Source organism: Coregonus clupeaformis, unplaced genomic scaffold, assembly GCF_020615455.1.
Source record: "Coregonus clupeaformis isolate EN_2021a unplaced genomic scaffold, ASM2061545v1 scaf0136, whole genome shotgun sequence".
NCBI lineage: Eukaryota > Metazoa > Chordata > Actinopteri > Salmoniformes > Salmonidae > Coregonus > Coregonus clupeaformis.
In genome coordinates this window covers 20,820-164,024 of record NW_025533591.1, presented here as the reverse complement: position 1 = coordinate 164,024, position 143,205 = coordinate 20,820, and the positions used below count along the sequence as shown (strand labels likewise).

The 143,205-nt window shown below is 44.0% G+C and overlaps 6 protein-coding genes, 1 non-coding gene and 1 pseudogene across 18 annotated transcripts in view; 1 reads left to right on the top strand and 7 right to left on the bottom strand.

Annotated features, from left to right (window-relative positions):
- Positions 1-12,512: 12,512 nt before the first annotated feature.
- Positions 12,513-12,584, bottom strand: trnac-gca. The gene has a single exon. It is a non-coding gene; the product is annotated as a tRNA-Cys (tRNA).
- A 12,442-nt stretch (positions 12,585-25,026) lies between these two features.
- LOC121569494 (transmembrane protein 98) lies at positions 25,027-30,982 on the top strand. Of its 2 annotated transcripts, XM_041880498.2 has the most exons (8): positions 25,027-25,201; positions 29,027-29,269; positions 29,488-29,559; positions 29,778-29,909; positions 30,107-30,140; positions 30,231-30,346; positions 30,444-30,503; positions 30,769-30,982. In XM_041880498.2, exons 2-8 carry the CDS (start codon positions 29,139-29,141, stop codon positions 30,968-30,970), a joined length of 747 nt encoding a protein of 248 aa, XP_041736432.1. In that variant the 5' UTR covers positions 25,027-25,201; positions 29,027-29,138; the 3' UTR covers positions 30,971-30,982. The 2 variants fall into 2 exon arrangements, with proteins under 2 accessions (XP_041736432.1, XP_041736433.1); XM_041880499.2 differs by lacking the exon at positions 29,488-29,559 and having other exon boundaries at positions 25,029-25,201.
- Positions 30,983-32,596: 1,614 nt separating this feature from the next.
- LOC121569493 (supervillin) lies at positions 32,597-65,840 on the bottom strand. 8 transcript variants are annotated; one of them, XM_041880489.2, is made up of 33 exons: positions 65,540-65,839; positions 56,748-57,439; positions 55,925-56,089; positions 55,527-55,703; positions 54,891-54,925; positions 53,442-53,503; positions 52,280-52,428; positions 48,787-49,018; positions 47,185-47,732; positions 46,715-46,823; positions 44,398-44,448; positions 44,040-44,102; positions 43,784-43,858; positions 43,525-43,681; positions 43,225-43,314; positions 43,068-43,136; positions 42,691-42,892; positions 42,358-42,530; positions 41,994-42,149; positions 41,731-41,867; positions 41,339-41,486; positions 40,885-41,030; positions 40,473-40,648; positions 38,620-38,758; positions 37,807-38,268; positions 37,489-37,591; positions 37,167-37,374; positions 36,923-37,056; positions 35,064-35,219; positions 34,519-34,662; positions 34,085-34,197; positions 33,696-33,849; positions 32,597-33,252 (listed from the first exon to the last, which is right to left on the bottom strand). In XM_041880489.2, the coding sequence occupies exons 2-32, from the start codon at positions 57,080-57,082 to the stop codon at positions 33,709-33,711; spliced, it is 5,055 nt and encodes a 1,684-aa protein (XP_041736423.1). In that variant the 5' UTR covers positions 57,083-57,439; positions 65,540-65,839; the 3' UTR covers positions 32,597-33,252; positions 33,696-33,708. The 8 variants fall into 8 exon arrangements, with proteins under 8 accessions (XP_041736423.1, XP_041736426.1, XP_041736424.1 ...); XM_041880492.2 differs by having other exon boundaries at positions 55,527-55,700; XM_041880490.2 differs by having other exon boundaries at positions 56,748-57,436.
- A 2,778-nt stretch (positions 65,841-68,618) lies between these two features.
- On the bottom strand, positions 68,619-72,243 carry LOC121569495 (annotated as a pseudogene).
- Positions 72,244-74,422: 2,179 nt separating this feature from the next.
- On the bottom strand, positions 74,423-87,371 carry LOC121569497 (all-trans-retinol 13,14-reductase). The gene is made up of 11 exons (XM_041880500.2): positions 87,064-87,371; positions 85,946-86,128; positions 83,644-83,885; positions 81,887-82,088; positions 81,471-81,668; positions 81,262-81,381; positions 78,705-78,843; positions 77,590-77,699; positions 76,322-76,491; positions 75,958-76,117; positions 74,423-75,779 (listed from the first exon to the last, which is right to left on the bottom strand). The coding sequence occupies exons 1-11, from the start codon at positions 87,221-87,223 to the stop codon at positions 75,637-75,639; spliced, it is 1,827 nt and encodes a 608-aa protein (XP_041736434.1). The 5' UTR covers positions 87,224-87,371; the 3' UTR covers positions 74,423-75,636.
- A 6,799-nt stretch (positions 87,372-94,170) lies between these two features.
- On the bottom strand, positions 94,171-101,772 carry LOC121569498. Its single transcript, XM_041880501.1, has 8 exons — positions 100,528-101,772; positions 100,100-100,302; positions 99,769-99,968; positions 99,538-99,637; positions 99,098-99,454; positions 96,579-96,735; positions 95,538-95,665; positions 94,171-95,319 (listed from the first exon to the last, which is right to left on the bottom strand). The coding sequence occupies exons 1-8, from the start codon at positions 101,084-101,086 to the stop codon at positions 94,948-94,950; spliced, it is 2,076 nt and encodes a 691-aa protein (XP_041736435.1). The 5' UTR covers positions 101,087-101,772; the 3' UTR covers positions 94,171-94,947.
- A 14,950-nt stretch (positions 101,773-116,722) lies between these two features.
- LOC121569499 (glycylpeptide N-tetradecanoyltransferase 1-like) lies at positions 116,723-126,215 on the bottom strand. 4 transcript variants are annotated; one of them, XM_041880502.2, is made up of 12 exons: positions 126,077-126,215; positions 123,855-123,972; positions 123,473-123,617; positions 121,103-121,221; positions 120,812-120,903; positions 120,495-120,611; positions 120,128-120,298; positions 119,898-120,006; positions 119,569-119,739; positions 119,118-119,285; positions 118,325-118,462; positions 116,723-117,944 (listed from the first exon to the last, which is right to left on the bottom strand). In XM_041880502.2, exons 1-12 carry the CDS (start codon positions 126,184-126,186, stop codon positions 117,924-117,926), a joined length of 1,479 nt encoding a protein of 492 aa, XP_041736436.1. In that variant the 5' UTR covers positions 126,187-126,215; the 3' UTR covers positions 116,723-117,923. The 4 variants fall into 4 exon arrangements, with proteins under 4 accessions (XP_041736436.1, XP_041736439.1, XP_041736437.1 ...); XM_041880505.2 differs by having other exon boundaries at positions 123,861-123,972; XM_041880503.2 differs by having other exon boundaries at positions 123,855-123,969.
- A 4,460-nt stretch (positions 126,216-130,675) lies between these two features.
- The window catches only part of plcd3a (phospholipase C, delta 3a), a 20,903-nt gene continuing 8,373 nt past the window's right edge, over positions 130,676-143,205 (bottom strand). Inside the window, exons 5-15 of the mRNA XM_045213649.1 lie at positions 135,564-135,789; positions 134,867-135,068; positions 134,572-134,716; positions 134,009-134,161; positions 133,635-133,775; positions 133,366-133,519; positions 133,014-133,130; positions 132,492-132,670; positions 132,133-132,268; positions 131,523-131,672; positions 130,676-131,430 (exon numbers count right to left, since the gene is read on the bottom strand). Coding sequence (XP_045069584.1) covers positions 131,282-131,430; positions 131,523-131,672; positions 132,133-132,268; positions 132,492-132,670; positions 133,014-133,130; positions 133,366-133,519; positions 133,635-133,775; positions 134,009-134,161; positions 134,572-134,716; positions 134,867-135,068; positions 135,564-135,789 — 1,752 coding nt within the window. The 3' untranslated portion in view covers positions 130,676-131,281. The remainder of the gene's footprint in view (positions 131,431-131,522; positions 131,673-132,132; positions 132,269-132,491; positions 132,671-133,013; positions 133,131-133,365; positions 133,520-133,634; positions 133,776-134,008; positions 134,162-134,571; positions 134,717-134,866; positions 135,069-135,563; positions 135,790-143,205) is intronic.

Here is a 143,205-nt window from a genome sequence, read left to right as displayed (position 1 = left end):
ACTACCACGTTCTTTTGGTGGGTGACAAGCAGAATTGTGGATTGGATTAATTATATCTATTATGACCAACAACGATTTATTGGCTAGTCTAGGGGTGCAACAAAAGGGATCTTTGAACAATTATCCGCCATCTCACTCTTATGACTTAGTAAAAAGAGGTTGGCTCTAGATCAGGCAGAAGGGGGTGGTGTCTATAGAATGGTAAGCCATTGTTGTACGCTTATCCCTAACAATACCAGTCCTGACGGGAGTATCTCTAAAGCCCTAGTTGGTTTAGATAAACTATCAGCTGAAATGAAGAGCATGGCTGGAATGGAGGGAAACGGACTGTTCTCCTGGTTTGGTAAGTATGCTGCACTGGTGGTTACTGGATTTCTGACCCTAGTAGTTGTGTTTCTAATATTAATGTGCTGTGCTGCCTGTGTAATTCCTTGTTTGAGAAAGTCTGTTACAGATGTCGTGCATACGGCTGGTATGATGCCCCTCCTAGGGGCTCAAGAAGGAGATGCAGACACTGAGATGAAGCTGACTGAGGATGACCCTTGGTTTGCTATTGGTGAGGTGGTGGAGTGACACCCTAGTGGGTGTCTAAAGGGGGAATCAAAATTCCCTCTTTGTGTTTTTATGTTTTATAAATCCATTTTAACTATTGTGAATGTTTGTCTTTCCTTATGTGAAGGTTTGAAGTTCCTGGGTGGCTGGTAGCCAACCTAGTACAAGTTAGGTGTAGATGGAAGGACTGAAGGCCTTTTTATTATCATTATTGCCTATTAATAAAAGTGTGATTCTTTTTGTTTGTATTGTATTTTAATGAGTGACACCCTAGTGGGTGTCAAAAGGGGGAATCCTACATTTCCCTGAAATTTCTTATTTTGGGTTCACACCCAGCGGGTGTGAAAAGGGGGGTTGTGGGGATCTATTCTCTTACAACTAGATGTGATGCCTAGCTTAGAAAGAATACATTAATGATTAAACATAATAGGTTTGTGCTGTACTGATATATATTGTTTAACATAAGCTGTGATTAATGTGAGGAACCGTTAGGGGGTAGGCTGAGACAGACTTGTGACTCACACACACACTGCCTCTTTGTTAAACCGCTCAAGGACATGTGTTCTGCTACAATGAAGAAGAACAAACTATGTCTGAGGTTGCTGACTCGAGACAAGTTGTAAAGATAACAACTAATGCCCGGCAACAGTGAAGTGCCAAGGGGATGGGACCAGCCTGAGCGCCAACGATAGGTTGGGTAAGTTTAAACCACACCCAGCCTCTACTCTGACAGGCCCAGCAGGGAGCGGGAACTATCTCTGTCAGAGTATTTAAAGAAGAACTTATAACAATAGCTCAGTTCTCTGTCTGCCCTGCGTGGTGTTTCAGTGGGCCCGTATATACGAACATCATATTTACCATTCAAGTGTTTGCATTAATTAAAATACTAGTCTATTTTAGAAGATGTGTATTGACCTCTTTTTGTTACTATACCAGATTTGAATTGACGCAACTTAACAGTACAACACACAAAATCACACAGTAACTTTTTCACCACGCCTAATCAGTGTTTCATCTAGAAATACCTTTCATATAAAGTAATTGCCTTTCCCAATGCAATGCTCACAATACTTTTAATATGATTCTCTTCTCATTTGTTTAAATACATTTGACCATCACTTAATCCAACTGCGCTTACTGGTTAATCACATACCCGTTAGGTAAACCTATAGATTTTAAACTGGTTTGTCTACTATGAATGGATTTTGAGAACTACAGAAATAATATGAGTGTTTGTACAGTATAAACATCTAAATTACATGTATGATACATGATAACCATACATAATGACTACTCATTATTGCTAATTGATTTCACATAGTGGTAACCACAATTGGTCACCATAAAAAAAGGTGTGTGTGAATAGGGCTGTTGCGGTGACTGTATTACCTCCACACCAGCGGTCACGAGTCATGAAGGCAGTCAAATTCCACATGACCATTTAGTCACGGTAATTAGGCTTCTCCAAGCTCTAAAGCTGCTGATGGTCATTAGTAGCCTACCAAACTTGCTAACTGCCTGGTACTCAGCACTATATTGTCCCTCTAATCACTCTGACATCAATGCAAATGTAATCTATCAATCTAATCTAATCAAACACTTCATGAGAGCCCATGACCTCATGTTGTGCAACATTTCTATAGGCTATGCAATTGCGCGAGAAAAGAGAGTGATTGCCTCTACTAAAAAGAGGAGGATCAGCTTTCTATAGGCTAGGCCTACTATATTTATTTTTAAACTTTCCTAATATTAAGTACATTGCTTATATTTACAACAGGAGTATAGGCTACCTGGCTGGCTTGAAAATAAACCATGGGGAAAAGCGTCCTCCATTCACTATTACAGGTGCATGATAATTGTCACGTTTCGGCCGAGGCTGCTCCTCCTCCTTGCTCGGGCAGGCTTCGGCGGTTGTCGTCCCCGGAGGACTAGCTGCCACCGTTGTATGTTTTCGATGTTTGTTTGGTTTTGTCTTATTTGTACACCTGTTTCCGTTTAGTGTTAATTATGTGTCCTATAAGTTCTCATTTTGTTAGTCGTGTGTTGTGTGTATTTGTTCCGCCTTTCAGCAGGTGCTGTGATTGTTTTGCTCCATTGTTTGGAGAGTTTTCGCACTTGTGTGCGCGCTTCTTGTATTTTGGTGTTAACGCACGGTGTGCGTAATCGCTCGGCTCCGGGCTCTTTTGAGGCCTGTTTGTATTTCGTTGTCGTCAACTAAAGTCTGTTGGACGAAGCTTCTGTGTCCTGCGCCTGATTCCTGCACCACATCCACATTCAGCATTCTGACAATAATGGTCCATTCTTTTTCGAATCATAGTCTCACACCTCATGTACCCTAGACCATAGGCCTATATGTTTTAATAAGGTTTGTATCACAACTAAAGTGGCCAAATAACTTCTTGCCCCCATACACACATTAATCCACTTTACAACGGGTGTAGAGACTAACTGTCATACATACTGTACGCAGCGCGTTAGTTTCAAGTTTGGGGAAGATAATTTTCACCATAAAAATGCACCTTTATAATAAAAGCATTACATGCATAATTGCATTTGTGGTCAAAATGGTGTTTTCCCGCTAATGGAACATTCGCGCTTGTAGCCTACTGCCGTGTGTGCATTGCTGCACTTATAATGTGAAGAAATAGCCTTATAGTTAATAAAAAATGTAAGCTAAAGTTCTGATCTGTTGCGTCAGCCTCATTGCGTAAAAAATGTTTTTTGATGCTAGTGGTTGTATTAATTTGGGATCTATCGTATCCCACAACTGTCCCAGACTATGTTTGGAATATTTATTTCTCGCACAGAATAGGTCAACTTTTGCACTATGAGGGATAGTAGATTGACATAGGCTAGTACTTTTGCTGTTCGTTAGGCCTACTCATCTTGTTGGCTGACAAAAAGTAAATGTGGACAGTTCTTCCAATATCTTCAATATGCACCTCGGAATTGGATAAGGACGCGCACAGTTGTTTCCCTGATGTATCTGTCTTCACTTGTAGCCTGTGAGAAAGACCCGATCACGTGATGGAGAGCAGTGTGAGTGAGAGGTGCAGAGCAGGCAGCACTTAGGGAGAAGGGCTGCAAAAGGCATGGATTTTTTGGGGGGCGCATTATGGCCACACAAAGATGATGCCGCCGGGAAATTCGAGGCATTATCACGTGCTTCTCAAATTGTGAATGCGAGACTGACGAAGTGTGTACAGCCTGCACAAAAAAAAAGCAGAGCTCATGCCTTTCAAGCGACTTTTTTCAAATCATCATTAGAGTCGCATCATGCAGCCTTACAATGTATTAAAAATCAAAACATATAGCCCAACGTTTGTAGAACAACTAAAGTTACATTAATAACTCTAAATTAAGCATATAGGAGTACCTATTTCTTTGTTTACCGCTCAACACAGAATAGCCGCATGTGCGCACTCCCTCAAATCGTTTGGAGAAAATATCCTTTCTATTTTATTCAGCTTTGTTCAATTGTATTCTTCATACTATAAAATAATGCCACGGAATTCTAACCAAATCTTGTCTGCTAAATGAACTAGTGTAGCCCACAGCCATATGGAATAGCCAGATCAGGACCTAACATAAGGACAACTCAGAGTATGCTATTCTGTTCTTCTGAAATAGACTACATTTTCTTCATATCATGTTTATTTAGACCTGTCTACGATAAATTATGGATTTATTGTGATAGTGTAGGCTATATTACATGGATTTATTAGACTTTTTTAAATGTAGATGTTCCAAAGGTCTGCATCAGTGGCTTGTAGGCTATGTGTGGAAGCCAGGAGATGCTAAATGTGTTTGTTTATTACCGTGAGACTGACAGTTATTTGCTTGACAATCACCGGCTGACGAAATTTTGTGACCGCCACAGCCCTATGTGTGAATACTTCCAATTTCTTTCAACATGAATCAGGATAGACAGTAAGGGAGAGGAAGAAATCAAAGAGCTCATGGACAAGGGGCCCGTCAGAGAGGTGGGTTTGGGCCCCATCAAAGAGGTAGGCATGGGCCCCGTCAAAGAGGTGGACGTCAGAGAGAGGGAAGCAGACGGCAGGGAACTGTTGTGTAGTTGACAATGTCAATTCGATCATGAGAACATTTCGCCAAGAAAACTGGTAAGTCTGCAGGATATGCACTATGCTGTACCATTACATTTACAGTAAATTACATATTGTAATGCATGTAAATTCACCAAACATGTTACAGTATTCTTACAGTATGATCTAGTAACAGTATACTCTGTTCTACCCTCAGAATTGATAGAAAACCCCATGGTGGTGGTCGTGTGCTGACCGACCAGCAGGAGTGGACAGCGGTGGAAATGGTGAGGGCCAGGAAAGACAAACGGCTTTCTGAAATAAATCAGGCCATTCAGGAGAACTTTGTGGCATCCATCTGCCTGCCTTCTGAAGAGGCACCAGGTATCTATGAAACACATTCACCTGGTGCCTTTTGAGAGAAACAACGACCAGGTGAAACAACTGCGCGCCGAGTATGTTCAGGTACAGCACTATACAGTGCATTTGGAAAGTATTCAGACCCCTTGACTTTTTCCACATTTTGTTACGTTACAGCCTTACTCTAAAATGGATTAAATTGGCACACCTGTATTTGGGGAGTTTCTCCCATTCTTCTCTGCAGATCATCTCAAGCTCTGTCAGGTTGGATGGGGAGCTTTGCTGCACAGCTATTTTCAGGTCTCTCCAGAGATGTTCGATCGGGTTCAAGTCCGGGCTCTGGCTGGGCCTCTCAAGGACATTCAGAGACTTGTCCAGAAGCCACTCCTGCGTTGTCTTGGCTGTGTGCTTAGGGTCATTGTCCTGTTGGAAGGTGAAACTTCGCCCCAGTCTGAGGTCCTGAGCGCTCTGGAGTAGGTTTTCATCAAGGATCTCTCTGTACTTTGCTCCATTCATCTTTCCCTCAATCCTGACTAGTCTCCCAGTCCCTGCCACTGAAAAACATCCCCACAGCATGATGCTGCCACCACCATGCTTCACTGTAGGGATGGTGCCAGGTTTCCTCCAGACGTGACGCTTGGCATTCAGGCCAAAGAGTTCAATCTTGGTTTCATCAGACCAGATAATCATGTTTCTCATGGTCTGAGAGTCCTTTAGGTGCCTTGTGGCAAACTCCAAGCGGGCTGTCATGTGCCTTTTACTTAGGAGTAGTTTCCGTCTGGCCACTCTACCATAAAGGCCTGATTGGTGGAGTGCTGCAGAGATGGTTGTCCTTCTGGAATGTTCTCCCATCTCCACAGAGGAACTCTGGAGCTCTGTCAGAGTGACCATCGGGTTCTTGGTCCCCTCCCAGACCAAGGCCCTTCTCCCCCGATTGCTCAGTTTGGCCGGGCGGCTAGCTCTAGGAAGAATCTTGGTGGTTCCAAACTTCTTCCATTTAAGAATGATGGAGGCCACTGTGTTCTTGGGGACCTTCAATGCTGCAGAAATTTTTTAGTACCCTTCCCCAGATCTATTCCTCGAAACAATCCTGTCTCGGAGCTCTACGGACAATTCCTTCGACCTCATGGCTTGGTTTTTGCTCTGATATGCACTGTCAACTGTGGGACCTTATTTAGACAGGTGTGTGCCTTTCCAAATCATGTACAATCAATTGAATTTACCACAAGTGGACTCCAATCAAGTTGTAAAAACATCTCAAGGATGATCAATGGAAAAAGTATGCACCTGAGCTCAATTTCGAGTACATAGCAAAGGGTCTGAATACTTATGTAAATAAGATATTTCTAAAAACCTGTTTTCGCTTTGTCATTATGGGTTATTGTGTGTAGATTGATGAGGGAAAATTGTATTTAATCAATTTTAGAATAAGGCTGTAACGTAAAACAAAATGTGGAAAAAGTGAAGGGGTCTGAATACTTTCCGAATGCACTGTATACTGTTACTATTTGATGCACATGCTACTACACAATATCATATTGGAAATATATTGTAAAAATAACTAACCAAAATATATTTTGAAAGAGTGATGTGCTTGACACTGCTGTGAACCATCACAAGTGTATCTTTGTTGATGAAGCGTGTTTCAACCTGGCCAAAACTTGGCGCCGTGGGTGGAACCTCATCGGTCAATGGGTGACCGTCCAAGTGCCTGCACAACGTGGGGGAAACATCTCCATGTGCGCAGCGATCTTTGAAGATGGCGTGATTCCACCCTGCATAGGTGGTTCAGGCATGGTTTCGGGCCCATCCCTGATTCGTGACACTATACTTGCCCCCATACTCTCCTTTCTTCAACCCTATTGCAGATTTTTTTTTCAGCATGGAGGTGGCAGGTGTACGATCGCCATCCCATGAGTGTGCCACCCTCCTTCTGGCCATGGATGAGGCATGCGATGACATCAATGCAGACCAATGTCAAGCTTGGATTCGTCATGCCAAAAGGTTTTTCCCATGGTGCATGAACAATGAGGACATTCACTGTGATGTAGTTGAGAATTTATGGCCAAATGCTCAAGACAGGCTTGATGCAAGTTAATGCATAATAAACATTGTTTTATTTTAATTCATTTAATTTGTTTCATTTAATTTCTTACATTTGATTACAGACAGTTCACCTATGTTGCAATTCAATCTAAAAAAGAAAATGTTTTTTTTGCATGAATGATTGTAGAGTATGTCTTCATTGATCACACCTTTGATTACACTTTGGATAGATATTATGGAAATTATAGATTTGCTGTCAATTTTGTTGGGTAATGTAAGTGTATTGCCTAATGTGAAAACTGTAATCTACTATAATTTACAGTACTGTAGCATATTACTTTCAGCACTTCTTTGCGATTTGAAACGCGTATCTTGCATTGTTTGCTATTGGATTAACTGTAAACGTATATTTTGAATCAATGGTTGTGTGGTGAACATTTTTTACAATCCAAATGAATGCACAATGACAGGTTTTGAATGAAAGACTGGCTGCGTAAAATATGTGACCAGTTTGGAGTTTTGTACTAAGAGTTGTGAAAATGTACCACATACTTGTGAAAATAGTACCAAACTGATAAAACAAAAAAACAGTATTAGGCTTCAGAACAATGGGGACTCATTATTCCAAAAGGCTATCACTGACTGGCTGGATGGCTTGCTGACTCACTGGCTGACGGACCTCTCCACAAACACACAAGCCATCCCTATATCTTTGTTTACCTATGCAGGTGAAAAAACAGCATTTTGAAATGTTTCCTTTAGGAATATCTGGGATGTGACGCAAATTCCAAGGAAGAAGTAAATACTTTGCCAGGTTTTCACATGACTGTGTTATGTAACCTGCTGCATACAGCCAGAGGTGCCATTTTTCTATTGAATCCAGTGATGAAAATAATATGGTAATTAGAAAGCCAGGGGCCCATTTTCATACACATGCAGTCTACGCTAGGCATGAACCACTCCCTTCTTACACACATGGTGTACAGTGGCTTGCGAAAGTATTCACCCCCCTTGGCAATTGTGTTGCCTTACAACCTGGAATTAAAATGGATTTTTTTTGGGGGGTGTTGTATAATTTCATTTACACAACATGCCTACCACTTTGAAGATGCAAAATATTTTTTATTGTGAAACAAGAAATAAGACAAAAAAAAAACAGAAAACTTGAGCGTGCATAACTATTCACCCCCCCAAAGTCAATACCTTGTCAATACTTTGAGCCACCTTTTGCAGCAATTACAGCTGCAACTCTCTTGGGGTTATGTCCCTATAAACTTGGCACATCTAGCCACTGGGATTATTGCCCATTCTTCAAGGCAAAACTGCTCCAGCTCCTTCAAGTTGGATGGGTTCCGCTGGTGTACAGCAATCTTTAAGTCATACCACAGATTCTCAATTGGATTGAGGTCTGGGCTTTGACTAGGCCATTCCAAGACATTTAAATGTTTCCCCTTAAACCACTCGCGTGTTGCTTTAGCAGTATGCTTAGGGTCATTGTCCTGCTGGAAGGTGAACCTCCGTCCCAGTCTCAAATCTCTGGAAGACTGAAACAGGTTTCCCTCAAGTATTTCCCTGTATTTAGCGCCATCCATCATTCCTTCAATTCTGACCAGTTTCCCAGTCCCTGCCGATGAAAAACATCCCCACAGCATGATGCTGCCACCACCATGCTTCACTGTGGGGACGGTGTTCTCGGGGTGATGAGAGGTGTTGGGTTTGCGCCAGACATAGTGTTTTCCTTGATGGCTAAAAAGCTCAATTTTAGTCTAATCTGACCAGAGTACCTTCTTCCGTATGTTTGGGGAGTCTCCCACATGCCTTTTGGCGAACACCAAACGTGTTTGCTTATTTTTTTCTTTAAGCAATGGCTTTTTTCTGGCCACTCTTCCGTAAAGCCCAGCTCTGTGGAATGTACGACTTAAAGTGATCGTATGGACAGATACTCCAATCTCCGCTGTGGAGCTTTGCAAATCCTTCAGGGTTATCTTTGGTCTCTTTGTTGCCTCTCTTATTAATGCCCTCCTTGCCTGGTCCGTGTGTTTTGGTGGGCGGCCCTCTCTTGGCAGGTTTGTTGTGGTGCCATATTCTTTCCATTTTTTAAAAATGGATTTAATGGTGCTCCGTGGGATGTTCAAAGTTTCTGATATTTTTTTATAACCCAACCCTGATCTGTACTTCTCCACAACGTTGTCCCTGACCTGTTTGGAGAGCTCCTTGGTCTTCATGGTGCCGCTTGATTGGCGGTGCCCCTTGCTTAGTGGTGTTGCAGACTCTGGGGCCTTTCAGAACAGGTGTATATATACTGAGATCATGTGACACTTAGATTGCATACAGGTGGACTTTATTTAACTAATTATGTGACTTCTGAAGGTAATTGGTTGCGCCAGATCTTATTTAGGGGCTTCATAGCAAAGGGGGTGAATACATATGCACGCACCACTTTTCCGTTATTTATTTTTTACAATTTCTTGAAACAAGTTTTTTTTTTACATTTCATTTCACCAATTTGGACTATTTTGTGTATGTCCATTACATTAAATCAAAATAAAAATTCCATTTAAATTACAGGTTGTAATGCAACTAAATAGGAAAAATGCCAAGGGGGATGACAACTTTTACAAGGCACTGTAAATGCACTCCCCCACACACAATCCAACTGGAGTCATGCACGCACACAAGCTAGCGAGTGCTGGAGTGGAGCGGTGTGTGTGTGTGTGTGTGTGTGAACTCTTCCCACTCTGCAACAGTAGAGAGTGGGCGAGATCCAGGGCTGAGGCAGGAGCACAGCAATACCCAAATTCTAATTTCCCTGTTTCAAACAGCCAACATCGAGGTAGGCAGAGTTTCATGTGCAAGTCAAGGCTTCCCTCTGCAGCATTCTGACTATAGGCAAGTATTCTCTCCCACCTCCCTCCCTATCTCTCCCCCTCTCCCTCCCCTGCCATACAGGCCCGTCTCTCCCTCTAACCCTGAGTAGAACATTAACCCCAGGCTTCTCCCCTGTCTGTCCTTTAAGCACTTCCCAGCAAATTGAAGCATGCAGTCTTAATTAACAGCGTGTCTTAATAGTAAACGGCACCTCTCATCAACCCTGCTGTGTTCCCTATGAGGGGGGACTTGCTCTATTCTGACGATCATTAACTCTTTGTGTGCTACCTGCTCCTCTGTGGTCTCACTCTGACATGTGGGCTGCATCCCAAATGGCAACCTACATAGTGCACTACCTTTGACCAGACGCTGTAGTATAGCCGTCCCCACGCGTTTAAATGGATGTAGGGGTCGATGAGAGTGAATCCCCGGGGTCGTCGTCCTGTAGTCGTCATGTGATTTATGGGTGCAGGTATAAGCAGTGCAGAGCTCTAGGGACATGCAGGGATCAATAGCACACATAGTCACACCAAGCACTTCACAAAGATAAGGGCATAGCGCAACATATGCACTTCAAAACTACAGGGATTTAAAATCACATCTAATGTCTCTGTGTGTGTGTGTGTGTGTGTGTGGTGCACGTATGTAAAAGTTACGTGAAGTGTGTGTGTGGTACAGAGCAACACAACAACGCTATTTTCCTGCTGCTGAGTGAATACTGGTGGTTCTGTAAACATAGACAAATGTGCCCTACAGGATCACCCGCTGCCCTGCAGCTCCCCCATGCCTCAACCTAATGAATTTTTAAAGACAGCATCAATCAAACCGCAGGCCAGATCAATAGCCCACAGAGTGGATTTCATCAGTGCTGCAGTGCAGAGCACAGCTGGTAGACACATCGCTTCCAGCCGGGCGCCTTGTCAAACGCCTGCTCACCACCTCCATCAGGAAAATAACATGCCTGCCCATTTAACATACCAATGTAGTCATATTCATATTTCTCTCTCTTATGGGCCGATTCAGAGTCGAGATAAGCGCGTACAATGACTTTCACGTACATCATTCATTGATGTCAAATTCAAGTTAATTCTGGTGCTCTCCCCATCTCCCCAGCAGTACTGGATGAGATGATGCAGGTCTGCTTTGTTAAATGCCATACAGAGGGTGTTCTGATCCACAGGGGTTCTCTGCATGTTTGGTCTGTTAATTCACTTTAATTATCCCATCTGGATGATGAAGGCTGGCTCTCTCCTTCGACTCCTCTTACTGCATGGCTTCACAACACCATCGAAAACGTCCAATTACCAACCTGGGCGAGTGATAAAAGTCCTCCCTTAACTATCATTGCTGTCTCTGTGTGTATCCCAAATGGCACTATATAAAGGGAATAGAGTACGATTTGGGACGCAAGCTCTCACACCCACACTTAGGCTCAGCGAGAGGAGGAATTGCTCAAAGATTGGACACAAGATCTGAGCGGGAACAATTTCTCTGAGATTGGAGAGAAAGATCTGAAGGTGGGAACAAGTCCCCTGTGGATGAGTGAAGAATTCAAAAGTGGAGTAATCATGTTAAATTAAACATGTAGGGGAGAATACTCAATAAGGACAATATCATGGATGGAAGCCGAGGTAGAGTGATTTCTCTACAGTGATCCTTGAAATACAGGGAGAAGAGTTTGAGAGATGAGACTTGTACCCTTTACAGACAGACTTTATGGTAGGTTGCCTGTAAAAATATCTGGCAGTGTTTTTTTAAATTCAATTCATACAGTCCCATTTATACCAGATAATTATCTCCCGTGCACATGCCGGCAACTTTAGGAGTGGCAGTAAGTGGCAGATGTGGGTTTTTGTGCAGCCTATAGGCTACATGAAATCAATAGTTATTTTGTTCATTAAACAGACAAGGCTACCCTGATCACAGTCAACACACATCTTTTATAGTAGTCTATACAATGAAATATAACAGAATAAAATACGGCAACGTTTGGAATCGCTTTCATATTTTGAAACAGAGCCCAAGGCAAGCCCATGCTTTTTTGATCCACGTTTTATGTCTTTCCTACCCTCACTCCGCTTTGTTAGGGAGCAGGCCTAGGGTCTTACATTGAGAGTATCTTCATCATGATACCGATAGAAAATAATGACAATCTATATTTTCAAAAGCATGTGAGTCTCGTGTTCATACTACACAACCTCCGCGGGCTTTTGGAGTTGCCTCAGCATTACGGTCACATTTCATACTAAGCCAGGCAGAACTTTACCACAATCATGACTAGGTCGGTTGGCGGAAATTTTTCGCCGGCAATACCCTTAATATATAAAGAAAAGTTGGCCAAATTTGACCGGATGCTAAAGTTGGCTGAAAAACGTCTTGGTTTGAAAGGCAGAAGCAATCGCTCCTTGACAGCTGGAGAGGAAGAGGGAGGGATCCCTCACAGGTGATGACCCAGGTGGAAGGGGAGAGCAATAATTTGTCAAACATCTCAGTTCTCACTGGTGCTGTTCGCTGACTGACTGAAATCGCAGCGTCATCTGATCTAATAAGTGATTAGCGACAGAGAAAATATCATCAAATTGCAATTGTGAAGCAATTGTATTGAGGCGTTTGACTACTACAGAAATCTGAGAGAAAATGAGGGGGCACCCGGATTTGAACCAGGGACCTATTGATCTGCAGTCAATTGCTCTACCGCTGAGCTATACCCCCGATCACACTTTTTGGCAAACAGTGGTGTTATCATTGTGTTGTTGGTTTTTGGCCAGGGCCATGTGATTACTGCTACCAGACTGGGGAACCGCCCTCCTTTCTCTCTTTGAGTATCGGATATTTTCAGTGTGTGTGTGTGTGTGTGTGTGTGTGTCAACAGCACCAGAGGTCAGAGAGCCACTCAACATCACACTGTACTGCTCTGCTGAGCATACAATAGCAAACAAAGCAAGCTGCGTGGTCACATACAAACTGGCACTCTGATACAGTCAAACAAAACACATCTTTCCATCAGTCATTCTGAATACAAACTGTTGAACCCTAACAATAACAGACACACACACAGAGACCCTGCATTGTACCCACTTCATGCTGCTTCTGAAAACTCAATGATAAGAGTCAGCGATAGGGCACTGTTTGTGTGTCAACACTATTAGGTTGTTGTGGCTGAGTGGTTAAGGGGATGGACTATAATTCTATTGGGAACTTCCCGTGCAGGTTTGAGTCCTGCTGACAATGAAAGCTTATGATATTGTATCATGGATGTTTATAGTGTCTCAAAACTCTTCCTGGGTGCTCTTCAATGTTGGTTTTTAATCTAAAATATATATTTTCAATTGGTGTTATATTGTGGAGTGCCACTTTAATAAACACTATGTTTCTGGTTTTTTTATAAAGTCTCAACTGAGCAGTATCCAATGTCTTCTTTGTGTTTTACTGTGTATTTATTTTGTACATAGTCCCTGCCAAGAAGCTGATTCTCAACAGTCCTGTATTTACAGAGTAGCGAGACAAAGCTCTGACTAAAAGCTGAATTGGTCTGATTTTCAAGGACGCTACTGTGTCCTCTACTCTACTCATCCCCATCAGCTCCGTCTCAGTGTCGGGGAAAGCTTGCTCTGCGATTCCCACTCAGCCGCTTATGGAACGTAAAGCCATGTAAGCCGGGAGGAGCTGTAGGGATTGAAAAAGCCAGAGGGCACAGCTAGGAAAGTTCACACCAAATTCTCTTTTTCTCTTTTACTTCTAGCAGAACGGAGAAAGCGCAGTTCTGAAAGCCAAAGCCAAGTGATTTTGAGGGTTGTTTTTCACAGACAATGGGTTTTCTATAGATTTGACAGGCCAGAGAGACACATAATGATGCAAACACAACTGGAAGCACATACACAGACCAAACCAAAGACAAGACCAAGAAAAAAAAACAGACCAAGACAAAGGAGATGATTGTGGACTACAGGAAAAAAAAGAGGACTGAGCACGCCCCCATTCTCATCGACGGGGCTGTATTGGAACAGGTTGAGAGCTTCAAGTTCCTTGGTGTGCACATCACCAACGAACAATCATGGTCCAAACACACCAAGACAGTTGTGAAGAGGGCACGACAAAGCCTATTCCCCCTCAGGAGACTGAAAAGATTTGGCATGGGTCTCAGATCCTCAAAAAAAGTCTACAGCTGCACCATCGAGAGCATCCTGACTGGTTGCATCACCGCCTGGTATGGCAACTGCTTGGCCTCTGACCGCAAGGCACTACAGAGGGTAGTGCGTACGGCCCAGTACATCACTGGGGCCAAGCTTCCTGCCATCCAGGACCTCTATACCAGGCGGTGTCAGAGGAAGGCCCTCAAAAGTCTCCAGCCACCCTAGTCATAGACTGTTCTCTCTGCTACCGCACGGCAAGCGGTACCGGAGTGCCAAGTTTAGGTCCAAAAGACTTCTCAACAGCTTCTACCCCCAAGCCATAAGACTCCTGAATAGCTAATCATGGCTACCCAGACTATTTGCACTGCCCCCCCACCCCATCTTTTTACGCTGCTGCTACTCTGTTAATTATTTATGCATAGTCACTTTAACTCTACCCACATGTACATATTACTTCAACTACCTCAACTAGCCGGTGCCCCCGCACATTGACTCTGCACCGGTACCCCCCTGTATATATAGCCTCCCTACTGTTATTTTATTTTACTACTTCTGCTCAAAAACACTTTTTTGTTGTTTTATTCTACTTTTTTATTTAAAATAAATGCACTGTTGGTTAAGGGCTGTAAGTAAGCATTTCACTGTAATGTCTGCACCTGTTGTATTCGGCGCATGTGGCCAATAAAATGTGATTTGATTTGATTTGAACCATCAAAGGAAAAATTGTGTTCTGTCGTTCTTTTTATTTTTCCTCTCTCAAACACACATTTGAATTCTGATGAGTCTCCATTAAGCAAGGTCCAGAACCTCATTAACTGTGACCCCAACTCTTGACCCCTGGGAGTAGCTGAGTAACAACGAGAGGAGAGTAGGCCTTGTTCTTCTCATCAGCTCAGTAATCATCACCATCATTTGTAATTCCTTCCTTTCATCATTCCTGCTCTTCACAAGTCCTTTCACCCACAGCCCCACATAGTTATAGTACCTTACAAGACAAGACTCCCTTTCCTGTCCATTGCCATGTCAACGGAACAACAGATTCCAATGGGCAGCATTCTCATGGACCATTAGGTGCTTGTTATGGGAAGGGGGCTCAGATGGCTTTGTCATAGTATCTCGGTTTTCTCAGACAAGAAAGTACTAATAGAAAAGGCAGAGAAGACAAAACCACTCAGAGTTTAGTACGGGAAACCCTCTCAAGGCACAGGCATGGGTGGACGTATTTCATCATTGTAAAAATACCTCATTTGATGGCAATATGAAGAACACACACACACACCAGATTAGCATATTTCACAGATACCAATAACACTGATCCACCATGGTGAGGCAATGATATTGATCAGTATTGATCCCAATATTGTATTGATGGATCAATCTTTCAACAGTCTCTCGTTTAACTGCTTGGCTTATTAAAACACATAACAGATCATCTTTGAAGGAAAGGGATGACACCAGAAAACTTTCAAAATCTATAAATGAGATAAATGAGGCTCTTCTGTACATACACATTTAGCAACACTTCAATCACAACCCTAGATAATGAGGATCTACAGTATAGTAACTCAGCATCCTCATCAATCACATAACATAATTTTCCAATCGGTTCATTCTGAACAGAATAACTTTAAAAAATGTTTAGTTCCCACCAGCAAAATAAAGTTCTGAACTGGTTCGACCCCAAAAAAGGTACTGGTTTATATTGTCATTTTTTCACCTGTGAAATCAACAGTTTTTTACATTTAGCTCATTCAATTAGTTCGCCATCAGTGCAGATAGAGTAGGCAAACTAGTTGTTTACATGCATCATGGACAGACAAGTGTAGCCTATGGCGCAAGATGCGACAGAAATGTTGCGGGTGGGGAGAGAGAGGGTTGAGGAGTAGGCTTGAAGTGCTGGGCATCTTGTTATGACATGCATTATATGAATTAGGTCCACAGAATTATACCTAGGTGGAGCGGCTTCTATGAACTTTGAATGTCCTTTGAGCTAGCTAGCTAACAAGCTTGTGTGTGCAGAGCGGCACCAGCATTAAAAACACTTCTTACCTTTTTGTAGTTAATAAATCCAACGTGAAATGTGATAACTAGGCCAATAGTATCCTTAACTATCATTGAAAAAGTTAATCCATTCTTATCTAGCTAATTAAAAATCTCTCTCCCTATCTTCTGAATCAAGCTTGTAATGTCAGTACAGTAGCCTATGCTTCGGAGGTGGGAGGGGCAGGTAGCCTAAACATGCACAGGCAAGGTTAAGATATCCAGCTTGCAGGCAGACACTGGAATACGTTTCTGAGTGACAGAGTGAGGGCTTCGCATATGTGTTTTGTTGTGCGACTAGAAAAACAATACCTGGAATGTTATTAACCCATGCTTTTAAAATAACGGTTCCGTTTTTGAACAGTATGGATCACTTTCGTTCCAGGTTCCGTTTCTGTTCCTTGAAAAATGTATTCATTTTCCAGTTTTCTGTTCTGTTCCCTGAACCGGTTCCAATCCCTGTTCCATAACAATCCAGTTAAATAAAGTAACACATGGGATGATATCATTAGTCCCACAGCTTCCGACCACACCATCATACCGGTTGACAGACCAGAAAGTGTATCTCTACGATTATTGGTCACTAACAAACCAACACATGCAAGTTGACACTATTGTGATGTATTGTCAGTGATTAATGTGATTATGTTTGAAAACTGCAATAGATTAATTATTAGAGTGCTTTTGTGGTACTGTTGAAAAACAAATGATAGTGGGACTAAGCCCAAACCAGATGGGATGGCATATCACTGCAGAATGCGGTGGTAGCCATGCTGGTTAAGTGTGCCTTGAATTCTAAATAAATCACAGACAGTGTCACCAGCAAAGCACCCCCACACCATAACACCTCCTCCTCCATGCTTTACGGTGGGAAATACACATGCGGAGATCATCCGTTCACCCACACCGCGTCTCACAGAGACACGGAGGTCGGAACCAAAAATCTCCAATTTGGACTCCAGACCAAAGGACACATTTCCACGGGTCTAATGTCCATTGCTATTGTTTCTTGGCCCAAGCAGGTCTCTTCTTCTTATTGGTGTTCTTTAGTAGTGGTTTCTTTGCAGCAATTCAACCATGAAGGCCTGGTTCACACAGTCCCCTCTGAACAGTTGATGTTGAGATGTGTCTGTTATTTGAATTCTGTGAAGCATTTATTTGGGCTGCAATTTCTGAGGCTGGTAACTCTAATGAACTTCTCCTCTGCAGCAGAGGTAACTCTGGGTCTTCCATTCCTGTGGTTGTCCTCATGAGAGACAGTTTCATCATAGCGTTTGACGGTTTTTGCGACTGCACTTGAAGAAACTTTAAAAGTTCTTGAAATGTTCCGTATTGACTGACCTTCATGTCTTAAAGTAATATAGTGTGTGATGGAGGCAAACCACGCTGAGGCGATCTAAAAAACAGCATCCATTTCACACGGAGCCCAGTCCTGTCCCCTGATGTGGGTCTGGATTGTGTGACGCAGAGAGAGATGAGAGATCACAGGGCTTCAGGGAAACCCTATTCCATATATAGTGCAATACTTTTGATCAGGACTCTGGTCAAAAGTAGTGCACTATGTAGGGAATAGGGTGCCATTTGGGACATAACCATGATGTAGTACTGTACAACCAGCCACCAGTAAACAGCAATGCCCTGGCCTGCAGCTGACCTACAGGTTGGCATATCAAAGGCCCAGACAACAAGACCATGCCTGGCCATTTCTCCTGCATCATCACCCCTCTGCTCTAGTCTCCAACAGGGCTTACAGCAGCTCGCTACCACAGAGAGATAAATTGCACTACTCTCAACTTCTTACTTATATTATTCCTCTATGGTCACACTCTCCTTCACCCTCAGCCTGACATTAGCTAGATCTGCAGCTCTAAGTCACACTGTGCAGCAAACCTATCCAGGCAGTATTAATGACAGCAAATAGTTATATTACAGAACGGTCAGAGCCAGGGTCTCTCTCTCTCCCACTCCTCTCTCTCAAATCAAATCACATTTTATTTGTCAATTCAATTCAAAGGGCTTTATTGGCATGGGAAACATGTGTTTACATTGCCAAGGCAAGTGAAATAGATAATAAACAAAAGTGAAATAAACCATCAGAAATGTACAGTAAACATTACACTCACAAAAGTTAAAGGAATAGAGACATTTCAAATATCATATTATGGCTATGTACAGTGTTGTAACGATGTGCAAATAGTTAAAGTACAAAAGGGAAAATAAATAAACATAAATATGGGTTGTATTTACAACGGTTTTTTGTTCATCTCTCTCCCCCCCTCTCTCTCTTTCCTTCTCTCCCCCTCTGACTGTTATCAGGAGATTGGATCTGCTGTTATGTTCTCACAGCAGCTGCTGAATGACTACTGCTATAATCATGACTGCTGCTGCACAGCTCTCTGGCTGAGGATGCTATTAACACTACGGACTCTGAGGTGAGAGGTGGTCCATTTTAATTAAAGCCTTCCCAAATACTGAACATGGGGTGATAAAGGGGAAACTTACTCTCCGGTTAGCAGAACTGTACAGGGAGGGTACACCTGTATGTAGTCTCTCATGACTCTCATTTTGAAATGTTGAAATCGAGTAGCTGGCCAACAGCACACAAGATTGGGTTTGGGTTGCCGAGATGAACCTGTATGTTACTGTTTGAGTGAACATGTACAGTGCAGATATGCAGAGATGACTGAATGTATGTGGTGAGGTAATGGGATGTGGCCTGGGATGGAGGTGTGTATTGTGGAGTGAATCATAGGATTTATATGCCCTAGTACCATCAGGTGACAACTACACCTGGCCATCATTCTGCTGGGCGATTCCACACCAGCGGAAAATATTCTGGGTATCTCAGATTGTTCTGGCAATTCTCACATAGGACACTTCAGTTTGATCACAAACCATATTTTAGAAAATCATGATGAAAGTGGTTATTTCTAGACCTATAGATGCCTCCTGTAAGACCCTATGATCTGTGAATCGTACATGATACAGACAACATCTTGGTGTCATTATACTCCTTATAATGTGCTCTAACATATGGAGTATGTCTAGATTCTGAAATAAAATGTTCACATGAATTTAGTGAACATGAAAAATATTTAATATAAATATCTAAAAACTACGCTTTTTTATTTTGCTTATTGTTTGGAAAAATACTCTTCAAACACATCACATTTAAAGGGTGGGCTCTCTGGTACTTTTAATGATATGATCCATTTTATACATATAAATTGACATTGTAGGTCATTAACCAATCACAGCCCTCCTTTAGGATCGCACATTCAGCAAATCACCAGCATTCCCTGTGTTGGTGGTGTTCATAAAAGCAGAGACTCCACTCTGGAAATGTGATGTACTGTAGAGTATATTGTTTGTTCCAAACAATATGTCTTAAAATGAACAAAATCAAAAAGGATAGTTTTTAGATACACTACCAGTCAAAGGTTTGGACACACCTACTCATTCAAGGGTTTTTCTTAATTTTTACTATTTTTTGCATTGTAGAATAATACTGAAGACATCACAACTATGAAATAACACATATGGAATCATGTAGTAACCAAAAAAAAGAGTTAAACAAATCAAAATATATTTTATATTTCAAAATAGCCACCCTTTGCCTTGATGACAGCTTTGCACACTCTTGGCATTATCTCAACCAGCTTCATGAGGTAGTCACCTAGAATGCAATTAACAGGTGTCCCTTGTTAAAAGTTAATTTGTGGAATTTAATTCCTTCATAATGCATTTGAGCCAATCAGTTGTGTTGTGACAAGATAGTGGGGGTATACAGAAGATAGCCCTATTGTTACTGTTTGAGTGAACAGTGAATTATGGCAAGAACAGCTCAAATAAGCAAAGAGAAACGACAGTCCATCATTACTTTAAGATATGAAGGTCAGTCAATACGGAACATTTCAAGAACTTTTAAATTTCTTCAAGTGCAGTCGCAAAAACCATCAAGCGCTATGATGAAACTGGCTCTCATGAGGACCGCCACAGGAAGACCCAGAGTTACCTCTGCTGCAGAGGATAAGTTCATTAGAGTTACCAGCCTCAGAAATTGCAGCCCAAATAAATGCTTCACAGAGTTCAAGTCACAGACACATCTCAACATCAACCGTTCAGAGGGGACTGTGTGAATCAGGCCTTCATGGTCGAATTGCTGCAAAGAAACCACTACTAAAGAACACCAATAAGACGAAGAGGCCTGCTTGGGCCAATAAACACAAGCAATGGACATTAGACAGGTGGAAATGTGTCCTTTGGTCTGGAGTCCAAATTGGAGATTTTTGGTTCAAACCGCCGTGTCTTTGTGAGACGCGGTGTGGGTGAACGGATGATCTCTGCATGTGTAGTTCCCACCGAAAAGCATGGAGGAGGAGTTGTTATGATGTGGGGGTGCTTTGCTGGTGACACTGTCTGATTTATTTAGAATTCAAGGCACACTTAACCAGCATGGCTACCACTGCATTCTGCAGCGATATGCCATCCCATCTGGTTTGGGCTTAGTGGGACTATCATTTGTGTATCAACAGGACAATGACCCAACACACCTCCAGGCTGTGTAAGGGCTATTTGACCAAGAAGGAGAGTGATGGAATGCTGCATCAGATGAGCTGGCCTCCACAATCCCCTGACCTCAACCCAATTGAGTTGGTTTGGGATGAGTCGGACGGCAGAGTGAAGGAAAAGCAGCCAACAAGTGCTCAGCATATGTGGGAACTCCTTCAAGACTGTTGGAAAAGCATTCCAGGTGAAGCTGGTTGCAAGAATGCCAAGAGTGTGCAAAGCTGTCATCAAGGCAAAGGGTGGCTATTTGAAGAATCTCAAATATAAAATATATTTTGATTTGTTTAACACTTTTTTGTTTACTACATGATTCCATATGTATTATTTCATGGTTTTGATGTCTTCACTATTATTCTACAATGTAGAAAATAGTAAAAATAAAGAAAAACCCTTGAATTAGTAGGTGTGTCCAAACTTTTGACTGGTACTGTATTTATATTAATATTTTTTACATTGAATAAATTAATGTGAACATTTGTATTTCCGAATCTAGATGTACTCCATAAGTTAGAGCACACTAGTATAATGTATAATGACACCAAGATGTTGTTTGTATCATGTACGGTTCACAGATCATAGGGTCTTACAGGAGGCATGTATACAGTGCATTTGGAAAGTATTCAGACCCTTGACTTTTTCCACATTTTGTTACATCCTTATTCTAAACAAGATTAAATTGTTTTTTCCCTCATCAATCTACACACAAGACCCATTAATGACAAAGAAAATAACGTTTTTTAGAAATGTTTGCAAATGTATTAACAATAAAAAACGGAAATATCACATTTACATACGTTTTCAGACCCTTTACTCAGTACTTTGTTGAAGCACCTTTGGCAGCGATTACAGCCTTGAGTATGATGCTACAAGCTTGGCACACCTGTATTTGGGGAGTTTCTCCCATTCTTCTCTGCAGATCCTCTCGAGCTCTGTCAGGTTGGATTGGGAGTGTTGCTGCACAGCTATTTTCAGGTCTCTCCAGAGATGTTAAATCGGGTTCAAGTCTGGGCTCTGGCTGGGCCACTCAAGGACATTCAGAGACTTGTCCCGAAGCTACTCCTGCGTTGTCTTGGCTGTGTGCTTAGGGTCGTTGTCCTGTTGGAAGGTGAACCTTCGCCCCAGTCCGAAGTCCTGAGTGCTCTGGAGCAGGTTTTCATCAAGGATCTCTCTGTACTTTGCTCCGGTCATCTTTCCCTCGATCCTGACTAGTCTCCCAGTCCCTGCCGCTGAAAAACATCCCCACAGCATGATGCTGCCGCCACCATGCTTCACCGTAGGGATGGTGCCAGGTTTCCTCCAGACGTGACGCTTGGCATTCAGGCCAAAGAGTTCAATCTTGGTTTCATCAGACCAGAGAATCTTATTTCTCATGGTCTGAGAGTCCTTTCAGTGCCTTTTGGCAAACTCCAAGCGGGCTGCCATGTGCCTTTTACTGAGGAGTGTCTTCCGTCTGGCCACTCTACCATAAAGGCCTGATTGGTGGAGTGCTGCAGAGATGGTTGTCCTTCTGGAATATCTCCAGGATGATAAATGGAAACAGGATGCACCTGAGCAACATTTTGAGTCTCATAGAAAAGGGTCTGAATACTTATGTAAATAAGGTATTTATGGTTTTTATTTTTAATGAATTTGCCAAAATTTCTAAAAACCTGTTTTCACATTGTCATTATGGGGTATTGTGTGTAGATTGATGAGGGAAAAAAATATTTTATCAATTTTAGAATAAGGCTGTAACATAACAAAATGTGGAAAAAGGGAAGGGGTCTGAATACTTTCCGAATGCACTGTAGGTCTAAAAAGGGCCTAAAATTGCCACTTTCATCAAGATTTTCAAAACAATGGTGATGCAAATGTAAAAAACATTTCAAACCTCCCAATGAAGTTTCTATGTGAGAATTGCCAGAACAATCTGAGATACCCAAAATATATTCCGCTCCCGCTGGCATGGAATCGCCCTGCTCCTGTTACAGATGTGAAGCCTAACACACGACTATGTTACGCTCCCGCTGAAAACACAAGGTGCTTCTATTGAACTAATGTACCAAAACATGTTTTCATTGATTATTGTTCCTTTTGTGCCAGGGTCATTCAAACTCAAACTACATATAATATGCTGAAATTATGGTGTTCGCTTGCCTACACATTCCTGCACTAGCTGCCACTCCACAATAACACATTATTCTGATAGGAACAGTGGAGTAAACACTCTAACCAACCATAGTGTCTCTGCAAAGAGCACCCTATTTTATTGCGGGACACAGACATAACAGTGTAGCCTATTATTACCTCCATCACTACCATCTGGTGCACTGGTTCCTGTCATTACACACTCGAGCAGGAGTAGCACAGCAGCATTAGCAGAGAGACAACAAACAAAAGCAACCCATAGAGATTTAACACAAGGGGCTATGTGTCTATTCTGCAAGATCAAGGGGCCAGACCCTTTCAGTGGGGTTGTTGCAGGGTTATAATATATAAATATATGCCAGATGGTTTTATTCAAAGCAAGTTAATTGCTCCCACAGTTGATTTCTTCAAACCAAGCTGCTTACCTATTGAAGATTCAGTCTTCCCAGCCTGGTGCAGGTCTACAATTTTGTTTCTGGTGTCCTTTGACAGCTCTTTGGTCTTGGCCATAGTAGAGTTTGGAGTGTGACTGTTTGAGGTTGTGGACAGGTGTCTTTTATACTGATAACAAGTTCAAACAGGTGCCATTAATACAGGTAACGAGTGGAGGACAGAGGAGCCTCTTAAAGAAGAAGTTACAGGTCTGTGAGAGCCAGAAATCTTGCTTGTTTGTAGGTGACCAAATACTTATTTTCCACCATAATTTGCAAATAAATTCATTAAAAATCCTACAATGTGATTTTCTGGAGAAAAAAAATCTCATTTTGTCTGTCATAGTTGACGTGTACCTATGATGACAAATACAGGCCTCTCTCATCTTTTTAAGTGGGAGAACTTGCACAATTGGTGGCTGACTAAATACTTTTTTTCCCCACTTTATGTTCCAGCCCCCTGACCATCCGCTCAAGAAAGAAACGGCCCGTGGCTGAATCTAGTTGATGATCCCTGCTCTACCAACTGAGCTACAGAGGGTTATCTGACTCTGTTCATTACACTATCTTTCTTGGACTTTAGATGGTGTGGTCAAAAACCTGAGACTGGGGGAGGGGGTACCAACTTGCATAGCCGTGGGAAGTAATTTGGGTCTGGTGGTGCTGTACATTTTTTTCTCCAGTGGGGCGGGGACTAATCTTTTTGCCCCTGTTGGTGCTGCAGATTATATTTCGGTCCACTAATACAGGACTATTAAAGGCCCAGTGCACTACCTTTGTGAAAAAATATGTAAAGAAAAATATATATATTCATATTTTCTTTTTTATTACGATTTTTCAGAGGTGCTGCAGCACCCTCAGCACCCCTACTTCCCGCAGATATGCCAACATGATACCTGAAGGCAAGGGTTTGAAGGAGTCTTAAACCATTGAACCTATGGCTTGCATGTATTTTATTTCATAATTGATTCAGGGAGTGTGTAACCCTAGCCATCATGTTACGACTAGATTGACTGACATGCTCCCCTCCACTTAACTAATGATTTTTCTTTTTTTTACAAAAAGCTTACCTTTCAGTCCTCCAAAAGCTGTAGGCCTCCGAGATTTGATGGACGGGCACGCCATCTAGCGGGTTTTTGAAGATCTGCTAAATGTTGCATTTTTTATCAATGGCCTATATCGGAAATGTTTTTGTTTTTTTAAACGTATGCATTCTAGAGTTATCAAAAATGTTACCAAACAAATGAATTTTGTGATAATAATACTAGACCTATCTGCTGCTAATAGGCTGTATAGCATATTAATTGGTCTTACAAGAAGCCTAATCCTGAAGGCCTATTGGTCAGAGCTACGTCAATAACGTCAAAAAGGTAGGCTAACCCTACATTATAACCCTAATTATCTATCACCTCTGAAGGGACGGTGGGTTCGATGAGAGTCTGGTTACAGTGAAGTTCCTTTCTATAGTTTAATCCGAATCCAAGTGAAATTAGCCTGGCTGACGCGACTCACGTGAGTCTCCACTAAATACATTGGAGAAGGGTAGCCTTTTGTCAGAATAAAGGTCCCTAATATAAAGTGTCAAGTAGATGTCACATAATAAAGTCTCAGATATAAACGACATATATTTCTGATTATAAACTTTTTTTTCTTATTACAAAACCGTGGCTACAGGAAGATTTTCAGGTGAAATCTTGTGTATGTCTATAAACCCTGTGTTGATAAACTAGGCCTATTTCATAACGGGTTAGAAACAAAGTATTTCAGCAAGCAGACCATACATTCTTGTGCGCGCGTAACCGTAATCCTTTGCTCGTGCACGTCACTGTTCATTTGAGTTCACTCTTGCAAAGTTTAGGCGAACTTCCATCACTGCTCACTCACCCGCCGCCTGCTCAGGGCTGAGCCGTTCACGTATGGCCTTTGCGCGTTCCCGGTTTGGAGAGGTCCGTGCCATCTCCACTCGCCTGGGGGAAAAGGTGCTTTGTTTCTCAAAGCTATAACTCAAGAAAACAGACAAAATGTATAGGTAAGTCTATTATTCTCTAACACATTTATGATAGGTGTGTTTAGTTTTCTTTCCTATTCAGAATAGGATGATGCAAGTGTGAATTATATTGGGTTGGGGGGAATTAATTGAATTAATTGTATCACACTATGAAATTTGTACTGTTCCTTGAGGAACAATAATGATTTGGGGGGTTATTTGGGGTTCGGTGACCTAACAATTCTGCAAATATTGCAAATGCATTCTGATATGTAGGAAGTTCATAAACCACAACACAACTGGGAAACTTTGACTAGTGAACAGAAATATCTATTTATTTATCATTATTTATTTATTTATTCATTTCAAACATGTATTATTTCAAAGATTGGAGATGGTGACAATGAGGCTCTGTTGCTTTTTTTGCAGAAATGTGTTCCATTAATCGATCTGTAGTTGGAAATTCAACTTGATTCAGTTAAATCTTTGATGTTTTTAAAGAGCTTGGTCTCTCATTGCAGATATTCCTCAAATGACTGGATGCACGTCTTTATCACTATTCCATTATCAACATTGTTGGTGTAGTGAATTTGGGGGTGTGGGAACTGCAATCTGGGACAGAATGTGGCCCTTTGTGAGGGGGCACAGAGATGTTTACATTAAGCCTACAAAATGTCTCCAGGCTCAAGTCTACTGTGTCTCACTACATAAGAATCAAAGACGTTGACCACAATATTGTTGGAGTTGCATTAGGATCAAGTTGAGAAATGCCAGAGCATGCCTTCTGTGACCTAACTAAAGGGGTATATTGACTAAATCAGTTTGATGATCAGTTTGTGGTTGTAGTGCAGGGATCATCAACTAGATTCAGCCGCGGGCCGATTCTTTATTGAGGTGGATGGTCAGGGGGCCAGAACATAATTACAAATAATTTGTAGACTGCAAATTGACCGCAAGAAACCCAAACTAAATTATTATTTGACAAAAATATAATCATTTCAAACCTTGCTTACATTTGTATACAATCACATATTTTTTCATTTTAGTCATTTAGCAGACACTCTTATCCAGAGCAATTTACAGTTAGTGAGTGCATACATTTTACATACTGGCCCCCTGTGGGAAACGAATACACAACCCTGGCGTTGCAAGCGCCATGCTCTACCAACTGAGCTACAGGGGACCTACATATATTTTTCTATTATGCGTGGGAATACTTTGGAGCAGATTTCCAAAATCAAATCACTTGGAGCTGATTTGCTGATGTTTTTACAGTCTTTTTTAAAAAATACAAAAAATATATATATTTTTGGGGTCCGAAAACTTGGGGGGCCAAATAAAATCACCGGGCCGCCAGTTGGGAACCCTGTTCTAGTGGTTGTGGTTCCTTTATTATTGTAATCTCAAGAATGATTCCAGAATATTCTTTGGTCAGATGGGTGAAGGATATATTAAACCATTTAGAGATTGAAGTACTACAATGTTACGCATTACACACTATAGGCTGGTAGGGCTGGCCAGGTTAATGAATAGTGTTTGGCCCAATGGATCTGCCCACAATTACAGAATAAAACAGTCATCTGTCTATCAAATCATCTTTTTGCAATGGAAAAGTGTGGAGAAACCAGTCAAACTCCACCCTGAGTGAGTGCCTCTGAAACCAACAGGCTTTAATGTGACCGTTGGCCTTTGAACAGAAAATGAGTCAGAAATGCTTGATTGAAAGAGAGGGGCGAAAGAACTGTATGATACAGCCAGTGTGCTGCAAATTAATCTGCTTAAAGAATTACAACATTCCAAAGCAGAATCTCATATAATCATCTGGATCAAAATGTTGGTTGGGTATGTTGTAATTCGGTAATTCCGTTGCCCATAGTGACTGCACAAAAGCTGTGTTTCAAATGGTGTCTTGCCACTGTATGAGTGCCAACTCATTACAAAGCTATTATGCTGTACCAGAAGGAAATGTATCTTTCTGCTCATGGCCTCTTATAGTAGTAGTGATACTCATAGACACACATTGGGCTCACAGGTAGGGCAAGGCTAGGTTAATGAGTGACTAGCCTGGGCAGAGGACAGATACTGTATGTTATGTAGTTTTCTTTGACACATCCTGTGTGAAAACTACTCACTGTGGTAAGACCATCAGAAATACATTACAGATTCACACAACTAGGACCTGAGAACCCCAAAAGGATAAGAGGGTAGACAACGGATATTGTTTCTTTTGAAAGGATATTGTTTCATTTGCTGTGTGTACTGTATATTTGGATACTGAACAGCTAGTCATAAAGTATGTCAGATACCAAAAACATAACACTCACAGTACAACGTAAACAGCTCACATAACTCTGATAAAAAGCTTTTGAGAAACTCTCATTTGGATCTTAAATAAGTTATAAAGCATTCACATCATTTATCATGGGTTTCTTGTAGGATGTGGTTGCACCGAGTCAAAAAAGTGTGAAACATGCAATAATATGTTAATATCTTCCTATAATGTATGATTATATTATTTTATGTTGAGAGTCAGATGTTATGATCAACTAACTGTGTTATATTAATGGACAGTATGTACTCTGCTACAGTAAACTGCATTGTTGGTTAAGGGCTTGTAAGTACAGTCGTGGTCAAAAGCTTTGAGAATGACACAAATACTAATTTTCACAAAGTCTGCTGCCTCAGTTTTGATGATGGCAATTTGCATATACTCCAGAATGTCATGAAGAGTGATCAGATGAATTGCAATTAATTGCAAAGTCCCTATTTGCCATGAAAATTAACTTAATCCCCAAAAAACATTTCCACTGCATTTCAGCCCTGCCACAAAAGGACCAGCTGCCATCATGTCAGTGATTCTCTCGTTAACACAGGTGAGAGTGTTGACGAGGACAAGGCTGGAGATCACTCTGTCATGCTGATTGAGTTAGGATAACAGACTGGAAGCTTTAAAAGGAGGGTGGTGCTTGAAATCATTGTTCGTCATCATTGCTTTGCACAAAAAGGGCTTCACAGGCAAGGATATTGCTGCTAGTAAGATTGCACCTAAATCAACCATTTATTGGATCATCAAGAACTTCAAGGAGAGAGGTTCAATTGTTGTGAAGAAGGCGTCAGGGCGCCCAAAAAAGTCCAGCAAGCGCCAGGACCGTCTCCTAAAGTTGATTCAGCTGCGGGATCGGGGCACCACCAAGCATTGATTATGCAAGAATGGGCTGCCATCAGTCAGGATGTGGCCCAGAAGTTAATTTACAGCATGCCAGGGCGGATTGCAGAGGTCTTGAAAAAGAAGGGTCAACACTGCAAATATTGAGTCTTTGCATAAACTTAATGTAATTGTCAATAAAAGCCTTTGACACTTATGGAATGCTTGTAATTATACTTCAGTATACCATAGTAACATCTGACAAAAATATCTCATAACACTGAAGCAGCGAACTTTGTGAAGACCAATACATGTGTCATTCTCAAACCTTTTGACCACGACTGTAAGCATTTTACTGTAAGGTCTACACATGTTGTATTTGGCGCATGGGACAAATACAATATATATATATATATATATATATATATATTATTATTTTTTATCAGCGAAACAAACACAAAGGGCTTTCTATGAGTTCAGATAAAGATCAGAGTTTTGTGTGCTTTGGAGGTGTTTCATATTTAGGAGCCAAGTCACAGGGCATTTTTCCTGTGGTTTGTGAAGTAGGCTATATCTAACCACGTAGTAGCACATGGAAGTTGAAGTAGGTCGTTTTCAGATAGATTCTCAGCTAAAACTTCTTTAAGATGTAACCATACGTCTATAAATCAACTGTATGTAACTACTAAACTACCAACCCCTAATGACCAACTCCTCCACAGATGAGCGACCAGCCATAACCAGCAGGCCCAGAAAACCAGAACCCTGGTCTGATCAGAACCCCTTTCTCTCCCCCTGTTGCCGACTACTGACGCCCTGGGACCCGCCGTCACCATGGAGACGGTGGTGATCGTGGCCATTGGGGTGCTGGCCACCATCTTCCTGGCCTCCTTCGTTGCCCTGGTGGTGGTGTGTCGACACCGCTACTGCCACCCCCACCACCTGTTGCACCACTTCAACTCCAAGTCAGTGCCTAGTATACCTAGCTAGCTTCATACATCTGGGAGGGGGAGGGAGGGGTGAGTGGCATTTTGGATGGTTATGGATAGGGCCCTGAGTTTGTCCAGACCAGGAAAACTCTTGACCCTAGTGATGGGGTATGTGGCCTAGGCCCTACAGTACATTAGGTGGTGGTAAGGGGTCCTGGATATAGCTGATTCAACTGTATCCCACTCTTACCCAGGCCCAATGGACTGACCTGCTGGTTTGAAGCTATAAGTCTATGGATTGAACAGAGCGACTTCACAGCACTAAGGTCAAAATTACACAGGATTAATACTAAGTCAACATACAGGGGCAAAGTTCTAGAGCCAGTAATATCTCTTTGTCTCACTCTCTTGCTCTCTCGCTCTCTCTCTTTTCCTCGTGTTCCCTCTCTCTCATACACACACACGCTTCTATTCAGTATACATTCCCTCCCTCTCACACACTCTCTCTTCCCTTCATCAGAACATCTCCTCTCCTTCCCCACAGACCCAATGTTGACCTGATCGGTGCCATGGAGACCCAGAGTGAGCCGTCAGAGCTGGAGCTGGACGACGTGGTCATCACCAACCCTCACATCGAGGCCATCCTGGAGAACGAGGACTGGATCGAGGACGCCTCGTACGTCGGCCATGTGACACTGACATATGCCAGGAGTAGATCAGGCTAGCTTTTATAGCTAATCGTATAGCCTTCCATGGTTACAAGAGTATAACTTTAACATAATCATAACATCAAGTTAAAATAGGTGATACATCTCTGACATGATCATACAAAAATGAACCCTTATTTACAGCTTTTCTCTCTTTATCTAACAGTGGCTTGGTTTCGCATTGTATCTCCATCTTAAAGGTAATGTCTACGTGCTGTACACCCTCCATGAATACATTGTTTTCATTATGATCTAACTCAATGATATTTACACACTCTCTCCATTGGCAGATCTGCCACACCCTGACTGAAAAGCTGGTTGCCATGACAATGGGCTCAGGCACTAAGGTGAAAGCCCCAGCCAGCCTCAGTGACATCATCAACGTGGCTAAACGCATCAGTCCGAGGTAACTATCAGGTTATACAGCACTATCACATAACCCTTAAATTGGCTGACCGTTTGATGTCCTTCATGACCTCCCATCATCCTGTGTGTGTCTGTAGGGTGGATGACGTTGTGCGGTCTATGTACCCTCCACTGGACCCCATACTCCTGGATGCCAGGTACCTAATGAAGTTTGCTTTTGTTAGATAATATAATTTATAATGGTTTGAGGGGACAAAGATAGCTGGGCAAATAGACAATATAGACCATAGCTCTGCTGATGGAACTCATATGATAAGAGGTCTGACCTGACCAACAAAGTGACTATAGGTGGGGATGGTACAATATAACCCATGATAATCAGACAGACTTGTGTGTCAGTGTTTCCCTGTCCAGTCTTGATGGAGAAATTCTAAATATCCTTTGTCTATTTTGTCCCCTCAGGGCCACCGCCCTCCTTCTGTCAGTCAGTCACCTGGTGCTGGTGACCCGCAACGCCTGTCACATGTCTGGCAGCATGGACTGGATCGACCAATCACTGCACGCCGCCGAGGATCACATGGTGGTGCTGCGGGAGGCGGCTCTAGCGTCTGAACCAGAACGGAGTCTACCTGGAATAGACATGCAGAGAGAGCAGGCCATCTAGAACACAAAGACACATACATACACACATACACACATGTACTCACACATTCACATAGACACTGGCAAGCATGGCACATACACTCCTTCTCTATACATTATACAAATAGACACATTAATGCACATCTCGTGCACATTCTCACACATACACAATGCTTGATAAACACACAATAAAATAAACTCAACACATTCCCAATGCTCTTTCCCGCTGCTCTTCTGTGCTGATTTACATACAGATGGGTTGCCAGATTGTAGAAAAGAGCTAGTTTTAGAAACAGACGGGTTGCCAGATTCTTATGCTCTTTTGCTCTTGATCCTTTCACTTTTACCATGTTTCTGGTTTTGTATATAGTTACGTATAACCATAATGCATTTTATGATTATGATTTATATAGATGTTATGTTCCACACTCAGATTCAGATTGTATTGTAAGTAAGTGGAGAGATCATTGAGACAGGCTTGTGTGTAGTTGTTGCCATGGACGACTGGCCCCTTGATATTCATTCCTGTGTGTCTTCCCTCTCCCAGCGGTGAGCTGTAATCCGCTCCGTTAGGAGTGCACAGTCACATGGAAGCTTAAATTTAGTCAGCTAATCCATATGGGGGAAAACCCTGGACACCCAATAGGACCAAAGGCCTAGGAAATACATGCACACCTACTCAGAGAAATACACTCTTACTTAGAGCAATACACTCTTACTCAGAGCAGTACACTCTTACTCAGATAAATACACTCTTACTTAGAGCAATAAACTCTTACTCAGAGCAATACACTCTTACTCAGAGCAGTACACTCTTACTCAGAGCAATACACTCTTACTCAGAGCAATACACTCTTACACAGAGCAATATACTCTTACTCAGAGCAATACATGCTTACTCATAGCAATACACTCTCACTTAGAGCAATACACTGCTACTTAGAACCATGAGTAAAGACAAGCCTCCCTATCAGCTAAAGGTGTTGGACGGTTTAATGCACGTCAGTGTTGGGTTTGTTGAGCGGATGAACGATTGAATTTGCTGTTCTTGTAAGGAAGGGTAAAATGTGTGTGTATGGGGGAAGGTTTCTTGGTTAGCTGTGTCAAATGAGGCGGAGGTGAATTTGCGTGCCTTGTGCTGACTGGTGGTGTGATGTTATTGGAGCATGGCTACCTGCCTCTCCATGCGTGCCTAATATTCTAGGTAGAACTGAAACCCAAGCGCTGTAATCACAGTATAACCCAGCTTTACACACATACTGGCCAGCCCTATCACAGCTCACAGAGCTGCGAACACCTCACCACACACTAGAGCTTACAGAGCAACTGTAACAGAGTTCACCTACTGCTAACCTAAGGGGCAACTGCACACAGTGATACACACACTTACGCAAAGAGACAGCGTGGAGACCGTAAATACACACATTAGAGTTTATAGGCAAAACTAAACTGTTAAACACACGGTCAAGCTTAGAGACAAATCAGGCCTTTTTTCACTTTGTCTTTCTGAGAAGATATGCCTTTTGTGCCTTTTTCCTTCTTAGAATTCAAGCTCTGAAATTCAGCCTAAGAGAAGACTGCCAGTATAACTGAAGCCTGCAGCAGACAAGCAGAGCTCTGTGAAGGAATGATATTGATTGAGATGAAACATGAAGAAAGTGGCCACGCCTTTATTTTCCTGGTTTCCGTTGTTTATTACAATTGATTGCTTTTGTACTCCTGTGTTTTCTCCTCCCCACCCACCGTTCGTTAGTGATGTTTCCCTCCTCTTTTACACCTTGCTCTTCATTGATTTGTACAGGTAAATTAAAGTTTCATAGGAAAATGTGTAATGCTGTTTCTTCTTCTTTTTAGTTAACATTTCTGAGGGAATCCATAGTCAGTAAGAAAACCACACACTCATGTAAGCTCTAGGAATAAGAAAATGGATCCAGTTGATTGATTGGTGATAAGGATGGTTGTCCTTCTGTTTGAAGGTATAGGCAGTCCTGTCTCTCTGCAAGCGATTGGCTAAGAACGAATAAGGCCCTAATGCACCATACTTAAAGAAGACACACAGATTCAACTTAAAAACAGCTACTAAGAAAACACTGTACACAATTGTCATCACCTGACAAGAAAATATAATTCTCTTAAAAATAGAAAATACAAAAACATTTTCTCCTCAGGATATGTTGACATAAATAAAATGGGATCTTTTTGTGTTTGTTTAGGTTTTCAATAGAGTCCTTTGCTTTTTTTGAGGGTGATTTGTTTCCAGTTTGGGAGGGAGTCATACTCATCTCTCTTCATCTCCAAAATAGTCTGAAACATATAAACAAACAGACATTACTTCAGATACTGCAGAATACTGGAGAAAAGCAAGCATCCACTGGTCTTAGGGATGAACGTTTTGTGAAATATTTACATAGAAACCTACATATGTCACATTTTCTCTTAAACTATCTGTTTTTATAATCTCCAGACTACCACAAGAAGATATTTCCATTGGCCATGTCACACCACAGCCATCATTAGGAGGTTAGTGGTGCACCCTAGTGGCTGTCAGGTGTAGCTGCACTCTGTTTTATATCATGTATATAATACTGTATATAACATTCAGCAGACAAATGTATCCAAAGTGTGCATACATTGTCATACATTTTCATAGGAGTGGCCCCAGTGGGAATCAAACCCATTATCCTGACAATGTAAGGGTCATGCTCTACCAACTGAGCCACACAGGACTAGCGTGTTTGTGTGTCAACCTGGAAATCGTGGTCAGAGGTAGATCTCCAGGCGATGGGGGTCCACTCCCTCTGGCAGAGGGGTCTGCAGCAGCTCCTCCAGAGGGTACTGGGTTTTAGTGAGCTGGGCCAGGGCGTCCTGCACCAAGGTCAGCTTGACCCGCCCGGCCTCCCCCTGGACAACATCATTCACAAGTCAGCATATCTAAATCTAAAACATACCTGACTTTGAAAGACAAAGACTGTGGTGTTGCTATGACACAGCAGTCTTTACCCAACCAGATAATACTGAACTGTGTTTACTGCTGTTGTGACGTTATTACCAATGATGCTGCTGATGTCTACAGACGCTATTGTTGAGAATGATAATGATTATCACGAGGAGGATGAGCAGTCCTCTCTTCCTGTACCTGTGTGGTGGATGTGGGTCTCTTCTCCCAGCGAGGGAACACGTTGGTGAAGGTGAGGGGTTCTGCTCCATCCTGGATGAGGTAAGCCTGAAGGGGGCGCCTCGGGTTCCTCTCTAAAACACATCCAACACACCCCAAACCGTTAGAGAACCACAGAACAACTTAACCCCTAACTACAGCATATCCCCAACACACTCCTGATAATGACCAACAACCATCTAAACCCCTCAGATTCAAATCTGGACCTCGAAGCCAGTTCCACTGCTTTTCTTTATTAATTATTCCCCTCTAATCAAGGACTGATTTGGACCTTGGACACCAGGTGTGTGCAATTACCAGCAGTACTCTGGACCTCATAGGGTAAGATTGAAATACCCCTGATCTAAACAATCAACTCTTCTATTAGCTGCCTTGCTTTGTCTACTTGCTGTCACCTTTGCAGTACTGGAGCACTGTCTGCATGGCACACCTCCTCTCGTTAGTCCAGCGGATGCAGGCTGAGCCAGCAGTCTCACTGTTCTCAGGCTCACCTGCCTGCCACAGATACAGCTCCATATGGTTGTCCAGCAGGAACAGGGCTGGAGAGGGATGAGAGAGGGGGAGAGAGTGAGAGAGAGAGTGAGGGGGAGAGAGTGAGAAAGAGAGTGAGTGAGTGAGTGAGTGAGTGAGTGAGTGAGTGAGTGAGTGAGAAACAGTGAGAAAGGGAAAGAAAGAGGGGGATATTAGGGGTGAGTGTAATCTTTTTTTTATGTAGTGCTGTCCTTGAGCTCTTCTTGTCTATTAATGTTCTGTATTATGTCATGTTTCATGTGTTGTGTGGACCCCAGGAAGAGTAGCTGCTGCTTTTGCAACAGCTAATGGGGAACCTAATAAAATACACAAATACCAAATACCTCAAGTCCCGGTGATAACAATGGAAGTTGTGTTTATGAGTGCGTGCGTGCATACATGTGAGTTTGGGCATTGAGCGGACACTCACCTGGCTGTGGCACAAAGTACAGGCTCTCCTGGACAAAGGGCATCGCCATGACAACCCCTGGTAACCTGGCCGGGCTCTGCAGCTCCTCCCCCTGGAAGGTTCCGGAACAGGTGCTCAGATGGAAGAGACGTGGAGTGAAGTTATACTTCCCTGGATCTGAGCGATAACAACCCACAGCATCTCATCAACCTCTCAACCTTTCAGCACTCAGTCAAGTTCAGCAGGTGTATACCTTCTTACATTAGTCATCTGTGTGTTCATTTCAAAATAAGACATTTGGGTTGGGATATCTGTTCAGGTTATTCAGAACTTTCAGGCATTCTGTTAAATACAGTGCCGTGAAACAGTATTTGCCCCCTTTCTAATTTTCTCAACTTGTGCATATTTTTGATATTGAATGTTATCAGATCTTCATCCAAAACCTAATATTAGATAAAGGGAACCTGAGTTTACAAATAACACAAAAAATGTCAACTTATTTTATATATTTAATGAACAAAGTTATGCAACACCCAATTCCCCTCTGTGAAACAGTAATTTCCCCCTTACACTCAATAACTGGTTGTGCCACCTTTAGCTGCAATGACTTCAACCAAATACTTCCTGTAGTTCTTGATCAGTCTCTCACATCACTGTGGAGGAATTTTGGCCCACTCTTGTATGCAGAACTTATTTAACTCAGCGACATTTGTGGGTTTTCAAGCATGAACTGCTCGTTTCAAGTCCTGCCACAACATCTCATTTGGGATTAGGTCTGGACTGACTAGGCCATTTCAAAACTTCAAATATGTTGCTTTTTAGCCATTTTCATGTGTGACTTGATTGTGTATTCTTGATCATTGTCTTGCTGCATTACCCAGCTGCGCTTCAGCTTCAGCTCACAGACGGATGGACTGACATTCTCCTGTAGAATTCTCTGATACATGTCGTCCAAAAAGTTGACTCAAGTTTGCCAAAAAGCACCTGGAAGCACCTGGATGATCATCAATACTCTTGGAAGAATGTTCTATGGACAGATGATTCAAAAGTATAACTTTTTGGACGACATGGTTTCCATTATGCCTGGCGAAAACCAAATACTGCATTCCACAGTAAGAACATCATACCAAAGGTCAAGCATGGTGGTGGTGGTGTGATGGTTTGGGGATGCTTTGCTGCCTCAGGACCTGGACGACTTGCCTTAATAGAAGGAACCATGAATTCGGCTCTGTATCAGAGAATTCTACAGGAGAATGTCAGGCCATCCATCTGTGAGCTGAAGCTGAAGCGCAGGTGGGTCATGCAGCAAGACAATGATCCAAAACACACAAGCAAATCTACATGAAAATGGCTAAAAAGCAACACATTTTACGTTTTGGAATGGCCTAGTCAAAGTTCAGACCTAATCCCAATTGAGATGTTGTGGCAGGACTTGAAACGAGCAGTTCATGCTTGAAAACCCACAAATATCGCTGAGTTACAGCAGTTCTGTATGGAAGAGTGGGCCAAATTTCCTCCACAGCGACGTGAGAGACTGTTCAACAACTACAGGAAGTGTTTGGTTGGAGTCATTGTAGTTAAAGGTGGCAAAACCAGTTATTGAGTGTAAGGGGGCAATTACTTTTTCACACAGGGGCATTGGTTGTTGCATAACTTTGTTTATTAAATACATGAAATACATATGTAATTGTTGTGTTATTTGTTCACTCAGGTTCCCTTTATCTAATATTAGGTTTTGGTTGAAGATCTGATAACATTCAGTATCAAAAATATGCAAAAGTAGAGAAAATTAGAAAGGGGGCAAATACTTTTTCACGGCACTGTATGTCAAGGTGTTTTTTGTTCAGGTATGAACAGGAGCTGAGAGGTGTGTTCAGTACCTTGTAACATGCAGTCATAGGCCTTCCTGTCCTGCTGCCCAATAGCGTTCCAGAACTCCACAGGCTCCGCCCCTTCCTCTACTTCCTGCACCCTCGCAGGGCTATCAATGCTGAGGCCCAGTTCAGGAGGGCACCTAACACACAGACAGCAGAAAGCACACATACCCACGTATTAATACTGTTTGTTTTCCAACAAATGAATACATACAGAAGCACAAGAACACATCCATGAAGGGAGACTTACATCTGAGTGAGTCGCTCCATAGCCCTCTTGCCCGCCTCCCGGGAGCTGGTGTGGACCTTACAGCCGTGCCACAAGTAGAGTGCCCCCTGTTGACTGTTGAGCAGTATGAGAGAGCCTCGGGAGCGCAGGCCTCCACAGCTGCAGTCCACCTCCAACAGACTGGCCTCCTCCGGCAGCTCCCCACGCACACAGAACAGACGCCAGACCCCTACAGGACACAGAGAGAGTGCAGTTAGGAACACACATATACACACAACACATACACATAACCAGACACACACACACCTAAATTAGAGGAGGTAAAGCCAAGGTAATATCCCACCTGTGTTGTTGGTGGTGTCCGCTCGGCAGCCTTTGTGGATGACCAGACCTCCCTGGAAGAGCTGAAGGAAACATGGAGGCTCCTGCCCCTGAGGCACCATCACCTTCAACAGGACAACAACAACACAGTCAGAGAGCCTACTGTACACAACAACCAAAGGCATCCTTCCCAGCAAAAACACTGGTTTAAACTCAGGCCTCTGAAATGCTAGGCAGGTTTAACCATAGACATCCTATAATTTGCATGTTCTATATGTGATTCTATGGATTTAACTGAGGCTATGGGTGGTTTAAGAGTGTTGATAGAAGAACCACCCACCTGTGTTCCCTCATGACTCCTGAGTGCAGGCGTGCCTCGCCCATTGATACTGGAGTGCCGGCCCTGCCAGATGAAGACGGCAGAGCACTCCTTCCCAGGCTCCCCGCTTTCATCCACTGGGCTGAGAGTATAGGTCCAGCGGACCAGGTATGTGTCTCCATCATGCAGCTGCCCTGGGCTCTCCAGCTGGGCCTCGCTGTCCTCAAACTCCTGAATGTGCCAGGTATCCAGGGCAACAGTGCTCAGCTCCACCTGCCGCCCGTCCTCCAGGGGTACGACCCCATGCCCCCTCTGAACGTCCACCCCCTCCAGGACTGTAGGGACCACCCCGTCTCCTGGCACCGCCACCCCCTGCCCTGCCACCAGCGCCTTGGCATCACACGCACACAGAGACACACACTCTAAATGCTGCTGGGGCTGCTGGAGCAGGGGACTATGCTGGGGCAACACTGGCATGGCAGTCTGCACAGAGAGACACAAAGAGAGAAAGGTAGGAAGGGAGAGGAAGACCAGACATCTTTCTCACAGTCACTCTGAGTCTGTACAGGATGGGTCCTATTTGGCTTTGAGTCATGTGTTTCGCACATTGACTAGGTACTGGTACTAGGTACCCCCTGTATATAGTCTCGTTATTATTTTTTTATTGTTACTTTTTTAATTATTGAGTAAATATTTTCTTAACTCTTATTTTTCTTAAAACGTCATGTTGGTTAAGGGCTTGTAAGTAAGCATTTCACTGTAAGGTCTACAGCTGTTGTATTCAGCGCATGTGACAAATAAAAATGGATTTGATTAGATTTGTCTCTAACTAACCTGTGCCTCCTCCACCACCATTGCAGCGGTATCCTCCTTATCTACAGCCCAGTCCAGAAACTTCTCCCTGAAGAGGGCTGTCTCGTTGTGCTCAGAGACACAGCCAAACAGGGCCCAGTCTGGCCGTCTTTCACCTTGCCTGTACACAAATCACATACAGTTGAAGTCGGAAGTTTACATACACCTTAGCCAAATACATTTAAACTCTGTTTTTTACAATTCCTGACATTTAATCCTAGTAAAAATTCCCTGTTTTAGGTCAGTTAGGATCACCACTTTATTTAAAGAATGTGAAATGTCAGAATAATAGTAGAGAGAATTATTTCTTTCAGCTTTTATTTCTTTCATCACATTCCCAGTGGGTCAGAAGTTTACATACACTCAATTAGTATTTGGTAGCATTGCCTTTAAATTGTTTAACTTGGGTCAAACATTTCGGGTAGCCTTCCACAAGCTTCCCACAATAAGTTGGGTGAATTTTGGCCCATTCCTCCTGATAGAGCTGGTGTAACTGAGTCAGGTTTGTAGGCCTCCTTGCTCGCACACGCTTTTTCAGTTCTGCCCACAAATGTTCTATAGGATTGAGGTCAGGGCTTTGTGATGGCCACTCCAATACCTTGACTTTGTTGTCCTTAAGCCATTTTGCCACAACTTTGGAAGTATGCTTGGGGTCATTGTCCATTTGGAAGACCCATTTGCGACCACGCTTTAACTTCCTGACTGATGTCTTGAGAAGTTGCTTCAATATATCCACATAATTTTCCTTCCTCATGATGCCATCTATTTTGTGAAGTGCACCAGTCCCTCCTGCAGCAAAGCACCCCCACAGCATGATGCTGCCACCCCGTGCTTCACGGTTGGGATGGTGTTCTTCGGCTTGCAAGCCTTCCCCTTTTTCCTCCAAACATAACGATGGTCATTATGGCCAAACAGTTCTATTTTTGTTTCATCAGACCAGAGGACATTTCTCCAAAAAGTACGATCTTTGTCCCCATGTGCAGTTGCAAACCGTAGTCTGGCTTTTTTATGGCGGTTTTGGAGCAGTGGCTTCTTCCTTGCTGAGCGGCCTTTCAGGTTATGTCGATATAGGACTTGTTTTACTGTGGATATAGATACTTTTGTACCTGTTTCCTCCAGCATCTTCACAAGGTCCTTTGCTGTTGTTCTGGGATTGATTTGCACTTTTCGCACCAAAGTACGTTCATCTCTAGGAGACAGAACGCGTCTCCTTTCTGACGCCTGCGTGGTCCCATGGTGTTTATACTTGCGTATTATTGTTTGTACAGATGAACGTGGTACCTTCAGGTGTTTGGAAATTGCTCCCAAGGATGAACCAGACTTGTGGAGGTCTACAATTTTCTTTCTGAGGTCTTGGCTGATTTCTTTTTATTTTCCCATGATGTCAAGCAAAGAGGCACTGAGTTTGAAGGTAGGCCTTGAAATACATCCACAAGTACACCTCCAATTGACTCAAATGATGTCAATTAGCCTATCAGAAGCTTCTAAAGCCATGACATCTTTTTCTGAAATTTTCCAAGCTGTTTAAAGGCACAGTCAACTTAGTGTATGTAAACTTCTGACCCACTGGAATTGTGATACAGTGAATTATAAGTGAAATAATCTGTCTGTAAACAATTGTTGGAAAATTACTTGTGTCATGCACAAAGTAGATGCCAAAGCCATAGTTTGTCAACAAGACATTTGTGGAGTGGCTGAAAAACAAGTTTTAATGACTCCAACCTAAGTGTATGTAAACCTCAGACTTCAACTGTACATAATGTATCAATGAATACAACAGTATGTATTTAAATTACTTATTTTACTATGTAAGCGCCTGTGTGGTGTTTACGTACGGCTGTATGTTGGGGTTGCAGTGAGTGGGGTCCAGTGGGTTGACCCTACAGTTGCTGTAGTCGTAGGGACCACCCCACACCTGCTGGGCCAGCTGTACAGCCACACTCCTGTCGCCAGGGGCAACATCCTTCCCATGCCACAGGTACACCTCGCTGCCAAAGTCAAACACCAGGGCCTGGTAGAGAGACAGGGGAACAGACAGAGACAGAGAGAGAGGCAGAGAGAGACAACAATTCAGAGATCAGCTACTATCTGTAGTGTTGAAAACTGACAGGAATCACACAAAAGTTGATAGATAGCATACCAGTTTATAATCTTTATATTGAGTTAAAACCCATTGATATGTAGCACCAAGGCAGCAATGGCTGAGAAGCAACAGAGACACACAGGGGGATCCAGGGAGGGACTGACCTCCGTGGATCCCAGTAGGGAGACAGTGGGGATGGCTGCCCAGGCCTGCTCATGGGGCACCAGTCTGTTCTCCACCAGCCTGTACAAACAGTTAGACTCCACCACCCCACTCTCATACAGCTCATCCTCCTCTGGGGCTCCCGCTCCTACAGTAAACACACACATATACAATCCCACATACAGTACACAAAGACAGATGCAAATGGTTACTTACTGGTTGCTTGCATACTTACATACTTGGTTTACTGACTGACTGACTTAGTTTACTGACTGACTGACTGACTTAGTTTACTGACTGACTGACTTAGTTTACTTACTTACTGACTTACTTACCTAAAAGGGCGTTCTGGTTGTTTTAATAGAATTAGTACATAGTTTGTACAGTTCTTATGGTTTTACTGAGTGAGAGACAGAGTGGTTGGTGACTAGTTGTAGTGACTAGTTGTAGTCTGACCTCTGTATTGTGTCTTTCCTCCCAGAAGGTTCCAGAAGTCAGAGGCCAGGCTGTTGTCAGTATTGACCCCCTCCTCTAGGTGGATGACCTCACAGGCCCGGCAGCCCAGGTCTCCCTGGGTCTGGATCAACGATGCCAGCTCTGACGCCTGGACAGAGACAGCAGAAGGCAGGCAAACATCATCACCAGTAATAACTGACATTTATCAGTGGCTTCACATTGTGTTTAAATGTAGCGTGTAAAATGTACTTCAATGGCATACATGGCTTGAATTACAGATGAATAAGATGCCCAACAGGAATAAACCATGAACAATACAGGCCAGGGATCTAGTTAGTGGCCAAGGAATAGAGTCAGTATGTGATACAATGTGTGTAGTGTCCCAGTCGTACCTTGGCTTTCTCTGTGGTGTTGGCGAACGCTCCGCTCCAGAGGATGCAGTGAGAGGGTGTCACCAGCAGGTGGCAGTCTCCACTGTTCAGAGACCTGGCTGTGGGCTCCACCAGACGCACTTGCACATGATGCCGACCTGGCACCGTAGGAGACACACACACATGTTGAATGGAGAGTTTGTATCCACACACACAGACATGCACACGCACACTCATAAACGCAATCATATGCACGCACACACACATGCACGATCTGTACTGACCTTTGATGTGAATGAGCATGAGGTTGCTGATGGGCAGGTTGTTGTTGTTCGTCACTGAGCCTGTGGAAGTGACATCACGCAGGTTGACGTTACTGAAGTTGTCTGTACCGGACAGACCTGCTAGAGCTGAGTCAGCCATGTTGGAATTCTTGGCCACTGAGGACAGACATGGGACAGAGAGATCAGAGATGAGAAAGTCACAGTATATAAACGGTATATAAGCAGATTGAGAGAAAAAAAAGAGACAGAGAGAGACAGAGAGATAGAGATAGAGAGAAAGAGAGAGAGAGAGAAATATAGAGAGAAAGAGAGAGGGAGCAAGAGAGAGAGAGCTATCTCTCTGGTATATGTAAACATGACTCACTCATCTCCACTTGTGTCCTGTTAGTGTTAACGGTAGCCATGGTGACTCTCTCTCCCATGTAGTTCTGTCGGATGTCATCGCGGGCCGCCAGAGCACGCAGAGGGTTCCGGGAGCCCTGGGTCCTGCGGTACGGACGCACCGACCGCCTATGCTGTGCTACCTCTGATGTCAGCCTGCACACACACACACACACACCACAGACACCACGAAGAGGCATTAAGAGACAAACACACACAATGAACACACTCAATCAATTAGATAGATAGAAGCGTACACGTAAACACATACACACAACCATGCACACCTCCCCCCAACACACACACACAGACTCACATGGGGGTATTTGTCTGGCAGAGGGCACTCAGGTCCTGCTCTGGGTCAGTTCCAGTGGCAGCTCCAGCCCCAGCAGGGCGGGCAGAGGGTGAGGGGGGTGACACCTCCCTGTAGAAACCACCACATGTCTCCTGGTCATCGGGGGTCATGACCTCCTTCACCTCCCTTGAGGTCACCTCCAGGGGCGTGTCCTGGGGAGCGGCTGGGGGAGGAGAGGGGGAAAACATGAGAGAAGTTACAGGTATTCCACTTCATTGGGATACTCAAAGCATCACTGAGCAAAACACAGGAAGTTAGACAATAGACACCAGTGGATAGACTTCCTCTCTTAATCTGAGGTTTGGACAAATCATCCTAGAATTGATAATACGACGTACTATTCATTCTGTCCAGTTTGTCCAGCTTTGTGTCCTCTTCCACCTCCATCCCAGAGTGACTGGAGATCTCTGTTGAGAGGAGAGGTCAGGGAAGAGGATCTACAATCACAAACCAGACACAAACATCTTTTCTCTTTTGTGGATGGGGTAGTTTTACCTTCGTATGGGCATGCTGTGGCTCCTGTGGAGGGTCTCTTAGTGTGAGATGGAGGGCTCTCGTCTATGTCTGAGACAGGGAACACCAAACCTGCAATGGGACAATCACACACAGGTCTGAGAGAGAGAGAGAGAGAGAGAGAGAGAGAGAGAGAGAGAGAGAGAGAGAGAGAGAGAGAGAGAGAGAGAGAGAGAGAGAGAGAGAGAGAGAGAGAGAGAGAGAGAGAGAGAGAGAGAGAGAAAAGGAGAAAGAGAAAGAGAAAGAGGGAAACAGATTCATTCAGAGAGAGAGAAACCTCACCTCTTTTCGCCATACGTCCAGCCACAGTGTACTGGGCCGAGTCGTTGGCGACCCCTCTCCCTCTGGTCTTCCACTGTTCCTCACTCTCCTGTAGAGTTCTCATGCGCTCAGCCACTGACGCCTGTGGAAGCTCCTCCACTTCTACTGGTCTAGCCTGCTGCATGGGCAGAGACAGGGATCAATGACCAGACAGTAACACCTACCAGTATGTGTGTATTCTGTGATTGTGGGTTTGTGTGTGTATGTGTGTGTGTGTCACCTTCTGTCTCCATTGGGGCTGAGAGCGGGTCTGGGTTGGAGAGGAGACCTCCTGGGCCTCATAGGAAGAACTGGTCTGAGGAGGGAGAGAAAATAGGATATATGAAGGGGAACTACGTTAACACGTTTCACTGCAGTAATAACACAACTCAAATCACAGCACTCAAACAAGCACATCTAAATGGAATATTGAGGGCAATGGCGTGCAATGGACACACTTCACTCACACCTGAACGTGTGCTTGCACACACACTCACCTGATTGTAACACATGACATATTGAGGTGTACTGTTAGAATAGACAGAGGAAAAGACAGGGTCCTGGGAGGAGGAGAGGAGAGGAGGAGGGGAGGAGAGGAGGAGGGGAGGAGAGGAGGGGAGGAGAGGAGGAGGGGAGGAGAAGAGGAGGGGAGGAGAGGAGGAGAGGAGGGAGATAAAGGAATAAGCCCAGGATTCAGTTGAACAGAATAGAATAGATATGATATGACTTGGACTAGCAGCATGGTCAACAAACCAGGGTCAAACGTTAGGTTGAAATAACCAAACACAGAGGTTTGTAGGCAATATGGTGAACTATGTAGGGAATAGGGTGCCACAGAGTCAGCACTCCGCTTACCCAGCACTGAGGGTTGACAGCTGGTGCATCATGGGAGATCTCACTGTCTTCCTACAGGGGGCAGCATGGGAGCATAGAGGGGGTGTGGTCAGCAAAGCCAAGAGAAAAATAGGGTGAGAGGAGCGTAGCATAAAATGAGACGGCAAACAGGAGAAAGAGAGGGTGAAGGGTAATGAGATCCATCTACAAGGGTATGGAGGTCTCTCCCTCACACACACACACACACAGCACAGAGAACTGTCAACACTGTCCAGCTAAGGGTGCCTAATGGGGTCAAGAGGGTTTTCATGGAAGCCTCTCAGTCTATCTGTTAACATTCCATGTCATTCTGAGCCATTCAGCCCATTCCTGGGCATTAGCACCATTAGGTGTGGCACCCATATCTAAGTAATGCAAGGTAGCTCTCAGAGATTGAACACATACTGTAGTAAGGTATAGGGCTGGTGTAGAGGTGGTATGATATTAAACACATACCACAGTAAGGTATAGGGCTGGTGTAGAGGTGGTATGATATTAAACACATACCACAGTAAGGTATAGGGCTGGTGTAGAGGTGGTATGATATTAAATACATACCACAGTAAGGTATAGGGCTGGTGTAGAGGTGGTATGATATTAAACACATACCACAGTAAGGTATAGGGCTGGTGTAGAGGTGGTATGATATTAAACACATACCACAGTAAGGTACAGGGCTGGTGTAGAGGTGGTATGATATTAAATACATACCACAGTAAGGTATAGGGCTGGTGTATAGGTGGTATGATATTAAACACATACCACAGTAAGGTATAGGGCTGGTGTAGAGGTGGTATGATATTAAACACATACCACAGTAAGGTATAGGGCTGGTGTAGAGGTGGTATGATATTAAACACATTCAGTACCATAGTAAGATATAGGGCTGGTGTAGAGGTGGTATGATATTAAACACATACCATAGTAATATATAGGGCTGGTGTAGAGGTGGTATGATATTAAACACATACCACAGTAAGGTATAGGGCTGGTGTAGAGGTGGTATGATATTAAACACATACCACAGTAAGGTATAGGGCTGGTGTAGAGGTGGTATGATATTAAATACATACCACAGTAAGGTATAGGGCTGGTGTAGAGGTGGTATGATATTAAACACATACCACAGTAAGGTATAGGGCTGGTGTAGAGGTGGTATGATATTAAATACATACCACAGTAAGGTATAGGGCTGGTGTAGAGGTGGTATGATATTAAACACATACCACAGTAAGGTATAGGGCTGGTGTAGAGGTGGTATGATATTAAACACATTCAGTACCATAGTAAGATATAGGGCTGGTGTAGAGGTGGTATGATATTAAACACATACCATAGTAAGATATAGGGCTGGTGTAGAGGTGGTATGATATTAAACACATACCATAGTAAGATATAGGGCTGGTGTAGAGGTGGTATGATATTAAACACATACCATAGTAAGGTATAGGGCTGGTGTAGAGGTGGTATGATGTTATGATGCTCCTTTGGTTTCAGTGGAATGGCAAAACTATAACTCAAACTCTGATATTAAGCACTCAGCTTTCTGAACTAGCCTACACAACATATCTGTTCTACCTTCAAGAACAGAAAGGACAGCTAACTAACTCCTCCTACCTGGCCACGTACTATGCACCTTTGTACTTTTCACCTTTTTCCAAATAAATATACTATTTATTTTTAATTTTTGGGCAGTGTGCGGTCAGCATCCCCTCTTTTGAAATGCCTCCCAAATCCAGGCCAATCTCCCCTGTGATTTGTCCCCCTCGTGACCCTCATCCTCCCCTCTTTCCCTGACTGACAGGTTAAACTAAACCCACTGGTTCCAGGCAGCCACCCCGAGGATTAGAGATTACAAGGGGAAGCCAGGGCCTTTTCTCTGGGCTGGGCTGGTGTGGAGTGTTACAGTGGGGCCAAGCCATAGTATCACAGACCCTGGGGAGTAGGGATTGGCTGGGAGCCTTCTGTTGTGGCTCTATCTATCTATCTGACTGAGAAGGATGTGTCCACAGCTGTCCGCTGCTCTGCTTTCCAGGCTAAGACTGGATTTGCCTCATTGTGATTCTGAGCCTACATATTCAAGATGCTAAACACAAGTGCAGACCCAAATCAACTATAAACAGCCAACCAACTTGCTCCAAAACACATGAGCTCAGTCAGTCTGAGATTTCCAATGCAAATAAGTGATGTCAGCATCTATCCACTGCCCACCATTCCCAGTAGCTGCCTGCTATGACTAAGGTGTCTATGTGTGTGTTTCGACTAAGGAGAGGTCCAGTAAGATGGCCGCTGGTCTTACCTTTCTCTGGTCTGCCAAGGTCACCTGGACGTGTTGTCTGGGAGGGGTGTCTCTCCTCATTAAGCTACCCCTCTCCTCCACTTCCTCCTCCCTGGAAGCATCTGACAGCCTGCACAGAGACAGAGGGGAGGTCTAAGAAATAGCCATGCAAATTTCTCTCTCGTGCGTATGCTCGCTCACACCCACCCGCCCACCCACCCACCCACCCACCCACCCACCCACCCACCCACACACACACACACACACACACACACACACACACACACACACACACACACACACACACACACACACACACACACACACCCACCCACCCACCCACCCACCCACCCACCCACCCACCCACCTAAAAACACAAAGACAAACATTCCATGACACTCAGCAATAGAAATCCCTCCTTCAGCACACAAATGTCAATACATGCTCGGGGTCACAACAATCCCTCAACGGCTCTTGTGTTAGTTGTGTACCCGTCTCTCCCAGAGGTGTTCACAGGGGGGTCCATCTGCCCTCTCTGTTCAGCCAGGGAAGGCCTCTCCTCCTTGGGGTGACCCTGCTCTGAGGATGGCCTGGCTGGGGCACACACAGCCACCGTCTCCCTCCTGTTCCTGTTCCTCTGTCTCCAGGGGGCAGAGGAGGCTGGTCTCTCTCTATGAGGCACTGGTACATTATCATGTCTCACTGCCCTCCTCTCCTCCACCCTGTTCCCCCTCTCCCCTCCTCCGTTCTGGTCCTGCTGTCTGTCCTCCCACACAGTGTCTCTGTCTCGGTCCCATTCTGGTCCTGCAGAGGGGCTCTCCCTCAGGATGCCTCTGATCTCTCCTTGCTCCGAGTCCCAGCACTGCTGTTGGCCCTGCTGGGACGGGTCAGGTCCTGTGTTAGGCTCCACGTCGGCCCTAGGTCGAGTCTGGGCATGATACACCTCGCTGGGCATCAGGTTGACGGACAGCTCCTGCTGCCGGTCGGAGAGGGTGGGGGACAGGCGCAGCGGGGGCAGCTGGATGGGGCCTTTCTGGAGCTGAGGGAGGACATAGAGAGGAGAATGTTGTCAGAGACATGGAGATTATAGATTCTACTCATCACAATAGTGTAAATTAGTATGAAAATTTGAAAAAGAGGTTCTAATTCTACTCATCACAATAGTGTAAATTAGTATGAAAATTTGAAGAAGAGGTTACTAATTCTACTCATCACAATAGTGTAAATTAGTATGAAAATTTGAAGAAGAGGTTACTAATTCTACTCATCACAATAGTGTAAATTAGTATGAAAATTTGAAGAAGAGGTTACTAATTCTACTCATCACAATAGTGTAAATTAGTATGAAAATTTGAAGAAGAGGTTACTAATTCTACTCATCACAATAGTGTAAATTAGTATGAAAATTTGAAGAAGAGGTTACTAATTCTACTCATCACAATAGTGTAAATTAGTATGAAAGTTTGAAGAAGAGGTTACTAATTCTACTCATCACAATAGTGTAAATTAGTATGAAAATTTGAAGAAGAGGTTACTAATTCTACTCATCACAATAGTGTAAATTAGTATGAACATTTTAAGTAGAGGTTACTAATTCTACTCATCACAATAGTGTAAATTAGTATGAAAATTTGAAGAAGAGGTTACTAATTCTACTCATCACAATAGTGTAAATTAATATGCAAACTATAAGAAGAAGAGGTTACTACATATTTCTGAGTCATCATTTTGGACCTGTCTAATTTTAGTGTGAATTGGGCGCTAGGGTAGTGTTACCCTCTGGACAGTGGTATGGTCGATATTGGCTTGATACTGATCAATTAAAACTATTGATCAATCCAGTGCTCACAACAGTTAGAGGCACAGAGCGTGACATTTAATTTGGTGTACTTACTCACCCACTCATACTCACGTCAACATCCAGTATACTCACACACACACACACACACTCGCACTCATACACACACTGAATCACCTGTGTCACAATCTACATTTCTCAGTTAAAGAAAGATACACACACACAATTGCCAATGTCATCTCTAATATTCTCTCTTCCATTCCTCTGAGGATGTCTTGGTCCCACACCCACTCACCAGGCTGACCTCCTCCACAGTGATTGGCTGTGTGCGGTAGCGTGCCCCCTTCTGCCTGCGTCTCTCCGGGGGGGCATCAGGAGGGGCGTCCCCCTGGCTCCCTGGCAGGGACAGCTTGTTGAACAGAGCCAGCTTCTCACTCAGAGTCAGCTTACTGTTCTCATCGTCCTCCACCACCTCCGCCTCGGCCTGCACAGCCTTGGCCTCGCGTGACTCCGCTGGCTGGGGGGTGCTGCAGGGACATGGGGTAGATAGGTAGGAGAAGAAGGGTGGTTAATGGAAGTCATGGATGAATAGTTAAAACAGAGAAACAGCCCTGTTAATTAAAATGTGGATTGACGGGAACTGTGGAACACAATGTAAGATATTTTTAATGCGTGGCAGTAAATGAGTGTTTTAGCCTCCTCTCTGACTGCTCTCTGTTCCAATTAGAGGCAGGAATCTCTCTGTCCAACTCAGTAAAGGACACATGTAGTTAGCCAGATGGGACGCCATTATGAGTGAACAAACCCTACCAGCTCTAGGTTTTCAATTGAAAACTGTGCAACATTAAACCTGTTAAATGTAATGGCAAAATGTAGATTTCTGCCTAAATAGACATACCCAAAAGTAATTATTTATCATGAGAGGGCCATAAACAATAACTAGTAATGCTTTTACTGCAAGAAAGATTAAAATCACCGTTCTGGTAAAAATAGTTATAAATTGCTGAGGAGTAGTCACTTTTCAGGACACAAGCTCAAGTACACAGTACAAATATGAAAATATGAAATATTTTATATTATGTATTTTCTATTCAACAAAACGGTATAAGGCTTGAAATGACTTATACAGTGGGGGGGAAAGTATTTAGTCAGCCACCAATTGTGCAAGTTCTCCCACTTAAAAAGATGAGAGAGGCCTGTAATTTTCATCATAGGTACACGTCAACTATGACAGACAAATTGAGAAAAGAAATTCCAGACAATCACATTGTAGGATTTTTTATGAATTTATATGCAAATTATGGTGGAAAATAAGTATTTGGTCACCTACAAACAAGCAAGATTTCTGGCTCTCACAGACCTGTAACTTCTTCTTTACGAGGCTCCTCTGTCCTCCACTCGTTACCTGTATTAATGGCACCTGTTTGAACTTGTTATCAGTGTAAAAGACACCTGTCCACAACCTCAAACAGTCACACTCCAAACTCCACTATGGCCAAGACCAAAGAGCTGTCAAAGGACACCAGAAACAAAATTGTAGACCTGCACCAGGCTGGGAAGACTGAATCTGCAATAGGTAAGCAGCTTGGTTTGAAGAAATCAACTGTGGGAGCAATTATTAGGAAATGGAAGACATACAAGACCACTGATAATCTCCCTCGATCTGGGGCTTCACGCAAGATCTCACCCCGTGGGGTCAAAATGATCACAAGAACGGTGAGCAAAAATCCCAGAACCACACTGGGGGACCTAGTGAATGACCTGCAGAGAGCTAGGACCAAAGTAACAAAGCCTACCATCAGTAACACACTACGCCGCCAGGGACTCAAATCCTGCAGTGCCAGACGTGTCCCCCTGCTTAAGCCAGTACATGTCCAGGCCCGTCTGAAGTTTGCTAGAGTGCATTTGGATGATCCAGAAGAGGATTGGGAGAATGTCATATGGTCAGATGAAACCAAAATAGAACTTTTTGGTAAAAACTCAACTCGTCGTGTTTGGAGGACAAAGAATGTAGAGTTGCATCCAAAGAACACCATACCTACTGTGAAGCATGGGGGTGGAAACATCATGCTTTGGGGCAGTTTTTCTGCAAAGGGACCAGGACGACTGATCCGTGTAAAGGAAAGAATGAATGGGGCCATGTATCGTGAGATTTTGAGTGAAAACCTCCTTCCATCAGCAAGGGCATTGAAGATGAAATGTGGCTGGGTCTTTCAGCATGACAATGATCCCAAACACACCGCCCGGGCAACGAAGGAGTGGCTTCGTAAGAAGCATTTCAAGGTCCTGGAGTGGCCTAGCCAGTCTCCAGATCTCAACCCCATAGAAAATCTTTGGAGGGAGTTGAAAGTCCATGTTGCCCAGCGACAGCACCAAAACATCACTGCTCTAGAGGAGATCTGCATGGAGGAATGGGCCAAAATACCAGCAACAGTGTGTGAAAACCTTGTGAAGACTTACAGAAAACGTTTGACCTGTGTCATTGCCATCAAAGGGTATATAACAAAGTATTGAGAAACTTTTGTTATTGACCAAATACTTATTTTCCACCATAATTTGCAAATAAATTCATTACAAATCCTACAATGTGATTTTCTGGATTTTGTTTTCTCATTTTGTCTGTCATAGTTGACGTGTACCTATGATGAAAATTACAGGCCTCTCTCATCTTTTTAAGTGGGAGAACTTGCACAATTGGTGGCTGACTAAATACTTTTTTTCCCCACTGTATGCATTCTAAATATAGTACAATCAAGTTTTAAAACGACTAGCTATAAGATTTCATCTTCATTATAACGGTGAAATACATATTTGTATGTTTAGTAGGGGTGTAACGATCCATCTACTACATCGATGTATCGATTGTATCGATACTAGGAAATAACCCATTGGATTTAAGCACGTCAGACTTTATATGGATGTTTTTTCTTAGCACTTTTAATGATAAAGGCTTTAAACATTACTCGATTCAGTCTGCCTATCCGTGACGTCATCGCGCCAGCAGCAGCGCAAAGGCGCCAAGACAACAAAGCATAGCATGGCGGATGACAGAGGAGAAGCCGACGAGCGAGAAATTATCAAGTCACCATTGCGGTCCTTACAAGAAACAGGAATCTAGGAAACTTCACCTGCACTGTCCAGTATCCAGGTATTTATTTCAGTCACACTGGTTGAATTTTTGGCTAAAAGGTTACTGAATCGATTTCAAGTCACTGAATCGTTTCGGATCGTATCGTTCTAAATGAACCAATATCGTCCTTGAATCGTATCGACAACCACGAATCGTGATACAAATCGAATCGTTGTTAAAACGAATATTTACACCCCTAATGTTTAGTGTTAGAAAAATGTGGCATATTTTTCTTAAGGTCTCTCTTGATTAAGACTTCTGTCCCCACCCTTCTGAACATTGCACAGGGCTCTAGCATGACTTCCTGAACTCGTTATGAAATGGCCTTTCATCTCATATTGTCAATTTATGACAAACAGAAAGTGTTTTTTGTTTAAAATCTATGAATTATTTTAGATTACTTTCATAACGTTGGCTTTAAATCCATATCTGAATGTGCTAGAGCGACGAATCTACAGATACCGTATACCATAAACGTATCACAACTATAATCAGTTATGATCTCATGACCTGCCTTCCATGTGGATTCCACAACCCCCTCACTGGGCAAGGAATTTGAACGTGTGTCTTTTGCATACTGTCTGCCAACACCTCACTGCCCACAGATACAATATCTCCTTGTCCATTGACCATCGAGGTGTGACTCGACCCTGCTCACCTGGTGGCCACCACCATCTCCTCACAGGTGATTGGCTGAGTGAGTGAGCGGTGCTCGTTGCCGCGTCGTACTCTGCGTTCATACGTGACGCTGCCAGAACGAGGCTTCAGAAAGGAGGAGGCCTCAGGGGCTGCGGTCTTCTCTAGCGCCTGCAACAGAGAGAAAGTGGGGGAAGAGAGAAAGAAAGAGAGAGAGAAATAGTCATTCATAACATTTATGTTGATATTTGATACGTATTATCTGACCATTACATGTTGCACAATAATGCCTTTGCCACCGGTGTATAATCAACATTTAGATCAAACAGAGCATATAATGGTTGAAATGACTGTCTCACTCTACTGAAACAATAACAGGAGAAACGACAGAAATGTCCTCTCGTTTTTCATCTCTTTCATTGAAAGTCTTCTCTCTTTCCTGACATGTGAATGGAGGTGCAGTACTATATGCAGCGGAAGTGGGTTGGATAGCTGGTGAATAAACCAGGGATCTGTAAGGTGCTGTGGGTAGCCTACGTAAGGAGGTAGAGGAGAGGGATAGAATGCACAGTGTAACCAGAGCTCTCTCAGTAGCGTACCATATCCCCTCAATCCCCTCCCTCCTGGCCCTGCCTCCCTCCTCCACCAGCCAGCCTGACAGGAGCTAGCTACAGGCTAATTATAACCACCTGTTAATGGCTGTTCATGGCTTTATAGTCCCTGGCTACCTTTCACCTGGGTTTGACAGATGCTAAGCGGCTAAAACCCACCAGGAAGTGAAATATGGGATGGGGGGGGGGGTTCTGCATGCTCAGCCTGCTGGCCCATCATGCATTGCTCCGTGACTGTAAGGTGAGCAGCCGCCAGGACTGGTCTCTCTCTCTCTCTCTCTCTGTCTCTCTCTCTCTCTCTCTCTCTCTCTCTCTCTCTCTCTCTCTCTCTCTCTCTCTCTCTCTCTCTCTCTCTCTCTCTCTCTCTCTCTCTCTCTCTCTCTCTCTCTCTCTCTCTATGGGCTCTGTTGTGTCTGTTGATGTGCAGTTGTGAGACATAAGCCCTGTGTAGCCCCACTGATCTCCATGGTGATGACCTTTTGTGATCAGGCATGGAGACGGACAGCATGGTACAAGGGAACAGGAGGGGGGTCCTGTTTCACAGCCAAGGCTGAGATAGATGGACGTGCTTACTTTAAACAGAGACATCTTGGCCGCCACACTCATCTTGGCTCTGTCATCTGTCTTCACATCAGCTGGGGGGAAAATACATTACATTAAATATATACATCAAGTCAGGCAAACTGAGGTAAATGCATTAGAGGTAAGTACATACACATCAGTCCACTGCGACACAATGAGATAGACAGATCTCTGTGACTAATCCCTTCATGTGAGGTCATCGCCCTGCTTGTCATCCTGCACCTGGCATTCACTACACTGTCACATGGCACCACCACCACTATCTCTCAGCTGGCACTGCTAGCTGGCTACTTCTCCTCTCACCTGGCCTGAACTTAATGACCACACAGCTCATCCTTTTGACCAGGCAGTTGGGCAGTTGGTCAGCATCACTGATCATGTGAGTGTCAACTGTCTCTGTTGTTTCTAACAATGCTCTCAATGGCTATTTAATCATGTATTTTAGGTGGACATACAAATTAATGTATGAGAGAGAACTTATTGGACAGCTACTGTGTAGAAGTGGGGACAATTTTTATAGTGGCGGTAAGGTACTTTTATGGCTCATAAATCCATCACCACAGAGGAACTTCAACATTCTACCGTCACCCTGTGCCCATCTGGGTCTGGTGGAGTGTTTAAAAATAAAAGCCCTTGATTTATTTGATGTTCTGTTTATTATAGATGTTCTATAAAGGCAGCTCTGGAGCTGGGGTTGAGTGTAAGTAGAGGTCAGAGTATATTCATTAGGTTTACTGTTATAAACGTACTGTTATACAGTAACTATTAGTTGATATTGGTTTGTGTGTTTATATTATCGGTTGATTTTGAGTGAAAATAGAAAAAAACAGTTATTCCTTCTGACCCTGTGTTGTCCGCCCCCTTTTCCTCTGTCTGTCTGTCTGTCTGTCTGTCTGTCTGTCTGTCTGTCTGTCTGTCTGTCTGTCTGTCTGTCTGATCAGAGCTCTTTGCCACCTCCTATCTCTCATGTCGGCATTTCTGTGATAGAGAGCGAGAGAGAGGGGGGAGAGAGGGGGGGGAGAGAGGGGGAAAGAGAGAGAGCGAGAGAGCGAGAGAGAGAGAGAGAGAGAGAGAGAGAGAGAGAGAGAGAGAGAGAGAGAGAGAGCACCTGCTCTCCTTTGTCACTGTGTTAAACATTATCCCTGGCAAGCCACACAGCACTATGCCTGTGACCCTCTCTCTCTCTCCCTCTCTCTCTCTCTCTCGCTATTTCGCTCTCTCTCTCTGTCCCTCTCTTTCTCTGTGTCTCTCTCTCTGTGTTCCTCTCTGTCCCTCTCTCCCCCCACTCAGTTAACACAGAGGCAGTACAGTGGCAGTGCAGAGGCAGTACAGAGGCAGTACAGAGGCAGTACAGAGGCAGTCCAATATGCCATGAATCAGCCGTTTGTGTGTGGCAAACAAAAACAGGCCATGTGACCCCAGGTGGGCGGGGTTCGTTACCTTTAGCGTTCTCCTCTTCCTCTGCTTCTAGCAGCCTGTGGGACAGAGAGAGAGAGAGAATCAACATGAGGTCATTGGCTGAAACATGCACACAAGACAAAAGATGAGAGGAGTTTGACCATGCTCATTTCTGCCTGGTGTAATTCTCTCTTTTCACTCTCTCTCCATTGTCTGTGTGGGTAACTGTATCTCACACACAGGCCCAGGCTCCTGTGCCATATCTGCATGCTCAACATAGCAACACTGTTCATGTCATGGTTTTGGTATTAAGGGCCATGAACAGATGCAAACATACATGCAAATCATGCCTCTTGCCAGTGTACCAAGGGCAAAATATTTCAATACATAACCACAAGGACCACCAGAAGAGATGCTCCTCTATGAGAGGACAGTAAATATCTGGAAAGCATTTACATGCACGCAAACCATTATCACACACGCAAACCATTATCACACACTATCAACACAACGCATCAGCAAAAAAACAACAACACTGCAATGGCACAAAACACTGCAAACCTCTCCACCTGAAGAGTAACCAAACTAGGGCAGAGTCTTCCAGATGAGCCCCAGGCTTGACCTGCATGCTCTGATATGATATGGTTGATACGGCGGGCCGCAGCACACAGTCCCTACCCGCCGCTCTCCTGTACCTCACAGGCTGTGATCGGCTGTGTCCTGAAGCGCTCGTTGGTTTTGCGGCCCCCGCCTGACACCCCAGGGAGGTAGCGACGGGTGCGCCGCCGTCCCCCCTCCGAGCCCGGCTTAACAGCCAGGTCAAGGGAAGAGGCCGCAAGGCCACTGTCAGGGCTACTATTCCCAACCACAGAGGAACAGGGTGAGCATCAGGAGAGAAAGGGAGAGAGAGATAGTGAGAGACTGGAGGCAGTGGGACAACTCCCACTAATACACAATGTAGATGCATACCAACAGAGACAAACAGAGACACATAGAAGACTTCACAAAGAGACTGACACCCACACATATTCAGAATGACAACACACACACAGGCCGTTTCATGCAGGAGACCCTACACTTTCTCTGGCTGTGTTCCAGTTCCGGTCTGCTGCAGCAGGGCACTCCTCAGCTGGCCCACCGACACCCGCGTTTGCAGCTGGGCCGAGTCGGGTCCAGGGGGGCCTGGGGGAGCTAGGGGCTTCCCCCCACTCAACATGCCGGCAGAGCCAGAGGAACACTGCCTGGAGGCGGGGGAGGAGGGAGGTAGGTGGCGTAAGGAAAGTGGCAAACTACCACAACACTGCCAATTCCTAAAGAGCAACCCTGACAAAGTATTGTATCTCTTAAAGGAAAGGGAGTCCAGGTCAGTAGGGTATAAAACACACATGGAGGAATCAATGTGATCTCTGCTGTACTAGTACTGCACCCCGCTGGGAGCCAGGTTTAGCGCTCTCCGCTTGAATTAGCAACAAAGGCCATAAAGCACAGGTGAACTCTGACAACTGTTTTACGGGGCTGAAAGGTCACATGAGAGAATGTTCACTGGAGAAGGAGCTTGGTGACTGGAGGGGGGTTGTTTTAAGAGGTGGTTACACATAATATGGTTGTTTCTATTCATCAATCTGTAGTTAGGGAACAGGGAAAAGGCCAGTCTGTTGTAGCTGTTACTCTATGTGTACATGGCCTGATATTGTATAACACAACAATTCACTGATGGCCAGTAGGCATTACCTGCACACTTTCAGCATAACTAGGTTCAGTGGTCTGAGTCAGCATGTAGTGTCACATCACACACAGAAACAAAGGGAATTGTCAGTGTATGCAACCTGTCTGCTGCATCACTCTTTGTTTACTTGTGTTCCTGATGGGGTTGATCGGCTACACATGGAAGGGACTCACCTTTGGAGGTATGTTGGGTCTGCAGAAGTGTCTGCCTCAAAGCCGTTGGAGACTCTCCGAGGTTCTGACTCCAGTGGGGTGTTGCTTTCCCAGTGGAGGCCCCTCCTGCCCCCCTCCAGCCCCCCTGCTCTGCCGTTCACCCCCCCAGAGAGGGTCCTGTCTGTGAAGGGAGGGGCACCATCTGAGTTCATGAGAGTCCCATCCCTCCTCACCCACTTGGATGGGAGCTCCTCCATGTTGCCATAGCGTTCTTGCAGCTCCCGCCTCCTCTCCGCCTTGTAGCGAGCGATCCGCTCCGATCTGGGCTCCAAGTCGGGGTTCTCCACAGTGTCCATGCTGCCTGTTCCTCTCCCTGTCTGTCCGTAAGTCAGAAGGTCTCAGTAGGTCTCCTTTAACAATGACCTGGGCATTGATGACTCAAACCTCAAGAGATTCCCTCCTACGTCACTTCTCAGCTATCAAACACCAAAGGATAAATGGAGGTTCAAAAACCAAATCCTCCTCCAGTAAGTTAGTGTTTGCTCCAAACAACTGCAAACACCAGTCGGATATCCTAAAGTGCTTCACCAATCATAAGGTCCAAAGTTGGCATGTGGAACCAAGCAGCACCTCCGTTGTTGGCATTGGGAATGTCTTCTTCCAATCAGTAGACTGCCAGACAGACTAATCATTCCTTTGAGCTCATCGCACTGCTGAGACAGAGGGCGCAATAGAAACATCAGATAACTGTGCAATCTCGACTTTCTCAATCAGTTAGCCACACATTCATTCCCTACCAGTTGAATAATTGATTAATTGTTTGTTTCACATCCGTATGTTCTTCAGTAAGTCAATCCCTACGACATAAACATTCCACCAGCCTACAAGTGCACTATTAAATCAAATAACATGACGCTATGATGAAACAAAAAGCTAAAGAATTTACAGTAGTCAGAATTTACACAAGTCTCTCTCACACCCACATAGCATTGAACCCAAACAAACCATACCTATTTAAAATGTCCCTGATAAAATCAGCGTCTTGCTTCATCTCATTTTATAGCAGTATGCCATCTGTAGACAACCAGCTACATTATAATTGCCCCCTCTTTTTCTTCCCATGTCTTTCTCTCTTCTCTCTCTCGCTCTCCTCTTTCCTGCTGAAGCCCTGTAAGATGACCTGTTGTAGGCTGCTCTGCAAGGCAGGAATCTCCCCTTGCACTGAAACCCTATACCACCGCCAGCCAGCCAGCCATCCAGCCATCCAGCCAGCCATCCAGCCAGTCAGCTTCACTTCAGTCCTACAGTACGTGGCTGACTTTCTGCAGGTTTCCCCTCCAGTAGAATTCCACTGGTTATCATTAAGGTTGGACAATATTAGTCCCTCTAGCTTCCAACATTAGTTAGTGCTTCCTATGTTAGCGAGCTGAACAGTTGGAGACATGTCCGGCAAGTAGTAAGTTCACTAACTAAACAAAATATTACATTTACAAAGTAAATTATATCTCAAATAGGCCTACCCAGGTATAGTTTGCTGGTTGTTCAAACCCAGTCATGGTTTATGTAAGCTACAGTATTCATTCTGATCCTCTACCAATAACATGGTACTTAACATGTCATTGGGAATGTACACTACATGACCAAAAGTATGTGGATCCCTGCTCGTCGAACTTCTAATTCCAAAATCATGGGCATTAATATGGAGTTGGTCCCCTCTCTGCTGCTATAACAGCCTCCACTCTTCTGGGAAGGCTTTCCACTAGATGTTGGAACATTGCTTCCATTCAGCCACAAGAGTATTAGTGAGGTCAGGCACTGATGTTGGGCGATTAGGCCTGGCTCGCAGTCGCCATTCCAATTCATCCCAAACGTGTTCAATGGGGTTGAGGTCAGGGCTCTGTGCAGGCCAGTCAAGTTCTTTCACAAAACATTTCTGTATGGACCTCGCTTTGTGCACGGGAGCATAGTCATGCTGAAAAAGGAAAGGGCCTTCCCCAAACTGTTGCCACAAAGTTGGAAGCACAGAATCATCTAGAATGTCATTGTATGCTGTAGCATTAAGATTTCCCTTCACTGGAACTAAGGGGCCTAGGCTGAACCATGAAAAACAGCCCCAGACCATTATTCCTCCTCCACCAAACTTTAAAGTTAGCACTATGCATTCGGGCAGGTAGCGTTCTCCTGGCATCCGCCAAACCCAGATTTGTCCGTCGGACTGCCAGATGGTGAAGCTTGATTCATCACTCCAGAGAACGCGTTTCCACTGCTCTAGAGTCCAATGGTGGCGAGCTTTATACCACTCCAGCCAACGCTTGGTATTGCGCATTATGATCTTAGGCTTTTGTGCGGCTGCTCGGCCATGGAAACCCATTTCATGAAGCCCCAGACGAACAGTTCTTGTGCTGACGATGCTTCCAGAGGCAGTTTGGAACTCGGTAGTGAGTGTTGCAACCGAGGACAGACGATTTTTACCAGCTACGCGCTTCAGCACTCGGCGGTCCCGTTCTGTGAGCTTGTGTGGCCTACCACTTCGCTGTTGAGCCATTGTTGCTCATAGACGTTTCCACTTCACAATAACAGCACTTACAGCTGACCGGGGCAGCTTTAGCAGGGCAGAATTTTGATGAACTGACTTGTTGAAAAGGTGGCATCCTATGACGGTGCCACGTTGAAAGTCACTGAGCTCTTCAGTAAGGCCATCTTACTGCCAATGTTTGTCTATGGAGATTGCATGGCTGTGTGCTGGATTTTATACACCTGTCAGCAACGGGTGTGGCTGAAATTGCCGAATCCACTCATTTGAAGGGGTGTCCACATACTTTTGTATATATAGTGTACGTCCCTAGAAATGTCCCTGAACAGGCCTGTCCATACTCACTCATCTGACAGTCTAATTTCTCTCTCAACAAGCACACACATGCAAAACCTCCATACTGGTTACTAGGTTGCCTGGCTGTTTGAACACAAACAGGGATCTGAACCACTAACCATATATAAATAATGACATCACCACATTTGTATTCTCAATCAGTAGGGACTTTGGCTAGGCCGCCAAAAATTGGTGTGTCCTGTGTGTCCTGAAATGGCTAAATGTTAGCGTCAGCATTCCTGTCCCTTTCCCCCCACAGCTGAAACACAATGGGGCCTATGGAACAATGAGCGGAGAGAGCCATGGGACTCATAGGACTTAGTACAGCAGAGGTACTGCAGGCCTAAAGGCACTGTACTCTGTGGTTTCACCATCACCATAAACACGGACATCGTTTACACTGTAGATACACCGCTTGCTCTGGGAGTATTGGGAATGGTGTGAGACAGTGTCTTCCAGATTGCCATTGCAAGCTTATATGTAGAAGACATGATTGACTTTAAATTGATTTTGCAGTCACTCCTGACTTTGACTACTACTCTCAGACAGAGTGAGGTAAACGACTAACATAGAGCCGGGTGAATCTGCAAATCTGACGTTACCGCAGACGACAGCAAAAGGCGATGCACCGAAAGCTGAGCTGTCAGACGCAGTGATCCCCACGGGACATCAAGATCAGAAGGGCAGGTGTTTATGTGTGCTCATGTGTGTATGTGTGTGTGCTCATGTGTGTATGTTTGTGTATGTGAGGTCAAGTTCAACACAACCACAAAATTGACTACCACAAGAATAGAGACAGCTTGGTTAGTATAGCCCTACCTTCTCAAGAGTAAGAGCGGGCAAGATGAGAAACGTCCCAATACCATGTAAATGAGTGAGAGTAAGACAATGAAGACAGAGACAGAGAGTGTCCATCTTTGTGGCAGACCGGTACAGAGGTCATGTGACAGGCTAGGCAGGGCTGGATTGGGCGAGAGAGGTTGGTTGCCATTGGAGCTCAGCATGGATCATCAGCCCCTAATCCAGTAACACTAGTTGACAAGCATGTTCTACAGCACCCGGATGAACAGACTAGTTAGTACTCGCTAGGAATACACAGAGCAATGATACTGTATACACTATTTGCCAAGATAAAGTTGAATCAACTTGTACTAGAGAGGTTTTAATGAGGCAAAACGGAAGGTGAGTATTATATATCCCCGCATGTCATTGTAAACAGAGCTGAGGTAGTCACGGACACTATGTTTCATATCCCTCTTTCACCCCAGTCCCACGCTGACCCTGAGGCCCCCCTTTTTTTTTTTTTTACATTTTAGTCATTTAGCAGACGATCCAGAGCGACTTACAGTTAGTGAGTACATACATAATTTTGTTTTGTTTTGTTTTTTTTGAACCCACAACCCTGGCGTTGCAAACGCCATGCTCTACCAACTGAGCTACATCCCTGCCGGCCATTCCCTCCCCTACCCTGGACTAATTGTGCGCCGCCCCATGGGTCTCCCAGTCGCGGCCAGCTACGACAGAGCCTGGATTCGAACCAGGATCTCTAGTGGCACAGCTAGCACTGCGATACAGTGCCTTAGACCACTGCGTCACTCGGGAGACTACACACCAATTTTTGGCAGCCTAGCCAATGGCTCAAGTCCCTACTGATTGAGAATACAAATGTGGTGATGTCATTATTTATATATGGTTAGTGGTTCAGATCCTTGTTTGTGTTCAAACAGCCAGGCAACCTAGTAACCAGGATGGAGGTTTTGCATGTGTGTGCTTATTGAGAGAGAAATTAGACTGTCATATGAGTGAGTATGGACAGTCCTGCTCAGGGACATTTCTAGGGAGATACACTATATAGTTGAAGTCGGAAGTTTACATACACCTTAGCCAAATACATTTAAACTCAGTTTTTCACAATTCCTGACATTTAATCCGAGTAAAAATTCCCTGTTTTAGGTCAGTTAGGATCACCACTTTATTTTAAGAATGTGAAATGTCAGAATAATAGTAGAGAGAATTATTTATTTCAGCTTTTATTTCTTTCATCACATTCCCAGTGGGTCAGAAGTTTACATACACTCAATTAGTATTTGGTAGCATTGCCTTTAAATTGTTTAACTTGGGTCAAACGTTTCAGGTAGCCTTCTACAAGCTTCCCACAATAAGTTGGGTGAATTTTGGCCCATTCCTCCTGACAGAGCTGGTGTAACTAAGTCAGATGTCATTATGGCCAAACAGTTATATTTTTGTTTCATCAGACCAGAGGACATTTCTCCAAAAAGTACGATCTTTGTCCCCATGTGCAGTTGCAAACCGTAGTCTGGCTTTTTTATGGCGGTTTTGGAACAGTGGCTTCTTCCTTGCTGAGCGGCCTTTCAGGTTATGTCGATATAGGACTTGTTTTACTGTGGATATAGATACTTTTGTACCTGTTTCCTCCAGCATCTTCACAAGGTCATTTGCTGTTGTTCTGGGATTGATTTGCACTTTTCGCACCAAAGTACGTTCATCTCTAGGAGACAGAATGCGTCTCCTTCCTGAGCGGTATGACGGCTGCGTGGTCCCAAGGACGGCTGCGGTAAGACGGCTGCGTTTGGAAATTGCTTGTGGAGGTCTACAATTTTGTTTCTGAGGTCTTGGCTGATTTCTTTTGATTTTCCCATGATGTCAAGCAAAGAGGCACTGAGTTTGAAGGTAGGCCTTGAAATACATCCACAGGTACACCTCCAATTGACCCAAATGATGTCAATTAGCCTATCAGAAGCTTCTAAAGCCATGACATAATTTTCTGGAATTTTCCAAGCTGTAAAGGCACAGTCAACTTAGTGTATGTAAACTTCTGACCCACTGGAATTGTGATACAGTGAATTATAAGTGAAATAATCTGTCCGTAAACAATTGTTGGAAAAATTACTCGTGTCATGCACAAAGTAGATGTCCTAACCGACTTGCCACAACTATAGTTTGTTAACAAGAAATTGGAAATGCGTTCTCTTGAGTGATGAATCAAGCTTCACCATCTGGCATCCGACGGACAAATCTGGGTTTGGCGGATGCCAGGAGAACGCTACCTGCCCGAATGCATAGTGCCAACTGTAAAGTTTGGTGGAGGAGGAATAATGGTCTGGGGCTGGCTGTTTTTCATGGTTCGAGCTAGGCCCCTTAGTTCCAGTGAAGGGAAGTGTTAACGCTGCAGCATACAATGACATTCTAGACGATTCTGTGCTTCCAACTTTGTGGCAACAGTTTGGGGAAGGCCCTTTCCTGTTTCAGTATGACAATGCCCCAGTGCACAAAGCGAGGTCCATACAGAAATGGTTTGTCGAGATCGGTGTGGAAGAACTTGACTGGCCGGCACGGAGCCCTGACCTCAACCCCATCGAACACCTTTGGGATGAATTGGAACGCCGACTGCGAGCCAGGCCTAATCGCCCAACATCAGTGCCCAACTTCACTTATGCTCTTGTGGCTGAATGGAAGCAAGTCCCTGCAGCAATCTTCCAAAATCTAGTGGAAAGGCTCAAAGGGGGGACCAACTCCATATTAATGCCCATGATTTTGGAATGAGATGTTCAATGAGCAGGTGTCCACATACTTTTGGTCATGTAGTGCAGGACAGTGGAGGCTCCTGAGGGGAGGACGGCTCATAATAATGGCTGGAACAGAGTGAATGTAATGGCATCAAACACATAGAAACCATGTGTTTGATACCATTCCACTTATACCGCTCAAGCCATTACAACAAGCCTGTCCTCCTCAATTAAGGTGCCACCAACCTCCTGTTATGTAGGAGGTATTACCTCACTGATTCAGAAGGGTTGGGTGAAATGCGGAAGACACATTTAGGTTGAATGCATTCAGTTGTGCAACTGACTAGGTATCCCCTTACCCTATATGTTTTTTGGGTTTAACAGAACTCAAAATGCCCACACAGTAATCTATAATTATAAAAGGATTATTCATAGATAATGTCCATACTAAACCTTATAACTTCCAGTACAAATGCAATGGGTTTTTTTCCAACCATGGGGTCTCTGATCTCACATCTTCCCTCATTGAAGTTAAAGGGGTGATATGTTACATCAGATGATGTCACCAAATTCAGGACAGGAGCAGACTGTGAAGTCCAGATTAAAGAGACAGAGAGGAATTACACGCGATTAGATCTGTAGCCCCCCACTGGGCAGCAGAGTAATTTAAGGGCAAATGAGCGGTGGCTTTCCATCCACTCTTCACATTCTAAAGCCGTCCGCATGCTTCCCAGCTGAAACAGTTCTGAACAGTTTGTGCATATATTATGATGCCTTTTTGTTCGTTCTGGTCTTCGGCAAGGGTTTTTTCGGCTGTTTGTGCACATTACATTTTTTCTCAAACAAAATTGAAGTCGGTAGCCGATGTCTACGCCCCTTCTTCGGTGATTGGTCAACAGTAGGGATTATTCAATGAAGTGTTTGTTGTCATTCAATGAGAGACTAATCGTTTTCATGCACATTTTTTCACTTGCGAAATACTGCACCAAACATCTTAGTTAGATGTAAAACGATCTCCTCTGCAAAAAATGTCTAAATGACAGATTTCTTGAGTTATTTTCGATTATTTTGAGGAAGCGTATACTGGCCACGGAGTCTCAAGATGGACAAACAGTACTACTGCCGCTTTTTTTTCTCGATTTTCAAGCGAAGGTTTATTAAGGGAGTATGCGAGCACACTCGTTCGGTTTGGCTAGGCGCTAGCCGAACCGAAGCATGCGGAAGGCTTACGTGGTGTTACCTCTCTCTGTACCCATGTTCTGGATAATCACTGGACACAATGGACATGTGATGCAGGTGAGTTAGGGATAGATTTAAACAGAGCCTTCTATTTACAATAAAAGGATCTGGGTTTAAATAGCTCAGAATGCTGCTATCACTGGGGCAGTGGCAGAGTTTTGCAGAGCCTAAACAAATACACTCTAATTGAGTTTAGAAATGATAACAACTGCAGCTTCTAGGAGTTGTGTACACTAAGGAACATAATGCCTCTACAGCAGCTGTAGCTCTCCTCCTCCTCCGCCCCTCATACAATGGATGATGGAATGATATGACACATTAACAGTTGTTTACTGTGTGACATCCAAGTGTGAACAATTGGGAATATTTTGCTCCACCAATGCCAGATGGCATCCAAAAGATCTAGCCTAAATCACATGATTTACATGTAAGTATCAATGATGACATGACATCACTGTCCCTTTCTGTACATATAGTTCAGTCCTAGTTGATATACCAGCCCACTCCAACTTCCACCCTCTACATCAGCCATCAGTCAGTAGCTCACCACTTCAAGAATACACCATGGCAACAAACATCATTACCACCAAATATGTACCCAAGAATATGATCTCACAATATAGTATGAAAAAACTCAGATAATAAAACCACCACAATGATGACAAAACAAGACATGAGCCATGACACGAATGAGAACAATTTTCCTACGCAAACAAGTCTCAAGTCAAATGTTTGGCAAGATAATGACATTAGGCCGACCAAGTCTCTCTGCAGTTTGATATTACAGATCTATTAACAGAGTATAATCACTATTTGATACCACATGTCAATGATTTTTTTTTTTTATGGGGAAAGACCTTCCAATGGGGACACAATTCCAGGTCTATTTTCCTTGCCATTCGTGCGCACTGGAGACGTATTTCTAACTAACTGTGTAGCTATACGATTAATAGATCAAATTGGTCTTTAAATGCAAATGAATTAAATGAACCATGTCCTAAAATGTGTAAGTTTATTTGAGTCGAATCAACTGTTGTAATCTAGTTGTGGCAAAAGCGCACTAAAACTCACGGTGTCATTTACAATGAACGAAAAGCTAAACAATTCCCATTGTAAATTGGCTTTCAACATGTTTTGTTTTAGAAGCCTACATAAAGGAATTTTGCTAGGGTACTTACATGTACTCGAATCGTAGGGGACCGGCTATGGTCGCTTACAACAGCAGGGACTGGGCATTTGTGCGCCGCTGCAACAGAGAGCATGAAAGCCCATTTAGGGCGAGCGCAGAGCGCAGACTGTCCCTGATAAAAATATAACCCCCTCCCCTCGCCCGGGCGCTGCAGCATGCCACATGCACAGTGAAATGTCAGCACACTGTCAATATAGCAGATAAAGTTAGCAGCATGGTCTTCTCTATCTTTGAAGCTATGATTGGATTGTATTTATTTATTTGCTAAAGCATAGGCTACATCTACAATTATTTATTTTGCTCATTTGTACCCCAGTATCTCTATTTGCACATCATCTCTTGCACATCATTCCAGTGTTAATACTAAATTGTAATTATTTTGCACTATAGCCTATTTTATTGCCTTACCTCCATAACTTGCTAAATTTGCACACTGTATATTATATGTATTTCTGTTGTATTTTTGACTTTGTTTTGTTTTACCCCATATGTAACTCTGTGTTGTTGTTTTTATCGCACTGCTTTGCTTTATCTTGGCCAGGTCGCAGTTGTAAATGAGAACTTGTTCTCAACTGGTTTACCTGGTTAAATAAAGGTGAAATAAATAAATAAAAAATAAAAAATGTCAAGTCTGGCCATTTCATGGATCAAGATACGCTTGAACAAAGATAACTTGAAACCTAAAGACACTTGTATTTATCCAAATATGACACGGGAATCAAATTCACCTGTTTGAAAGTTCTCACAAAATACTGTAAGGCAAACTAATTTGAGAAGTACTCTACCACCTCTAAGTATAGAACACTGTCTCTAGTGCCCACAGGCACTTTGCCATTTCACTTAAAGGTGTTCAGCAAAATGACGTCGCACAAGCAGCAACGCAATATTGCAATGAGGAGATGCAAGATGAGCGAGATGCAATATTCGGCTATCGAACAGTCAAATTGTATTTGGCATGCTGCACAGGTTCGCGTCACACTCTTACAACGTGGTAGCCACGGGAACAAAACAGTGGAGAAGTTTAGCATTGCGCTCCAAATCTCTTGGCTGTTGCTGAAATTGACCCACTATGCTGTTTACTTTGTGCATCTACGTCATATCACTGACTCTGCCTTTAAATTAACGTCATATCACTGACTCTGCCTTTAAATTAACAGGGTACAAGGACCAGAATACATTGAAAGGGGGATCAGATCAGAGAGCTGGGTCAGAGGCCCTTGTACAAATTAGGCAACAAGTGAGAGGGAAGGATGCAGCACTGGCAGTTCCACATCTGAAGAGGCCAAAGATACAACTTTTAAAATAACACAAAGTCACGGATAACTACTTAGAATAACCTCTCCCTAAGTGAGAGTCTGAAGTTTGATTCATACTCTTGCTTGGGCCATTACAGGTCTTGAACAATAAGAATATATGTGACCTTATAAACATAATTGCACTTGACCCTGTGTGGCCATACTAAGGTCAAAGGTCATGAAAGAAAGGGTAAACAGCACTGTGGCTTATAACCTATTAGGTCATGGAGGTGGGATAACCTTATAGCCATGTCTCTCGTACAAAATAGTAAAACAGACATTTGGAAACATGATATTGTGAAAATATCTTCATTAAAATACATGTAAGATGGGGGTGAAATCAAACCATGTACAATAACAGTTAACAGGTGCTGCTCAATTGAATGAATGAAATGCAAACAGTAACAATGTCGAAAGTACTAATAATCAAATGAATTTACATTTGCTAAATTAAAACAAGATCACAGAATGTTCTCTGTCCTGAAAAAATGCCTCTTACATGGAAATTGCACCTCAAAACTTAAAATGAAAATATATGTATTGGCCCATAAAACAGGTGTACAGGTATGACCTTTCTAAGTATCTAAACAGAGAATATATATGAAATAAAAAAGGGCCATAAAGAACCAAAGGTGCAGTTGGAACAATATAAAAACAATGCATTCACTTATATGCTCATACAGCAGTGTCATTGATTTACAGCAGTTTGAGATTAATAATATCACTTGTAACAACAGGAATATCCCTCAGTAATACATTAAAGCATACACATTATTAACATTTTGTTATCCTGCAAAATGTTCTAGCAGCTCGTTTTTGCATTCTGACTGCCTGGTATCAAATACAGGGTGGAAATCAAATCAATCAACAATGCGTTGTTTTTTTTTAAGCTAGTCTTTAATTGAAACAATAACAAAGCGGTCACGGTCTGTTTTGGTTAAAAGCTGATAGATGGGCCTGGAGAAATGTAACCACTCTCAGATTCATAGACAGAGCTATGGATGCATGTACTGACAATCTATGATATAACAATTATAGTTTTAACCATGGTTTAAGGCTATATAGTGTTAGTTTACATTTACATCGTTTCCAAACATTGGAGTAAAACAAGCTTATATTTTGGTTTCTGATGGGGTACAACCGTTGAACTAAACTTATGAGGCATTTATAAGTTATATTCTTCAATAATTAATGGGTAGATATCATTAATTTATAAGTCCAAAAAATGAATGTAGCAACTAAGAATTCTAGCTTTAAACTAATTTGTCGTATTAAAGCAATATATTTGTTGTAATTTAAATGACTGACAATACAACTTTCCTTTTCCTTCCACTTTGGGTTTTCATGCCATAAGAACCACCATTTCTACATCGCTTTATATAAATGTGTTTTTTCATAATACGAAACTAGTTTTCAGAAAAGCATTTCAGATCAAATCAGTCGAGATTTGGATATTCATGTTGAACAAATTACTTTTAAAGGGGCAATCTGCAATGCTACATAAATGTTTTGACTTTTAAATTGATGACATATACCCATTGATTGTTCAAGAATATAACTTATAAATACCTAATTAGCTTAGTTCAACTGTCGTACCCCATCGGAGCCCAACAAATAAGCCTGTTTTACTTTGTTTGTAAATAATGTAATTGTAAACAAACTATATAGCTTTAAAACATGGTTAAAACTATAATTGTAATATCATGGATGGTCAGTCCTTGCATCCTTAGCTCTGTCTATGAATTTGAGATTGGTTAAATTTCTCCACCCCCATCCCTCAGCTTTTTACCAAAACAGTGGTAGGGTGCCCACTTTATTGTTTGAACTGCAGATTTTCCTTTTAAATGTTTTCACTTCTTTTTATTTCCATTCCAAAAATTCTACATTTCGATATAGGTACATTGGATCTTACGGCACGAGAACCTTCAGTGTTCTATAGGCTAGGTGAGAGGATTCCAAGGGAAATTAACCTCTGTCCCAGCTCTCCTCCCTTCTCTCCACATCCTGCCAGGTTGTGAGTACTCAGGCACACACCAGGAAAGGGTGGGAGAGGGCTCTGGAAGCTGAGATGCGATTGGTTGGGCTGAACTCTAGACATTGCTGCAGGCAGAGAGAAAGAGCAAGAGAGAGAGTGTGTGTGCTTTAAAAGTACAATAGAATTCAATGATTCATTAACTCTGAAAATGCCTTGTAATAGAAACATGATTCAACATGTGTATTTTGTACATACAAGGAGCAGGTTGTTCTCCTCCTGGCCCAGGTTGGATAAGAGCTGGGTGCAGGGGTCTCTGGGGCACCAGCTATGGGAGTAGGAGATGGGGCTCTCCCTGGGCCAGTCCTCCTCGCTGGGCAAGCCAATCACCCTGTGGGACATGGGGCAGAGCACAGATACACCCCCAACACAAGGCACTGGTAAAACACACATCATACATTATTCAAATGCTTATCATAAATTACTGATCAAAAGTAGTGCACAGTAGAAGAAAAAACATACTCAAAGAATTTCTGGAGCTGCTGAGCCTCAGTGTATCCACGGAACAATGCCTCACAAGGAAGAGTTCGGCAAAAATGCAGCCAGCGCTCCACATGTCCACGGAGGACATGTAACCAGAGTGGAGCAGCACCTCAGGGGCCCTGAACCACAGTGTCACCACCTGAAGAGAGAGAGAGGGAAGAGAGAGGAAGGGAGAGGGTGTGAGATGTTGGATAGGACATAGAGAGAAATATACTTTTTACTTTTATGCATTTTTCCTTCACCTTAGTTAGGCTGGGGGACAATGGCACTGTGACAATTGAACAGATAGTGCATTCAAAGGAGGATGTTCTACTCTGTAGACTTACACAGGGTGTAAGGGCGATGTGATAGGTGTAGATGCGCGCCAGCCCAAAGTCAGCGATCTTCACCTCTCCACGGCTACTGACCAGTACATTCTCTGGCTTCAGGTCGTGGTGCACCAGCATGTTGGTGTGCAGGAAGTCCAGCCCCTGCAGCAGCTGCACCATCACATCCTGTACAGACAGGAAGCAGCATGACAGCATTGCTCAACGACTTTCTCTGACTGTGGCTTATTCTGACAAGATATGAAGACATATGGCATGAAAAGGTCAAAAGAGAGTACAGTAAAATGTTATACTAATTCTTAATGGAACGCTTCGGAGTCATTGAGTTATTATCAGATGCAGGTACAGTGAGGGAAAAAAGTATTTGATCCCATGCTGATTTTGTACGTTTGCCCACTGACAAAGACATGATCAGTCTATAATTTGAATGGTAGGTTTATTTGTACAGTGAGAGACAGAATAACAACAACAAAATCCAGAAAAACGCATGTCAAAAATGTTATAAATTTATTTGCATTTTAATGAGGGAAATAAGTATTTGACCCCTCTGCAAAACATGACTTAGTACTTGGTGGCAAAACCCTTGTTGGCAATCACAGAGGTCAGACGTTCTCAGGAGGGATTTTGTCCCACTCCTCTTTGCAGATCTTCTCCAAGTCATTAAGGTTTCGAGGCTGACGTTTGGCAACTCGAACCTTCAGCCCCCTCCACAGATTTTTTATGGGACTAAGGTCTGGAGACTGGCTAGGCCACTCCAGGACCTTAATGTGCTTATTCTTGAGCCACTCCTTTGTTGCCTTGGCCGTGTGTTTGGGGTCATTGTCATGCTGGAATACCCATCCACGACCCATTTTCAATGCCCTGGCTGAGGGAAGGAGGTTCTCACCCAAGATTTGACGGTACATGGCCCCATCCATCGTCCCTTTGATGCAGTGAAGTTGTCCTGTCCCCTTAGCAGAAAAACACCACCAAAGCATAATGTTTCCACCTCCATGTTTGACGGTGGGGATGGTGTTCTTGGGGTCATAGGCAGCATTCCTCCTCCTCCAAACACAGCGAGTTGAGTTGATGCCAAAGAGCTCGATTTTGGTCTCATCTGACCACAACACTTTCACCCAGTTCTCCTCTGAATCATTCAGATGTTCATTGGCAAACTTCAGACAGGCCTGTATATGTGCTTTCTTGAGCAGGGGGACCTTGCGGGCGCTGCAGGATTTCAGTCCTTCACGGCGTAGTGTGTTACCAATTGTTTTCTTGGTGACTATGGTCCCAGCTGCCTTGAGATCATTGACAAGATCCTCCTGTGTAGTTCTGGGCTGATTCCTCACCGTTCTCATGATCATTGCAACTCTACGAGGTGAGATCTTGCATGGAGCCCCAGGCCGAGGGAGATTGACAGTTATTTTGTGTTTCTTCCATTTGCAAATAATCGCACCAACTGTTGTCACCTTCTCACCAAGCTGCTTGGCGATGGTCTTGTAGCCCATTCCAGCCTTGTGTAGGTCTACAATCCTGTCCCTGACATCCTTGGAGAGCTCTTTGGTCTTGGCCATGGTGGAGAGTTTGGAATCTGATTGATTGATTGCTTCTGTGGACAGGTGTCTTTTATACAGGTAACAAGCTGAGATTAGGAGCACTCCCTTTAAGAGTGTGCTCCTAATCTCAGCTCGTTACCTGTATAAAAGACACCTGGGAGCCAGAAATATTTCTGATTGAGAGGGGGTCAAATACTTATCTGTGATTGCCAACAAGGGTTTTGCCACCAAGTACTAAGTCATGTTTTGCAGAGGGGTCAAATACTTATTTCCCTCATTAAAATGCAAATCAATTTATAACATTTTTGACATGCGTTTTTCTGGATTTTGTTGTTGTTATTCTGTCTCTCACTGTTCAAATAAACCTACCATTAAAATTATAGACTGATCATTTCTTTGTCAGTGGGCAAACGTACAAAATCAGCAGGGGATCAAATACTTTTTTCCCTCATTGTATGTAAGCGGGAGAGTTCACACATACATTTTGTCCAGACTCAGTCCAGTGCTGGGGACCGTGGTGAGGAATGTAGACAGTTCCTGGTCGATGTACTCAAACACCAGCGTCAGGTCCAAACTCCTGTTCTTCAGACCAGCAGATACATCCAACAACCTTTCAGTAAGATCAGCAATTAAGGTCAATCATTGTGAACCATTTCTGCTAATGAAATGGCATGACACCATGGTATGCAATTATAAAACACCATCAAACTGATTTTAACCCTAAATATCATTATATATAATTCATAGGCTATGCAAACATGTTCAGATATAATTTAATAACAGAAAAATGAACTTACTTTACAATGTTGGGATGGTTGAAATACCCTATCTTACGCAAGAGCGCCACCTCCCGGATCATGAAAGCAGGAATCCCACTCTCCGTGTATCTTCAACTTCTTCACCGCTACGAGTCGCTGTTGATCGCGGACCTCTCTGGCCTTGTACACTTTGCCATATGTGCCTTCGCCTATCTCTGCAAGTATTTCATAATTCTGATGTTCATCGCACCCATTGACGTTCATGACCGGCTGATTTCGTAGCTGGATGCAACTATGATGGAAGAGACCATGCGTAAATGCTTGACACATCAACTGGACAGTGATGTGAACAACTACTTCCACAAGCCAAGGCCTTTTACTGGTAGCCAGAGGCCTATGACTGTTCATGTGGGGGGTCAAGAAGTTCACGGGACTTATTTAGCTAGCTAGCTAAATGAACTACTTATGCAAGAGTGAACTTAATCATGAAAGAGTTAGTTCACGAGACTTATTTAGCTAGCTAGCTAAATGAACTACTTATGCAAGACTCGCAGTGGCGGCTCCTGAAAAAATTCTCAGGGGGGGCAATTTTTCTGATGATTTAGGTGACCTACACACATTTTAAAAAAGATATGTCCAGCAACAACATGAAGACAGGGGCAGCATATAAGTCAATACCAGAAGCATTTATTGACTGATCTCAAAAGTGTTGGCTTACCAGGGTTGGTGGAGCCCTCAGTTTCATCTTTGCCTCGCAAAGCTAACTCAAACACTCCGCAAAACTTCACACACTGGATTAGCCGGCTGAGGATGTGGCGGTTCTTGCTAATGTCGTAGTAAATATATTTGTTATAGTGAATATGGAATATGATATGTTGAGTAAAATGTTGTGCTAAGATCTATTTAGGTCAGGAGCTGGTTATAAGTTCTGTTCCTATCCAATAACAATGGACAAAAGGGTCCTATCTTGTCAGCCTTGTCAGTTTCAGTTCTCCAGTAAACTTGTGATTATCAACACTAACCTCATCGTTGTGGCGGCGGACAGCTAGCCTGTATCCCTCATCCAGTTGAGTGGGAATGTTCACTCTCCCCAAAGCAGACAATCTCAAACAGCTATCCATGTGGGTCTTTGACAGCTCATGTTTCTTAATCTTTCCTGAAAGATGGTGCATGTCCGTTACACACCAGTCGCTGTCCAAGCGGTGCTGTCTGCCGTGCCGCCTTCAGGGTGAAAGAGTAAGCAGGGGGTAGCAGAAGACTGCATTAGCTACATCGCAGCCTGCTAGCCAGGTTTTTCGTTCGTACCAATTTTTGGAAAATCCTCAGGTGTAGGACTTCCCCCCTTTAGTAGAAACCTGTTGAATTATTACATTTGGTCTGGGAGGTCCTAATTGTTTCGTTGCCAATTTATCTTCATTTGTTCGCCGACAAAAAGGAACTTCTTTCAAAGACACAATCGAGTTGCACTGAAGCCTAGCCATTTTGATAGTAGTAGTGAATTGATTGACGAGGCTACCCGCTCTTTTCTTAGTTACGTTCATGGTTATGTTACGTATGACGAAAGCGCGTAAGTGCAAGCCCTCAGAAACCCATAGAGATTGTATTGAAAGCTCTGATATTTGAAAAAAATAGATTTTACATGGGAGTCTATGACAGACTTCTGGGCGATTTTCAACCTGACTGAAATCGCCCCAAAAGGGGGAGGGGGGCATTTGAAGCACGACTTTAGCCTGATTGGACATTTAGTGGCACTGTGGCAGATCAGACGTCTAGATTACAACACCGATAACTACTGTTGCCGTGATATAATTGATTAGAAAAAAAATCCCTTCCTTTTCCCGTTTGGCAGTGCGTCGCCCATATCGCCCTATTGAACACACCGCCCCTGTGCAAGAGTGAACTTAATTATGAAAGAGTTAGTTCACGAGACTTATTTAGCTAGCTAGCTAAATGAACTACTTATGCAAGAGTGAACTTAATTATGAAAGAGTTTAGTAAGCTTTAAACAAGACAAAGATTTTATGCATTGCCACGACATAATAGCTGGCTGGCTAGCTGACTAAGTAACCATCAACCTTCCTCCAGCTCCACCTAGCAACCACTTAGGAACCACTTGCTAGCTAACCAAAAGAGAATCTCAAAGCTGCTTTGTACAAGGTGCGGTTAGCTACACTTATCTAGCTAATATTTAATGAATTTTGAAAGATTAACTCACGTTCTCACACCATAAACTGCAGAGACATGACATACATTTTTAAGATGGTTATAAGGGACAACATTCTGGTACCGCCCCTAATTCGCCTCAACTAATCAGATCCCTCATCACCTCTGACATGCAGAAGACCTCTGTGCACGTGCCATCCTCATGTCTTGCACATTATCAACATGTTCATAATAAATACACCACAGTTTATCCATGGGATGTTGATGAAAGAATGGTAAATGCATTTTGTGACTTTTATCATAATAATCAAGCAATATGCCAGGCCATGATAACAGTATCAACAGAATTGTAAGGGATGATGACAGAAAGGTTAGACAAAAAGGTCCTTCATTATCACAGTTTGTGCTATTGTTACAAAGTCTCCCCATACATTTACAGAGTGGAATAATTCATTTTTTCAATAATCAGCATGAACATATTTTTGTATTCAATGTGTAATAAAGAGCAATGCACTTTGTTAATTTGAAGCAAGGCATGTTCATTCATAACAATCCAGTTTGTACATCTGTGTTCAAATAGAGGCATTCAGACATGTACAGTGGTTAGTGTTACAGCACAGAGCTTTTAAACATGGTTTACAATGTTGTGCTATGGCTTTTTTGCACCAGTAGAGGGTGTTAGTTTCATCCTACATTATTGCATAGCTCAATTTAGCACAGCTGGTTGGAAGACTGTCTGAGAACTCAGACAGAAGCCACTGTTATCCACAGTATATTGAGTTATGATACGTTATTAACATGTTTGCAGCAGTTGTATTGGTACTGGTATCAAATATATTGGTAACTTAATCTACTCCACCCAACACTTTTTTTCTCAATATATTAAAAGTGAAAATATTAAGTGTTAATCACATCTTACTGCACACTTGATTTATGAAAACCCAATGAAAAAAGCTATCTATCCCTGGGCAATCATTTCCAAAGGTCGATTGGTTGTAAACTCAATTTACAGATCTGATGCTGAGAGCATCCACAGAGAGATTCCTAGACGTTCAGTGCTGTTTCATCTGTTCAAGCAGTCAAGACATAATGGTTTAAATATGGATATGGCTGCCTGTGAATTTAGGCATTCAGAGAAAACAACATATGGATTTGTATGGAAGACCACATTTTGTTTTCCCTTAACAGTGAGAGAGCAGAGATCTAGTTACACCCTCAAAACACACAGTAACACAGTGACCATCTTGAGGCATCTTTTCACTGTGTTGAATGTAGGACCAGAGTATGGTGCCTGTCCCTAGGCTGGTGTTATTGAAGCTTTGGTGAGCTGGGTGGAGTAGGGTGAAGTTGCCCCTAGACGGTGATCTTGGGTCAGTTTAGCGTTTTCCCCACTAATGTGGATTGGGGGGAGGGGAAGTTGATCCTAGATCTGTACCTAGGGGAAACCTCACCCGGAGCAACAACGGGTCGAGGGAGGCGGTCAGTGGTGTTACTTCACAACTTCTTGGTGTCGACGCGTTTGGTCTTCTTGGCCAGAGCGATGGCATCCAGGTGCAGGTTACGGTTGAGGATGACAGAACCACAGGTGAGAGCCCCAGCCAGCGCTCCAGCAAAGCCACACACAAACACGTCCTGACCTGCACACAGAACATCAACACGCGGTAGAAACCAGAGCCAATATAGACCTTTAGTAATATTGATGTCAAACTTATGACTTATCCAAGTGCTAAGACATTTGTTAGTCTATCAAAAACATAGACATATAGCTTCTCTATAACATATCCTTGGACCTGATCAGCTGTATAAGATACTGACCTGTGAGGTAGAGGTTCTTCAGGGGTGTCTGGGGCCTCACGGTGGCATTGCACTCAGCGCTGAAACGAGAAGTACCATGGTCTGCTCCATAGATCTCCCCTTTAGGGGCTCCAATGTAGTGTGTGTTTGTTATGGGTGTTCCAGCCTCGATGAACTCAACCTAAAAGACAGACAGAGAGAAAAATGGGAGATGTATGCATTGTGAACAGGGTATCAATTACTTTCCATTGAGGTTTCAAGTTACACCATTTGTCAAAATTGAAAGGAAACTTGTCTATGTTACTAGTGCATCCACCATCGAGATGTTAGTTTCCTGCAAAAAGCAGTCTACCAGAGTTTAGTATGAATGGGCTAAACGCTCTACCTTGTCCTTGGTAATCTTGGGGAAGACACTCATCACCACCTCCAGAATCGAGTCACAGAATATCTGCTTCAGCTCCTTGTAATCAGTCCCTCTGTTGGTCACCTTGTCATCCTTCCACTCCTCAAACCACTCATAGTTAGCAAAGCTCACCAGACTCAGGGTGGACTTGCCTGTGAAGAATGGGTTGAAACATGTCTGTTCAGCCTTCATTCTGATGGCATCAGATAATGTAGTTATGTGTGCATTTCCAAGAATCTAAATTACAAAATGTTTTGGTATGGTGTAGATCAGAGACCAGCAGGCTGGGTTCAGGAACACATTGCAACACTAATGCATCAACACTGGACAGTCAATAGAATGGAACAAATCAACTTAACAGACTTTGAAAAGGCATTTGATAGCATGGACAGAGCAACCATCTGGTACCTAATAGAAAACTACAGAATCCTGTTGTATGTTGTCTTTAGTATTTTGTCCTAACTGTTGTCTCGTCTGCGTTACCATGAAGTAAATCCAAAATATCACAATAAAAGAACAAAAGACAGTGTAATGATGTCATGTCATAGTATTGTGAGGACAGAGGTAGGGTTACGAGATAATTGGTTTGGGGCCATGAAGTCTACATTCCTTATGTCAAAGTAGATTAGTGATGTTTAGGATAGCATGAGTGATGGGCAGGATAGTGACTTGGGGTAAGGGTGAGGAACATCAAAGACAGGGAGTGCCCATGGAGACTTACCAGATGTAGGCCAAAAAGAGGGTAACAGAAGGTATACAAGGTAGTGTCTCCTTTGTTCAAGTTAGCTCGTAACAACAAGGGCAAAGCTCTGGTCATTGTTGTAACGAACCCGGTACCGATCATTAAACATTTGCATTAACTTTCTACAAAGTGTCTAACTATATTCTTGCATCCTTGAACACCCGAGAAACTCATCATAACAGTCAGTCTCACATCATCAGGAATAAAACTAGGGCCTAACACCCAACACTGCAAACCTCAGGGGAAAAGAAAGAAAGGTCAACCCAGAAACACCTGGAGGAGATGTCCAGGCCGATATAGCGAGAGCAGACTCAACTGGTACAACCTGGAAAAACTTGCCCCGAACCGAGTAAGATATAGGACATTAGTCAATGGATTAGGCTCCTTATAGGAGCCAAGGGTTTAAATAAGTTAAGTAAGTCATTGGATTATGCATTTCCAAGGATCAAAATAATTAAATAATTTAGTATGGTGAATATCAGTGCCAACACTAGTCTTGTTTCTGTACCTGGTGATCGTTCCTCCCAGGTGGGGTCTTTGGCTGATGGAGAGGCCACAAAGAGGAGTGGCACACTTTTTGCTGACTCCTCCCTGTTTCCCTTCAGATAGGTGTCAACCCTGTAACATCCAAATAATGGGTTTAGTAAGATACTGTAGGCTCTTTAACAATACAGTAAAGAACACTTCACCCTTCTCAAATTCTGGCAATGATGTAAAACATATAGACCGTGCTTGTTAAACAGTGTGAATATCTATTGAGGTTCCAAACATGTTGTGAAATAAGTGTAGTGAGTGTGAACTGATACTGTCTGTTTGACAACACTGCATTTTAGTTTTTACCAAACAGATTACTGTAATACCACAATCTTTGATGCACAAAGTAAAAGGTAGTGAAATACAGAATCACTATCACAGACTCATGTACCATAGGTTATGTAATGTCACAGTAATACAGGTCTCTCTCAAAATCCACTGAGTATACAAACATTAAGAACACCTGCTCTTTCCATGACATACTGTAGACTGACCAGGTGAAAGCTACGATCCCTTATTGATGTCACTTGTTAAATCCACTTCAATCAGTGTAGATGAAGGAGAGGAGACAGGTTAAAGAAGGATTTTAAGTTGAGACAACTGAGACATGGATTCTATATGTGTGCCATTCAGAGGGTGAATGGGCAAGACAAAATATTTAAGTGCCTTTGAACAGAGTATGGTAGTAGGTGCCAGGGGCAGCAGTTTGTGTCAAGAACTGCAATGCTGCTGGGTTTTTCACACTCAACAGTTTCCTGTGTGTATCAAGAATGGTCCACCATCCAAAGGACATCCAACCAACTTGACAACATAACTTTAGGAAGCATTGGAGTAAACATGGGCCAGCATCCCTGTGGAACGCTTTCGACACCTTGTAGAGTCCATGCCCCGACGAATTAAGACTGTTCTGAGGGCAAAAGAGGGGGGTGCAAATCAATATTAGGAAGGTGTTCCTAATGTTTGGTATACTCAGTGTATGTTAATAAGGACAAATTCTAAGGTGTTGAATTAAAGTAAATCATTAGACAGTGGGGCCTATGGGGGCACGCCAAACATTTAGTGTTAAACAAAGAGAGAGGAAGGACCTACAGTTCATCCATGTTGTGCTCTGCGAAGATCCAGTAGTTGTCTGCTTTGAGGCCCAGGTCCTCCTTGGTTCCAGTCAGGCCCAGGAAGACGCTCAGACCTCCCGCCCCGTTTTTCATCATACCAAGCTGCTTCTGGATGGCTGCAGGGCATCACAAGATCATACAACATTATTGACTAGTAGGGATGTGCATCTTTCCCTTTCAACACGATTCGTATCTACACTGAACAAAAATATAAATGCAACATGTAAAGTGTTGGTCCCATGTTCCATGAGCTTTAATAAAAGATCCCAGAAATGTTCCATATGCACAGAAAGCTTATTGTTCTCAAATTGTGTACAAATTTGTTTACATCCCCGTTTGTGAGAATTTCTCATTTGCCAAGATAATCCATCTACCTGACAGGTGTGGAATATCAAGAAGCTGATTAAACAGCATGATCATTACACAGATGCACCTTGTGCTGGGGAAAATAAAAGGCCACTCTAAAATGTGCAGTTTTGTCACACAGCACAATGCCACCGATGTCGCACGGTTTGAGGGAGCGTGCAATTGGCATGCTGACTGCAGGGATGTCCACCAGAGCGGTTGGCAGAGAATGTAATGTTCATTTCGCCACCATAAGCCTCCTCCAATGTCATTTTAGAGAATTTGGCAGTGCGTCCAACCGGCCTCACAACCACAGACCACATGTAACCACACCAGCCCAGGACCTCCACATCTGGTTTCCTCACCTGCGGGATCGTCTGAGACCAGCCACCTGGACAGCTGATTAAACTGTGGGTTTGCACAACTGAAGAATTTCTGCACAAACTGTCAGAAAACGTCTGAGGGAAGCTCATGCTCGTTGTTCTCACCAGGGTCTTGACCTGACTGCAGTTCGAAGTCGTCACCGACTTCAGTGGGCAAATGCTAGCCTTCAATGGCCACTGGCACGCTGGAGAAGTGTGCACTTCACGGATGAATCCCGGTTTCAACTGTACCGGGCAGATGGTGTCGTGTGGGCGAGCGGTTTGCGGATGTCAACGTTATGAACAGAGTGCCCCATGGGGGTGGTAGGCTTATGGTATGGGCAGGCATAAGCTACAGAGAAAGAACACAATTGCATTTTATTGATTGCAATGTTAATGCACAGAGATACCGTGACGAGTTCCTGAGGCCCATTGTCCTGCCATTCATCCACCACCATCACCTCATGTTTCAGCATGATAATGCACGGCCCCATGTCGCAAGGATCTGTACACAATTCCTTGAAACTGAAAATGTCACAGTTCTTCCATGGCCTGCATACTCACCAGACATGTCACCCATTGAGCATGTGTGGGATGCTCTGGATGGACGTGTACGACAGCGTGTTCAGTTCCCGACAATATCAAGCAACTTCGCACAGCCATTGAGTGGGACAACATTTCACAGATACTGTGGTTTTCTGATCCACGCCCCTACCTTTTTTTAAAGGTATCTGTGACTAACAGATGCATATCTGTATTCCCAGTCATATGAAATCCATAGATTAGGGCCTAAGGAATTTATTTCAATTGAATGATTTCCTTATATGAACTGTAACTCAGTAAATTTTTTGAAAATGTTGCATGCTGCTTTTATATTTTTGTTCAGTGTAGATACATGGGCTCCGATACGATAAGTTTTAGTTGGAAACGATCCGGTGCGATTCGGTTTGATTAGAGGAACGAATCGATGTGGTTCGATGCACTAACATTTGTTGCATAAACACATTCATCTTAAATTTAAATCTGCAACTGATGGAGTTGTGTGTGTGTGTAAATGATGCCATAAGGGAAACTTGGCATCTACCACCCCACTATCAGTTAGGGGAGGGCAATGTTTCTCAAGCAAACTACCCAAATTATTGCTGATGATGAACCTGAACAATCAAATTAAATCTAATGCAAGCCCGGATTAGCATGTAGCCTACCTATAGCCAGAGGAGAGTTGTGTCTCTGGCGGTAGCTTAAGCTACTTTTATTCCGGTAAAACCCAATTTTCAACAGTGCATAGAAAATAACCATGAATATTACATTGGTTGTCACAACTAATAAAGCCTAATATTGCGCAAGCCATTTTACAAACATTTGAAAGCTGAAAGTGATGCAGAGATGTGCCAGATCAGGAATAGGCCTACCTCTCAATGGTCAGCGCGCAAAGCATGCAGTTTAACTAGGCTACTGATATTGCCTGGGTTTGTTAGGCATCCAAAATGACTTGAAGCTCAATGACTGTCAACATAACTCCATGCTTAGTTCGACACTGAAGGAGAGGAAGCAGGTGTCACAAGAGGTATTTTCGGAAGGCAGAAAGAAAGTAATTTGAGCAACAAAAAGTATTGTGAACAGGCGATTCGTAACATTTGAACCAGGGACCGATGCGTATCACTGAATCGTTACATCCCTAATGATTAGGCATCACAAGATCATAGAAACATGATTAGGAAACAACATTTAGACAAACGCCATCGATACAAGTGTCAACTAACAATTCAGTATTTTTAACGCGGCCATCTTGAACATACTTTAACACACCTTAATACCCTCACCCACCTGGCATGGCCTGGAGTTCCTTGGGCAGCAGCTGCTGGTAGGTGTTGAAGATGCCAGCGTCGGAGATAACCATTGGAGCATGCACATGGACCTCCTCCTGACCTTTCAGCACGCTCACACCTGAAACCATGGGAACCAGAGGTGGTCAAAACCATCTGTGTGATCAATCAATTCACCCGTCAACCAATAAATCAATCAGTCCTATTCACCAATAGCCTCCTTGTTGTCGTTGAACAGGATGCGGTTGACTGGGGCGCGGACAAGCACGGCCCCCCCGGCTTTCTCAACGATGGGGATCATGTGGTAGGCGATCTCACTGGCTCCTCCTATTGGGTACCAGGCGCCGGTCAGGTAGTGGCAGACCAGCAGGCTGTGCATGGAGAAGCTGGCATCTTTGGGCATGTTACCTGCAGTTACACACAACAAAATGGAATCTTATAAAACCAAACATACTACAAAAAGAGATGGAATTAATTTGGTCCATGTGGAGAGATTGTGTGTGTGTGTCCCCCAAATGGCACAAATTAGTGAACTACATAGGGAATAGGGTGCCCTTTTGGACGCAGCCTATCATTTGAGATGGCTGTGGTTATGCTCTCCACTGTCAGGAACTACAGCAGCCTACCGTAAGTGCCAAAGCTGTAGCTGAAGACGGCCCTGAGGTCATTGTTCTCAGTCAGCTCGTTGACCACCTCGGTCACACTGCGAGACGCCATGCGGAAGAAGAATGACAGACGATTGGCCAGGCCTGTGTACACCAGGAACTTGGCCAGGGGGACAGGAACAAGCTTCAGCAGACCCATGAACCAAACGTTGTGTCCTGCTTTCTGTAGATGGAATGCATACATATACACTGAGTATACCAAACATTAGGAACACCCTCCTAATATTGAGTTGCACCCCCTTTTGCCCTCAGAACAGCCTCAATTCGTCGGAGCATGGACTCCACAAGGTGTCGAAAGGGTTCCACAGGGATGTGGCCCATGTTGACTCCAATGCTTCTCACAGTTGTGTCAAGTTGGCTGGATGTCCTTTGGGGGGTGGCCCATTCTTGATACACACGGGAAACTGTTGAGCTTGAAATAAACAGCAGCGCTGCAGTTCTTGACATGCAAACCACTGCGCCTGGCACGTACAGTACTACCATCACTCGTTCAAAGGCACTTAAATATTTTGTCTTGCTCATTCACCCTCTACAATGGCACACATACACAATCCATGTCTCAATTGTCTCAAAAAAATATAAATAAACTTTCTCCACCCCTTCATCTACACTGATTGAAGTGGATTTAACAGGTTACATCAATAAGGGATCACAGCTTTCACCTGGATTTACCTGGTCAGACTATATAATGGAAAGAGCAGGCGTTCCTAATGTTTTGTACACTCAGTGCAGACAGACAGAAGGCATGATGCCAGACAGACAGATAGAAGGCATGATGCCAGACAGACAGATAGAAGGCATGATGCCAGACAGACAGATAGAAGGCATGATGACTGACAGACAGATAGAAGGCATGATGACTGACAGACAGAAGGCATGATGACTGACAGACAAAAATAAAAAGCACTTAGCGGTTTGTGGTGTTTAAAAAAAAAAAGTATTCTGAAGAGTAAAGTAAAAAATTATTTAAAAAACTATAAGAAGATCTACAGACTAATCATTGATTCAGTTCTAAAATCTAAAAGTATAAAAGTATTTAGGGAGCCTCATGAGGTTGTTGTTGCGATAAAGTGCACGCCATGGTCAGCTTGCCTTGACAGTATTGTCGGACTTTATCAGCAACAAACGTCCACTCCAGATGAACTGTACCAAGTAGACAGATACACACATGGTGCTCTGATGCAATGTTGTCTGGGTAGCACGATGTAAAACCTCTAATCATCAAAGTTAGAAAAACAGTATTGACTCCATCTCTATGCTCTTTGGCGCTACAACCCTTGCCCTCAACACAGATAACACAACCATTACAGACCAGTCCCCAGATGGTAGCTCCCCTTCGCCAAAGTGCAATCTCACAATTCCCTGCACTTGGCAAAGAGTCCAACCTATCCCTGAAATAAGTAGGGAAAAGGTTCTGAGCTCAGATAACAGCACGAGGCAGTCAGCATAAACCACCAATTCCAATAACAGCAGCAACATTAGCACCAGCAGCAGCATAGTAGTCGATTCATATTGCAAAGCTCATAACTTAGTTTACCTTAAACAACAAATACCAAACAATCACCATGACTGCTCCATTCAAACACATGTCAACTGATGTCTACGGTATATGAGGTTAAAAATGTATAATGTATGCACTCACTAATTGTAAGTCACTCTGGATACGAGCGTCTGCTAAATGACTCAAATTTAAAATGTTACTGATGACATCACCATACCTTGACCAGCCTCATGTACTCATCGATGGCCGCCTCCTCCCCAGGGAAGAACTTCTTCAGCTCGTCGGGGAAGCGGTTCCTGCCGCTGTAGATGGGGTAGGTGCGCCTGTTCTCAGGAGGGCCCAACACCACATGGTCAAACGGGTTGTCCAGGGGCTCCCACTGGAGCTGCCCATTGGTCAGCTGGTCAAGCATGCAGCGGAAGGGCTTGTTCTCCAACAGGTCCCCGATGTAGTGGATACCTGAGGTGGAGGCATGACTGATTTATTAATTGTATTATTAGAGTGTCTTGTATCTTTAGGATGTCCAGCTCACATCACATGGCCGAATAAGACACAGTATTATTGATTAATAGTTTGCATTTACAGCAGGGGTGTCAAACTCACTCCACGGAGGGCCTAGTGTCTGCAGGTTTTTGTATTTTCCTTTCAATTAAGACCTAGAAAACCAGGTGAGGAGAGTTAATTACTTATTAGTGACCTTAATTAATTAATCAAGTACAAGGGTGGAGCGAAAACTCGGCCCTCCGTGGAATGAGTTTTACACTTACATAAACTCACTTATTTTTCCTTCAGAGACAAAGCCAGGCTAGGGCCAGCCCATGACATGCTGTCAGCTTAGGCCAGGGATGGGCAACTGGCAGCCAGGCCCGCGGATCAATTCCCCCCCCAAAAATATTTTATATTTGAGAATCTTCATAGTAGCCACCCTTTACCTTGATGACAGCTTTGCACACTCTTGGCATTCTCTCAACCAGCTTCATGAGGTAGTCACCTGGAATGCATTTCAATTAACAGGTGTGCCTTGTTAAAAGTGAATTTGTGGAATTCCTTTCCTTCTTAATGCGTTTGAGCCAATCAGTTGTGTTGTGACAAGGTAGGGGGGGAATACAGAAGATAGCCCTATTTGGTAAAAGACAAGTCCATATTATGGCAAGAACAGCTCAAATAAGCAAAGAGAAACGACAGTCCATCATTACTTTTAAGACATAAAGGTCAGTCAATCCGGAAAATGTCAAGAAGTGCAGTCGCAAAAACCATCAAGCGCTATGATGAAACTGGCTCTCATGAGGACTGCCACAGGAAAGAAAGACCAGAGTTACCTCTGCTGCAGAGGATAAGCTGATTAGAGTTACTAGCCTCAGAAATTGCAACTCAAATAAATGCTTCACAGAGTTCAAGTCACAGACACATCTTAACATCAACTGTTCAGAGGGGACTGTGTGAATCAGGCCTTCATGGTAGAATTACTGCAAAGAAACCACTACTGCTTGGGCCAAGAAACATGAGCAAAAACATTTTTTTTTAAATATAACCTAAACAATTTTGTAAAACAAAAAATACAAAAATAAACACGAGCAATGGACATTAGACTGGTGGAAATGTGTCCTTTGGTCTGGAGTCCAAATTTGAGATTTTTGGTTCCAAGCGCCGTGTCTTTGTGAGACGCAGTGTGGGTGAACGGATGATATCCGCATGTGTATTTAACACTGTGAAGCATGGAGGAGGTGGTGTTATGGTGCTTTGCTGGTGACACTGTCTGTGATTTATTTAAAATGCAAGGCACACTTAACCAGCATGGCTACCACTGCATTCTGCAGCGATATGCCATCCCATTTGGTTTGGGCTTAGTGGGACGATAATTTGTTTTTCAACAGGACAATGACCCAACACACCTCCAGGCTGTGTAAGGACTATTTTACCAAGAAGGAGAGTGATGGAGTGCTGCATCAGATGACCTGGCCGCCACAATCCCCCGACCTCAACCCAATTGAGATGGTTTGGGATGAGTCGGACGGCAGAGTGAAGGAAAAGCAGCCAAGAAGTGCTCAGCATATGTGGGAACTCCTTCAAGACTATTGGAAAAGCATTCCAGGTGAAGCTGGTTGAGAGAATGCCAAGATTGTCCAAAGCTGTCATAAAGGCAAAGGGTGACTATTTGAAGAATCTCATATATAAAATATATTTTGATTTGTATAACACTTTTTTGGTTACTACATGATTCCATATGTGTTATTTCATAGTGTTGATGTCTTCACTATTATTCTACAATGTATAAAATACTACAAATTAAGAAAAACCCTTGAATGAGTAGGTGCGTCCAAACTTTTGACTGGTACTGTAGGTATGCAGAACTGCAAGCCTCCATGCAGAACCCCATCACCATCAAAGTTGCCCATCCCTGGTTTATGCCAACAACAGAAATAGACTATGTTCATCTCCACTACCACGTTGAGTAAGGAAAGGTACACTGATAGCTGCCTTCTAGATAAGGAAAGGTAAACTGATAAGAGCCTTCTCACCCACGTCAAACTCAAAGCCTTTCTCTGTAAAGGTGTGGCAGCAGCCTCCGGCCCGATCATGCTGCTCCAGAACCAGGACCCGCTTCCCAACCTTAGCCAACAGCACCGCCACCCCAAGACCACCAATTCCACTGCCAATGACAATGGCATCTAGTTTCTCAGGTATTTTACTGGCCAAGAAACCTGGTAGGGAAGAGTAATAAAAATATACAATTAACACTGAGATATTGCCAGTTATAGCTTCTTACAGGAAACAAATAACGCTGTGTTCCATCAATATTATCCCCTGGCCTGTGCAAAGAGACCCTATAACCACGTTTCCGTCTAACCATTTCATGTGGATGAATTACCTGACCCATGAAAAAAGTATTGACCGCATTTTAATGGAAACATTAAAATGCCGGTACAATTTTATAGGGCTAAATGCCGACAGAATTTGTTCGTTCGACATGGTGGGATATTTTTGTGTCGGTAAAATTAATTACGCGAGAAATTAATTTTGTGCGCTGCGTAATCACGCACAGCCTTTATTCCGCAAAAAGTCGGTTTGATGGAAACACGTCTGGTGGAAAATGCGCATTTATTTTATGCAGATTTTTGAATATTCGCATGAAAATCTGTCGCAAATTGGATTAAAACCTGGCTAATGGTACTGAAACAAATGTGTGTGTAGCAACTATTAACACGATATAATACGGGGTGGATTGCAGTTCAACAATGGGCTCAGTCATGACTGCAGTATAGGAGCCTTATCCAGCTTGTAACGCAGTACTGCATTTGACAATCAGTGACTTTGTAAATATTGTAAATCGGTATGTCAGCGGTTCCACATTTACATTTACGTCATTTAGCAGACGCTCTTATCCAGAGCGACTTACGTTCTAACAGACGAAATAGTTCCCTGACCTGCTCTCCTCCTTCAAATGAATGCTCTTGCGATAAATGTGAACGACAGAGCAATTTCATTACGCAACATGATATAGCTTTCGAAACACACACAGGACAAGGGTGCCAAAAAATAATTACAAAATGTAAATCTGTTTGGGCACATATTCCTAGGAAACTATATTTCGTGCATGCATTGGTGATCTGTCAAGCCTAGTGTCCAAGAGACTCACCCTGCTTCAGAACTTTGTTTTTCTCCTTCTTTTGGGTGACCAATGGTTTAAGCGGCTCACGAGTGTCAATATCAAAAGGATTTGGTCCGGATGTACGGAACACATATTTGTATAGGAATACAGCTAGAACCGGACAAACGATTGCTACAATGAGCCACATTTTAAGAATGTTTATCAGCGCACCTTCTCACTTTTGCAAGTGGATACACACTTCCGCGTGCGAAGGTCAGCAGTGGTTCAGTGCCACTTGGACCCCTCCCATGCATGACATGTAGCACATTTGTTCAATTAAAGTATTTGTTGTCGTATGTCCGTCGTTTTCAGCCAAAGAACATCGGTATTACTGAGTAGTGTAAAAACAACGCCCACAGTTGATACAAAACTCAGTGCTCATTCGCCCAGATTTTATGACGGGATTCTATTAAGATGGCCGGGGCGCCCGGGAGGTGTAGTTTCCACCCGGTGAAAAGTGATTGCATTCCATTTGGAAGGGGGCTGCCTCCCGGCCATGAGCCGGCTGCACGTAAAGCTCAGCTTTAGTCGAATTAACGTCAGAATTGACTTTTCGCAGCAGGTTTGGAGAATTCACGTATTAGGTTATGTAGCTCCTCCAGTGACAGGCATGAGGCAAGAGGTCTTGATTTGAATACAGGGCTTTAATGTTGGTCAACCCATGAGAACTCATTGCTGCTTATCACACAGAGGTGCTAAACATCCTTTTAAATGTCCGTTATCTTCTTCTGTATACTTTCTTTGTAAGTATGCACTTAAACACGATAACAGTGGAAAAATAATTCGCTTTTTGCGGTAAAGTTTCCTCGGTGCGTCGCTAAAGGCACTCGGGTGACAACACTCGGGCGGAACCAATAATTAATTCCGTCTTGCTGTAAACGTACAATTCAGAAGAAATTAAATAATAAAAGGTGCAAATACATTAAATAAACTGGCGACAGAGGCAGTTACACTCCCACCAAATCACAAGTGATTTCTTAAAACTTGGAGACAAACCTACTGCATGAATAAATTAAATGAAACTCTGTCCTAATAAACAACTAATAAACTGTGTGTGAGTGTATGATAGAACCATCAGTCTGCTTCTAGCAATGTAACTGTTTTCTGAATGGGTCTCTCCAGGTAAACAGGTTTGGCTGTACGCTTTCCTCTTCCATCCAGGGAGGAGTCACTGATGAGTAACTTGAGTCTCCTCACTCTTTCATCACTTCCAGGATACACCTCGATGACTCTTGCTAGCTTCCATTGGTTTCGTGGTGTGGCAGCATCTTGTAACAGAACAATGTCACCGACCTTTGCATTTCTGCGATCTTTGGTCCACTTCTGTCTGTGTTGGAGATTCAGGAGATACTCCTTTTTCCATCGTACCCAAAAGTTGTTGGTTAAGAGTTGAACTCTGCGCCATCTTTTGCGGAGGTAGAGATCCTCCTTGACAAACTTTCCAGGAGGAGGGAGAATGATTGTGGATTTCATGGTCAAGATGTGGTTTGGTGTCAAGGGCTCTGGACTGGTAGAATCGTTCAGATGATCAGTGGTTAGAGGTCTGCTATTCACAACCGCCATAACCTCATATAGAAATGTTCGTAGGGAAGAGGAGTCAAGTTGTCTGGACGACTGTTCTAGAATGGACGCCAGGACACTTCTGATAGTGCGGTTTGTCTTTCCCAGACTCCACCCATATGACTTGAGGCAGGGGTGTTCATGATGAACTCGCAGCCCAAATCTTTGAGCTCTTCTTGATCCATCTCTTTCAGTGCTTCAATGAACTCACGCCTTGCTCCGACAAAGTGTGTCCCTTGATCACACCTTATCTGCCTTACTGATCCACGAATGGCGATGAATGAACGCAGAGCATTGATAAAGGCATCTGAGGTCAAGTCATCAAGTGCTTCAATGTGAACTCCTCTTGAACACATGCAGGTGAGCAACAGCCCATAACGCTTTAGCTCCTTTCTTCCTTCCTTAATGTGAAATGGTCCGAAGCAGTCCATTCCACAGTAAGTGAATGGAGCAGTTGTTTCCATCCGCTCTTCTGGAAGGTCTGCCATCCTTTGTTGCTCTGTGCATCTTCGGAACCTTCTGCAACTTGTGCACTTGTGAATATGGGATGAAACAAGCTTGCTGCAACCCAGGATCCATATGCCATTGGATCGGAGTTCATTTATAGTCATTCCTCGACCTTGATGGTACACTCTCTCATGATAGTGCTTGACGAGCAATGCAGAAACATGACTGTCTCTAGGAAGTACTGCTGGATGCCTCACATGTGGATGTAGGGCAGCATTAGCTAAGCGGCCTCCTACTCTGATTACACCTTGATCATCCAGGAACGGACATAGTTTGTGCAACTGGTTGGCTTTGTCTTTGACCTTTGTCGCCTTATGATGTCTAAGGCGTTGAATTTCTTGAGAGAGAGTTGCTTCCTGGACCATCTTGATTATGGTCAGCTCCGCCTCTTTCCTTTCCTCCAAGTTCGAGGCCTCACAGGACTTTGGCTTGAGACCTTTGATTTCCTTAGCACGGCGCTTGAGTCTGGCAACAGCCTTCACCATTCTTGCCCAGTCTGAGAACTTGTGTAGACGATCTAAAATTGTTTTTGCTTCTTCTGCCTGAGTGTCATGAACCTGAGCTTTCTTGACCTCTGGGTCACTGCTCTCGATCTCTCCCACCATGACAACTCTAGTTGGTAGCTCTTTTTGCCAAAGAAGGTCTGGACCTGTGAACCAGTTAGAAGCTGTGAGTTGTTCTGCTGTGACACCCCTTGAGGCGTGGTCAGCTGGGTTGTCTTCTGAAGCTACTGTCTCATCCATAAAGGTCTTATAGTCTCTGCAGTACTGCTCATTTCCCTTTAACTTCTTCTCCAGACATCTGAGACGGTGGATGCCACATACCTTGTTATCTGGTAAGTTTGGTCTTCCTTTCTTGAAGGGAAGTGGCATTTCATAGTGCCCATCATCCTTGAGTCTGATGCCACTCTCCATAATTGACATGAACTGGAGATCCTCTTGAGAAAGGTGTTCATCTTCTGAAGCCCTTTCTACAAAATCAGATTCCAACACCTTGATGACGTCTGTTGGAAGGACTACTTCTTTGATCTGTGTTCTACAGACATAGTGCACTTCGTTTGGGAGATTTGGAAGAACTGATGTCACTTGCTTCACAATGACTTGATGGCTTATTCCAAAGGCATCTCCAAAGTCAAGACATGGGTTGCCATAGCCGACTACACTCCAACCCAAGTCTGTTCTCTGAGCAAAGGGCTCATTTTCTTCTCCAGCAACCACTTGTCTTGGTGCAAGAGCTTGAGGACAGTTGTAGCCAATTAGTAGGCCGATGTCACAGCTCTGCAGAGGAGCAATTTCATCTGCAATGTGCTCAAGATGAGACCATGCCTTGGCAGTCTCTGGTGTGGGAATATGATCTCTGTTTGCAGGGATGAATTCTCTTGAGTAAGTTACTGGCAGGTAGATTATCTTATCGGAGTAGAATCCTCTTATTTGTAGATCAGTCAGCCTTCTGCTAGGGACCACTGTATTTCTTGAAGCCATTGTGGAGAGCTTTAACTGGACTGGTTCATTTTTAGTGTGAAGCACCTTTGCGGTCTCTTCAAGGATGAAGGTCGTGTCACTCTGTGTATCGAGAAGAGCGTACACAAGAACTTCATGATTTGGCTTACTTGTAGTGGACAACCACACAGGAATGACTGAGGATGTATGGGTGCCTTTAACATTCTGGATAACTCTGTTAGATGTTACCTCGCGTGGTGGTTTTGTCACCCTCTCTTGTGAACGATCTGTCGTTCCTTCTCTTGACTTGTCACTCTCCATTTCTCCATCAGTCCTTGTTGACATTCCTCTTTCTTTGCTGCGATTATCGTGTAGGCAGGTTGGATGTCCTTTCTCACAAGTATCACAGATCCTTCTATTTTCACACTCCTTTGAGCGATGGCCAGGCTTCAGACAGCCAAAGCACAACTTCATCCCTTGAACAAACTTGACTCGCTCAGAGATGGTTTTATTCATAAATTTCCAACACTTGTGTAGACTGTGACCTGACTTCTCACAAAAAACACAGCTTGTGGAGGAAGCTTTTTCATCTGAGTTAGTTGCTAGTACCTTTGCTCCGAGAGCTCTGTTCTTTAAAACCTTGATCTGCTCACCTTCAGCAGGTTTCAGAGCATGGAGAGATGTTATTGGGTTATTTGCAATCTTAGCTTCACGTGTGAGAAACTTTACAAACTGCTGGAAGCTTGGGAATGTGTGACTTTCTTCCTCCACTTCTATGACCTTTCTGTTCCATCTCGAGGTCAGCCAGTCTGGAAGCTTTGCAAGTAACTTCTGGTTCTCATTGCAGTCATTAAGTACTTCGAGGCCTCTGATCTGAGTCATAGCAGCCTCACAGCTCCGAAGAAAATCAGCAAACTCTTGAAGTTCGATACTGCCTTTGGAGCTTATCTTGGGCCATGCCTCCAGCTTATCTCTGAATGCTTTGACTATGAGGAATGGATTTCCATATCTTTCCACGAGAATCCTCCATGCTGCGTGATAGGCTGACTCTGAACCAAGCAGGAAGTAGCTCTCTATAGCCTTTTTAGCAGGTCCACCCACATACTTTCGCAAGTAATATATATTTTCCGATCAATGAATGTCTGAAATGAAACCTTCCAGTCATTGAATCTGAGTGGGTCGCCATTGAATATTGTTGGTTCAGGTATAGGAAGACGACCTGCACTGATGGACTCTGCAAGTGCTCTAACAAGAGCTGCTGTGCTGTCATCCTGCTTTGAATGTGCCCGGTCTTGTGGTGAAGAATGGTGCTGCAACAGATTATTTTCATGTTTAACTTCTTCCTTTTCCTTCATACAGACACTTTGATGGAGTAGACTGCTTATTTCTTTATCTGAGCACTCACTCTGATCATACACTCGCTGACGTGCCTTAGCAGCCTTTAACTTTTTAACTGTCTCTAGTCGCTCCAGTTGTCTCCGCTTTGCATCTAGCACCTTTTGTCTCTCTGCAGCTTCAGCTTCAAGCCTTTCCAATTCCTCAATGCAACGCTCTTGTTCTAGTAGTACTTCTAGAGTAGCTTCATTGGCAGCAACTTCAGCAGCGGCATCTTGTCTGCTAACAGAAATCCGACTTGAATGTCTGGAGCTGCTTTGAGCATGAGAGGACTTAGTGCATTGGGATTTGATACTTATCTTGTCTGAGGCTACAGACTTGAATATAGACGATGTCGCCCTGTTGCCTCGTTGTTCATCTCCTCCACCGTTATCTGCTGTCTCCAAACGATCTTTTGCAGTTTGGATGATCTTCCTGGTTACTGCATCACAGGTGTCAATTCTGCGACGTGTGTCATGGTCAGGGTTGTCTATGCGCCTTAACTCATCATAAGCAATGTTCAGATTCTCTGAGGCAGCACTTATTTTGCTTATGTGTTCATGTAGCAGGTTGTTTGAGCATTGTCCACTCAAAGCTTGCTTGGCGTCTTTAGCAATAGCCTTCCACTCCTCATAGCTCACAGTGAAACGGTGAGCAAATCTTCTTATTTGCTCATTGTACAGTTCTTGGCCCTTTTCTGTTAACTTTCGGTCTCTTTGGCTTCTTCGTGGTTCTTGTGAGGAAGTGTGGTCATTAGCTCTTGTGCCTTTAGTAGCCTGTGGTTGCATGTCTATGCACTGCTGCTCTATACTTTCACCTACATTAACCTGCTTTCTCCCAGAGGTAAGACTAGGCTCTGACATTGTTACTTGGTGTACTTAAATTTGGGTTAAATCTAATTTGGCCTGTAGCTAAGTGATTCAGCTCCCATTAGCTATTCACATTTATACTATTTTTTACCACTAATATTATTTTTTAGAACATATTCACATCTACTTCACACAAATCAATATCACGTTGTTCTATGAAATGCAAAATTCAGTCTCTTGGTTGTAGCTTAGTTAACACTTAAACATACACACAACTATACCGTATGAATATGAAGGCAAAAAATGTGTCAGTCTCTTGTGGGAAATAGTTTAAGCTTCTTTGCATCAGCTGGATTCATGGTAAGGCGCCTGGATTCTTCTGTGGATGCTGCGGCTGTGTAAATGTCAGGAGCAGATGCACACTCTTGGATGTAGAGATGTCCCTTCTTGTCCATGGATCACGGCTCTTTGGTACTGTCTTCCTCGTCTACTCATCCAGAGCAGATGAGTTCTCACTGTAGCTCCTCCAGTGACAGGCATGAGGCAAGAGGTCTTGATTTGAATACAGGGCTTTAATGCTGGTCAACCCATGAGAACTCATTGCTGCTTATCACACAGAGGTGCTAAACATCCTTTTAAATGTCCTTTATCTTCTTCTGTATACTTTCTTTGTAAGTATGCACTTAAACACGATAACAGTGGAAAAATAATTCGCTTTTTGCGGTAAAGTTTCCTCGGTGTGTCGCTAAAGGCGCTCGGGTGACAACACTCGGGCGGAACCAATAATTAATTCCGTCTTGCTGTAAACGTACAATTCAGAAGAAATTAAATAATAAAAGGTGCAAATACATGAAATAAACTGGCGACAGAGGCAGTTACAGGTTATGATGATTAAGTTGAGGTTAGGAAAAGGGTTCACTAAAAATATACTGAACAAAAATATAAATGCAACATTCAACGATTTTACTGCGTTAGAGTTCATATAAGAAAATTAGTCAATTGAAATAAATTCAGTAGTCCCTAATATATGGACTTCACATGACTTGACAGGGGTGCAGCCATGGGTGGACCTGGGAGGGCATAGGCCCACCTACTTGGGAACCAGGCCCATCCAATCAGAATTAGTTTTTTTCCCATAAAAGTGCTTTATTACAGACAGAAATACTACTCAGATTCATCAGCTGTCCAGGTGGCTGGTCTCAGACGATCCCACAGGTGAAGAAGCCAGATGTTCACTAACAGGGATGTGCAAAACATTTGAGAGAAATAAGCTTTTAGTGCATATGGAAAAATACTGCTATATTTTATTTCAGCTCATGAAACATGGGACCTACACTTTACATGTTGCGTTTATAGTTTTGTTCAGTATAAGTCGGCTCTAAACAAAAGTGACGTAGGTTAGCATGTGGAGTAATGAGTAGGATTCTGTTTTCACTTCCAAATGAAAACTAGTTTAACAATTCAAACATATATTTTATGGAAAATAGATGTTTGTTTCTTAACGATGGATCATGCTGTCTTGTTGACAACATAAGGGAGTGGCGCAGATGGTTGTTCGATTTGAGCTGGGCAACCCTCCTCCCTCACCGGCTTCGCCTGGTCAAGTGATGGCCCATAGGCAGGTTCAACCTGGGCCATCTTATTAATAGACCGCTGCCACCGATTATACACAGACTTCACTAAGAACATATCATTTGGTCATGCATTACATAAATGTGGTGACAGGACAGAAAATTATACCATTACGTACTTCACCAGTATTTTACATATTAAAATAGTGGACAGTGAAAACATTCCTATTTTTTATTTTTTTAAAGTAAACCACATAACAGTATCATGAGCAAGTTAAATACTAAAGCAATTGTGCAAAAAGGGAAAAGGTATCTCAAAGTACAAAATACGGTATGATTTCCCCACACAGAAAATTCATACAAGATGTTAGTTTTATGAAAGTATTTGCATTGTCAATGAGTAATTCAGTGAATATATATAATGAAGGTATAGCACCATTGTGTTCCATCAGTATTGTTTAGTTCAGTCTGACATACTTTTTATTTTGGGGCAAATCCAGAACATAGTAAAGGATGTGTTCTGTAAAGGATGGCTAGAATAAAATAGCCAAAAAACAAAACAAGGTAAGTCTGTGGGGCGAGTTCAATTCATGTGTAGACCTATGCCATCTGTCAGGAGGGCATGTGGAGCCGTGATAAAAGTTCAAGCACTTTTGACCCCTTGCCACTGGGGGAGTCATGGTTACCTTGTGGGGTCATCTCCAGCCCATACAGGTGCTCTAGGAAGCCATACAGGGAGGCTAGCTGATCTGGGTACCCCAGTTCAAACACACGCAGAAGCTTGAAAAGCTTGTCCAGTGCATTACTCAGGCCCTCCTGAGGCAGGGGGATTGCCATCCTATCAACAGGGAACACGATGCAAAGTTGCCGGCCAGGGGCCTCCAAGGGCCCCACGCTCACTATGTAGGGCTGAGCGTGGGAGACAGACTCTGGGCCCTCCAAGGAGGTAGGGTCACAGAATAAGGAGGACACCTTGGTGTCCATCTGTAGAGGAACAAAGGAGGAAAGGTCTTTCAAGGAGATTTTTCTATTACATTTATTCAAAAAGAGTCATTGTTACCCTTCCTTCTAAAGTTGCCAACAATTTCCTTCTAAAATTCCCATAGTTCACAAATTGTTAATCTATATGGCAATGAGGAAATGTCTGGGTTTACTGCTCAGTCTGACCAGGAAGTATTTAAAAAAATTACTGTGTTGCTCACCGGTACAATGTCCACCAGATACCGAATGGCCTGCCTGACACTGCTCCTGGAGGGTAAGGAGGCTCTACTGGTGTTTGTTGGTGGTAGTACATAGATCAGGACCTTCAGCATAGTCAGGGTGTAGGAGTCTGCAGAGGAATCAGAGGGGAACAAATATGTGAAACTTGGCATAAAAAAAAAGAAAACGAAACACAGCAATCTACTCTCCAATTACACTACCACTGAGTAAATCATACAGATTTTCAGTCAGTCTGTCAATGGTTGATTAGGAGGTTGACTGTAAAGTGTCTATTGCATGTATACTGAACAGATATAAACACAACATGCAAACAATTTCAAAGATTTTACTGAATTACAGTTCATATAAGGAAATAAGTCAATTGAAATGAACTCATTATGCCCTAATCTATGGATTTCACATGACTGGGCAGGGGTGCAGCCATGGGTGGGCCTGGGAGGGCATAGGCACACCCACTTGGCAGCCAGACCCACCCACTGGGTTGCCAGGCCCAGACAATCAGAATTAGTTTTTCCCCACAAAGGGCTTTATTACAGACAGAAATATTCCTCAGTTACACGTGGGTCTGCGGTTGTGAGGCCGGTTGGACATACTGCCAAATTCTCTAAAACGACGTTGGAGGCAGCTTATGGTAGAGAAATGAACATTCAATTCTCTGGCAACAGCTCTGGTAGACATTCCTGCAGTCAGCTCCCTCAAAACTTGAGACATCTGTGGCATTGTGTTATGTGACAAAACTGCACATTTTTAAAGTGGCCTTTTACTGTCCCCAGCACAAGGTGCACCTGTGTAATGATCATGCTGTTTAATCAGCTTCTTGATATGCCACACCTGTCAGGTGGATGGATTATCTTGGCAAAGGAGAAATGCTCACGAACAGGGATATAAACAAATTTGTGCACAACATTTGAGAGAAATAAGCTGTTTGTGTGTATGGAACATTTCAGGGATTTTTTAAATTTCAGCTCATGAAACATGGGACCAACACTTTATATTTTCATTCAATGTAGTTAACCTCTGACCTCCTTGCTGTGTGGCAGCCAGTTGGAGAAGTGCAGAGATGTCTGGGTGTTTCTCGCACTCTGCGATCTGGTACACCCTTGGCAACACGAACGATGACCACTGGGCCAGGAAGGAGTGGCCTTTACCTGGGAACATCCTTTCAAACTCCAGGTCAATCTGAACAAACAAACACCTTTCAGATCCCAATACACTTAGTCACCAATGGGTCGTTCCACCTCAGAAAATAGGATTTTTACACCCACTGACTCATTATTCTGAAATCATTTTGGTTGTTGGAAACAGATACGATTAGCATTCCTGCAACATTATTTTGTTGAAACATAATTTGATCTCTGAGAAATTAAGCTAATTGATTTCATCCAAATTGGCCATTTTAATTTATAGGATTCATATAATATTCAATAAATATAGTAACTAACATATGATTTGGACCAAACTTTATTCTAACAATGACTTAGACATGAGGAATCCAAAGGAATAGTCAAAAGCCACCCACGGACCCCCCACAACAATCCCACCCCAACAATGAGTATATAGTATCAGTTCTCTGTGTTTGACAAGTACATTTTACACTTTAGTCATTTAGCAGACGCTCTTATCCAGAGCGACTTACAGTTAGTGAGTGCATACATTTTCATACTGGTCCCTCGTGGGAAACAAACCCACAACCCTGGCGTTGCAAGCGCCATGCTCTACCAACTGAGCTACACGGGACTATAAGTAGTATGGAGCTGCGGCTCAGAGTATTGTTTCTTCATCCTATGTAATGTGTTCTCAGTGAATTTGGTGATGTTTCTTCCCCCGTTCAGAGAAATGTGTCATTGAAGTTATGTTTACGTCCCATCCTATGTCCTGATATTACCAGGTTGACCACTAGATGGTGCTGTTCCTGCTATTAGGTTTTTAAAAGGGACAGTTCACCCAAATTACAAAATTACATTGGTTTCCTTAACCTGTAAGCAGTCAATGGACAAGGTATGACAGCAACCCATGCTTTGGTTGTTGGGCACTGCCTCAAATGCTAACTTTATATAATTTGTGGCAAAAATCAAATTCAAGTCAATGGTACCTATATTAGCATTTTCACACTTCATGTTCAAAATCAGCCTAAAGTATTTTAACATGTATTTTGTAACTCAATTATGTTACTTATACAGGTAAGTGCCAAATTAATGGAAACACATTAGTAAATGAGGGATACAAATTCTACTGAAAGCAGGTGCTTCCACACAGGTGTGGTTCCTGAGTTAATTAAGCAATTAACATCCCATCATGTTTAGGGTTATGTATAAAAATGCTGGGCAGGCCATTATTTTGGCTACCATGGCCTTGCCCCCATAGGATGACAATGCCTCCATCCATAGGGCACTGAATGGTTTTATGAGCATGAAAACGATGTAAACCATATGCCATGGCTGTCTCAGTCACCAGATCTCAACCCAATTGAACAATTATGGGAGATTCTGGAGCGGCGCCTGAGACAGCGTTTTCCACCACCATTAACAAAACACAAAATTATGGCATTTCTTGTGGAAGAATGTTGTCGCATACCTCCAATAGAGTTCCAGACACTTCTATGCACACAATCTATGCCAAGGTGCATTGAAGCTGTTCTGGCTCATTGTGGTCCAACGCCCTATTAAGACACTTTATGTTGGTATTTCCTGTAGATGATTTGAATATGAAGCGCAAAAATGCTAATATAGGTACCATTGACTTGCGTTGGATTTGTGCCACAAATGCTGAAAAGTTAGCATTTGAAACATTTGCCAGGCAAACAAAACGAAATAATGGGTTGCTGTCATACCGTGTCCATAGACTGCTTACAGGGTAAGGAAACCAATGTGTCATTTTGTAGTTTGGGTGAACTATCCCTTTAACATTGAGGGGGGGGGGTTATCACCTAATAGCAGGAACAGCACCATCTAGTGGTCAGAAGCTGATAATATCAGGATGTAGGATGGGACATAAACCTAACAACTTCAATGACTTATTTCTCTGAACAGGGAGGAGGGGGACACACACCAAATTCACAGAGAACACATTACATAGGATGAAGAAACAATACTCTTGAGCCGCAGTTCCATACTACTCGTCAGACATAGAGAACTGATACTGTATACTCTGTTGGGATGGGATTAGTGTGGGGGGTCTGTGGGTGGCTTTTGACCATTTCTTTGATTCCTCATACAGTTTCTTACTCATTGTTAGAAAAAAGTTTTGTTCGAATCGGATGTTAGGTACTAAAATGTAAATATTATATATTTCCTATTAATTAAAAGGGACAATTTAGGTGCAATCAATTAGCTTAATTTCTCAGATCAAATTATATTTAATCAAAATAATGTTGCAGGAATGCTAATTTTATCGGTTTCTAACTTCAGAACCAATTTCATAATTTGAGATGGTCGGTGTCATAGCTGGCTGAAATGACATGGAATGACCCTAATACAAGTCTATCTGTGGCCTTTCTGGTCTAGTGAGCATCCGTAGCTTTCACCATGAAGACTGGACTCACCGTGGCGGGTACGTCAAGAAAACATGGGTACTCGGCCAACACAGCCCTCATACTAGGCCGTGTGTTGCTGATCCACCTCCTGCGTGCGTTGAATGTGAGGTCCATAGCACCGTGGATGGCAGGCAGGTTCCTGGTCAGTGGCCTGGTTCTCTTCATCAGCTCCACCCACCTCTGGGTCTCCTCACTGGACTGGCTCTCCAGGAGCCCCGATCTAGGCCCAGGGGGGTCTGCCAGGCCTGGCTCTGGCCGACGCCTCTTCAGCACATACTTCTTCTTGTGGTCTTCAAGGGTGCGTCGAGAGTTTCGTAGGCGCGTCTCAATGTAACCCGTACGGGACAAAGGGTCGTACAAGTGTTCCTACACAGGGAGAGAAAATGATTGTCTATTCAGTAACTGAGAATCATGTGAATCCTACACTACTAATACATTTACTAACTCACTATGCCATTGATGCCAGCAGAGGGTGCACAGAGCCTGAGTCCTGGGAAGAGCTCCACTATGAGCTCTGCCAGCATTGTCTTCTGAGCAGAGGTAGGGTAGCTGCAGAGAAGGACAGGAGATGAAATGTCAGAAACACTCACAAAACATTGAGTCTAAATAGAAGAGCAAAATCTCTGATCTCTCAGTCCCTTCCCTTCTCATCCCAAACACACATACAATCAGCTCCTCACAATCCAAACTCCTCCACGATGAAGGACACAGAGAACTTAATGAGCTTCCTGCGGGACAGCTCACACAGACAGCCTTCCCTCTCGTACTCCCGGATCACCTCAGGACACAGTTTCTCCAGCCACAGGCGCAGGCGACCTACAAAGTCCTGTGGACCAGCCTCCACCTGCTCTAGCCCAAACTCACCAGCCTCCACACCACTCTGAGAATGACAGGTTTAGATAAGATAAGGACTGAGGTTCACATTATATGCCAGTGAACATTTAGTGCCTAATATTGTTTATGAGATTGTGAGGTCGGAGTTCGAGGACTGAGTAGATGTGCTTTACTCACATTGGCAGGATGAGGCAGAGGCAGAGGCAGAGCAAGGGCCTCCTCAGCCATGCAGCATCTCTCTATCTCAGGTTGCTCTGTTTTGATGTTGGCTGGGCTGAAGCAGGGGTGCAATGCGTCCTGGGGCTTGGCAGCCATCTCTCCCTCCAGGGGCACAGCCACAGTCCTCTGGTCTCCTTCATGCAGCCTGTGGTCATCTGCAACTGAACATTAGCAGAGAGGAAACAATGAGGAAGAGCATGAGAGGTAGCCTAGCAAGCCACCTGATCTCGCGAGTTTACCATTCATGTAAGCTCGCGATATCAAGCAGCTTGCGAGGCTACATGAAAATACTATCAAGAAATCAAGAGTGGCTATCTCACTAAAGCTTTATTTTCTCTGTAAAACCACATCACAGCCATCTTTCACTACATTGAGTCAGGACTTACAGTGTGTGGTACCATCCCCATCAATAAGGGCCATGTCTTCATTGTGCTCCGTCTTGTACACTCTGTTCATCAGCTCCCACTCCTCTGGGATCCCCATGCCCTGACCCTCCTCAAAGTCCACCATCACTGGCCCAGCCGACACAAGGTCAAACGGGTCAGGCAGTCCAGCACAGTCCTCCACCACCTCCAGGGGATGGGGCTCCACGGTGGTCCTTTGTGATGCTTGGGTGGTCGAGCAAGTGGTCTGACCCATCGGATTCCTAGTGTTGCCGCGCCCACCACCACCACTACCCCTTGGTCCTGTGTTACAGAATGCCCCTGAAGACCCAGCCTGCACCCTCCAGTCACCCCCGCTGGGGGCCTCTAACCTCTGCTTCAGTCCCAGGGTGTCCTGGTCCCCCTGGGGCACTGAGGAGAGTCCCTGCTGCTGGTCCCCTTGGAGCCCGGTTAACAGACGCACAGTCTCACACAGCACAGACTCCACTGCTGTACGCACTGCATCCTCAATGGCCCCGCCCAGTCTGTCCCTCAGGAAGCTGATGGACAACTGGACATCCATCTTGGCACAGCTCTACCTGGCTGTCTCTGTGACTTTAGACACCACCCACTGGTTAGGGCTCTATGGGATGGTATGTAGCTAGTCTATTAAAAACCCCACCAAAACTGGGTATTGTCACAGATTTTCTAGTATAAGTTATTGCTTCCTCTCTGATAATTGATATGACCACAACATCTCTAAGCCTCTCTCACTTGGAGCTTCAACCAGAGATACACACTGAGTAATATAAATTGTACTAAGAACAATCATATTAGCCACTTACCCTAAAACTACAGCCATCTTGGCAGCTCAAAAAACAATGTCAACATAGCTAGCTAAACTGGATCACTAACTAGTACTACCATATTATGCGGAATACACATTTCGGTTGAATACATTCAGTTGTGCAACTGACTAGGTATCCCCTTTCCCATTGTTGTTCCCATTATTATTGCTAGCAACAAAACAAGCTCGCTATCTAGCTTGCTAATCATTTCCTACAAGCTATCTCAGGAAATGAACAGATTAATTCAACTAGTTAACGTCACCAACATTTCACTGCAAATTATCGAAACAATACTTGAGTCTACGCGGGATTGGGACTTTAACCCAAAGCTACAGTGCGTAAAACATTAATATATACATTTTGACGTGTTCTAGCTAGCTAGCTATCGATTCTAGTTAGCTATCGATTCTAGTTAGCTATCGTCCCCTAAATAAAACGTCATCAGCAAGAGGTAACAAGCGTCATAGAAGAGAACGGTGTGAAGCCAGTCAGTGTACAGAGATTTGACTGTAATTGTTCAGCAGTAATGGTGCCAATGATCGAGCCAAATGAATTGTTCATATTGAAATAGGTGAAGTCATAAATTGCACAGAACATTTGCCTGGACACTGCAGAGAGGAAAAGTCATTAAGATCATTGTTCCCCAGAGACTCGATCCCTTTGCTTTTAATTGATAAATATAAAAAGTTAATACCTCTGACCAGCCCCCTGACAGGGTTGAAAGAGTTGACAAAATACACTGAACAAAAATATAAACGCAACATGTAAAGTGTTGGTCCCATGTTTCATGTGCTGAAATAAAAGAACCCACACATTTTCCATATGCACAAAATGCTTATTTCTCTCAAATGTTGTACACACATTTGTTTACATCCCTGTTAGTGAGCATTTCTCCTTTCCCAAGATAATCCATCCACCTGACAAGTGTGGCATATCAAGATGCTTATTAAACAGCATGATCATTACACAGGTGCACCTTGTGCTGGGGAAAATAAAAGGCCACTCTAAAATGTGCACACAATGCCACAGATGTCTCAAGTTTTGAGGGAACGTGCAATTGGCATGCTGACTGCAGGAATGTCCACCAGATCTGTTGCCAGAGAATTGAATGTTAATTTCTCTACCGCAAGCTGCCCACAACGTCGTTTTAGAGAACTTGGCAGTACGGCCAACCGGCCTCACAACCACAGACCACATGCATGGCGTTGTGTGGGCGAGCGGTTTTCTGATGTCAACGTTGTGAACAGAGTGCCCCATGGTGGCAGTGAGGTTATGGTATGGGCAGGCATAAGCTACGGATAACGAACACAATTGCATTTGATCAATGCCAATTTGAATACACAGAGATACAGTGACGAGATCCTGAGACTCATTGTTGTGTCATTCATCCGCCGCCATCACCTCATGTTTCAGCATGATAATGCACGGCCTCATGTACACAATTCCTGGAAGCTGAATATGTCCCAGTTCTTCCATGACCTGCATACTCACCAGACATGTCACCCATTGAGCACGTTTGGGATGCTCTGGACCAACGTGTACGACCACGTGTTCCAGTTTCCGCCAATATCCAGCAACTTCGCACAGCCATTGAAGAGGAGTGGGACAACATTCCACAGGCCACAATCAACAGCCTGATCAACTCTATGCGAAGGAGATGTGTCGCGCTGCATGAGGCAAATGGTGGTGACACCAGATACTGACTGGTTTTCTGATCCACGCCATTACCCTATTTATTTTTGTTGTTGTTGCATGTTCCGTTTATATTTTTGTTCAGTATATTTAATGCATTCATTCATTGGATGTTACAGTACTTTGTGCCAATCATAGATATAGAATCTCATTCTAGATCTGTGGTGCCAATGTACTTTAATCTATCTCTGACATGAGAATAGACAAATCATTATTCTTGAAGTGTGTACAGTTTACTCATTTCCAAATGAACAGAATACTAATTTAGAAAATGTGCTTGCTATACAAAGGTTTAGTCTCCCACAACACTATTAGTGAAAACATGGCATTTCGCATATGCTCTTTTCAGCGTTGAGGCAGGACAAATCTGCCCATTTTTGCCAGTGGACGACAGTCCTCTCCTCGTGGATTGTGTTTCAGCCAGTCATCTGGAGGATACAGCCACAACCTTGAAAAGCCCCCCGGCCACCGGAAAAAACGTAAAAGAACTAGATTAAACAGTCAGCCTTTTGTTGCAGAGGGGCCAAACTCAGAGCCATATATTTATTTTAAATATATGGCTCTGACCAAATGGTTTTCTGTAATAGTCAAGCATAAGCTATTATAGATAGATGAAGTGCTTACGATCGGTTGATCACTAAGGGAGTGTGACCCAACCAGATCCACGTACCCTTTCTCTATGAATCAGTGAGACCAATCCAGTGAAGTGAAGAGCCACCGATGCTGCCAACCCTCTCTGCAAGAAAGTCCTTGGAAAACAATAGTATGCTCAATAGCTGAAGAGGTTTAAATACTCACAAAATCTTTCCTTACCCCAGGACACTACAACAGGTGACTATCCCAGAAAAATAAAGAAGAAGGAGTACTCTGTGTCTGCAAAGATCTTTGTTTTAAGATGATCTATTTTAGACTGTACCTGTTCCTTCTCGCTGTTGATGATGACCAGCTCTCCTTCCAGAGCCTGACAGAGCCCCCTGCTGGCTTCTCAAGTTGTGCTCTCCTCAGAGAAGGTATAGAACCCTCAAACTCGACTCTGGACCTCTAAGACAGTTCCACTGCGTTTTTTCATTGTTGCCCTCTAATCAGGGACTGATTTAGACCTGGAACACCAGGTGGGTGCACTTCATTATCAGGTAGAACAGAAAACCAAACCTTGTAGGGTAAGAGTTGAATACCCCTGGTGTAGAAGCTGCTGAGGGTCTGCACCTCCCTGTTGGTCCTCACTGGTCATCAAAGGCTTGGAGTAACCCTGGATTGTAAACTGTTATGGTCAAAACATATGATGGGGAGAAGTATGTCCATAATAAAGCGCTGCTCTGCCTTCTTAACAGCACTATCAACAAGGCAGGTCCTACAGGCCCTAGTTTTGTCGCACCTGGACTACTGTTCAGTCGTGTGGTCAGGTGCCACAAAGAGGGACTTAGGAAAATTGCAATTGGCTCAGAACAGGGCAGCACAGCTGGCATTTGGATGTACACAGAGAGCTAACATTAATAATATGCATGTCAATCTCTCCTGGCTCAAAGTGTATTGTATTTGTGAAAGGTATTGACATGTTGAATGCACCGAGCTGTCTGTTTTAACTACTGGCACACAGCTCAGATACCCATGCATACGCCACAAGACATGCCACCAGAGATCTCTTCACAGTCCTCAAGTCCAGAACAGAATATGGGAGGCGCACAGTACTACATAGAGCCATGACTACATGGAACTCTGTTCCACATCAAGTAACTCATGCAAGCAGTAAAATTAAATAAAAAAAAAACAGATAAAAATACACCTTATGGAACAGCGGGGACTGTGAAGCAACACAAACACAGGCACAGACACATGCATACACACACACGATAACATACGCACTATACACACAAGTACACATGGATTTTGTGTTGTAGATACAGTTGAAGTCGGAAGTTTACATACACTTAGGTTGGAGTCATTAAAACTCAATTTTCAACCACTCCACACATTTCTTGTTAACAAACTAGTTTTGGCAAGTCGGTTAGGACATCTACTTTGTGCATGACACAAGTAATTTTTCCAATAATTGTTTACAGACAGATTATTTTACTTATAATTCACTGTATCACAATTCCAGTGGGTCAGAAGTTTACATACACTAAGTTGACTGTGCCTTTAAACAGCTTGGAAAATTCCAGAAAATGATATCATGGCTTTAGAAGTTTCTGATAGGCTAATTTGGAGGTGTACCTGTGGATGTATTTCAAGGCATACCTTCAAACTCAGTGCCTCTTTGCTTGACATCATGGGAAAATCAAAAGAAATCAGCCAAGACCTCCACAAGTCTGGTTCATCCTTGGGAGCAATTTCCAAACGCCTGAAGGTACCACGTTCATCTGTACAAACAAGTACAAACACCATGGGACCACGCAGCCATCATACCGCTCAGGAAGGAGAAGCGTTCTGTCTCCTAGAGATGTATGTACTTTAGTGCGAAAAGTGCAAATCAATCCCAGAACAACAGCAAAGGACCTTATGAAGATGCTGGAGGAAACAGGTACAAAAGTATCTATATCCACAGTAAAATGAGTCCTATATCAACATAACCTGAAAGGCTGCTCAGCAAGGAAGAAGCCACTGCTCCAAAACTGCCATTAAAAAGCCAGACTACGGTTTGCAACTGCACATGGGGACAAAGATTGTACTTTTTGGAGAAATGTCCTCTGGTCTGATGAAATAAAAATATAACTGTTTGGCCATTATGACCATCGTTATGTTTGGAGGAAAAAGGGGAAGGCTTGCAAGCCGAAGAACACCATCCCAACCGTGAAGAACGGGGGTGGCAGCATCATGCTGTGGGGGGTGCTTTGCTGCATGAGGGACTGGTGCACTTCACAAAATAGATGGCATCTATTATTAGGAAAATTATGTGGATATATTGAAGCAACATCTCAAAACATCAGTCAGGAAGTTAAAGCTTGGTGGCAAATGGGTCTTCCAAATGGACAATGACCATAAGCATACTTCCAAAGTTGTGGAAAAATGGCTTAAGGACAACAAAGTCAAGGTATTGGAGTGGCCATCACAAAGCCCTGACCTCAATCCTATAGAAAATGTGTGGGCAGAACTGAAAAAGTGTGTGCGAGCAAGGATGCCTACAAATCTGACTCAGTTACACAAGCTCTGTCAGGAGGAATGGGCCAAAATTCACCCAACTTATTGTGGGAAGCTTGTGGAAGGCTACCCGAAATGTTTGACCCAAGTCAAACAATTTAAAGGCAATGCTACCAAATACTAATTGAGTGTATGTAAACTTCTGACTCACTTGGAATGTGATGAAATAAATAAAAGCTGAAATAAATCATTCTCTCTACTATTATTCTGACATTTCACATTCTTAAAATAAAGTGGTGATCCTAACTGACCTAAGACAGGGAATTTTTACTAGGATTAAAAATCAGGAATTGTGAAAAACTGGTGTTTGTAAACTTCCGACTTCAACTGTATGTGGTAGTGGAGTAGGGTGGCGCAGTGGTCTAAGGCACTGCATCGCAGTGCTAGCTGTGCCACTAGAGATCCTGGTTCGAATCCAGGCTCTGTCGTAGCTGGCCACGACTAAGAGACACATGGGGCGGCGAACAAGTCGTCCAGGGTAGGGGAGGGAATGGCCGGCAGGGATGTAGCTCAGTTGATAGAGCATGGTGTTTGCAACGCCAGGATTGTGGGTTCGATTCCCACGAGGAAAATAAATAATGTATGCACTCACTAACTGTAAGTCGCTCTGGATAAGAGCGTCTGCTAAATGACGTAAATGTAAAATGTAGGGGCCTGAGGGCACACAGTGTGTTGTGAATGTGTTGTAATGTTTTAAAAATTGTATACAGTGGGGAAAAAAAGTATTTAGTCAGCCACCAATTGTGCAAGTTCTCCCACTTAAAAAGATGCGAGAGGCCTGTAATTTTCATCATAGGTACATGTCAACTATGACAGACAAATTAAGTGAAAAAAATTCAGAAAATCACATTGTAGGATTTTTAATGAATTTATTTGCAAATTATGGTGGAAAATAAGTATTTGGTCACCTACAAACAAGCAAGATTTCTGGCCCCACAGACCTGTAACTTCTTCTTTAAGAGGCTCCTCTGTCCTCCACTCGTTACCTGTATTAATGGCACCTGTTTGAACTTGTTATCAGTATAAAAGACACCTGTCCACAACCTCAAACAGTCACACTCCAAACTCCACTATGGCCAAGACCAAAGAGCTGTCAAAGGACACCAGAAACAAAAGTGTAGACCTGCACCAGGCTGGGAAGACTGAATCTGCAATAGGTAAGCAGCTTGGTTTGAAGAAATCAACTGTGGGAGCAATTATTAGGAAATGGAAGACATACAAGACCACTGATAATCTCCCTCGATATGGGGCTCCACGCAAGATCTCACCCCGTGGGGTCAAAATCCCAGAACCACACAGGGGGACCTAGTGAATGACCTGCAGAGAGCTGGGACCAAAGTAACAAAGCCTACCATCAGTAACACACTACGCCGCCAGGGACTCAAATCCTGCAGTGCCAGACGTGTCCCCCTGCTTAAGCCAGTACATGTCCAGGCCCGTCTGAAGTTTGCTAGAGTGCATTTGGATGATCCAGAAGAGGATGGTCCTCTGTAGCTCAGCTGGTAGAGCACGGCGCTTGTAACGCCATGGTAGTGGGTTCGATCCCCGGGACCACCCATACACAAAAAAAATGTATGCACGCATGACTGTAAGTCGCTTTGGATAAAAGCGTCAGCTAAATGGCATATTATTATTATTATTATTATTATAGGATTGGGAGAATGTCGTATGGTCAGATGAAACCAAAATATAACTTTTTGGTAAAAACTAAACTCGTCGTGTTTGGAGGACAAAGAATGCTGAGTTGCATCCAAAGAATACCATACCTACTGTGAAGCATGGGGGTGGAAACATCATGCTTTGGGGCTGTTTTTCTGCAAAGGGACCAGGACGACTGATCCGTGTAAAGGAAAGAATGAATGGGGCCATGTATCGTGAGATTTTGAGTGAAAACCTCCTTCCATCAGCAAGGGCATTGAAGATGAAACGTGGCTGGGTCTTTCAGCATGACAATGATCCCAAACACACCGCCCGGGCAAAGAAGGACTGGCTTCAAGACCTGTAAGGTCCTGGAGTGGCCTAGCCAGTCTCCAGATCTCAACCCCATAGAAAATCTTTGGAGGGAGTTGAAAGTCCGTGTTGCCCAGCGACAGCCCCAAAACATCACTGCTCTAGAGGAGATCTGCATGGAGGAATGGGCCAAAATAACAGCAACAGTGTGTGAAAAACTTGTGAAGACTTACAGAAAACGTTTGACATGTGTCATTGCCAACAAAGGGTATATAACAAAGTATTGAGAAACTTTTGTTATTGACCAAATACTTATTTTCCACCATAATTTGCAAATAAATTCATTAAAAATCCTACAATGTGATTTTCAGGATATTTTTTTCTCATTTTGTCTGTCATAGTTGACGTGTACCTATGATGAAAAATACAGGCCTCTCTCATCTTTTTAAGTGGGAGAACTTGCACAATTGGTGGCTGACTAAATACAAAAAATCCAGAAAAACGCATGTCAAAAATGTTATGAATTGATTTGCATTTTAATGAGGGAAATAAGTATTTGACCCCTCTGCAAAACATGACTTAGTACTTGGTGGCAAAACCCTTTTTGGCAATCACAGAGGTCAGACATTTCTTGTAGTTGGCCACCAGGTTTGCACACATCTCAGTAGGGATTTTGTCCCACTCCTCTTTGCAGATTTTCTCCAAGTCATTAAGGTTTTGAGCCTGACGTTTGGCAACTCGAACCTTCAGCTCCCTTCACAGATTTTCTATGGGATTAAGGTCTGGAGACTGGCTAGGCCACTCCAGGACCTTAATGTGCTTCTTCTTGAGCCACTCCTTTGTTGCCTTGGCCGTGTGTTTTGGGTCATTGTCATGCTGGAATACCCATCCACGACCCATTTTCAATGCCCTGGCAGAGGGAAGGAGGTTCTCACCCAAGATTTGACGGTACATAGCCCCTCCATCGTCCCTTTGATGCTGTGAAGTTGTCCTGTCCCCTTAGCAGAAAAACACCCCCAAAACATAATGTTTCCACCTCCATGTTTGACGGTGGGGATGGTGTTCTTGGGGTCATAGGCAACATTCCTCCTCCTCCAAACACGGCGAGTTGAGTTGATGCCAAAGAGCTCGATTTTGGTCTCATCTGACCACAATACTTTCACCCAGTTCTCCTCTGAATCATTCAGATGTTCATTGGCAAACTTCAGACGGCCCTGTATATGTGCTTTCTTGAGCGGGGGACCTTGCGGGCGCTGCAGGATTTCAGTTCTTCACGGCGTAGTGTGTTACCAATTGTTTTCTTGGTGACTATGGTCCCAGCTGCCTTGAGATCATTGACAAGATCCTCCCGTGTAGATCTGGGCTGATTCCTCACCTTTCTCATGATCATTGCAACTCCACGAGGTGAGATCTTGCATGGAGCCCCAGGCCGAGGGAGATTGACAGTTCTTTTGTGTTTCTTCATTGGCGAATAATCGCACCAACTGTTGTCACCTTCTCACCAAGCTGCTTGGCGATGGTCTTGTAGCCCATTCCAGCCTTGTGTAGGTCTACAATCTTGTCCCTGACATCCTTGGAGAGCTCTTTGGTCTTGGCCATGGTGGAGAGTTTGGAATCTGATTGATTGATTGCTTCTGTGGACAGGTGTCTTTTATACAGGTAACAAACTGAGATTAGGAGCACTCCCTTTAAGAGTGTGCTCCTAATCTCAGCTCGTTACCTGTATAAAAGACACCTGGGAGCCAGAAATCTTTCTGAATGAGAGGGGGTCAAATACTTATTTTCCTCATTAAAATGCAAATCAATTTATAACATTTTTGACATGCGTTTTTCTGGATTTTGTTGTTGTTATTCTGTCTCTCACTGTTCAAATAAGCCTACCATTAAAATTATAGACTGTTCATTTATTTGTCAGTGGGCAAACGTACAAAATCAGCAGGGGATCAAATACTTTTTTCCCTCACTGTATATATGCTGGAGTCCATGTCCATCCTTTTCATGATACCGATACAAGGACAGGGGTGGTTGGTGAGGAAGGTAGGATGCTTTATAACTGAGAGGGAGAGAGCAAAAAAGTTGTTTTACAACACTACAATTACATCAATGCATCTTCATTTATATTTTTCACTATGTCCTTATTAGGAATGATTCTCATGATGTTGTAATGTTGTGTTCGAACCATGTAATTTATTAAAAACCTAAGATATTGTAAAGAAGATTTAAAGGGAACATGATTATTTTTTGTTCTGTGGATCGTGATAACTATCAATGAGGGAATGCAATTACATTTTCAACTTTGTTTTCAGTATTTTCAGTATTTTTCAGTACCAGTCAAAAGTTTGGACACACCTACTCATTGTAGAGTAATAGTGAAGACATCAAAACTACGAAATAACACATATGGAATCATGTAGTAACCAGAAAAGTGTTAAAACAAATCAAAATAGATTTTATATTTGAGATTCTTCAAAGTAGCCACCCTTTGCCTTAATGACAGCTTTGCACACTCTTGGCATTCTCTCAACCAGCTTCATGAGGTAGTCACATGGAATACATTTCAATTAACAGGTGTGCCTTGTTAAAAGTGAATTTGTGGAATTCCTTTCCTTCTTAATGCGTTTGAGCCAATCAGTTGTGTTGTGACAAGGTAGGGGTGGTATACAGAAGATAGCCCTATTTGGTAAAAGACCAAGTCCATATTATGGCAAGAACAGCGCAAATAAGCAAAGAGAAACAACAGCCCATCATTACATTAAGACATGAAGGTCAGTCAATCCGGAAAATGTCAAGAACTTTGAAAGTTTCTTCAAGTGCAGTCGCAAAAACCATCAAGCGCTATGATGAAACTGGCTCTCATGAAGACCGTCACAGGAATGGAAGACCCAGAGTTACCTCTGCTGCAGAGGATAAGTTCATTAGAGTTACCAGCCTCAGAAATTGCAGCCCAAATAAATGCTTCACAGAGTTCAAGTCACAGACACATCTCAACATGAACTGTTCAGAGGGGACTGTGTGAATCAGGCCTTCATGGTCGAATTGCTGCAAAGAAACCACTACTAAAGGAGACCAATAAGAAGAAGAGACCTGCTTGGGCCAAGAAACACAAGCAATGGACATTAGTCCGGTGGAAATTTGTCCTTTGGTCTGGAGTCCAAATTGGGAGATTTTTGGTTCCAACCGCCGTGTCTTTGTGAGACACAGTGTGGGTGAATGGATGATCTCCGCACATGTATTTCCCACCGTAAAGCATGGAGGAGGTGTTATGGTGTGGGGATGCTTTGCTGGTGACACTGTCTGTGATTTATTTAGAATTCAAGGCACACTTAACCAGCATGGCTACCACAGCATTCTGCAGCAATACGCCATCCCATCTGGTTTGAGCTTAGTGGGACTATCATTTGTTTTTCAACAGGACAATGACCCAACACACCTCCAGGCTGTGTTAGGGCTATTTTACCAAGAAGGAGAGTGATGGAGTGCTGCATCAGATGACCTGGTCTCCACAATCCCCCGACCTCAACCCAATTGAGATGGTTTGGGATGAGTCAGACGGCAGAGTGAAGGAAAAGAAGCCAACAAGTGCTCAGCATATGTGGGAACTCCTTCAAGACTGTTGGAAAAGCATCCCAGGTGAAGCTGGTTGAGAGAATGGCAAGAGTAACAAAGCTGTCATCAAGGCTTGGGTGTATGCTGCAGTGTCACCACATACAGTGGGGAGAACAAGTATTTGATACACTGCCGATTGTGCCGGTTTTCCTACTTACAAAGCATGTAGAGGTCTGTAATTTTTATCGTAGGTACACTTCAACTGTGAGAGACGGACTCTAAAACTTAAATCCAGAAAATCACATTGTATGATTTGTAAGTAATTAATTTGCATTTTATTGCATGACATAAGTATTTGATACATCAGAAAAGCAGAATTTAATATTTGGTACAGAAACCTTTGTTTGCAATTACAGAGATCATATGTTTCCTGTAGGTCTTGACCAGGTTTGCACACACTGCAGCAGGGATTTTGGCCCACTCTTCCATACAGACCTTCTCCAGATCCTTCAAGTTTCGGGGCTGTCGCTGGGCAATACAGACTTTCAGCTCCCTCCAAATATGTTCTATTGGGTTCAGGTCTGGAGACTGGCTAGGCCACTCCAGGACCTTGAGATGTTTCTTACGGAGCCACTCCTTAGTTGCCCTGGCTGTGTGTTTCGGGTCGTTGTCATGCTGGAAGACCCAGCCACGACCCAACATCAACGCTCTTACTGAGGGAAGGAGGTTGTTGGCCAAGATCTCGTGATACATGGCCCCATCCATCCTCCCCTCAATACGGTGCAGTCGTCCTGTCCCCTTTGCAGAAAAGCATCCCCAAAGAATGATGTTTCCACCTCCATGCTTCACGGTTGGGATGGTGTTCTTGGGGTTGTACTTATCCTTCTTCTTCCTCCAAACACGGCGAGTGGAGTTTAGACCAAAAAGCTCTATTTTTGTCTCATCAGACCACATGACCTTCTCCCATTCCTCCTCTGGATCATCCAGATGGTCATTGGCAAACTTCAGACGGGCCTGGACATGCGCTGGCTTGAGCAGGGGGACCTTGCGTGCGCTGCAGGATTTTAATCCATGACGGCGTAGTGTGTTACTAATGGTTTTCTTTGAGACTGTGGTCCCAGCTCTCTTCAGGTCATTGACCAGGTCCTGTGGTGTAGTTCTGGGCTGATCCCTCACCTTCCTCATGATCATTGATGCCCCACGAGGTGAGATCTTGCATGGAGCCCCAGACCGAGGGTGATTGACCGTCATCTTGAACTTCTTCCATTTTCTAATAATTGTGCCAACAGTTGTTGCCTTCTCACCAAGCTGCTTGCCTATTGTCCTGTAGCCCATCCCAGCCTTGTGCAGGTCTACAATTTTATCCCTGATGTCCTTACACAGCTCTCTGGTCTTGGCCATTGTGGAGAGGTTGGAGTCTGTTTGATTCAGTGTGTGGACAGGTGTCTTTTATACAGGTAACGAGTTCAAACAGGTGCTGTTAATACAGGTAATGAGTGGAGAACAGGAGGGCTTCTTAAAGAAAAACTAACAGGTCTGTGAGAGCCGGAATTCTTACTGGTTGGTAGGTGATCAAATACTTATGTCATGCAATAAAATGCAAATTAATTACTTAAAAATCATACATTGTGATTTTCTGGATTTTTGTTTTAGATTCCGTCTCTCACAGTTGAAGTGTACCTATGATATGAAAGACCTCCCTACGTCTGCCTTTGACTCATTTCTCTCTGCCTCCTTTCCACTCCTTTCCTCTTTTGACCTCACCCTCTCACCGTCCCCCCCTACTCACAAGGCAGGCAATACGCTTGACCTCATCTTTACTAGATGCTGTTCTTCTACTAATCTCACTGCAACTCCCCTCCAAGTCTCCGACCACTACTTTGTATCCTTTTCTCTCTCGCTCTCCTCCAACACTACTCACTCTGCCCCTACTCAGATGGTAATGTGCCGTCGCAACATTCGCTCTCTCTCTCCCGCTACTCTCTCCTCTTCCCTCTGCTAAATCCTTCTCCCTCCGATCTCCTGATTCTGCCTCCTCAACCCTCCTCTCCTCCCTTTCTGCATCTTTTGACTCTCTATGTCCCCTATCCTCCCGGCCGGCTCGGTCCTCCCCTCCTGCTCCGTGGCTTGACGACTCATTGCGAGCTCACAGAAGAGGGCTCCGGGCAGCCGAGCGGAAATGGAGGAAAACTAGACTCCCTGCGGACCTGCCATCTTTTCACTCCCTCCTCTCTACATTATCTTCCTCTGTTTCCGCTGCCAAAGCCACTACCACTCTGAATTTCAAGCCTCTGCCTAACCCTAGGAAGCTCTTTGCCACCTTCTCCTCCCTGCTGAATCCTCCACCTCCTCCCTCTCTGTGGATGACTTCGTCAACCATTTTGAAAAGAAGGTTGACGACATCCGATCCTCATTTATTAAGTCAAATGACACCGCTGGTCCTGCTCACACTGCCCTACCCTATGCTTTGACTTCTTTCTCCCCTCTCTCTCCAGATGAAATCTTGCGACTTGTGACGGCCGGCCGCCCAACAACCTGCCCGCTTGACCCTATCCCCTCCTCTCTTCTCCAGACCATTTCCGGAGACCTTTTCCCTTACCTCACCTCGCTCATCAACTCATCCTTGGCCGCTGGCCATGTCCCTTCCGTCTTCAAGAGAGCGAGAGTTGCACCCCTCCTCAAAAAACCTACACTTGATCCCTCCGATGTCAACAACTACAGACCAGTATCCCTTCTTTCTTTTCTCTCCAAAACTCTTGAGCATGCCGTCTCTAGCCAACACTCCTACTACCTCTCTCAGAATGACCTTCTTGATCCAAACCAGTCAGGTTTCAAGACTGGTCATTCAACTGAGACTGCGCTTCTCTGTGTCACGGAGGCTCTCCGCACTGCTAAAGCTAACTCTCTCTCCTCTGCTCTTATCCTTCTAGACCTATCCGCTGCCTTTGATACTGTGAACCATCAGATCCTCCTCTCCACCCTCTCCAAGTTGGGCATCTCTGGCGCCGCTCACTCTTGGATTGCATCCTACCTGACAGGTCACTCCTTTCTGTCTCCGCACCACGTGCTCTCACCACTGGTGTCCCCCAGTGCTCAGTTCTAGGCCCTCTCCTATTCTCTCTATACACCAAGTCACTTGGCTCTGTCATATCCTCACATGGCCTCTCCTATCATTGCTACGCAGACGACACACAATTAATTTTCTCCTTTCCCCTTCTGATAACCAGGTGGCGAATCGCATCTCTGCATGTCTGGCAGACATATCAGTGTGAATGTCGGATCACCACCTCAAGCTGAACCTCGGCAAGACGGAGCTGCTCTTCCTCCCGGAGAAGGACTGCCCGCTCCATGATCTCACCATCACGGTTAACAACTACATTGTGTCCTCCTCCCAGAGTGCAAAGAACCTTGGCGTGACCCTGGACAACACCCTGTCGTTCTCCGCTAACATCAAAGCGGTGACCCGATCCTGCAGGTTCATGCTCTACAACATTCGCAGAGTACGACCCTACCTTACACAGAAAGCGGCACAGGTCCTAATCCAGTCACTTGTCATCTCCCGTCTGGATTACTGCAACTCGCTGTTGGCTGGGCTCCCTGCCTGTTCCATTAAACCCCTACAACTTATTCAGAACGCTGCAGCCCGTCTGGTGTTCAACTTTCCCAAGTTCTCTCGTCACCCCGCTCCTCCGCACACTCCACTGGCTTCCAGTTGAGGCTCGCATCTACTACAAGACCATGGTGCTTGCCTACGGAGCTGTGAGGGGAATGGCACCTCCTTACCTTCAGGCTCTGATCAGACCCTACACCCAAACGAGGGCACTACGTTCATCCACCTCTGGCCTGCTAGCTCCCCTACCTCTACGGAAGCACAGTTCCCGCTCAGCCCAGTCAAAGCTATTCGCTGCTCTGGCACCCCAATGGTGGAACAAGCTCCCCCACGACGCCAGGACAGCGGAGTCACTGACCACCTTCCGGAGACACTTGAAACCCTACCTCTTTAAGGAATACCTGGAATAGTATAAAGTAATCCTTCTACTCCCCCACAAAAAAAAAGAAACAAAAAAAAAAAAGAAAAGTGGTTGTCCCACTGGCTATCATAAGTTGAATGAACCAATTTGTAAGTCACTCTGGATAAGAGCGTCTGCTAAATGATGTAAATGTAAATTGGAGTGTGTAGTGCCTTACAGATTTTATATTTCCATGAGAGGTAAATTAGATGATATTATCAAATATACACAAACAAAAATAAACACAAGATGTAAAGTGTGCTGTTTCATGAGCTGAAATAAAAGATCACATAAATGTTCCATACGCACAAAAAGCTTATTTCTCTCAAATGTTGTGCTCAAATTTGTTTACATCCCTGTTAGTGAACATTTCTCTTTTTCCAAGATAATCCATCCACCTGACAGGTGTTGCATAACAAGAAGCTGATTAAACAGCATGATCTTTACACAGATGCACCTTGTGCTGGGGACAATAAAAGGCCACTCTAAAATGTGCAATTTTATCACACAACACAATGCCACAGATGTCTCAAGTTGAGGGAGCGTGTTTCTCTACCATAAGCCTCCTCCAATGTCGTTTTAGAGAATTTGGCAGTACATCCAACTGGCCTCACAACCACAGACCACGTGTATAGCGTTGTGTGGGCGAGCAGCAGTTTGCTGATGTCAACGTTGTGAACAGAGTACCCCATGGTGGGGGTGGGGTTATGGTATGAGCAGGAATAAGCTAAGGACAACGAACACAAATGCATTTTATCGATGGCAATTTTCTGTTAAATTCCTTTGAAAGTCATAACCTTTATGTCTGCACTAAAATAGCAAACTCAAACCAAATGGTTCATGGGAAATTATTTACAGAACAAGAATACAAGTATAACAAGAATCCAAATTAATTGTTTTGACTGATTTCGGAGTCACACCACTTAAGTAGAATTTGACCACCAAGGGGTGATGGGTAATGCAGAACTAACCCAGTGAACATCCTCATGATAAACTAAAGGATAGAGATCACCTGAGAGAAACCATTACAAAACCTCACAGCAACTTCTATCTTTTATTTTGCACAAAAATTCCCCTGCATCTTCACATTTGTTTTCCTGCATCATAAAACCATGAGACCCGTTTTTCCATTCGGTATGCATCCCATCCAACACTCTACATAAAAACAAAATGTTTACTTGGGTGTTATCCAGCCCCCTCCCTGGCCCAGGTCCCAAAATCTGACAGTTTCGATTCTCAATTCCAGAGGTGTTATACCCACAAACAGTATCCAGTCCCTCCCGTGTCCCCTCTCAGCAGCCCCCACCCCAACCATTCCCCCTCCAGATATCTGCTCTCCCGGCCTCAACTTTTAAAAAAACTTTTAAAAAATGTCTGAACTACTCCACATTGTTAAGTTCTTGGTGATGACAGCTGTTCCATTTAACAGTAACCGTTGTATTTTCTTCTGAACAGGGCTTCTGAATGGGTCACGGCAGTTAGTACAGATGGGACAAAAAATAGATATTTAAAAAAAGATGAAGGACAAAACCCCTCATTTACCCCTCAGTCAGCTGTGTACAGAGGGAACTCTAGAATGCCTACAGTGAAGAAAATTGAGGGGTTGATAGTAAATCTGCAGGTTCAAGCCTCAGTATCGAGAGAAGAAATAACATTGATAGAAGCCCTTGTCGTGTCCACTTTGGATATTACCTTATTTATTTTTCTTCCTTTTTAAATGTTTTTGATTGTTTAGATTTCTCTCTAAAACTTTACTTTGGGGATGATGAGATTTGTTTTGCAAAAGCGTGTCGCACACATGAAGGTTAATACAATGTTAGCGTCTAGTGAGTATGTGTTAGTATAATTTTCCTGTCATGTTTGTCTTACTGTACATGTATGTTGTGTAGTTATACGTGTGTGTGTGTGTTATATGGTGAATTGTGCAGTGTGTTTATATGATTTCTGGTACAATCATTACAGACTTCAAATTGTTATATGGGATGGTAACTACAATGGCTTAAGGTCCATGTGATGGGAGGGAGAGAGAGTGAGTGTGGAGAAGGACCAACTACCCCGACTCCCTGCCTGGCAGCGGTAGTGCAGGTCAAAGTTCAAAGGTCAAAAAGTTAAAATGGGCGGTGGGTTCTCTTTCCTGAAGAAGGAAGTCCATCGGTCCATCTGTCAGGTGGTCAGTGCATTGTGTGGTCTCCTGGCCTAACTGTGAAGCTCAGTGGGGATGGGGTGAAGAGGGGTGTCACTGTAGTACCAAGCCAACCTGTGAACCACAGAAAAGGGAAGCTTATGATAGTTTCACCAGAAGTTCAAATGAGAACACACGATGACATCTGTGAAGCCTGTATACTTCTCTGCCTGGCTTAACTGCGATAACAAGATAATCAAGTCAACAGTTCCCTCTCTCATTTATAACACTTCCTCCTTTTGTACCAGAAAAAAAATATTTAGCTCTTAGTGGTGCATATCTCCATAGGCATGATCTAATGACCCATTGGTTTACAGTACAGTCTAGGTAACACAAAACACTGTTTCATTATCATCATATTACCATGGATAATTGATATCAATGTGAAAAATAGTAATCACTCTAGGAACTGACTGAACTATCAGTAAATATGAACTATGGGCATCATGACGCACCTTCTCTGACCCCATGCTAGGACACTTCCAATTGTACAGATAATACTGTAGATTTCCGTCTCCGATGCCAAACTTCAGCTTCTCCAGGAAAGTCTTATTCTCCATCAGGTCCAGTGCATTGAAAACGTCAAACCCTTTCTGGATATTGACAATAGATATGGATGAGAGAGGGGGATACGGAGAGAGATGGGGGAGAGGGATTGAGTTAGATAAAGGTGAATTATACACTGAGGACACAAAACATTAAGAACTCCTGCGCTTTCCATGACAGACTGACCAGGTGAAAGCTATGATCCCTTATTGATGCCCCTTGTTAAATCAACTTCAGTGTAGATGAAGGGGAGGAGACAGGTTAAATAAGGATTTGTAAGCCTTGAGACAATTCAGACATGGATTGTGTATGTGCCATTCAGAGGGTGAATGGGCAAGACAAAAGATGTAAGTGCCTTTGAACGGGGTATGGTAGTAGGTAACAAGCGCACCGGTTTGTGTCTTGAACTGCAATGCTGCTGGGTTTTTCATGCTCAACAGTTTCCAGTGTGTATCATGCATAGTCCACCACCCAAAGGACATCCAACCAACTTGACACAACTTTGGGATGCATTGGAGTCAACATGGGCCAGCATCCCTGTGGAACGCTTTTGACACCTTGTAGAGTCCATGCCCTGACAAATTCAGGCTGTTCTGACGGGAAATGTTGGTATACTCATTGTACACAGTAAGTATTTGACCTGGTACCCAAATTCATCTCCCATTTGACCTCCAGTCGTCTGACCCAGGAGGACCAACTCACCGACTTGGCCAGAATGAGTGCGTCAGACATCAGGTCCAGCAGGGTGGTGGTGGTGTGCACGTTGTAGAAGGAGTAGGCTGCCTTGAGGCTGCGGTGCACTGGATGGTTCATGATAGTAGAGGGGAGTGTGTAGAAGCTCAGGAAGTCTGTCACCTTGCCCCCAGACGTCTGCCACAGGGAGAGAAGACACATCCTCCAACATAAGTCACCAACTTAAAAAATTCACTCCATTTGAGATGTGTGAAATTAAGGTGACATAAGGTGAACAATGTTGTCTAAAGGTAGATGTCTCCGCCAGTGAAGCGTCTATAGAGGGTATCTGGATAGGTGTCCATATATGGTAATGTCTAATGGTCTACTAAGTGTATATCATATACTAGGTGTGTATGGTGTTGTAATGTGTAACGTTATAGGTGTCTACGGTAGTGTACGTTTTAACAATGGTACTGACCACGACCAGGTAGGTGTCGATGATGTTCTCCTGGGGCAGCAGCCAGTGCTCCACCTCCTCGGGGCTCATGACGGGGGCCAGGTGGAACTGGCTCAGGTACTCCAGGAGCAGGCGATGCACAGCCGGAACATCCTTCCTGGTCATCGGCCGCAAGCCAGACGTCTTTGGGGCCTGGAGAGAAGGAGATGGAAGGTTATGGTAATCCTTTTCAAATGGAGAGTTTTATGTCAACACAATAGACATTTCAAATAGAGGCATCATGTGATGGCTGAGCGGTTGGGTGTTGTGCAGAGGACAGCCTCTAGATGGCACTTTGCTCACTGACTCACCTCAGGCAGACGGTACAGCTTCATGGTGCGTTGCATAGTCATGTTCCGGCTCAGGTGAGAGAACTTCACCTCGATCAGCTTGCGTGGGTTCAGAGAGCGATGCCAGTACCTATACAGATAACAGATTTTATAACCACTTTTCACTTTGTTTTTGTGTTTGATAAAATATGAATTTGGTTGGATGGATCTATGTCTGGTGTGGTTGGTGGGTGTGCCTCTCAGTGACCCACCTGCAGGTGCCCACAGGTTTGGGCAGTACCACGCCAGCGGTGTAGACAGCCTGGAAGATGCCCTTCAGGTTGACCCGTCTGGTGATCTCTCGGATCAGGACTGGCGCTACCCGCTTGGAGCGCAGCTTCTTGTGGACGCACAGGAAGTTGATCTCCACCATCTTCTTGTTTCTAAATGACAAAAATAGTCTAGAGTGAGTAAGGCCTCCTCTTAACGTCTGACTTCTTACAGCAAATTAACACAGGAAAGGATATAATCAAGGAGATAATATAGCTAACAATAGGAATGTAATATTAATTATTTAAAATACTAGTGTACGGGAGTAATAAAAGTGTGTGAACAAGAGCATGATGCATATTCACTGACTGGTCATAGATGCGGATGTTGGCAGGGATGGCACTGATGAAGCCCACCAGCTTCTGGTTGGAGTTCACCCTCACCCCACAGTGCCACTGGGGCAGCCAGCCGGGGGGGCGCAGAGCCCTGAGGGAGAGAGACATTACAGTTACAGGTCAGTTCCCAACTACGATAGAAAACATGAGGGCCAAGAGTTTTCCTGGTCAGAAAAAACTCCTCTTTAAAGATAACACATCTAACATAAGAGATCTCTATTGAAAGAGATTGTTACATAAATGAGACTAGCTGAGTAACAAAGTTGACATAGCTAAGTAATAATGAGTTACCAGAGCAGGAACTCTGGGGAGTAGTCAAAGCGGAACATGTTGTCATCATCCTCCACATAGTTCTCATTGAGCAGAGTGTACAGCTCCTTCAGCTAAAAGGAGGAAGAGTGAGAGACTGAGCCATGGGAAAAGCCACAACTGAAAGGGTTAAATTAAGTAGGGTAAAGTGGGGTGAGCTGATGGAATAACCAGAACCAAAGGGAAGTATTTTGATTGCTATCACTATATTGTTTTGGGACCCTCAGTCTGGGGTGGAGGGGTTGTGGAGGGGTTGTAGAGGCTCCTCCTCACCACAGCGGCGTTGCCCAGATCCAGGGCGTCCCACGTGAAGCCTGAAGGAAGGCTGTAGGGCTCCTCCCGGATGTTGTCTTTGTCAGGCTCGATAGAACCATGCGATGTCACCATCTCCCCTAAGGGAAACAACAAAACGCAATGTAGGAGGATATTAGCAATCTGTATATTCAATGTTAATTTACAAAGCATAACATCATAGGAGGTTTAATCCAAAAACGGGGAGCCCAATTGGACTACATTTACATTTTAGTCATTTAGCAGACGCTCTTATCCAGAGCGACTTACAGTTAGTGAATACATATTGTATTATTATTATTATTTTTTTTTTTATACTGGCCCCCCGTGGGAATCGAACCCACAACCCTGGCGTTGCAAACGCCATGCTCTATCAACTGAGCTACCTCCCTGCCGGCCATTCCCTCCCCTACCCTGGACGACGCTGGGCCAATTGTGCGCCGCCCATGAGTCTCCTGGTCGCGGCCGGCTGCGACAGAGCCTGGATACGAACCAGGATCTCTAGTGGCACAGTTAGCACTGCGATGCAGTGCCTTAGACCACTACTACTACTCATATCAAAATCTCCTCAGGTCACTACTACTTTTTTGAATAAAAAAAATCATAGGCCTATGAAAAGGCTTTGTCTAAATTTAATTATTTATGTGACATTGCTACACAGAGTGAGAGTATTTATTTTGGAAACAAATCTTATGCATATTTTAACAATGAAAAATATTTGTCTAAATGTAATTATCTACACTGAACAAAAATATAAACACAACATGCAGTGTTGGTCCCATGTTTCATGAGCTGAAATAAAAGATCACAGAAATGTTCCATATGCACAAAAAGCTTCTCTCTCAAATGTTGTGCACAAATATGTTTACATCCCTGTTAGTGAGCATTTCTCCTTTGCCAAGATAATCCATCCATCTGACAGGTGTGGCATATCAAGAACCTGATTAAACAGCATGATCATTACACAGGTGCACCTTGTGCTGGGGACAATAAAAGGCCACTAAAATGTGCAGTTTTGTTACACAATGCCACATATGTCTCAAGTTTTGAGGGAGCGTGCAATGGGCATGCTAACTGCAGTAATGTCCACCAGAGCTGTTGCCAGAGAATTGAATGTTCATTTCTCTACCATTCTCTAAAACATTGTTTTAGAGAATTTAGCAGTACGTCCAACCGGCCTCACAACCACAGACCACGTGTAAAGTCAAATGACCAAAGTCGCTAAACTTGCTAGATAAACTCAACAAATGACAGAATATCACCTATTTGGCTAAATCGAGTTGTTGATTATAGAGATAGCAGATCAGCTCATGAATAACAGGGAGATTAAGAGAGGAAATTGTTTAAATATCAAGGTATCTTAACGGGGACCAACTCTGTTTAAAAAATATCCATATCTACACTCATTCCGTTTGTTGATCATGCGAGACAGGAGTCAGGATTTGGGGTTTCAGTGGGATTGGGACGATATATGGCTATTAGGTGAGTCAATAGATCAATAATACACTTGATTTAGGCTTCATTATTGCAAGCTAAATGTTTCTGATCAGTGATAGATGAGCAAACAAATAAATGAGCTACATCCACTTGTCCAACCAGAGATCAATTAACCAAATATACAGAGAGATTCAGTGAAACAAAATCACATTGATCAGACACAGGCTTTTGGTCAGGAGTAGAACAGGCTACTATGCAAGTGAAGAGCAAAATCTACTTGTATAACTAAGGTGAGTTTTTCTGCGCTTTTCTAGGCACAATGGAAGTTTCCTCGTCTATTCACTCCGCTGCCGCCCGCCCGCCCGCCTCCGATGTGTTGTTCTCAACAACAGTTTAAATCAATATAGGCTACTGTTTCCTAGAAATCAGGCATTCTTTCAGGTTCATTAAATTTCTGTGATGTCGGACCAGGGCTCGGGGTTTCAGCTCACCGGGCTTGGGTCAGACCGGGATCGTATTTTCACATCGGATAAGAACTCTAAACTGCATTCGGTCTCGTGTGCAATCCGGCAGTGTCAATGATGCGTGTGCTTTGAATTTATGGCGACTTCATGTGAAGTAAATGCGCTAGGTTCAAGGCTTCCATGAGACAACCTGTTTGGATGATGTGCCATTTAATTTTTTCCCCAATCTGCTGCTGCACAAGTTGTGTATTTTGTGGAATTGCATTAGTGCGATATTGGGGGGGGAAATTTAGTAATTTCCCAGGGTTTGGCATTTAATTTTTTTGGGAAATGTGAAGAGTGGTCCCGGGACAGTCCCGGCATCCCAGTTACATGTGCTAATCCCTACTAGTCACTACAGTAAGGTTGTGAGGTTGGAGAGACATTTCTGTACCCCTGCCAAATGTCATACCTAGCTTGGGGACAGGCTGTGTGTCCCAGAACTGGTAGCTGCGTCGGCTTGCCTCCTCCATGGTTTTGGCAGGGCCCTGGCCTACAGAGAACAGTTCAATGGCCTTTTGGATCTCCTGCAGTTTATCAGCAGGCAGAGAGTTCACCTGTGTAGAGAGAGAGAGAGTAATGTAGAGTTGAAAAGGAAACTAATTGCCAAATGCAAACAATGTCTGCACAGACATTTAAAAACATACCCATTCAGTTTTGTAGAGGCCGTTTTCAAAAGTTACAGAACAATAAGTCAATATCGGTCTTTCTAGCACTCCTCTCTCAAAAGAACAAACACAAAGAAAAAACATTTGCCCCCACACTCATTCATGTAGCCTACACCACGTACATACATCTACCTTGGCTAGCGGATCCTCCTCTGTAGGTTCTTTATTAGCCCCAGACTTCTTCTTCTTCTTTTTGTTTTTCTTCTTCTTGGCACTACTGTCATCTCCCTGGCCCTTGTCACTACCATAGGAAAAAACAACAACATGTAACTATAAGACTTTCCATAGGCCAGGAGAGTGCCACAACTGTTTCAGTCCTCTTCATTACCAACCTAGAATACCCAGTATCTTATAAGATAGGATGGCAACAAGCATGTGGTGACCTTTTGTCCCAAATACAGATCATTTACAGTTTATTGCCAAGCTAGTTTAAGTTGGAGTTATTCCTCCATACCCTGATCACCAAGGACTCTAGAAGAGCCCCCACCATGAGGCCCATTTCCTGGGCAGGGCAGGGACAGGGAGACAGCAGCATACTTACAAGAACAGGGGATAATCGCATTAGCATACGAGAGGGGAGTGAGGCTAGGGACAGGCCTGTATTTGTAACACCAGGACAGATGGTGAATCACATGACCCCCCCCCCGGGGGGAGTGTGTGGCTATGTGTGTTTGTACATGTGTATGAGGGACGTTAAGGGGACACTGACAGGAACAATAGAGGACCAAGCATTCAATGGCTTATTCGACAGGCTTCCATTCCAGCAGTCAAACCTAACTACCATCCAGAACCATTCACCCTTAATTTCCCGGACACACAGATCAGTGTGTGTGTGTTGACTGGCACTATGATTTTAACACTGGATCAGGCATCAACACCTTTCAGAGTGAATATTCAGTGTGACAGAAGAGAGAAGGGGAGGAAACATTAAGGAAATGTATCCCCAAGAATAAATTGGTATTCAGAGGAAAAAGAGGTGGTCATCTTGTGGTTGGTTGAGAGTGACTATTTTCATTAGCCAGCTCCCATAGAGACAATTTAATCACCAATTTATAAAAGCAGCTTTTCATTTAGCTAACTAGCTATCAAATGTAATATTCATGTTAACTTATTTAGCTACCTAGCAGGGTTCCAGATGCTCGCATACACGCTGACATCATCAAGCCACACAAGGGCTGTAAGATAGCTACATGGTACTATATGGTAAGTTCAACCCGGCAAATTACAGAAGGAATGTTAGGAGCAGTTACTTTCATTTTCTCCTGGCAAAATAAAGCTAATTGATTAAACATGTCAGGCTGCATAGACCTTGACAGAGAAAACATACAGTAGCTTCATTAGCGAGCAATGCCTAGATATTGAAGATGCTGGCAAGCCAAGCAACACTAGACTTGCATATGTTGCTCTAATTTTTCATTCAGCATGCATTGGCTCCATGTTACTGGACACAAAACTAGTGTTGTTTGGCTTGATATCAGGGACACAGAAAATCTGAAATAATAATAAATACAATAATCATGTAAAAAAACGTTATTGATGAGAGAGAATTTAACTAGGGCTATAAAATAATGAAGATTTTAAAATGTCATTATTATTATTAAAGTAAAGGACACCTGACCTTATATTTAAAACCTTCTGGAATCCACATTTTACACTAAATAAGAAGTGACATTTCCTGGAAACAGAAAAGGAACCGCATGGTAGGAATGACCCAACTATGCTAAAGAAATTAGCACCTATCATGCTGGTGTTGCTGTGCTGAAAAGGAAGACAGACGATGAATAATTATTTACCCTAATATGTTGATTGTTTTTGACAGACAGTGTCACAAGTTCGGGAGTCAACTAACAAGTCAACGTCGTAAAAAGGCATAGCTGGCTAGCTAGTTAGCTAACGTTATCAGTTTCGCATTTGACTTAAGACGTCGTATCTAACATTTGGACGCTGTTCTCTATTCTACATCCATGTGTTCCAGTTTAATATTGTACTACAATCTGATTTGTGTTGGTCTTGACCGCATAATTGTATTTAATTGATCATAATATGGTTCAATTTATTGTACAGTGACCCAATGGTAGTTAGCTATGCCTCGCGATGATAGCAAAAGGAGGAACGGCATGAAACCCCGCCCATAACAGGAACATAACCAATTTAGATCCAATCAGAGCGAAAAGCAGGCAATCAGTAAACCGTTATCACCAATCATGCAAAAGCAGGTGGGAGGGATTAGTTCAATTGGGTTTGCTCAAGCCCAGCTGAGCTTAGCTTAGCTTGCACCGTATCTTTCAAACGAGCGCAGGAGCATGACACATTTTCTAGCATGCTAAAAAATAAGTGTGCACCCTTACCCATCATCAAAGTGATGCTCGTCATTTTCGCAATCACTGCAATGTCCATGGTCTTCTTCTACCTCCTCTTCTTTCTCCGGCTTCGGTGCTGTCTCATTCTCATCCGCCATCTTTAACCAGGAAGTGAAGAATCACCGCGTGCATTCAACGCCTCAAAACAACCTGCGATGCTATTGGCCGACTGTTGTGGTGCATTCTGGTTCTTGTAGTTATTAATGTGACAGGTTGTGATATTGAAATGTTAATTTTAACAACACTTTCGAAGGTTACATAAGGTACATGGCGCAGCGGTCTAAGGCACTGCATCTCAGTGCTTGAGGCGTCACTACAGACCCCCTGGTTCGATTCCAGGCTGTATCACAACCGGCCATGATTGGGAGTCCCGTAGGGCGGCGCACAATTGGCCCAGCGTCGTCCGGGTTTGGCCGGTGTAGGCCATCATTGTAAATAAGAATTTGTTCTTAACTGACTTGCCTAGTTAAATAAAGGTAAAATAAATAAATGTCCCTAAACAGGATTGAGCCTCAGTTGTCTATTAAACAATGTCACGTAGTTGTGACTCACCCAATTATTTATATATACATTGGTTGACCAAAAGGGGGCACTGTTTTGAAGCCACCGCGCCTCCATCTTGGCACTCCTCCACCGTTGTAAAACATTTTGGAAGCTATAGAAATGCATTTGAATAATATCTACATTTGTTGTTGCCAGGTTAATTTTATTACAGACACCTTAATGCATACTTTTAAACTACATTATGTGAGCTAAAAATAAAAATAAATCCTTAAAGAATCGTTTTTAGAAAGTACTAATGTTACTGTCCCCACTACAACAACAAAAATACTTAAATACATGTAATTTGGTCCTTAAAATGAAATACTGTAGAATTCCATTAATTCCTATGGACTCACCTCTGTTGATATGTGCCAACCATAGACCGCATGGGGGCGCCAACAAATCTTGTCACCTGACCTGGGTATGATCATATGATGCACTGATTTCTGTCTTTTGATTTTACATTACTCATACATCTTTACAACATTTGGATAGGTGAAAATAGTAAAACTTACAAATGGGGGTTTAATCATCTACACTAATTTTTAAATGAGTTGTGATAGTTTGATGTTCTCCAATGAATCCAGCACAACAGACTGACTAGACGTTTATACGACTCATTTATATGGCAGAAGGAGGCTCTGTGTGTGTTGTGTGTCAGTATGTTGTGCATACAACCTCCTACTTCACTTCCCTCAAAAATAAATCTGTTTTCTCACAGACACCATTCAAGCACAAATACAGTTGAAGTCGGAAGTTTACATACACCTAAGCCAAATACATTTAAACTCAGTTTTTCACAATTCCTGACATTTAATCCTAGTAAAAATTCCCTGTCTTAGGTCAGTTAGGTTCACCACTTTATTTTAAGAATGTGAAATGTCAGAACAATAGTATAGAGAATGATTTATTTCAGCTTTTATTTCTTTCATCACATCCCCAGTGGGTCAGAAGTTTACATACACTCAATTAGTATTTGGTAGCATTGCCTTTAAATTGTTTAACTTGGGTCAAATGATTTGGGTAGCCTTCCACAAGCTTCCCACAATAAGTTGGGTGAATTTTGGCCCATTCCTCCTGACAGAGCTGGTGTAACTGAGTCAGGTTTGTAGGTCTCCTTGCTCGCACACACTTTTTCAGTACTGCCCACACATTTTCTATAGGATTGAGGTCAGGGCTTTGTGATGGCCACTCCAATACCTTGACTTTTTTGTCCTTAAGCCATTTTGCCACAACTTTGGAAGTATGCTTGGGGTCATTGTCCATTTGGAAGACCCATTTGCGACCAAGCTTTAACTTCCTGACTGATGTCTTGAGATGTTGCTTCAAAATATCCACATAATTTTCGTTCCTCATCTATTTTGTGAAGTGCACCAGTCCCTCCTGCAGCAAAGCATCCCCACAGCATGATGCTGCCACCCCCGTGCTTCACGGTTGGGATGGTGTTCTTCGGCTTGCAAGCGTTCCCCTTTTTCCTCCAAACATAACAATGGTCATTATGGCCAAAAAGTTATATTTGTGTTTCATCAGACCAGAGGACATTTCTCCAAAAAGTACGATCTTTGTCCCCATGTGCAGTTGCAAACTGTAGTCTGGCTTTTTTATGGCAGTTTTAGAGCAGTAGCTTCTTCCTTGCTGAGCGGCCTTTCAGGTTATGTCGATATAGGACTCGTTTGACTGTGTATATAGATACTTTTGTACCTGTTTCCTCCAGCATCTTCACAAGGTCCTTTGCTGTTGTTCTGGGATTGATTTGCACTTTTCGCACCAAAGTACGTTCATCTCTAGGAGACAGAACGCGTCTCCTTCCTGAGCGGTATGACGGCTGCGTGGTCCCATGGTGTTTATACTTGCGTACTATTGTTTGTACAGATGAATGTGGTACCTTCAGGTGTTTGGAAATTGCTCCCAAGGATGAACCAGACTTGTGGAGGTCTACACATTTTTTTCTGAGGTCTTGGCTGATTTTTAAAAATGTCCCATGATGTCAAGCAAATAGGCACTGAGTTTGAAGGTAGGCCTTGAAATACATCCACAGGTACACCTCCAATTGACTCAAATGATGTCAATTAGCCTATCAGAAGCTTCTAAAGCCATGACATCATTTTCTGGAATTTTCCAAGCTGTTTAAAGGCACAGTCAACTTAGTGTATGTAAACTTCTGACCCACTGGAATTGTGATACAGTGAATTATAAGTGAAATAATCTGTCTGTAAACAATTGTTGGAAAAATTACTTGTGTCATGCACAAAGTACATGTCCTAACCGACTTGCCAAAGCTATAGTTTGTTAACAAGAAAGTTGTGGAGTGGTTGAAAAACAAGTTTTAATGACTCCAACCTAAGTGTATGTAAACTTCCGACTTCAACTGTACATTGAAATAGTATGCCAGAATTGAAAATACAGAAGGGCACAATGGGGTTAAAATAGTTTTTATAAAACCTGAACATGCTCTCTTGGCTTTCACACTTACTATTAAAATAATATTACTCTCTTCTCATTCAGTACAATACAAACCAGTTTGTGAGATGAATGAAGCAGGCACCAAATAAATACTGTACTAATGTCACTTACTATACTAATGTCAATGAGAATATTGCCCCTGAAGCGAAGGGAAATTATTATTTTCTAAAGCACTATAAGGACACACTATCTTCAAAGTTTGGATTGAAGTGTTTTTTGTTGTTAAATGGACTGGGAGACCTTTCAGATCTGTTGGCTGGATTTAACACTGGCCCATTTGAATCTGATGCCCACTGTGTGCAGCCCACAGATATAAGTCACAACAAAGTATACAATGAAAGAGACACTGAGGTAAACAGGCACGTATATACTGTCTTAGCAACTACAATAAATAATACTAACAGCTCTTTCCATTGAAATAAGGCAGGCACATGCAAATACAGTATTTTAAACTGTCAAAACATTTGCTAGTTTTCAAAATTAAAGTGACTTTGAATTTAAATTTAGATTACCAGACAAAATAATACAAATAATAAAGTCCAGCAACAATACATTCTACTAGTGCATTATGGATTACTTCATCAAAATGAAAACTGACCTTGGAAATTCATGAAAGCTAATTCTTCAATTATACGTATACAATATAATCATGGTTAATTGCTTTAGTCTTGGTTTGACCCTCTGTGACTTTGATGCTGTTTTTATTAAGCTAAAGGAAGTTAGTGTCAGAGAAAGTACATACAGTATTAAGCTAAAGGAAGTTAGTGTCAGAGAAAGTACATAATAATAATAATAATAATAATATGCCATTTAGCAGACGCTTTTATCCAAAGCGACTTACAGTCATCCAGTATACAGTAATTTAAATTTAGATGACCAGACAAAATAATACAAATAATAAAGTCCAGCAACAATACATTCTACTAGTGCATTATGGATTACTTCATCAAAATGAAAACTGACCTTGGAAATTCATGAAAGCTAATTCTTCAATTATACGTATACAATATAATCATGGTTAATTGCTTTAGTCTTGATTTGACCCTCTGTGACTTTGATGCTGTTTTTATTAAGCTAAAGGAAGTTAGTGTCAGAGAAAGTACATACAGTACTCATTTTACTGAGAGAATTAGAATACTGTAACTACATTAGAATATAACATTTTACAACAATGTTCAATATAATCTAAAAACCTCTATCAGCAATTGCACACTGAAAGAAGTGTGTTTCATCAATTGCAACAAACACAATTTGTTGCAAACACATTACAAAAACATTAAGTGTTGAAATGTATAAATTCTGTCACTAAGGTTAAGGCGTTCATTCAGTATTTGGGCTGTGTCATCCCAGGTGTGACACAACACCTAGACTTAATTTACAGAGGAAATGTAGTCATATAACACTATCATTGTCCTGGAAAAAGGAGCTCAACTACAAGTCTTTACCTGATAAAACACGTTTATAAGTTACAAACATAATATTCTGTAATAGTAAAAAAGTAATAATAATTGATTGGATTTATATAGCGCTTTTCTACCAACTGAGGTACTCAAAGAGCTTTACATAGTAGGGGGAAACTCACCTCATCCACCATCAATGTGCGGCACCCACCTGGGTGATGCATTTTTGTGCCAGAACGCTCACCACACATCAGCTAAAAGTAGCAAAAAAGTTCAATATTTCTTAACTTTAAATATGTTTAAAAAAAAGGGAAACGTCTTAATGATCTGCTACAGGGACTCCAGGACACAGACGTGGCTTTGAGTGAAATAAAAACTCTATATCGGCTTCATAATAAGCAGACGGCTGCCAGGTAGAGTTCTGGTGTAAAACAGGTCAGTGCCAGAGTCATGTCTCTATGGAAACAGACACGAACACTCTGAATACACTGACGACAGAGTACAGAATACTCTCACAACAGCAACATGCCAGAGAGTTTCTCTCCCAGCCAACATATTCGGCAAGACTCCCATCCAGGTTTGACTGAGGAGGACTGATGTCTTCCCCTCTGTAGCCAGGGAGCCTTATAGGTCCTGCCAACTCTAAATTGGGTGTATGAGATGAGCACTAGTACATAGGCAGGCAGCAGCTTGTCCTTTTCACCCCAATTAGGGAGACTCCCCCCCCAAGATGAAATAAGCATGACGCTTATCAGATAAGTGTGGCACTAGTTCAGGTAGATGGGGGTCATGCTTTGCCCTTACTCTTGGCCAAGGCCATGCGCTCGGACACAGTCTTGATGGGGACCCCCTTACGGGACACCTTGACATGGATGAAAAGGGTGGAAGGAGAGAGGCTGGAGCCATCTGCCTTCAGCAAGTGGACATGGCGGTAACCTAGAGAGAAATAGAGTCACTGGTGTCAGTGTCACACACAGATACACTATCTCCACAAACACGCCTACAATACAGAGACAGTCTCCTAGTACCTGTGCGGAGGCTGGTGAAGGGCAAGGTGTACTGGCCCACAAAGTCGTTCTTGGCTTTGTGGTCATGGTCTTCCACTACAAAGCGTACCAGGGCCAGCTCAGGGACCTGCAGCTGGAAGCTCAAAGTGCTGTCCCAGCGTGGGTTAAAACCTGCAGGGGGCATAGGAGAGCTGTCAGACACTGCCATCCACCACCATTCACAGCCTGAAACTACTCCACAGACCGGGATAATGGAGCTCTACACGAGAAGTATCATTTTCTGGTACTCCTTCTCTGGTACTTGCATGTCTCAGAATAACTGCACTGAGAAAAGATAATGTAGTAGCTGGGGTAGCTATCATGTTTCATTATCATTATGGTAAAGATAAATATGGGAGTGCAGAATAATGTTCCTGATCAATTTTCTGTGTGGAATAGTGCTGTGGGTGGTGGGAGTCATACAGGTGCCCTGGAATACTTATGTTAATTCATGGTAAAATGTCAAATGTTCCTAGTACTATTATGCTCTTCTAATATGGTTCATATGTGAATTCAAGGGTGTATACAACCCTTGTTATCCATTTCTTTAAGGGGAGTATAATAGATGTGCAATAGATGAGTGGAAGGTTACCATTGTTGTCGATTCGGTGGGTTTTGTCTCTGGAATTATCAATGGCCACCCCGTGAATTTCCACCCACACCTGCGGGTCCACAATGGAGTTGGGCTTGTCTGTGTTGATCTTAGGTAGCTGCTGTGCTGATATTATCTGAACACAAAATCCCCCCAATTACTTTTTGTGCCTTTGTATATCAAATTCTAATATGACAATTATTTAAATGATTTTACAAAATGACTAATAAGGTGAAGTAGTTTACTACCTTGGTCTGTTTCCATACCACTGCTAACTAAAATGTGCACTACTATTCCAACAAGGCAGTTACCACATATACACCACCACAACAGAATCAGATTCCCAGCAGGTTTCTCACCCGTATGGTGAACTGTGTGGGGATGTGACCTGGCCCGCCTCCTGTGATCTCTGGGTTGAAGTTGGAGCTGGGGCTGCACAGGAAGCTGGGTTTGAGGATGTATCCACAGCGGCCGTTAGGCAGGAAGCGGCCCTGGTTCAGATCCATCTGCTCCCCTGGAGTCTGGAAATTCAGAGCCACTGCATAGAGAGAAAGAGAGAGAGGGAGAGAGAGTGAGAGAGAGAGAGAGAGAGGACAGACAGGAGTGTGAAAAGAGACAACAACAACATACCGCAACACATGAACAACAGAACACACTTTACCAGGAAGCAATGTGAGGTTAGTTATTATGACAAGCGGAGTGAGGAATAGGAGGCTCATACCAAACATTTGCAATGCTCTCAGTGGAGGCCCAATGTAAAATAGCTTTCCATCTCCAGGGACTTCCAGGCTAGATAATGTTAAATAAATGAGCCACTTGTACCAACTCCTTCCTCCATCCCACCCCCCACCTCCCACCCCCCTCCAGCCCAGAGTGCTAACCCATCGAGCAGCCGCCGTTCCACATATCCTGGGGGTCGTAGTTGGAGGACTGGAGGCGCTGCCCGGAGGGGTAGATCCGGCTCAGCTGCCTGCTGTTGTGTCTGACAAACAGCTTTCCTGGAAGGTGATGAGAGGAGAGGGTAAGAGATCCATCACAATACCTCAAACGCAAATAAAAAGACTGACACACACAAATATGCACAACAATATGATGCACAAATGCACCTGTGTATACAAGGACTTTCTCTACAACTACAGTGCCAGTAAGAACTATGAGTCATTATAGGATCTCAACAGGAACTGATTCACAGAAAACTGTTCTGTTCGAGTTATGTCTTCCTAAGCCCCTTGCCTGTGTCCTTGATGTGTTTGAGGGCGTCATTCTCATTGAAGGATGACAATTCATCAGGTGGTTTCTGGGCAGAGTGTTGGAACCCGCGGAAGGGGACACTTCGACAGTACACCACCAGTTCAGACAGCTCTGGGCTCAGCTTAGATGAGACCGCCTGAGACAGCAACACAGAGTGCACATGAGAAATGCTTGATATACAGTATGTTCCTAATCAATTTCTGTAGACTTACAGTGCTGTCTCAGTCACATGAAAGGTAAATATGTAGCACCTTGGCAGGGTCCTTTTTGTCCTTTTTGTTGCTGCTTGATGCCTCGTCGTCCGAGCTGGTATCAAAGCTGCTGGTCTTCCCCAGCTGGCTCAGGTGATGAACATCCTTCTTCCCCTTCACCAGGATACGACCCCTCAGCTCCTGCAGAGGCAAGACAAAGATGCTTCAAAACACTGAAAAGCATATGTTAATATTCCTGTTAATATTCCACAATCGTTCCATAAACATGCAAGGGATGGGAGAGAGAGCAGAAAAGGACAACAGGTTTCTTAGACAGAAGGGGACAGGTGTGAGTAGAGAGCTAGGGACAGGGGTGAGTAGAGAGCTGGGGACAGGGGTGAGTAGAGAGCTGGGGACAGGGGTGTGTGTCGTACCTCAGGAGAGGGCAGGTCCTTCAGAGGCTGGTTGTTGAGGGGTTTGGTGAGCAGCCTCTTGCCCAGGATGGTGCGCAGGTGTCGGGCCATGACCGCCTGCTGCTCAACCGTACAGTGGTTCTCAAGGGACAGGATCAGGGGGTATGGGGAGGCCTACGGGAAAAAACAAGGGTTGGTTCATAAGAGGCCACTCATTAAAATGTAAGAGAAACCATAAGCTCCTTAGGTAATAAGCCAGGAAGCTGTTGGACAGCCTATCGTTTTATTAGACTCTGAGCCAAGACTATGACCGTAGCTTGAACTGAACATCAGCAGAGGCAAAAAGTTAATAGTCTAGATTTGTTTTCTTCCATTGGCCTGCTGCTATTTACTTGACAACTTTATTTTGTTTAGATGAGGAATACTTTGCTTTCCATAAAGAGTCACATACGGAAGACATATGGATGGTTAAGGTGAAACATTTGGCCTCCTTATAAACCACACAACCATCTGTCCACCATCCCCCCAACCCACTAAGAGGGTCTTACAGGCCAGGTGTGTAATAAAAAAAAGAAATTGCTCACCTTGAAGGCATACTGGGCGATGGTCTCGATTACCTCTTTGAAGGGCACTTTAGAAGTAAGGGTGTGTCCATGATAGATGACAGGCTCTCCTTTGTCCCCGTCCCAACAATCCAGTTCCACACAGCGACAGCCCTGGTTCAGAGCTCTGGTTCACACAGTACATATTCTTAGGGTGTGTGTGTGTGTGTGTATGCCCGTGTGCATGCATATGCATGTGTGCATGTGTGTTTATGTGTGTGTGTCTATGAGCATTCATATGTGTGTTTGTGTGTGTGCATGTGTGTGTATTCAATACCTGATGTATGGCTCAGCACTGCTGGCACTGGTGACCTGATCCTTGGTGAGGTAGGTGTTGTGTGAGGATGAGATGAAATAGTGGGCCAGGGGTCTGGTCATGTCCTGGTGTACCCTGGTGTGGTCAGGGTTAAACACATCGTTCTCCAGGGACAGCATGTACATTGTGAAGCCATTCTGGGTCATGAACTGGTTCTTCTGGGCTGCAGGGAGGAGTTGCACATCAAATCATCTACCTTTTGTGAGGATTATAATAATAATAATAATAATAATATGCCATTTAGCAGACGCTTTTATCCAAAGCGACTTACAGTCATGCGTGCATACATTTTTGTGTATGGGTGGTCCCAGGGATCGAACCCACTACCTTGGCGTTACAAGCGCCGTGCTCTACCAGCTGAGCTACAGAGGACCATTATGAACAGGCATAGACTGGTATAGACATGCTCGTATGATTGTGGAAAAATAAAGTCAGGTGCAGAACTGGCCCTGAATTTGCAGCAATTAAATATGTAAAATATAAATTCATAAAACATTCAGATAAATAAAAGCACAGTGAATGTAAGGAATGCAGTATGAAAAAAGTATGAAAATGTATGCACTCACTACTGTAAGTCACTCTGGATAAGAGCGTCTGCTAAATGACTAAAATGTACAAATCCAAGGCTAAAATGATGTTCAGTGTTTCTTCGGCCTACCCCAGTCGTTGAGCTCGTAGGTGCGGATGAGGCTCTGAGCGTGGATCAGTGATGCGTCCTCCCCCTGGTCTCCCAGGAAGTCTCTCAGCTCAGCGGTGGACAGAACACAGCCGTTACCAGAGTAGTGTCTGAACACCGCGTCCAGCTCCGGCCGCCTCATCAGCTCCCTGCAGAACTCCTCGATCTCTACGTGGTCCAGACGGCCATCACACGACCGGTCAGCTTTCTGAGCGGGATGGATGGACAGACAGAGGACAGACAGAGGAAAAGGAGGGACAGACAGAGGAGAGGGAGGGAGTGGAGTTGCAATCTACTGTAGAGATAGCCTGCAGAGCTCTATCATACTATCCAGGTCTGTGCCCAAACAGTTTGAGCTTCTACTTCTAAAAATCCACCTTTCCAGAAATAAGTCTCTCACTGTTGCCGCTTGCTACAGACCCCCCTCAGCCCCCAGCTGTGCCCTGGACACCATATGTGAATTGATTGCCCCCCATTTATCCTCAGAGTTTGTACTGCTTGGTGACCTAAATTGGGATATGCTTAATACCCCAGCCATCCTACAATCCAAGCTAGATGCCCTCAACCTCACGCAAATTATCAACGAACCTACCAGGTACAACCCTAAATCCGTAAACATGGGTACCCTCATAGATATCATCCTGACTAACACACCCTCTAAATACACCTCAGCTGTCTTCAACCAGGATCTCAGCGATCACTGCCTTATTGCCTGCGTCCGTAACGGGTCCGCGGTCAAACGACCACCCCTCATCACTGTCAAACGCTCCCTAAAACACTTTAGCGAGGAGGCCTTCCTAATTGACCTGGCCCAGGTATCCTGGATGGATATAGATCTCATTCCGTCAGTAGAGGATGCCTGGTTGTTCCTTAAAAGTAATTTCCTCTCAATCTTAAATAAACATGCCCCATTCAAAAATACAGAACTAAGAACCGATATAGCCCCTGGTTCTCCTCAGACTTGACTGCCCTTGACCAGCACAAAAACATCCTGTGGCGTACAGCATTAGCATCAAATAGCCCCCGCGATATGCAACTTTTCAGGGAAGTTAGGAACCAATATACACAAGCAGTCAGGAAAGCAAAGGCTAACTTTTTCAAACAGAAATTTGCTTCCTGTAGCACTAACTCCAAAAAAGTTTTGGGACACTGTAAAGTCCATGGAGAATAAGAGCACTTCCTCCCAGCTGCCCACTGCACTGAGGCTAGGAAACACTATCACCACCCGATAAATCTACAATAATCGAGAATTTCAACAAGCATTTTGCTACAGCTGGCCATGCTTTCCATCTGGCTACCACTAACCCGGCCACCAACTCTGCACCCTCTGCTGCAACTTGCCCATGCCCCCCCGCTTCTCCTTCACACAAATTCAGACAGCTGATGTTTTGAAAGCGCTGCAAAATCTGGACCCCTACAAATCAGCTGGGCTAGACAATCTGGACCCTTTCTTTCTAAAACTAGCCGCCGAAATTGTCGCAACCCCTATTACTAGTCTGTTCAACCTCTCTTTCATAACGTCTGAGATCCCCAGAGATTGGAAAGCTGCCGCGGTCATCCCCCTCTTCAAAGGGGGTGACACTCTAGATCCAAACTGCTACAGACCTATATCCATCCTGCCCTGCCTTTCGAAAGTATTCGAAAGCCAAGTTAACAAACAGATCATCGACCATTTCGAATACCACCGTACCTTCTCCGCTATGCAATCCGGTTTCCGAGCTGGTCACGGGTGCACTTCAGCCACGCTCAAGGTCCTAAACGATATTATAACCGCGATTGATAATAGACAGTACTGTGCAGCCGTCTTCATCGACCTGGCCAAGGCTTTCGACTCTGTCAACCACCGCATTCTTATTGGCAGACTAAATAGCCTTGGTTTCTCAAATGACTGCCTCGCCTGGTTCACCAACTACTTCTCAGATAGAGTTCAGTGTGTCAAATCGGAGGGCCTGTTGTCTGGACCTATGGCAGTCTCTATGGGGTGCCACAGGGTTCAATTCTTGGGCCGACACTTTTCTCCGTGTATATCAATGATGTCGCTCTTGCTGCTGGTGACTCTCAGATCCACCTCTACGCAGACGACACCATTTTGTGTCACGGTTCAGACAGACGACCAGAGGACCACAATTGCGACACACCAGAAAGTTTATTTAAACTTAAGGGGAAAGGGATGTAGGGAGTGAGTGAAGGCTCCAGGGGTTATCCCGTCCGATGTGCTGGGTCTGTGCCTCCCCCAGTGGCAGCGATGCGTCCGATGACGCCGGTGGTTGGTGGTCCAGAAGTCCTGGGGGAGGAAACACAGACACAACGGGCGGAATGAAACCAGGCAGCAGTACAGTTCAAGGGAAATCCAAAATACGTAGTAGCAAGGCAGAAGGCTGGTCAGAGTTACCGGGATTGAAGAGTAGTCAGGAGTCGTAATGGCAGAAGCAGGTCTGGATCTCCTGAGGCAGAAGAGTATCCAAAAACCAGGCAGGTCCGGGGTCACAAAACCAGGGTGAGCCAGAAGCGCGAGCAAACAGGTTCGGGTGTGAGCTTTGCAGACGATCTGACAAAGGAGAGCTGAAAGACAGGGCTATAAATACTGGGAGAGGTTAGTGGGTAATGCAGCGCAGCTGGCAGAGTAATTAGAGCCGAGCAGAGCAGGGACAGGTGGAGCTAGTTAGGCTGAGTAGAGAGAGTGGTGAGCAGAGTGGAAGAAAATTAAGGTGGTAACCCGGTGGAGTGAGAGGCTCATGACAGAACCCCCCAAGGGACGGCCCCAGAAGTCCCAAGAGCAACACCACGCCGGGCGGGAGGAGGGGAGCCGGAGGAGGGCTAGAACTCCTCCGAACGGTCCGAGTGAACGTCCTCATCCTCGGAGGAAGCCGGAGGGCCGTGGTCGGGGAGATGGGACAGGTCCCGAGACCGGATCAGGCACAGGACAGGAAGCCGAGCGGGCAGGACGGTTAGAGACCCCTCTGGGGCGGCCCCCTACGGATTGCAGGTTGATCAGGATGCCGTTGGTGGAAAGCGGTGATGAGAGTCCTATCCACAATCCGACTAGCTGGCACCCAGGTCCTTTCCTCAGGTCCATAGCCCTCCCAGTCAATGAGGTACTGGAGACCCCCTACCCCTCCGTCTGGACCGAAGCAGGCGGCGGACGGTGTAAACCAGACCACCATCGACGAGCCGTGGAGGAGGAGGACAAGGCGCAGCAGGGACCAGCGGACTCCTGGGCACAGGCAGGGGCTGCAGCAATCCGGCTGGGGGGCTGGCAGGACGACTTGTGTTGGTTGCAGATGGGGCAGGCTTGGACGAATTCCCGTACATCCTTCCTCAGAGAGGGCCACCAGAACCTCTGGGCGAGCAGGTTGTAAGTGCGGGTGGAGCCAGGGTGACAAGCTAGGCGGGAGTCATGTCCCCACTGAACGACCTGGGACCTCAGGTCTTCGGGGACAAAAAGGCGGTCAGCTGGGCAAGTGCTGGGACCTGGCTGGTTACGGAGAGCCTCCAGCACCTGTTCCTCAACAGCCCAGGTCAGAGCTGCAACGATGCAGGGACTTGGCAGAATCGACACAGGGTCCTTGGAGGGGTCAGGAGCGGAGTTAGTAGGTACTGGCCGAGGGGGTAGTGCGGCGGCAAGCAGGCAGGTTCGGTGGCAGTCCTCTCCCCACTCCCTGATCACCCCGGTCACCCAGTCGAGCTGAGGGTTGTGCCGGGCGGAGCCATGGGTAACCCAGGATGAGGGGTTGGCCTGGAGAGGGGAGCAGGTGAAACTGGATAGTTTCTTGATGGTTTCCGGACAGACCCATCGAGACCGGGGCCGTGACATGAGTGACCGATCCGAGTAAGTGTCCGTCCAGTGCCCGGGCAGGAATAGGAGGTGTCAAACGGAGGTTCTCCAGTCCCAGTTGGCGTGCCAGCTTGATGTCCATTATGTTGGCTTCGGCGCCAGAATCCACCAGAGCAGCCAGGGTGTGAGTTGAGTCAGGGAGGCGGAGGTGAACTTGCAGCAGGGGTTTGCGGTCGGAGGACTGGATGGTCATTGAACTCAACCGGACTCCCCTATGCCCGGTGAGCTTCGGCCCTTTAAAGGGCAGGTTACCACACGATGTCCATCACCTCCACAATAGAGACAGAGGTTTGAGGTGAAGCGTCGCTGGCGCTCTGCAGGAGTGAGAGAGGCTCGCCCAATCTCCATAGGCTCAGACTGATCAAGCTGACCTGGGTGAGTGGCAGTAGATGACAGGAACCCAGTCGGATCTCTCCGAATGCCGGTAGTAGGTGGACCTTGGCGCCCCCTCTCACGACGACGGGTCTGTATCCTACTGTCGATCCTGACAGTCAGTGCGATGGCTTCATCAAGAGTGGAAGGCAGTTCCTGGGAGACCAACTCGTCCTTGATATAGTCAGCCAAACTATGGAAGAACGCGTCCACCAACGATGGTGTGTTCCAAGAACTTCGTCTAGCCAGGGTTCGGAAGTCGATGGAATGGTCTGCGACTGTACGTCTGCCTTGTCGAATACTGAACAGTTCACGAGACGCCTCTGCGGTTGGTGAATCCAGGTCAAACACCTTCAGCATCTCCTCGGCAAACCGGTCGAAGGTTGCACATGCGGGGGTTTGACGTTCGAACTCTGCTGTTCCCCAGAGTCGAGCTCGGCCCGTCAGGTGAGTGATGGCATACCCAACTTTAGCCCCCTCCGTGGCGAAGGTCCTTGGCTGCAAGGAGAACTGAAGTCGGCAGCTAGTCAGGAATGGCCGGACCTGGGTTGAATCGCCGTTGAACCGCTCGGGGTTTCCAATCTTGGGTTCGGAGCAGCGGCTGCAATGACCGGGGCAGGTAACTCGGGGGCAGGGCTGGTGGGCAGACTGGCTGGGGTCAGGTTGGTGAGGAGTTGAATGATCATGGCGAGTTGTTGTTGCTGCTGCTGGGACTGCTGCTGGTGCTGCTGGAACTGCTGATGCTGTTGGTGGCCGACCTGAAGCAGAGAGGTGATGTCGCCGCTCATGCGGCCCTAGCTCTCTCTCAGTGTGTTCCAGGCGTAGCATGGCGGTGGGTTGCTCAGGTTCTTCGGTTTCCATGTCGGGGAAGTGTGCGCTGAGTCCATGATGGTCAGATCGTACTGTCACGGTTCAGACAGACGACCAGAGGACCACAATTGCGACACACCAGAAAGTTTATTTAAACTTAAGGGGAAAGGGATGTAGGGAGTGAGTGAAGGCTCCAGGGGTTATCCCGTCCGATGTGCTGGGTCTGTGCCTCCCCCAGTGGCAGCGATGCGTCCGATGACGCCGGTGGTTGGTGGTCCAGAAGTCCTGGGGGGAGGAAACACAGACACAACGGGCGGAATGAAACCAGGCAGCAGTACAGTTCAAGGGAAATCCAAAATACGTAGTAGCAAGGCAGAAGGCTGGTCAGAGTTACCGGGATTGAAGAGTAGTCAGGAGTCGTAATGGCAGAAGCAGGTCTGGATCTCCTGAGGCAGAAGAGTATCCAAAAACCAGGCAGGTCCGGGGTCACAAAACCAGGGTGAGCCAGAAGCGCGAGCAAACAGGTTCCGGGTGTGAGCTTTGCAGACGATCTGACAAAGGAGAGCTGAAAGACAGGGCTATAAATACTGGGAGAGGTTAGTGGGTAATGCAGCGCAGCTGGCAGAGTAATTAGAGCCGAGCAGAGCAGGGACAGGTGGAGCTAGTTAGGCTGAGTAGAGAGAGTGGTGAGCAGAGTGGAAGAAAATTAAGGTGGTAACCCGGTGGAGTGAGAGGCTCATGACAATTTTGTATACATCTGGCCCTTCATTGGACACTGTGTTAACAAACCTCCAAACGAGCTTCAATGCCATACAACAATCCTTCAGTAGCCTTCAACTGCTCTTAAACACTAGTAAAACTAAATGCATGCTTTTCAATCGAACGCTGCTAGCACCCGCCCACCCGACTAGAATCACCACTCTCGACGGGTCGGACCTAGAGTATGTGGACAACTACAAATATCTAGGTGTCTGGTTAGACTGTAAACTCAACTTCCAGACTCACATAAAGAATCTCCAATCCAAAGTTAAATCTAGAATCGGCTTCCTATTTCGCAACAAAGCCTCCTTCACTCATGGTGCCAAACATGCCCTCGTAAAACTGACTATCCTACCAATCCTTGACTTCGGCGATGTCATTTACAAAATAGCCTCCAACACTCTACTCAGCAAATTGGATGTAGTCTATCACAGTGCCATCCGTTTTGTCTCCAAAGCCCCATACACTACCCACCACTGTGACCTGTACGCTCTTGTTGGCTGGTCCTCACTACATGTCCGTCGTCAAACCCACTGGCTCCAGGCCATCTATAAATCACTGCTAGGCAAATCCCCGCCTTATCTTAGCTCATTGGTCACCATAGCAGCACCCACCCGTAGTCTGCGCTCCAGCAGGTATATCTCACTGGTCATTCCCAAAGCCAACACCTCCTTTGGCCGCCATTCCTTCCAGTTCTCTGCTGCCAATGACTGGAACGAATTGCAAAAATCTCTGAAGCTGGAGACTCTTATCTCCCTCAATAACTTTAAGCATCAGTTGTCAGAGCACCTTACCGATCACTGCACCTGTACACAGCCCATCTGAAATTAGCCCACCCAACTACCTCATCCCTATATTGTTATTTATTTTGCTCTTTTGCACCCCAGTATCTCTATTTGCACATAATCTCTTGCACATCTAGCATTCCAGTGTTAATACTATTGTAATTATTCTGCACTATAGCCTATTTATTGCCTTACCTCCATAACTTGCTACATTTGCACACACTGTATATATATTTTCTGTTGTATTTCTGACTTTATGTTTTTTTTACCCCATATGTAACTCTGTGTTGTTTTTATTGCACTACTTTGCTTTATCTTGGCCAGGTCGCAGTTGTAAATGAGAACCTGTTCTCAACTGGCTTACCTGGTTAAATAAAGGTGAAAAAAAAAAAAAAAAAAAAAGACACAGACAGAAGGGCAAACGGACGGACAAGGACCTTGGTTAGGGCTGATCTGATTAAAACACTCTCACATGCACAACCCCTCCACACATTTTCAAAGGGGTTCCCTAAAAACAGCGGGCTGGATCAAAGTTAATATCTTCAATTCTTATAGGTGAGCCATGTTTATATTATCAAATCTATGGGGGTGAACTGATTAGTTATGGGAGTGCCCAGCAACCCCATCCACTCCCATAATTCATACCACATAGACAAACATACACTCCACACATTACTGCACTGCACACTGTTGGTTTGATATTCAGTGTCTGAAGAGAGGGCTGGGCAGGGTTGGAGAAGGAGATCACATGGTGAAGGAAGGAGCAGGAAAACAACTCGACATTAACGGAGAGGAGAGCTGAGAGACTTAGCTAGCAGTAATCCTCAACTATGGAGAAATGACTGGCTGCCTGATAATTTGAGAAGGGGATGGGGAGAGAGGAAGAATGGGAGAGAGGGGGAGAAGGAGAGAGGGAGAGAGGGGGATAAGGAGAGAGGGGAAGAAGGGGAGAGAGGGGGGAGAAGGAGAGAGGGGGGAGAAGGGGAGAGAGGGGGGAGGGAGAGAGGGGGAGAAGGAGAGAGGAGGAGAGAGGGGAGAGAGGGGGAGAATGGGAGGAAGGAGA

Bases quoted from the DNA above. Each gene is read 5' to 3' on its own strand.
- LOC121569497 (XM_041880500.2), bottom strand. From the start codon at position 87,223: ATGTGGCTCATTGTAGCAATCGTTTGTCCGGTTCTAGCTGTATTCCTA. The intron at 82,089-83,643 runs GTATGGTGATGT...TTCCATCTACAG, and splicing joins AGTACATGAGGCTGGTCAAG to AAAGCAGGACACAACGTTTG. The intron at 81,382-81,470 runs GTGAATAGGACT...CCATGGTTTCAG, and splicing joins CGACAACAAGGAGGCTATTG to GTGTGAGCGTGCTGAAAGGT.
- LOC121569498 (XM_041880501.1), bottom strand. From the start codon at position 101,086: ATGGATGTCCAGTTGTCCATCAGCTTCCTGAGGGACAGACTGGGCGGG. The intron at 99,638-99,768 runs GTGAGGAGCTGA...CCTTCTCTGCAG, and splicing joins ATCGTGGAGGAGTTTGGATT to CTACCCTACCTCTGCTCAGA. The intron at 95,666-96,578 runs GTCAGAGGTTAA...ATTCCTCTGCAG, and splicing joins GGCTGCCACACAGCAAGGAG to ACTCCTACACCCTGACTATG.
- LOC121569493 (XM_041880489.2), bottom strand. From the start codon at position 57,082: ATGGACACTGTGGAGAACCCCGACTTGGAGCCCAGATCGGAGCGGATC. The intron at 54,926-55,526 runs GTAGGGACTGTG...TCTGTCCCACAG, and splicing joins GAGGTACAGGAGAGCGGCGG to GCTGCTAGAAGCAGAGGAAG. The intron at 42,531-42,690 runs GTGAGTCTGTGT...GTGTGTGTGCAG, and splicing joins TGCCAGACAAATACCCCCAT to GCTGACATCAGAGGTAGCAC.
- LOC121569499 (XM_041880502.2), bottom strand. From the start codon at position 126,186: ATGGCGGATGAGAATGAGACAGCACCGAAGCCGGAGAAAGAAGAGGAG. The intron at 119,740-119,897 runs GTGAGTCAGTGA...CCTTCTCTCCAG, and splicing joins AGCTGTACCGTCTGCCTGAG to GCCCCAAAGACGTCTGGCTT. The intron at 118,463-119,117 runs GTGAGTTGGTCC...GTCAATATCCAG, and splicing joins CACTCATTCTGGCCAAGTCG to AAAGGGTTTGACGTTTTCAA.
- LOC121569494 (XM_041880498.2), top strand. From the start codon at position 29,139: ATGGAGACGGTGGTGATCGTGGCCATTGGGGTGCTGGCCACCATCTTC. The intron at 29,910-30,106 runs GTACGTCGGCCA...TTTATCTAACAG, and splicing joins GACTGGATCGAGGACGCCTC to TGGCTTGGTTTCGCATTGTA. The intron at 30,347-30,443 runs GTAACTATCAGG...GTGTGTCTGTAG, and splicing joins GCTAAACGCATCAGTCCGAG to GGTGGATGACGTTGTGCGGT.